Source organism: Solanum dulcamara, chromosome 4 (assembly GCF_947179165.1).
Source record: "Solanum dulcamara chromosome 4, daSolDulc1.2, whole genome shotgun sequence".
Classification (NCBI taxonomy): Eukaryota; Viridiplantae; Streptophyta; class Magnoliopsida; order Solanales; family Solanaceae; genus Solanum; species Solanum dulcamara.
In genome coordinates, this window is record NC_077240.1 from 13,672,301 (window position 1) to 13,812,524 (window position 140,224).

A 140,224-nucleotide genomic window follows, 5' to 3' on the forward strand; every position below is an offset into this window, starting at 1 on the left:
CTCTCTTACGTGGCAGCAAAAGAATGATAAGATTAAGAGCAATCCATTGAATGAGTTTTTAAATTAGTCTGACAGACTCGACTTACTTTGTTGTCAATAAAGTCTTAAGAAAATGAATATAACAGATTATCTGTTGCAAGATTTTGAATAGAAAATGGTAGTCTTAACTAAGGAGAAATTGGTCGACTTCCAAGTTTGAAACTTTATTATATTGGTTTATAAAATACTGATTCAAGGAACATGTGTGCACGCCATATAGCTATGGAGCAGTGGGAGAGTGGGTTGCATTGAACTTTCATATTATCAATTTGATATGTTAGGAAAAGTTGTCTCTTAAAGAAAAAAGTTGACTAAACCTTGCCAAGAAGAAAAATTAAAAAAATCAAAACATGAATACAAAGTTTGCAAATCTTGAAGTGGAGGACCACTAAAGGTTGTGGTACGGTATAGAGGTGTTGGTTTTAAACCCTAAAAATAGAGGATCTTTGGCGGTGAGTGTTTTATCTTTAAAGTAAAATTTTCTAACACGATGCCGGATTAATCCAACCTTAAAGCAATCTACCACAAACTTCAAGAGAAAAAGTCTTGAAGTAGGGGAATATTGTTTTTCTTTTAAATTTTGAGAATTTTTTTCAACTAAAAAAATATAATAATATATTCGGTGAAATTTCACAAAGTATGGCTGGGGAGGGTGGAATGTACGCAAACCATATCATTACCTTGTAGAGGTAGAGAGGTTGTTTTCGAAAGATTATCGGCTCAAGTGTATCAAACCCAAGTAAAAAAATAAAAAAAAAATAAAGAAAACATAGTGATTAAAAGAAAAGCAATGTAAATCTACAACTAAATAAATACATTAGAGATTTTTTTTTAATTATTTTTTTAAAAAAAAAACTGTAATTCGTACAAAAATCAGATACGTATCTCAAATCTGTTGTGAATTTTCCTCTACTCTTTATAATAATTGAATATTGGAAATTATAGTGATTTGATATAAAGTTTGCTTGCAAGTCTTAATTGCTCGCATGTGCTCCAGTAAATAGTACTGGCGACAAGCTCGATCTCTCAAGAAATTGGAACAAAGATGTTTGTTTGTTATCTTAATTCCTAAAATTTTGACAGCTATATATAAATCCTAAAAATTGCCACGGCCAATAAAAAAGAAAGAAAGTAAGTAAAAGAGGACTATCAAAGAAGGATACTCAAACTTTATCTCGGGATTAACTCACCTTACCCGTTATACCAAACGAGGCCTTGCACTTTATTTGTGTGGTTGACTGGTTGTTACGTATTATATTATTTTATAATGTATCATATTATATTGTATTGTGTTGTATTATATCGTACTGTATTGTTTTAATAAATACGATGTTTGAAAAGATTGTATCGTTCTCCATCGTTACATAATGCCCCCACATTCATGATTTGAATGATTAAACTTACAAAAAATATAGGGTACGAGGTAGAACTTCTATGAAAAGGTAGGGTAAAAGATAAAATATAATTATTAAATAAAAAATAAAGACAAAATGAGAAAAAAATATTAAGATAACGACGCGATCACACCAAATCGGTCGTTACATAAAATGTTTTTTTTCGTTGTTACCTAACGATGGATTTAAACGATACGATACAATAGAATTTAAGTAACAATAAAAACAAACACTGTATTTAAAGAAACAATACAATACAATACCACGGGTAACAACCATCCAAACAAGGTGTTAGAGTTAGGTGACACGACCCCTTAAAGGAGAGATACGATTCTGTATACTCCATTTATTCTCAGAAGTCGGAACAATTAAAGAAGAGCTAACGAAATTTCTGCTTGATTTTTTATCATTACAAACATATTATGCAATGAAGCATTTAATTATTCCATTGGTTAATTGGAATCGTTAATCATATTTTCATGGGTTACAGGACTATAGCATTATCCTATACACATAACACTGAATTTTGTGTTACATTTAACCTATTCTTTGATACATTAGTTCCTTGTATACAGTTTCCTACAGAGGATCTGTCATATTTTAGATCCTTCGGAGGGGCAGATTCCACTTGTCCGTACTTAAAATATACCCGAACCTGCTTATCGAATGAAGTGTTACAAGCATTACCAGGGCTCGGAATTGTTGCGCAGGAAACTTTTGTTATCTGTGGGGAGAGACCAACCTTCCTCCATCAAGATAAGGTTAAGGCGAATCATTAATTTCTCCATAGCTTCTTGTTCCTCCACATTATCAATCAAACCAAGCGATTCCTTCTGCATTATGCAATTTTGCAAAAGTTAGGCAATGATAAAAATGAAGACAGAACAACACAAGTCACCTAAGCAGAGGAAAACTACCTGCCCATCCTGGTATGCTGTGAGGTACTTGAGCGCTTCCTTATAAAATCCACAATGGTAGAGTAGAGCGCCATAATCCCTCAATTCCTTTGGATCAGTTTGCAAGAGGATAAGACGTTCACATGCTGCAAAGAGAATAATGATCATAACAGGCAAAGATAGACCAGATTAATTGTAAAACTCTGACAGCAAGACAGCTTAGTAATAAAAAGGCTTTTGAATATCAGAAGAAAAACACGTTAGAACTTCAAACTGAATTGGGAACCATTTTTATCACTTTGACGGAGGAATCTAAACATCCCCAGCTCTTTAGATTAGTTTGGAAAAACATTTTAACCATAAAAAAAAGAGGCTGGATTTGGTTTCCGATCAGTTCACCATAATTTCTTATCAGCAGAAATATTAAAATGGAAGTGAAACATAGAAGTTCAGGAAGAAGTAATCGTCTTCCAGCCTATTTATGGACCATAATGCTTCCTAAGATACAATGTCGAAGGCGATCATAATACCCCCTCCAACCACCCTTTTTAGAAGAAACAACATACAAAAAAAAGTGGGTGACTTTTCCATGCCGGAAAAGTTCCATTGATGAAAGTTCATCTGTAGTTCTCGTCAAAAAAACTCTGATGTTTCTTTTCTAACATAGTCATTCAATTTTATAGGTCAGGTGGGATCGAAATACAAATGAGCTGAATTACCTAAGAATATCACTCATTAAACAGAATCAAAGTTTCTTTCTTTTTCAGTAAGTTTTGAAACAAGACGGTTCTCAACGCTCATGGTATGCATCCTTTTAGAGCAGTATAAGTCCAAAATAATCATCGTCAGAGATTAGGATGAAGCCTGCTCCACTGGAGTCATGAAGAAGAAATTGACAGCAGGAATCTGACCTAAAGATACCTTCAATAATGCAATGTGGAATTTGACAGATGAGCATGCACTGTGAAGGGAGGTGATAGCGGAAAAATATGGAATCATGGAAAATGTTGGAGAAGTGATCCTGACAGCTAAAAACTTGAGCAAAAGAAGAATTAGTTATGTTGGTCTTTTATGTACAAAAATTCAGGCAAAGACGTGAACAACCTCCTTCTGTGTTGCCAACTAGCTATGCATTTCTGGGTATGCAAGCTCTTGTTCTACTTCTTGTAGGGACGTTCAAAACCTTAGACCCTCTTTCCCTTTAGATTATTCTATATGGAAAACTAAAGTTCCTCAAAGAAGGTTTTCACATCCTCAATTTCTAAGAACTAAGGAACTCAACACAATGACTTCAGACTTGCAGGTTCTATTACAAAAGAATGGTTCTCTCAGCTATTGTTTGCATGTGCAGTGATATTGATGAAAATTATGTTCATATCCTTTTGCATTGCTCGTTTACTTAGGATTGCAGAAGAGATTGTTTGGAGTATCATATGAAGCAATTGTATGCTTCTTGTTTGGAGTATCATATGAAGCAATTGTATGCTTCCTATTTAAACTAATGCACTACTCAGAAGTCACTTGAAAAGACTGATGGCATGCTCATGTCACCGCCAATAAACGGTGGAAATACCAGAATACATGTCACACCCGAGGCCGGGACAAACCCTGGTAACAGAGTGAGGGAAGAGAAATGCAGGTATATGATTATTATTATTTTTGAGACTGGTAAATGCAGGAATATTTTTACAACATCATACTCTTTTGGCTATAATGTGGTTTGTTTAGTTCAAAGGAAATGCATGACTACTTCAGGAAAAATGTTTGCTTCGCTTGGCATGGCATGTGGTCCTAGAACAATGTTATTTTTGGAGTGACACTGGTAGACTTGCAAGTTGCAACACATTTGGAAGGCTCTGGTTATAGGTTTTCTTGTGTAATTTGCCAGTATTTCCTGTTTACTTCAGGTACAGCCTACTCTCCAAACAATAGATTTTATTTTAAGGAAAAACAACGATTAGCATACCTTCTCTTGATATTGTGCAGCCAAATATGGCACACAAAGTACATTTGAACCTACTCCTAACTACTGTATGCCCATTCTATCTATCAGTTAGAAATCAGTACAGCAACAAAAAACTAAGAAATTCCAATAGTAACTATTGACAGAACGTACTAAACTGCCTTATTTTAGCAACAAACATGTTCTTGAAAAACTCACTCCTCGTATCTACAGAATCCAAACAATCACTGCTATAGAAATTTACAAAGATAATATGAATGGCTAGATTTATTGGAGTGTCATCAAGGGTATGTTCCGTATGGAGGAAAACATTTTCAATTTTCACATGTTCAATTGGCCAAAATTTTTGGAAAACAAATTCTACAAGTGACATTCCACATTGATTGTATCCTCCCCTCCCTCCAACACACCTCATTTTCAACTCCAGCCCCACCACCCCACCTCCCATATTTTTTATCAATATTATATACAAATGTTTTTGGGGTAATATTTTTTGCTTACATACCTAACACAAGAAAATAAGTAAGAAACTCACTTATTTTCCTAGAAAACATTTCCCTTCGTTCAGAACACACCCCAAATGTACAATTATTACTTATCAAAGTTGAAACATACAATGGTTATGCCTTAATGGAGCCGATAATAATTCTTAAAAATATAACACTACTTTTCATGGGAAAGAGGGAAAAACTTGAATGCACATACCAGAGAGTGCACGTCTCATGTCCCCAAAACGAACACTGGTCCAAACACCACGCTCTAGCCGATGCAGAGCAGCCTTGACAGATGCAAGCTCGAATGCACTGCATGGAAAAATGATATAAGAAGGATGGGTTGCAAAATCAAAAAATGATAGAAAAATATGGGCAAACAAGTGTAGTCTTATAGTATAAGAAGGGAATTTAGGGATGGATTTCACAACTGCTGAAACACCTTTCGTCGGAATCGTTGTTAATTTCCAAACAGTTGGCAGCTCGTGCTGCTCTCAGGAAAGGACTCTTAGTACGATCAAGCTGAAATGGCCAGAAAGCATCCTTCAAATCTTTCAGCATCTGTATACGGACATGGAGCAAATATAAGAAGAACTAAACAAATTGAAGCACATCCAATTTTAGGTCTATTGGAAACAGCCTCTCTACCTCACCTCTAAGGTCTGAAAGGTCTGCATACACTCTGCCCTCCCCAGACCTCACTCTGTGGGAATACACTGGGTATGTTGTTGTTGTTGTTGACAATTAGATGGAAAGCTTTTCGAAATATGACAGCAAGAAAATGTAACTACATTGAAGGCACATTGTGAAAATAAAGATTAGCTATATTGTCCAAAAGTAGCTTTAGAAGGTTTCTCTTCAGAATATCCTCTTAGATTCTGGAAACGGAATGAACCGTAGCAGTAAACCCCTTTCGTACGTAAATTAACTGTCCCAAACGGGCCCCAGAAAAAGGTGCCAGTGGCAAAAAAGCAAAGCAACCAAAAGATCACTCAGCTAATAACGGTATGATACAGTAAAAGCGATATCTACCTCTTTCATTCAGTTACACAATCAGGTCAAATAACTATATAATAAAGTTGTTGAATTTATATATGGAACGATTACCATCTCTAATGAAAAAAATTAACTGAAGTGAATTAGAAAACCATAAACAGCTTTGAAACTTCTCCTCTTCCTCATATAAAAGGTAACAAAATTCTTTGGATACATTAGAACACACATTTAATAAAATGATAAGTCATTGAAAGACATTAGCTTTGAAAAATTGTGTTTCCCTTTACCAGTTCACCCCGCCCGGTCAAGCCAGTGGAAAGAGGGACTCTCTCCGAAAATCATACGGAAGTACATTCAATCACATTCTTCAGGGAAATTTACCTCTTCTAGCAATGATTGCGTAGTCATGACATGTGGTTGATCAGATTCTTTAGTTTTTTGTTTGCAGTAGCCCCGAGGAGAGCTCGAAAAATCACGAGGGAAGAAAACTTCAATATCAAAACTTAAAAATCCCCACAAGCGCAGCATCTTCAATATCTCCGAGTATAAAAGGGAAAGTAGTGAAGCAGAACCACAGCGATGTGTTAAAACCTGAAGTAAAGCAAAAATTGTTAGTTTAACATGAAGGCTATAGTTTGTATACACAGTAAATAGAAGAGAGAAAGGGGCCTACTGAGTGAAGATAAAGAGCACGCGGCTCTGATTGATTTGTCACACCAGTCCTTCGGAAACCCTGTGAATTGAACCATATCAGGATTTTGAAAGATAATGTCAATTAACAGAGGAAGTACAGCCAACGATAAATTTCAATCAATTAAACAATATCTCCTAACGAAAAAATAAGGAAAAACATGCAAGCAAGCAAATACAGTATCTAGTTGAAATATTCTACAGGTTTCCGATAACACAATTAAAAAAACAATCAAGTTCATGTTGCCCTTATGTAATATTGCGCCACAATCAGATCAAATAATACTTATGCGACAGTCATGAAAATGGAACTTCTTTAGCACGTAACCATTTTGCAGTCTTATCTAGTTGAATGGCATAGACAAGTTATTTGTATCTTGATCCCGGTAGGATTCTTCTGCATGACTTTATCAAGTAAAATGCAAAAAAAATAAAAGCTCCCCATTCTTGATGAAAATTACATCCTCCCTTCGTCTAGCTGTAACTTTTCCCACTATGTATGTCTTCTAGTTTGGGGTATATATATTCCCTTCCCATTGACTGAAAGCAAATAGTGGGAAAAGAAGGTGATTCCCCAGGAGAGCCATCTTTCAATTTTTGAAGTATTTCACAAATGGTCCACCTTTCCAGCTTTATATAATAATGGGAAAGGGTGAAAGGTGAACCTAGTATCAAATTCAACCAGATAAGGTTCAGACAAAGATCACAATTGATATGTGCAATTTCAATTGAATATTGCTTGCAACTCCAACTAACTTCTTACTCCTCACCTCTCTTATAAGAAACATCCAAGTGATGAATTGGGTCTTGTATCACTTCTGTAAATGACATTCACAAAACTCAGTAATAATGGTCATTCACGGCAGTCCGGCACACTATGTTGAAGTAGTAATTTTCTACAAGATTGGAAAAAAACTGTCAAGTGCCATGCTTCTTGCGCTAAATAAAACTCTATTGATATCCCACTTGATGATACCGTTCAATGATGCAATAGCACATCTCCTTCTCTTAAAAACTCATAAATTAAACTATTAATACTTTTAAGTTCCAAACTCTCAAGTCTAATGGAGCATGTAAGTTTCTTTCTTCATATCAAAAATACAATATAAGGCGGTGAAGCAGTTTATAATTGATCAATAAGCATTCATTTCCAAACAGACACAGGGAGCTTAACAAATAACTAAAACAGATTAACTCGATTCGAAGCAACATGATAGAAATCAAATGAACTTTTTTACCTTATTAACGTACAGGTACTTTTCTAAACAGTGAATGAAGTGTTCCGGAGAGGATGCAAAAGAAGAGCTATATCGCGAGCAGTATCCCATTGAAAGATGATCCAATCTATCCAAGAAATCATCAACAGGAAGCGGAACAGAGGAGTGTGAAACGAGGGAATCATCCTCAGCTGCTATATGAAGAGCGGCTTTTCCTAAATCAACCCCTCTATTTATGCAAATACTCGTTTCTCTCTCAATATTTGATAATTTTCGAATTTGTGAGCAGAATCCTTCTCTCGCTATCTGTTAAGCATTCATATGAGACCAACTAAATCAAACAAAATCTGAATCTAATGGAAAATTGATCTAAAGCAACAGCAGACATACACGGGCATGAGTAGTATTGACACCAAACGCATCGAGAGCATCATGAAGAACAAATTTGAGATCATTTTTCGACGATCCCGGACCTGGCCCCGGACCTCGAGGTGTAAATTGAGAATTACTGCAATATATCATGAAGCCAGAAAGAGAGGAGGTGCTAGTGCTGGAAGATGAGAAATTGAAAAATCTTCCAGAAGGATAAGCATAGGCTCCACAAAGCCATTGACAAGCCAAACTACTCATAGCTTCCCACTTTCTCTGTTACGAGTCTTCTTCTAGAATGAATTTTTCATATCCCCTTTAGCGAGAAAATAATATCCAGGTAGGAGAAATATCTGCTATGACGGCGCCCACCATGCTTTTCTCCTTCAACACTATAAAACAAATCTTTTTTTGGCTTAATACATGTCATAATCAATCACTTAAACTTATTGGAAATAATTTCATTCCTCAGTTAACTTAAGGTAATCATATCATTTTCATTAATTATATGCATCAATCTCAAATAAAAAATACATATTTTATAATTTATTAAGGTGATTACTGTATAATTAAAGGACATGATATATTTTATGTAATAGACTTATATTTTAGGTAATTGACTTACTTATTTAATAGAAAAATGAGAATAAACATAAAAAAAATCATAATTTAAATTAAAAATATCAAACTGAAACACCTGATTAGATGTTCAATTGAATCATGACTTAAATCAATTGTCTAAATTAAATATCCATACAAATTTAATGATTAACTATGTATTAAGCCTCTTTTTTTGGGAGCTAGTGTTTCTTCTTTCTTTCTTTTTTCTAAAGAGAAGGAAGCAAAAATAGACCTTATGTATCAGGTCAGGTTTATGTTGGTCCTCTATTTATTACTATGAACACAAAAGTCCTTCATGTTTATTAAAAATGGACATTTTTAGTCCAAAAGTAAGCAATCGAAACCTCGGAATTAATTGGAAAGAAAATCTTGGTTAGTTTGTTTTCTTTGCTTTTCTCAACTATTGAAGATTTTTTCCCGTCAGTAAAGTCTCTGTCTTTACTTATAGGAAATATACAGAACGTTTTTGGCAGCAGAGTAAAAAATTGGAAAAAAAAATTGAGCTAAATTGTAAGGAATTATCTCCTTAGTTCCAATTTGCTTGTCCTCTAATCATATTTGAACAATCTAAATTGCAATAATCGAACATAGAAAAGTAGCAAGAAAAATTATAGAAAAATAAATCAACTATTACACCATCAAAGCCTCTGTAACTTAATCTGGACCATCTCATACATGATGGGTTGTTCATTCAGAAAAATAATAAAGTGAGGGGTTCACTCCATTTCTGAGAGCTGGGAAAGGTAAGTGTTAGTTGTATTATTTCCTCCCTCCCTCCCTTCAACTAACCAAAGGAAAAGAAGCAAACAATTGAAAATCAAATGAGGAAGAAGACACTGAAATGGAAATAGTAACAAAATAGAGAGAGATGGAAGTTATCAATCATTCATCAATGCCAGTAGAGGTGGATTACAAAGGTTCTAGGCTAAGCCTCCGTTGCCAAACAGCGATGAAAGGGACTTCATTGAAAATTCTATAAAGTTAAGGACTAAACTATATACACAACAAACTTTCTAACTGCCAATTTGTCAACATGCACATTTCGTTTAGCTCGTTGTTTTACCATCAGTTAACACAAGGCGGACACGTTAACTATACAACTATCCAAACTAAGGAGAAGATCAACCAACGGACGGTGCTGGTGCTGGTGCTGGTGACGGTGCTGGTGCTGGTGCTGGAGAAGCAATCTTAGGGACACGAGGTGGAAGCTTCTTGAAGTACTTTTCATTGAAAGTCTCAGCCTTATCAGGATATTTTGATCTGACCAAGTTCTCCAGACATTTCCGGGTGGAGAAATCTTGCTTGGCACCATCAGTAGAGACGACATAGAAGCATCTGGTATCCTGGAAGTTTGTATGTTTGCTAACCTGTTTACACAGATTAAATCTTAGGTCATAGAAACTGAAACCTAAAAGTTATAAAATGCTATCAGTAACTTTGGCACGTGTAAGATAAAAACACAACTAAGATCATGCTAGCAACAAGATTAAAAATTAAGTTCCCATAGATGCAGAAGATAATGTGATTAAACACTTCCACTGAAATTTCAATGGAATAAACTGTTCCATTAGAAGCAAATGACATAGCAGGGGAGCACTGGGCAAGTAGGGACCAGTGCATTTGACCTGGGGAGTAAAAGGAAGAAGCAAAGAAGTAACCATCTAAATCTGAACGCAATGACGACAATCATTTTCTTTAGCGAATGAGACCAGTCCTCCAGAAAAAAAGTTTCATACCAGGAGGAGGAACTTGGGCTAGACTAGATCCACGAAGGACATAATGTGTAATGTGGGTACACACACATGCAATAGTTCTTAGAAAAGAATAAAACAGAACAATAACCTAAGATGCAAAATATGCTCATTGACTTTGCATATCAGACCTAACAGTTCGAAGTTCCTAGATTATGATGATCTCCTTTTTCACCGGTTGGGATGGGAAAGCTCAGAAGATCTCTAGCAAACCGCCTGTAGCTCAGTGGATTGAGCGTCTGTTTACTAAGCAGAAAGGCATAGGTTCGACCCCTACCTGTGCTACACCTTATTATTTTTATGCTCAAGATGCAATTTATGTGGGAAGGAGTCAGAGAACAACAGTCCTTTTTTTGCATTGTGAAATCAGTCATCACCTGTGCAAGCTATTTCTAAACATGAAAGGAATCAAATGGACAGTGTCAAGATCAACTAGGGCGCTGTTGGCCTTTTGGAATAGTCTGGGCAGCATCATGTCAAAGAAGAAGAGGTGGAAAATAATTCCTGCTTGCAAACGGTGGATTATATGGAAGGAAAGAAATTCAAGATGTATTGAGGATAAAGACATTCTGTTCAGAAGATTATACGCAGCTTCCTTTTCTTTTAATGGGTTTGTACATACGGCATCTAGCACTGACTTTGGGCTAATGATATATATAATATTCAGTGTCTTCCACGGAGGAGGGGTGTCGACGCCCTAGTTAGGAGGTGCGAGCGGTTGGATTTGGGGGTTATGCGGAGGGGTAGGGTTAGACCGAAAAAGTATTGGATAGAGGTGATTAGACAAGATATGGCACTACTCCATATCACCGAGGACATGACCTTAGATAGAAAGGAGTAGAGGTCGCGGATTAGGGTAGAAGGCTAGTAGGGATAGAATGGTGTCTTGTCGTGTGTCGGTTTAGGGTGGGCATAGGTCTAGGCGTGCCTTTATAGTTTTGTTGTTATTGCATTTAATTATCACATTACTTTGTTATCGTTATTGTTCTTCTCTTGTAAAATTTGCATTACTTTTCGTTGTTTGCCATTATGCTATATATATTGTTTTTCTCTCTTACTTGGGACTGTGACTTTTGAGCCAGGGGTTTTTCGGAAACAGACTCTCTATCTCCATGAGGTAGTGGTAAGGTCTGCGTACATCCTACCCTCCCCATACCCCACTTGTGGGATTTCATTGGGTATGTTGTTGTTGTTGTTGTCGTCGTCGTCGTCCTCAAAAACTCAGAAGATCTCTATGTGATAAGTTAGAAATTTCAGTTTCGTGTAGGACTTACTTGCAACTCCCACCAACCCCAAAATCATAAAAAATATTCCATCCATTTCAAGAGGAAAGAATTTAAAGGTGAAAATGTTAGAACGTAGCATTCGGTGAGAGCGCTGTTTAAGACAAAAAAAGATCGATCAAAACGAGAGAAAGAGGGTCCCAATGTATTTTTTGCTAGAGTATTTTCAGCATCCAAGTCTGTCTTTTCTACATCCCCTAAATTGTTTGCTTTACTAGTTCTCTGAAGATAGCTTTTTATTAACTACTTGGTGCCTTCCACACTCTGACTATTGCAACTTTGACTGCTAAAAGTTGAATAGATTGATGAAATGATTTACTTCCATGAATTTGAATCCTTGAAGAGAAGCTCCTTTTATTTTTTGAAACAGGTAACTTTTCCTTGAAGAGAAGTTCTCCAATAATGAAAAGTGGGAAGAGTCAAATTGAATAAGTAGAACATAAGGATTATCAAAAGTTACTCGAGCAAGTACTGACTAACCAAAAGCTCAAGTCTAATGGCAACCACGAAAAAAACTTAATTCTAAAGGCATAGCTAACTCAAGGTTCTCGGTCTCTTCAGACCAATTGTTAGAACTTCCAGCACTGAAGGCAGCAAATTCTGCAAACATGAGCAATATAATGACTTTGCATTATTCACTTGGCTGAAAAACATACAATCCTATCACAAATGATCATACGAACAATTGGCATAGGATCTGGCAACCACTGGTATCAATACTAATGTACAACTTGAAAAAAGCTGCACAGAAAACAATTATATCATATGCTCACACAATCCCTTTCCTGACATATTTGACACACACTTTGCTGTACAGTTAAAGAACTTTAACAAGTGAAGAAAATTGCTCAAAACCTTGGTACTAACAATCTGAGTAGAATATGATCCAGAGTAAGAAAATAACTTAAAGGCACTATAAAATGCTGTAGATTTTTAAAAAAAATTAGAAAAGTGTCACTTACAGTGATATAATCAAGACCAGCTCCCATCTTGACAGCTTTATCCGGATGGTAATTGAGAACAGTGTCGATAATATATGACTGGTCATCAGCAGATAATGGGTCACCATCATTATACCTTCGTAAAGAAAATGTAACCAGAAAATGTTATGGCCGTTGGGAGAAAAAAGACCATCTAACCAGAACAGAAATGAGCGGAAGGAAAAGAAGTACTACTAGTTTTTCATTATTGATTATAGCAGGGCCAATAATGGACATCAATTTTCGTAAAAACTTGAATATGCGCCTAGTCTATTTGTAATGCTACGTCTTTTTTGGCATTGACAGAAGTTCCAAACAAGGTGTGATTTCTATCTGCTTTGCCCCACTTTTGGATGGAAAGGAAATTGATCTTTTTTCTTTATTCATGACTTTAATCTTTCCTCTCTCACTAGATGACTAGAACTGATCTCATTCAAACGACCTTTTGCTCATCCCCCCTCCCTTTTTCTTTTCCTTTCTCTCTTCCTATAAAAAAATCTGTCAACCTCTTTTTTTCTGTAAACCCAAAACTTGACTCTAACGAGGGAAGCAGTGATCCTTGTTTTTCACTAACACTAAGGAAACTAACCCAGAAAATATAATGTGGGCAAAACATTTGCAGACAGAAAGAATTGTTCAAATACTGAAGTCTGTCACAATTCTATAGATGCTGTGTACTTTCTTTGTTCTTGTTTTCCTTTTTTAGGTTAAGAGCAGTAGGTGCTGAGTACTTAATATGTAGACCACAAACAAATTATAACTCATGTAGTAGCCAGTTTTCAGCAATTAAGTGAGAAATAAAACTCAATTTCTCTGCTGGAATTAATATTTTCTTCATGTAGCAGTATCACCAAATATGTATACAGTAAATTCAGTGATGCATACTACTTACCCTGTCCCATGCATTATCTTTCTGACTTTCAGCATAATAGGATCAACATCTGAAAGTATTTCTTGTTCCTCTGCTGTGAAATTATCCATCTTTTGCCTTGTTGCTGTAAAATGTCCACCTCTGTTGGAGTCATCAGCTGATCTTGCAGGCCGGTTGTTCTTCCACTCTCCACCACTAGCAGAGGCCCAACCTCGAGAATTTTCCTTAAAATCTCCTTTTGAATTACGTCTGCGCTGACCCCATTGAGGTTGCTTATCACTCTCTTCAACGCCAACCTTCTGAGAGTCCCAACCACCAACAGTTGAAGAATTCCAACCACCATTCTTTGTAGAGTCGTCACGTGTTGATTCATTGAACTGCCCATCTCTACTTATACTAGAGCTCCAATCATTAGCTGACTGATCAAGCCTTCTATTGCCTTCAGCAGTCGCTGAACCTAATCCACCACCTTTAGGAACTTTTCCCCAAGACGACTCAGAATTTGACTGTTTAGGCCCGTCCCAAGAACCACCATCTTTTTCCACCTTCTTCCCCCATGAGGACCAAGATCCTGACTGTTCTCCACTCCCAGAATGGTGCGTATTATTCTCAGGTTCATCAACCTTTTTCCCCCAAGAAGACCCACCATCTTTTTCCACCTTTTTCCCCCACGAGGACAAAGATCCTGACTGCTCTTCTTTCCCAGATAGTTGAGGGCTATTCTCAATTTCAATCTTTTTCCCCCAAGAACCACCACCGTTATCCTCCTTTTTCCCCCAAGAACCAGAGTCCTTATCCACCCTTTTCCCCCACGTACCAGAGTCTTTATCCACCTTTTTCCCCCAAGAAGAATCACCATCTTTTTCCACCTTTTTCCCCCATGAGGAGAAAGATCCTGACTGCTCTTCATTCCCAGGTAGTTGAGGGCTATTTTCAGTTTCAACCTTCTTCCCCAAAGAACCACCATCTTTATCCTCCTTTTTCCCCCAAGAACCAGAGTCTCTATCCACCTTTTTCCCCCACGTACCAGAGTCTTTATCCACCTTTTTCCCCCAAGAAGAACCACCATCTGTTTCCACGTTTTTTCCCCATGAGGATAAAGATCCTGACTCCTCTCCCTTCCCAGATTGATGACTCTCAGCCTTTTTACCCCAAGACCCACCATCTTTTTCCACCTTCCCCCATGAGGACAAAGATCCTGACTGCTCTCCATTCCCGGACTGGTGCAGGTTATTCTCAGGTTCCTCACTCTTTTTCCCCCAAGAAGACTCACCATCTTTTTCCACCTGTTTTCCCCATGAGGACCAAGATCCTGACTGCTCTTCTTTGCCAGATAGTTGAAGGCTATTCTCAGTTTCAACCTTTTTCCCCCAAGAACCACCATCTTTTTCCACCTTTTTCCCCCAAGAAGAAGCACCATCTGTTTCCACCTTTTTCCCCCAAGAAGAAGCACCATCTGTTTCCACCTTTTTCCCCCAGGATGATAAAGATCCTGACTCCTCTTCCTTCCCAGATTGGTGAGTCTCAACCTTTTTACCCCAAGAACCACCACCTTTTTCCACAATTTTACCATCTCCTTCCGATTTTTTTCCCCATGCTGACCATGATTCTGACTGCTCTGTAACCCCAGATTGCTGAGGATTACTTTCAGCTTCCTTGGCCTTTTCTCCCAAGGCAGACCATGATCCTAGCTGCTCTCCATTCCCAGATTGATGAGGATTACTCACAGTTTCATCAACCTTTTTTCCCCAAGCAGACCAGGAATCTGACTGATTGACACCCTTTTCAGCACCATTTTGGGTTTTGCCAGCCATATCCCAGCTACCACCTGATTTTACACTCTCAGATGAGGCCTTCTCCCATGCAGAACCACTTGGTTTTCCTTCATCTAAGTTTTCATTATAATCAAATTCAGCTCTATCTTCAAAAGTGGGCATATCAGAACCAGAGTCCCGATTGGGAGACAAGTATAATCCCATATCTTCGTCTTCCTCTAGTTCATCAACTTCTGCACCAAGACAACTGGTACCTTCAACTTCTTGAGCAGAGCTGCTCCTCAGCAAGTGCAGGAAGCTATAAACATCACGTGCATCTGGTATATTCCATTCAACCTTGCACAGAAAAGACTTTCACATGTTAGTCTCAGTCTAGACCCTTAACCAAGAAAATATGCAACTACAACGAATAAATATTCAGTTGCTTATCAGACAAAAGAACTAAAGTGCACTAGACCAATAAAGTAGGTAGGATGTGATGGAAGAAAACACACATGCTAGTTGTAGCAGGTTCAGAGCTCAACTTAATGGTACAGGTCAAGAAAGTCATTTATGATAACTACAGAACTTCCAACCAAGTAAAATGTAGTCAACCTGCTTGAAACACAAATTTGCATCTACTGGCCATAGAAGATCCAGCAATTAAAACTTCAATTTCAACATAATGGCTCCTGGTCTACCAGAAAGTGCAATGGTTTGTAATTTAATTGAACTCCGTTTGGCCAATTAATGAATGAACCGAGACATAAATAGAGAAATTGTTGTATGTGAAAAGCAGTTATCAACCAGTTGCATGACACAATCAAATCAAAAATCAATATACAGCACTCCAATACCAAATATTATTTTTTTTTATTGTTAAAGACTACCAAATAAATATTAAAAGGTGTTAAAGCAAAAAACATACATTTCTTGTGTTCAAGAGAACTTCAAATCGAGATCCCGTACCAACTGCCACATGCTTCCCCCAGGAGCAAGAAGCCACAATGCTTGACAAAGAATCGACATGGCACTTTTCAGCAGCCCTCTCAAAGCATTTTCTTGGGGTCTAAGAAAGATTAAAAATAAATAAACAAATAAATATATAGGACTCTGATTAAAAAGATAGCTCACTGGAGAAGTTGTCAAAATGAAGTGTTGTACAGAACAGAAGAAAATTTTTGTGGCTTACAAATAGTGTTGCTTCTGTAAATGGTATCTGCACATTTAACGATCGAGATAAGGCTTTTATTCCACCAGCATTGAAACCAACCAGATTTCCTGCACATGTCATGCTATTAGCCAATAGAACTAGGTGGTCTTTGAGAACACCCTTTGTGACCATTGTAACTGACGTTGATAGGCGCTGCAAAAGAAACCATATTGTAAGTACTTAGAGATAACGAATTTAAAGGAACTGCTATGGGAAATATTAAATTTCTTGTTTTGCACATAGAAGGTTGTCAAGTACACACTAGGTAGAAAAAGTTGGTCATCAATATGATTAAGGATAAGAATGCAGCTGAACCAATCACCATAGAGATCTCAGGAAGGTCCACAGATATATGGATAGATCAGATTTACAATTACTATTTGAAATTCCTATGTCTCATGGAAAGATGCCTTTCAAGTTCATATAGTTTCAAAAAGTGGCTTTATAGATAGATTTCGTTTTCAGGAGAGGAGATGAAGAGAAGGCTGAGATGTTTGTTCATGAGAATGTCTCAGGGTATGTCCCACAGAGCATTACCACGCAAAAGAAAGAAAGTCAAGGCATTTAATGGTACCTTAACGGCTTGCTCAAAGGCACAAGAAATTCCAATCAGTTCTTGGACTTGCTTTATTGCATATGGGATGGAGCGTGTAGTGTCTATCAGATGGATGACAGGAAGACAGGAATCCATGAGAATCCTCCAAGCATCTCCCCTTTGCTTAACAGCTTCTTTCTCGAGAACAATATCCAGAGCTAATTCACCTCTTTGACTCTTGGAAGGGCTCCTAATCCAAGACATTGTGTCAGGAGAAATCCACGCTATATTTGCACTTAAAACTCTTGGATCACCTGTACATTACGAGTGTACTATATTAGAATCAAGTATTCATTTCCAAGAAAAAGCGCAGTATAACGTTCTTGCAATTCTTTGTAAACTCCAGTTGTCCCGGGAAGCCATAACAGAAAATGTAAATTTGCGCATAGTACTGAATGTATATACTTTGACACCCTAAGATGAAAATCTCTTCAAAACGTTTTACCTTATTCATGACAAATCAACCATCAAGCTTTTGACCTTGGTCAAGAGCAAGGACAGACAAAATGGGAAGCTTATTAGCGTAATCTTAATTCTCAGACAGTACACTAACTGTTAGTAATACTCGTTAGCAGTTCTTAACTGCCATATTTTCCGCTTATCCAACTTGGGTTTTAAACATTCAAAAGAGAAACCTTAAAATTCAATAACATTTACCTTCTTCTTTACATGATAAAGAAGCCATAAATTTTTCATTTTAACTGATAAACCAGCTTCTAGACTTTTCAAGTTTCGGCACTCAGTAGAAATAGATTTGGAACATAGATTCAGATAAAGGACAAACAAAATGGGAGGCTCATAAATGTAATATTCTTTCTCAGAATGTATGAACAGTGGGAATTAATTGGATGATGATTGATGCCAAGGTCAAACAATGGAACTGCTGCAAAGCTGGAGAGCTTTAAAGGGATTGGAAAGGCAAGGCTGAAAACATGGAACTCAATTCATTCAGCAGTCTGGAGGGTCATCTAGAAGGAAAAGAATGCAAGAAATATTTAGAGCAAACTGAATCTGTAACTAGCATTAAGTACATATGTATTTCTTTACTGTTTTTTGGGTATAACATGGCTGTTGCAAAGGTCATGATAGAGTTTTTGGTAGTTCCAAGCTTACTTCTCCTTTCTTCAACCTCTCTGTGTCTTTTGCAAACTCACAAACCCAACTAAGCACTGCACCAGCCCTCAACCACTTAGCTCTTTTTCACACCAAACACCATTTTCCAATGTTTCACATGCTAAAGTTGCATGACAGAGCTTCTGCTTTAGAATGTGTTTGGGGCATCAGAAACAAAGATTCCTAGCCACTTCTCCCATAAGAGTGCTCTTTGAAGCCGAATTATTGTGAATTGATACAGCATAGTCATATAACGTGACTCAAAAAAAGAAAGGGAGCTCCTTCAGCTCATTATTCAGTTATCTGAGTCATGGTTAACACCATCCCTGTGAAGCCAAATCAAACCACAAAGCAGGCCAATTATCACTCCAAAATTTAGAGACCTAACCAGAGAACTTTTAGCAGAACTATGTTTATCAAACAGAAACAAAAGATAGGAGAGACTTAGAAGAGGGACATACTTAACTACTAGCTCAAAGTAGAAATTCAACATATACTATCAACATACTCCTTTGTCTTTCTACCACAAACCCAATTTAAGGAGAAATTTAACAGTACAGTAGATGTAAAAACTAAAAAAGAACTGACTCAAAATGACCACAAGCACACTCTTAATATTGTAACCGTAAAAATGACCACAAACACACTCAAATACAAAGGAAAAAAACTACCTTTGATAACTGTATCCAACAATATTGGACATATCATATCAGCAAGAATATGAGAAACCCTCTCCAAGTGATCGTCACTCGCATCTGGCCAAGAGAACCTCAAACATGGTGCATTCAAACACTTACTTCCAGAATTGTGGCAAAACGAACAAAATTCACTGCATAAAATAAAAATTCACAATGATGTAAATATTTCACAAGTAAAATAAGATTTATTTTCCACAGAAAATAATAATTAGGCATCCTTGGGATGTGGTTCATAAAGATGGATACAAACTAACAATAGTTCATGCAAGAGACACTAGATTGATGTCAATTCATCTTTAAATGGTTCAGTCAATGAAAGAATCGCCTTTTAAGTCTGACAAGTATAGCGATAAGTGTGGGATATAGAGAACCTCTAGTTTTAGAGGATCACTAATTTGCCGAATAAATTAAAGGCAAAGTAATATTGACATGACTTGAACTACAATGACCAAAAAGAGCAAAATGGTTTCAGAGGATTCATTTAGCCATATGCTAACATTATTTGGGCTCGAGTTTAGTTATTGATTGATATCGACACATCAAAGATGATTCGTCTTCTAGGACATGTAAATACATGAATTTAGTCCCAAGTCCATGGATAAAAGCCACCATCTGCCTAACAAGTAGAAATAGATATGGGATAAAATAGACCTGAAGAGAGAAGACTGCATATAAAGGTTCATGTAGCCAAAGCTGAGTAGTTTCAAAATAAGGCACAGCTGATTGCTTGACATAGGTGTAGACCACTACACCTTTAAAATATTTTTTTGATAAAGTAATAAAATGTTAATAATGAATGGGCAAGAAGAGCCCATATACAAGTAGTATAGCAAAAGGTAGAAACACTACAAAAAGAGGTGGTTTTCTACAAACACACCCAATCTTCAATACACAAACAACACACATATATATCGTGGAGATCCTGTGGTATGCTATATGTATGGAGCAAGTATTTTAAAGCTGTCACCTTCCAATCTTGTAGATACCTATTAAAGCTCAAAGCCCAGGAAACTTCTCCACTTTGAGACCTTCAGGCTTGATGGGCTGTCATATCATTTTGGCTCGAAATTTTGTATAGGTTTGGCAATGTATTTCTAAAGGTACTGTGCCTGCACCACCTATGTCCCAGAATTTTACTCTCCTCCAATCCCCTACCCTTTTCTTGATAAGGTATGGGGAACCCCCCTATACAAGCCGTATACCAAAAGAAGAGAACCTACATAAAGTAGGATTCTCAACAAAAGATATCCAATCCTCTATACAAATAAAGACCTCGTAAGTACACCAAAAAGAAACTAGAGACAAAACACTACTTTGCATTTTAATAAAATCTTGTATTCGGGCCCTTCAAAAGCGCTCCTATTATGCGCTTTCCGAATGACCCACATGATTGCAAAAGGAACAACTCTCCATGTCCTCGGGCTCCTCTTTCCCCTGCTATGAGACCAACTTTGCAGCCTTCTTCACTGTGTTTGGCATCACACATTGCATCCCAAACATCTTGAGAGCCACCCTCCATAACCGATTAGCCACCTTGAAGTGCAATAGGAGATGGTCTGCATTTTCACCTGCACTCTTGCACATAAAGCACCAACTAACGTAGGTGATCCTCCTCATCCTCAAATTTTCCATTGTTAAGATTGCACTCCTCGCCACCAACCAAATAAAGAAACACACCCTTCTTGGTGGAATCAAAATGGAGTCTGGGGGAAAGCAAACTCCTATCTTGCTAGTAGCCTCTTATAATAAGAGTTAACATTGAATAACCCGTCTCCACTCTCCTTCCATCTCCATACATCCGAAGAGTTGTTCGACGTGACTAACTCATACAACAACTCAACAAATTGTGAAATTCTGACCTCCCATTCTTGAAGATTCCTTCTGAAACTTAAGTCCAAAGTCCCACTGAATAACTTCCTCATGAGACCACCAAATTTGTTGGACTGTCATCTCATTGGCCGGACACAAGGTAAACATTGGGGAAGACTTCCCTCAACTCGTTCTCCCCACACCACTTGTGTGCCCAAAAACTAATCCAATCCCTTAAAAAACAAATCGCAACTAAAATCTTCCCATCCCTTCAATATACTCCTCCATAATACAAACCCAAAGGCATAATGATAACTTTAGTCCTCCATTCCCCTTCCAAAACCCCATATTTTTCCCCTATCACCTCTCTCCAAAAAGTACGTACCTCGGACCCAAATCTCCATAACCACTTTCCTGATAAAGCCTTATTGAAGATTCTTGGATCTTTAACCCCAAAACCACCCCAATGCTTTGAAATCGTAACAGTCTCCATAGGACCAAGTGGAACTGCCTCGCCCCCCTCTGTTGAATCCCATAGAAAGTTCCTTCGGAGTCTCTCAAATTTTATTGTAACAATGGCCGGAGCAAGAAACAAAGACAAGGAATATGTGGCTATGCTAGAAAGAGTACTCTTAATTAACACGTCCTTTCCTCTTTTGGACAAATATATTTTTTCAATCCCGCTAGCCTCTTTTCTAAATTGGTAAGAATCATATTCAGGTAAGTAGGATGACTTGAAAAAAAGGTGCATGCCATGTTTACAGTTTCACACATGATAGGATCTGTAGTGCTAACACAAATAAAGAGCTTCTAAGATTTCCTCCTCTAGAGATGCATACACATATAACAGTATTTACATACTCTCGCTAAAATAAAACTGTCTACTCAACCATATGGTGCATTCAGAATCTGGTGGTTGTAATGCTAAATTAACTTAAAATTTTGAACAACATACTGATTGACAAAATGGCAAGTTAAGTAATATCAAAGAAATAAGTGAAAGATAGTGTTTCACCTCACTGACAAAACTATTCTCTTGAAAAGATTGCCAATTTTTTTTTTCTTCTGGAATGAACTGATATTTTCTTGGCATCTTTCATAAACCTCAAGAACACTGATTCCCAAATTTTCCAGCTGCCCCTGTCAACCCAAAAAGAAGTATCAATGACACAACATACCCAGTATCAATGACAATAGTTCACAAAAAAATTACTCCAAAGCTTATAAGTTAGAAAAATAGGTAAAACCTGGTTGAGACGGATATGACCAATGAGGCCTGTCCCTGTTTCAGAATTCTCATATCCTGCTTGTTGGCCTGCGTATCTACAAGACAGAAGCAATAAGATCACCGACTAAAGCTAATTAGAGTATTATCATTTTTCCTCTCACAGAGATAGCAACTGTATCACACAGTATATTGGATATGTAAAAACTAAACTGAGATACAATAATGCAAACTTATTCCAAATTTGATCAACAATCAATAGGCTTAGCATGACACTTTAGAAGTAAAAGTTTTAGTATCTTTATAATGGAAAGCAATGAACTATATGTGCAAGAGGTGGTGCTATTAAATTGAAGAAAAAAACTACTACGAAGTCGAAATAATGATAATGGAACTAACATACTTGATAGTTTATGAACGGAATATATAAGCTGTTCATGTCTGATACATCTGGGGAGAACTGGCCAGATCTTTATCATGAGAAGAATAAGTACTCGAAAAATAACAGTAATCATCATTCCAATTCCGAAGAATGTCGCCACCTTCCGGCAGCTGCTTCAACTCTTTTCGCTTTCAAGGGAGTGAAAAAATCTTTTGTTCATATTAGAGGAATCTTTTTGGTCTTTTGCACGTTTAGAGAACCTTCGACATTTCAGTAAGCAGAAATGATGGGTTCTATGTGCAGATAATCATGTTTTCTATGACGCTTTTCTACTTTGTGGATAAATATTATACCCCGACTTTCCCAGTTTAATCAATAACATTTGTTACTTTATCCCAAATTTAAATTTTGAAAGAGGACCTCTTCGCTTTCAAGTAGTTCCAGAAATACCACTTGGGCAGCATAACATAATGGACTTCAAAAATTTAAAAATAACAAAAGACAACTGCAGGACTCAGAGAATAGCAGCAAAAGTTCGACTGAAAATTTTCAGAACCAAACGAATTGCTAGGGCAGTCTAATGAAACAAATTTTTAATGGCAGAAAACTGTGAAATGCAATTCCATTAGACCAAGCAAAATATGTTTGATGCAGTCACTACGTTGGTGATAATCTGGTCATAGTATGCTCATGTTACAGGATAGCAGGTGCACACACTTTTAGAAGACGAGAAAGTTGCAGCAGAAAAATTGAATGACTAGGGTGCTTACTCTATCAAGAACTCGTCAGCAGCATCCTTAAGACATACTTTACTCAAATGATTTTTGACAACGTACGCTGCTTTTTCTCTGCAGTACCCTCTACGGCATCCACAATCATTCAGATAAAGGATTACTCGACGGTCAGAAACATCATTCTTGAAGCTCACTCCACAAAGCAGTATCTCCTGAAATAAGGAAAAGGGGTTGGGGAAAACAGTTAGATAAGTGCATAGCTGCTCAGAACTAAGTGTCAGACAAAAAACTTGTTTCTAAGCACTACCTTCATCATCTCCCAGGAGGAATTACTGCTTGGAGATGAATCAAGAACTGCCTTGTATGCAGGATTGGACATAGCAGTTGCAGCCAACACTCCAACTGGATCACCAGCACAAAATTCACTTGGTAAATTTGACCCACCGCTAGCCCCATATTCAAACTGAATAATTGAGTTGCTGGAAACGTTCCTAACGGTCCCGTCATAACAAATGACTACATCGCGGAGAATGGCCATCAAATTCTTGAACAATGTCCCAGGTTCAGTTAATCCCCTGGTTGAGCGGACAATCACTTCTCTACTGGAGATCGAATGAATCATCTCCTGGTAAGGGTCCAACCCGTAGAACAGACAACTTCTAACCAACCCAAATTCCTCGGAAGGATTAGTACCAGCAGAAGGATACTTCTTCTGAAACAGTCGAGCCATGTCATTTACCAGTGTCTTTGTGTAAAATTTGCCTCTGTCTGATATTTGCAAGCCTAAGAAACCAATTTGCTGAACCACCTTATTAAAGGCAGATTCACTCTTGGAATCAATTAGAACACCCATGCCAGACGACTTGAGCACAAAGTCAATAACTGGAAGTTTCTCGTTACGCAAGTGATGCTCCAATTGTACTTCTACGGACTCATTATAGGATGAATGCAAATGATGTAGCAACTTGGACATGCACTGAATTCTCTCCTGGATACCATTCCTAACAGCCTTTGACATATAGAAATCTCGGAGACTAATACTAAAACCTTCTGTGCACAAATTCTCCATTAAAAGAGGCTGTAAAGAATTGAAGAACTTCAATACATCACTTGGACCCTTCATAAAATAGATAGATGTGATAACATCATTCAGAATTGATGAAATCAAGTCTCTGTTGTAATCAATTCCCAGGAACTGACTTTTCCCAATTGTGTGTGTCTCCCCGCAACTATCAAAGCTATCCGGTAAAGCAGCCCCCAAGATCTGCAAGGTCGTCCACATGATACCAGATTTACGAACATCTACTAGAGCAGGATCAGGTAAGGCCATCGGAAGAAACATTGCTAACTGTTGCGCAGCGGCTCTATTGAAGAAGTAATTTGAGAACATTAACTTCAACGACAGCAATGAGTCAGTGGCAAGCTGCAAATTGAAGTTACCAGTGTGAGAACTCAGTAACTGTTTCCCTACGGCGAAAAGCTCCACAACCTCTGCTTTGGCAGAAAGGGACTGAGGGTAAAACAAATGAATGCAGTCCCCATCAAAATCAGCACTAAGGGGCCCGCACATTAAGGGGTTGATCTTCACAGTGTGATCATCATGGACATACACTGACAAGGCTTGGAGGGAGTGCTTATGTGTTGTGGGTGGCCTGTTAATGAAAACAGTATCACCATCCATTATCCTCCTGTGCACTATTTGCCCAGGTCGTAGAAATGTATGCCCCTTTGACCCTTCTCTCAAAGAATAAGTACTTGACCCGTCTTTATAGGTTAAACAAAGCTTTTCATCCACCAATTTCTGTAAGTATGCCATATTGTGCTGACTTACTCTCTCCTCAAAAGTGATTTTCTGAGCAATTTCACATGGCAAACCAATCTCACCCACCCCTTTGTATGGGTCACCAGTTATGACACTTCGAGATGAGAAACCAGACCCCTTTCTGATAAACAAGGTCTTCATCTTCTCTAGCCAGGCTTTAGTGGTGGTATCAACTGCTTCCTTGTGTATTCCAAAACGTTTATCAACATCACGGGATGCCTAGTATTGAGAATGAAATGGACGATGAGAAGTCAAAATACCATCTTCATTGCATGGATACAAAAAGTATCAGTGAAAAAACATTAATTAAATTCATGAAATATCAAAGAACAAAAGTTTCTACTCAAACCCAGAAATTTTCTGTTTTTCTACATTCCCTGATTTGCAGAAAAATACACTTTGTGACATTAGATTTTTCATCCTAGATTAGGTACTTCCTACATAATTCCCCAAATTTTCAGTAACAGTTGAAATCAGATGAAAGCTGCATTCCTGTTCTCCAACTGCAAAACAAGGTCACGGCCATTTAATTGAAGCAGTAAATGAATCTATTACTGTTTCCCCACCTACTCCCACCCAAATTTAAAAAAGCTCCCTATCGGCCTCTCTTAATAGGCAAGGCAACTGATATCAACCTGAGCAAGGCTGTTGGAGTGAACTATGCAGTTTAGGGTGACCAACCATCTTCATCTTCCCTCCACCATTTCCTTCTATGTTACATGGAACCAACAATTTTAGGAGTACAGTATAATGAGGAACTTATTTGAGCAGACGAGCTATTTCTTAAATTGTTTGGTAATAAAAAGATACTCCCCTAGCTAAACATATAAACGATCAATAAACTACAAAAGGAAACAGAGAAATAGAAGGATCTATGATTTCTTCAGATATGAAACAGAACAATTCGAAGTCACTACCTGAACTGTGGCATCATTGACTTTCTGTTTGTTTAAAACTGTAAATTAGCCAAGTCTCATAAGTGCAGACACTTGACATATACACTCGGGAATTAAAAAGAAACAGAAAACTGTCGAAAACTCAAAACCTCAAAAACCCAAAACTAGTCTTGCCAAGGAGAGTAGGAGACTAAGCAAAAGCACAAAGTGGTGCAGTAACTAATTGTTAGAAATTGCAAGTGCTACAACTACTTCGAAGATATGAAGTGTCATAATAATGGAAGTCTCAAATAATAAAATCACAAAACACTCTAAGCAGATGGGAAAAGTTTATTCATTGTTCAAATTCAAGTTTTAACAATAAAAGCAGTCTCAGTACCTTGCCTGTCCCCCTAAATTGGAGATACTGGACAACTGCTGCTTGTAAATCATTTGCCTCCACTTCATGAGCCTCAAAATTAGGTGTACCAGATCTTGAACTTTTAATTATGTCAATCTGCCTCAGCACCTTCCTGAGCATTGTTATAGAGTGATCCTGAAAAAACAACATGAAATTATGATAACTGGCAACTTGACATAGACAAGAGAATGCCAACAACATATAAGATTTAATATAAGTGTCTTACCGAAGACATGATGTTATTCCCATCAGATATATCAGGCACAGACAAACAGTTAGGAGGTACTGGTAAGTATTGCAGGATGTATCCCTCCTGTGGGAAATAGCCTTTAGCTGATAGCTTTTTTCTCGTATCTTCACGAATTCTTCTCAGAATTGCAAGGACCTAAAATCGTGTGTGATAACGAAAACAAGAGAAAGCAAATTGAACTGAGATATCTTTTAGCCAGAACACAAAATTGAATTTGGCAATGCAAAATTATCGATTCAAAGAAAACTAATTGACGAACCAGAAAGAAAACTCCAAAACAATTTATGATAGGTACAACTGCCAAGAAATTGATTAAGGGGAATGGTCCAACAAATTAAATCACTTATATCATCAAAAGTTCAAATACATCATACAAGATTGACATTTCATAAAATCCCAACTTAAACATTGTCACTAGCAGAAACTACTGATTTCCAGTGAAAAATCAACCTAGTCATTCCCACTCTCCTTCTAGGGGGGTAAATTGCACTACCACAGGAAAACAATTCAACAAGCATAATATTGGTATCACTAACCAGTTCATTTTCCCCTCTTTGTTGGTTACCCTAAAGAATATATTTAGGCTGTATGTTGTAGTGCATTTCTCAGCTGATCTTTCTATAAGATAGCTATAAAATGAGTTTTATTGCTGGAGAGGTCAGTATTCATAAATAATAGAGATTGCATCAGTATACTCTTCTGACCCAGGTCCCAGTGGCCGAATTGTGAGGCATGACCGAGAGGGCAAGGGATTATCACCTTATTGTAATGCAGTCCCAATTCTCCCAGCTGCCAATCATTTTAGTTTGCCAGTAAATGCCAAAGCTGTGACTTCACAAACAATGGATTTGCATGGAAGTCTAAGTGATGGAATCATGAAGCTTTGATATCAGAAGGGCAGCATAGGAAATGCAGCCAAAATCAAATACATTAACCACTAGAAATAGATCAAGAGGCACCAGAAATGTATACTTACTTTTACGAGCAACTCAAGAAGTAGAACAAAGACATTTTAATCCAATTCAATTCAGCTCATTACAGAAGATAATTATTTATAAGCAGCTTTTCTTCAGTCCCTATTTTTAAGCTGTGTAGTGATTCTACAGAGACTGAGAAGCTAACCTCAGAAGGAAGCAAAGGTCGAGAATAACCGTCACCGTAGCGGTAGCCATATTTCTCCAAGAAATTCCACTCTTGAAGCCTTGCAGCATTTTTTGGTACTTTCAGCTCCAAATAGGAAGCGCCATCTGAGGTTTTGCCCTCATATACTGAGATTTGTGAGACATCCTACATTATATAGAATATATTAAACCCATAAATTACATTACTCAAATATTCAAAGTCAAATAAAGAGCTCAATATCTTTCAGTTTAGGATTATGGCTAGGGAACAAGGCATGAACTCCTTTTTTTTAGCTCCTACAGGGAATCTCTTCTTAACAGGTCATTGTAAGACAACACTGTTCAGATAAACACTTAAAATACATATCCCAATGACAGATTAGCAGATAGGTGAATGTGGAAGAAATTGCCAGTTTCTATTATATTCAGGAATCTCCAAAAGAAGGCAAATCCCTTTGACTTTAATCAAGAAGTCGTGAACTAATGTAGTGATTGCTTCACCACATAAAACACTAAGTACATGTAGTTCACATGTTGAATTGCGGGACTTAAACATGACATGCCAATTTTAGGGCATTGACCTACTTAATCTAACCTCCTTCGGGAACAGCCTCTCTACCTCCACGAGGTAGGGTGAGGTCTGTGTCACTCTACCATCCCCAGACCCCACCTGTGGGATGTGGGATATTTTACTGAGTATGTTGTTGTTGTTGACCTACTTAATCTAACCAAATAATAAAAGATATCATGAAATGATGCCAATTGATAGTCAAAATGATGTATCAAGAAAATGTTAGAAGTGCTAGACACCTCATCTTCTTTCTACCCTATGCCCAATCCTCCTCCCTACTGGTTTTTTTCTTCCTGCCTGAAAGGCCCTTCTGTGAGTAAGGCTGTAGTTGAGGAAGAAAGACCACTTTTTCAAAACTTCATTCTTTTCTATTAACTAACACTCATTTTTGTTAGAAGAAAGACAGAAAAGGGACCACCACTCTATGCCCCTAATAAGATAACTTCATTACCTCGTTGAAAGAAGTGAAGAACTAGATCATACTCAGATATACAATCTCATATCTCAAAAAAAAAAGTGTATATATTTGTGTGTATGTGTGAATATATACACAGATGTATACAGCAATCTCAACTCTGCACATACTATTTCTATGACTCATTTACTTACATAGAATACAACACATAAATTTCAAGGGCAGAGACTCTTCCACGAGAACTCAAAGAGCTTAATAAAAACTAAAAGAACCATCACTGTCAACACGGCCTTAGTCACTTACTCACTCTTACATAGAAAAAGCACTGTTTCATACAGAGGCTAACAATACTTGCATTACTAGCTAAGAGGCAGAGGGACAAGCAAAAAGGGTTGGGTAAAATCAAACACTATTACTTGAGGTGCGCGCAAGCTAATCCGGACATCACGGTTATCAAAAAAAAAGTGCACACTATTAATATGAAGTACGAAAGCAAAACACTAGCTAGAGGGCACAAAAAATAGTGATACACTCCAAAGAAGTGATGAAGGGTCTTACTAAACCTCTACGTATTCCATAAAATAATTACAATCACCATCCCCGTCAATTAAATTGCTTTAAATTGCAACTTTTGGTTGGTGCCTCAGTATTTGCAACAGGAAAAAAAACAGAAAGAATTACATACATATAAAATGGAAACCGTGCAAATCATCATACGGACAAGGAAAAGGTCAAATGACCTTGCTTGTCTAATATACCAATAAGAACAACTGTGTTTACACCAAATAAGAAACTCTAAACAATTTGGAGACACATAAATGCTGATACTCAACCACAATATTTCGTTTATTGGTAACTAAACACAATTACATGAGCTGCAAGATACTCACCTCACAACATGAGGACAACATTCGTTCAAGAACACCAGCATGCTTGACCTGAAACTGAGTATGATCTCAACAACGTTAGAAAATAGCACAAAGTGCTTTCACAACAAATTTGAATAATTTTACATTTACGCAGGAATCAAGAGAAACCCCATGCACAAAGCACCTTCCAAATACAAGTCCATGAAAATCATCAATTCAACTTCATTGGCCTTTGAAGGGGAAAAGGAACAATTTAAGACGTAGAAGTATAGTAAATTTGCAACAAGCTACGTCGGCAACTTAGCTCAATAGGAATCTAAGTTGCGTGGACTCTTCACATTTGGTACTACACCCATGTCGACACGACATGGGTGTGGGAACTGTACCGGATATGGTCAAACAATTTTGGGTACTTTGACCAAAATCGATAGAGAAACTCAAGACAGATACAATGATTTCCGATTCAAACTTAATAATAAACAGTTAATAATAATTACAGCTTCGAGTTGCACTCAAAATGTGTGTATTCTTTTCCATCCAAATAGTCCACCATAGTTTAGGCATATTTTTACAACTCTATTTTTTTATGTTTGAATTATTTTTAGCCGAATCCCCCACCCGTATCGGACACACGCACGGCCGCATCCGAGTCCAAGCAACTTAGATGGGAAATTGGAGAAATCAACCACTTAACCTTTCAATTTTACAAATCTTAAACTTCCTCCCGTAGAATCTTTGTAGGAACAAAAATAATTTATTTATTATGTTAAAAAGGAAGAAATTAATGAGATCTAATACCTTTCTGTTTTTCATCTTTAAACACTTCAAGCAAATCAGGCTTAGCATCTTTTTCAACTCACTGACATGGTCAGGGTGATATATAGGAATGGGCAACTCAATGTACCCAAAATGACCTGAAACAGATAAATTGGGGTTACTTGAGCCTTCTGAAGAAGCCCGCAACAATTGCATGTAATTTCAACAATGCATGAAGCCAGTATTTGATCCCTGTCAACTTCTCAACTTCAATGATCTATTGACATACGCATACCATATCAATATGTGGAATTATTCTTGTTTTTTACACTCCACTTGCAGATTAGCATTACCTCTATCTCATTCAGAAACAATAAAACATAAATAAATGAAATTGTTATAGTACCTTCACATTGACCAGGCTCTGCAGTACCACAAGATTCACATCTGCCAGCTTCGAGAGGCAGACCAAGGAAAGGATTTAAAAGTAGGCTCGGATGCGTAATCGGACAATCGCTAATAGAGGATTTACACTGCCAGAAACCAGAAAAGAAAGGAATTTATAATGACACATAGTATAAAAAACAGTAGTCAACGCAGAAACTTAATTGTCAGGGTAATTGGTTCATAGTTAAACAAGTGTCAGTAGAATTACTTGAAAAGTTTAGAAAATGACTAAACACTATTTTTTCTTCAAACAAGTGAGAAAATTACAAGCACCATTCATCGAAATTACTTCAGGAAGTATGAAATGCCCAGTTGAATGATAAAATATGTGTACAGACTAAACACCGGTTTACTTTCTCTTGAAAACCTTGTAACAAAGAAACACTAAAGTTGCATAAACTTGTACTTACTATTTCCTGTGGTGTAGCCAAACCAAATTTGATACGTTTAACAATCCCATCCGATACTTTCGATGACGGAGTTTCCTCCATGTTTTTCTACACTGCAGCTGAAAAGAGAATTTTAAAAATCATTAGGTCCCCCAGAAATGCAGCTTTAACAAGAATATAGTCTGACCACCATTTTGGCAAAATCTCCAACTTCCAGCTAAGGACAATAGTCAATGTAAGCCAACATTAAGTCAGATTCATCAATAGAATGTTTTGTTAATCTTTTAGAAGTGTTGTAACTTCATAAAATGATTAACATGCATCAAAACCTACCGGAGAAAATAACAATATCAGAAACGGCAAAAATAACAATGTCAAAAAGGGCGAAAATAACAGTGTCAAAAACGGCAAAAATAACAATGTCAAAAACCTTTTCTACTGCTTATATCCAACCAAACAGCAAAAAAAATGGCAGAACAACAATTTCCACCAAGATATGAATGATCCAAGCAAAAAGGACGACTTGACCGGAGTCCAACAGGGAAGTGAAACTCAAGAAAACATTAACAGATTCTAAGCAGAACCCACATGCAAGAAGCAAAAACCACCAAGAATCAAACCCTAGCACACACCCAAAAACCCTAGTTTTAGCTTAAAAGAACAGTAAACCTCACAAAACAGAACTGGGTTAATTCGAAACAAGGGTTTATGTCAAGAAACCCCAATTTAATACATCGCAGAAACAAGAACTAAAGCAATTTCTAAAATGCAAATGAGCAGTAATGCCCCTTTTAAACAAATGGGTAACGCAAAAAGAAGCACTACAAATGAATGCCATTGAAATTACCAACACAAATCGTAGAAAAGGAAAAGTGAGTATACCGAATCTGTACCACACTGTCTTTTCTTGTTTTCTCCTCACAGGTAAGTTGGGGGAAATTCTTGAATTGCATTCAGGTCTCGCCCATGGTGAGGAAGAAGGGAGAAAGAGAACAAATTGCAAAGGGTTTTACAGTGCCCAGTAGCTCCAAAAGGACACTGCTTCTTCAGTGCATGGAGCAGCAGAGTGAGTGGCACTTTGAGTGTGATTTGGAGGGCTCCCTAGTCACACTACAAATTGGGAAAAAAGAGGAGTTGGAGAGAAAAAAATAAAATTTCAGCCTTTCTCCTTCGCTATAAAAAAGAAAAAGGAAATAAGGCGGAAAATATGCATATAAATTGTTGTACTATGTGCTGTATAAATTGTACATAGCTAGAAGTGTAAAGATACCCTTGCCTATTAAACTAATGGGGTAATAAAATTCGTGGTCCCTCAATTATTGATAAATTTTACTTTTGATCCTTATGATATGTAAGTAAGCATGACAACAATAACAATTCAGTGAATCTCACAACATAAAAATATGTAAGTAAGTATATATGAATTTTAAATTAATTACAAAAGAAGATCAGAAATTTTCTTAAATTATATAAAATTGAATAAAAATATCTTTGATTAATAGTTTAATTTAAAAATACTCCTAGCATTAATAGTTTAATCCAAAAATATTTCTACCATTAATAATTTACTCTAGAAATACCCCTTTTAATTATTGGATCAAAAATGGTAATAAATGTATTGTTTTTTTTTTAAAACACATTTATCGAGAAATATATTGGGAAAAATAGTCCGTATGCATTAATCGACAATTAAGAATGTTGTCAAGAAATGCAAATCTGGTCAAATTTGCATATTCAATTAGGTTTTTATTTAATGTAATTTTGACCACCCAAAAAAATATGTTTTTGTTTTAGCTCCTTAATACAACTACATAAATATAATTTTAAATCGTAATCAAGTGTTAAAGAGGTAATATTGAATATTTATTCTCGAAGAATACACAATGAAGTCCAATCTTTTCAAACTAGAATTTTTCTAAGTTATAAGAATAAATATGAAACGTCTTGCTAACCGCAAAAATATAAGTATAATTTGTTTATAAACATAATTGATGCAAATTTTACTAATTAGTATTAGTGACGCGTGCTGGAAATCAATTTAAAATTATATTTTATTATTTAAAAGTTAATGCAACTCATAACGTACATATTACGACATTAGTTATAACATTCACAAATTGGAAAAAAAAAAAGAGTGGAGAGAAAAAATATAATTTCAGTCTTTCTTCTTCTTTGTAAAAAGAAAAAGGAAATTAGTAAAAAATATGCGTATGAATTATTGTACTGTGTGCTGTATCAATTGTACATAGGTAGTAGTGTATGGATGCCCTTGCCTATTAAAATAATGGGATAGTAAAATTTGTGGTCTTCAATTATTGATAAATTTTATTTTTGATCCATAAGATATGATATGTAATTAAGCACATTAAAACTTAAATTAATTATAAAAAAGAATTAAAAATATTCTTAAACTATAGTTAATAATTTGATTTAAAAATATCTTTGTCATTAATAATTTAGTCTAAAAATATATGTACCATTAATAATTTATTTTAAAAGTACCCCAAATATTTAATGGATCAAAATTGTCAATAAATGCATTATTTTTATTTTTAAATACATTTATCGAGAAATATATTGGGGAAAAGTCAAGATGCATTGATCGCTAGTTAAGAACATTGTCAAATAATGCAAAAATGGTCAAATTTGCGTATTCAATTAAATCTTTATTTAATGTAACTTTGACCATTGAAACAAAAAATATTTTTCGTTATATTTCTTTAATACAACTACATAAATATAATTTTAAGTCATAATCAATGTTTAAAGAGGTAGCGTTTGGTGTTTATTCTTGAAGAATACACATGAAGTCCAATATTTTCACACTAAAATTTTTCTAAGTTACAAGAATAAATATGAAACGTCTTGCTAACAATAAAAATATAAGTATAATTTGATCATAAACGTAATAGATGCAAATTGAACTGATTAGTACGAGATACACGTGCAATGCATGTACCAGAGACTAGTATATAAATTGATTCACCATTCATCAATTTGAAATTGTATTCTATTATTAAAAAAATTAATCCAACTCACATTTATCGAGAAATATATTGAGGAAATAGTCAAGATGCATTAATCGACAGTGAAGAAAGTTGTCAAGTAATGCAAAAACGGTCAAATCTGAGTATTCAATTGAATTTTTATTTAATGAAATTTTGACCATAGAAAAAAATATACTTTGTTATATCTCTTCAATACAACTACATAAATATATTTTTAAGTTATAATCAAGAGTTAAAGAGGTGCGTTTGATATTTATTCTCGAAAATACACATAAAAAAGTCAATTTTTTTCACACTAGAGTTTTCCTAAGTTACAAGAATAAATATGAAACGTCTTGCTAACAGTAAAAACATAAGTATAATTTGATCATAACGTAATCGATGTAAATCGTACTATTTAGTATGGGATACACGTACAATGCATGTGTCAGATACTAGCATGTAAGTTGATTCACGATTTATCAATTTGAAAATGTATTTTATAATTAAAAATTTAATGCAACTCACATTTATCGAGAAATATATTGGGAAAATAGTCAAGATGCATTAATCGGCAGTTAAGCAAGTTGTCAAGTAATGCAAAAATGGTCAAATTTGTGTATTAAATTGTATTTTTATTTAATGTAATTTTGACCAACGAAAAAAATATATTTTGTTAAATCTCTTTAATACAACTACATAAATGTAATTTTAAATTGTAATTAAGAGTTAAAGAGGTAATGTTTGATATTCATTCTCGAAGAATACACACAGAGTCCAATCTTTTCATACTAGAATTTTTCTAATTTACAGGAATGTATATGAAACGTCTTGCTAACAATAAAATATATAAGTATAATTTAATCATAAACGTAATTGATGCAAATTATACTTATTAGCATGAGATAGACGTGCAATGCATGTGTTAGCGACTAATGTATAAATTGATTCACCATTCATCAATTTGAAGTTGTATTTTATTATTTAAAAGTTAATGCGTTGGGCGAAAGGTAATTGTAAAGGAGTTGAAAGCCACTTGATTCTAAGGAGAGTAGCACCCCCTATTTTTTTCTCACCCTCATAAACTCACATTTATCGAGAAATATATTGAAAAAGTAGTCGAGCTGCATTTATCAGCAGTTAAGAACGTTGTCGAGCAATGAAAAAATGATCAAATTTGTGTATTTAATTAAATCTTTATTTAATGTAATATTGATGACTAAAAAAAATTGTATATCTTTTTAATATCTGCTACATAAATATATATAATTTTAAGTTGTAATCAAGAGTTAAAGAGGTAACATTTGATATTTATTCTTGAAGAATACATATGGAGTCCATCTTTTCACACTAGAGTTTTTCCAAGTTACAAGAATAAATAGAAAATGTCTCGCTAACAGTAAAAAATATAAGTATAATTTGATCATAAATGTAATCGATGCAAATTGTAATGATTAGCATGAGATATACATGCAATGCAAGAGACTAGTATATAAATTGATTCACCATTCATCAATTTAAAATTGTATTTTATTATTTAAAAGTTAATACAACTCGCATTTATCGAGAAATATATTGAAAAAGTAGTCGAGCTGCATTAATCAACAGTTAAGAACGTTGTCGAGTAATGAAAAAATGGTCAAATTTGTGTATTCAATTAAATCTTTATTTAATGTAATTTTGACGACTAAAAAAATTATTTTTTGTTATATCTCTTTAATACAATTACATAAATATACTTTTAAGTCGTAATCAAGAGTTAAAGAAGTAACATTTGATATTTATTTTTGAAGAATACATATGGAGTCCATCTTTTTATACTAGAGTTTAATTTCCTAAATTACAAGAATAAATACAAAATATTTTGCTAACGATAAATAATCTGTACCATACTCATTTAATCGAACTCTAACATGAATATCGGACACTAAATAAATAACCCAAAAAAATAATGTGTACCATACTCATTTTTCTTGTTTTCTTTTTTCAAAAAATTGAGGAAAAGACATTCAGGTCGACTATAACGAGGAAGAAGAGAAAGAGAACATAATGAGGAGGATTCTACAGTACCAATTAGATACAAAAAGGACTGCTTCTTTAGTACATGCAAGATTTGGAAGCGCTCTTTTTTTTTAAGTCACTACTAATTGAAAAAAAAAAAAGAGAGTGGAGACAAAAATAAGTTTCTGCCTCCCCCCTTTTGAATAAAATCAAAAATAAAATAAATTAGAGTCAGTCAAAAATATATCTACAAAGTGTTCTACGACGTGCTGTACCAATTGTACGTAGCTAGAAGTCATTGTTTATTAAAATAATAAATTTGTGTCCCTTAATTATTGATAAATTTTATTTTTGATCCTTATGATATGTGAGCAAGCGCAGTGAATTTTAAATTAATAAGAAAAGGATAAAAAAATGTTCTTGACTATGTGAAATCAAATAAAAGTGTCCTCAATTTATAATAAGGCTGAAAATATTTATGCTATCAATAGTTTGGTTCAAAGTATCCCTATTATTAATATTTTAATCCAAAAACAAAATTCAAAAATTGTCATTTATTGTGAATATATTATAACATTAGTTACATAATTTTTTTAAAATATATTTTAGCATGAAATACGCGTACAACATATATATATATATATATATATAAATAAAGAGAGAAGCTAAAATTCACTACATTTATTGAAAAGTTGACCCCAAAAATGCAACAATTGTCAAATTTGTGCCTGTTCAATGAAGTTTCTTATTAATGCAACCTCGATTATAATTAAAAAATCTTATTTTTATCCTAGATTTTTAATGGATCTACATACTCCTTCTATTTCATATTAGATGAATTTTTAAGGTAATGCACATATATTAAGAAAAAACATTTAAGGACAAAATTTGAACTATATTTTTCTCTATTACCCTTTTGTTTAATCAACATTATAAAGATGATTAAATGTGAAATCATAGATACAAATAATCCTTCATAGGAGTATAACTTTGTAAGTAGTGTAGTTTAACTCCTAGAAAATTACAAAACTTCATTAATGGAAAGGGTAAACATGAAAAAAAAAACTAAACATTTCTTTTGAACTTTGAACAATTTAACTATTTTGAACAATGAAAAAAACTCTAAAAATTCAGTTAATATGGAATAGAAAAAGTAATAAATATAATTATAAATTATAATCGAAAGTTAAGAGGTAATGTTGGATAATTATTCCCGAAAAATACAAGCGGAGTTTAATTTTTTCACACTAGAATTTTCTTTAGTTACAAAGATAAACACGAGACGCGATGCTAACAGTAAAGATTTAAGTAAAATTTTGTGCTAATATATAATTCGGAAATGATTGATATGATAATTTGATCGGCTCTACTAGCGGCGCCGATAGTTTATGAAAAAGGGAGTTATTTAAAAAAAAATTAAAGGGATTTTTCAAAAAAAGCTATTCAGTAAATTAATTAATCAAAAGAATAAAGTAGAATTTTACTAAATTAATATTCTATAAATTAACTAATTCTCTAAGACAATATTTTTCTTCAGTCCCAAACTTAGATTAGTGGAAAAAATCCTCGATTTTGAATAAAATAATAAGATAATATAATTTTAGAAGACCGCTATATAAATATACGGTCCCATAAATATTATAAATTAATAATTTTTTAACATTACAAAAAGATTTAAGACAATTTAGTGAAATTATGACTCTAACTTTTTTTTGTCAAAATTTAAGTCTAGTTGAAGCTTATCTCTAACTTTTTAAATTGCATCCAAAATTCTCGGTATTGTCTTCTCAAACTGCACCAAAAAAATGTGAATATTTCTAGACGCGATAAGTAATTGGTTCCAAAAGTACTATATCGTCTTCCACTTCATTATCAACATTGTTTTCTCCGATGGTATCCATAATTTTATTGCAAGCTCTGGACATCTGAACATGTATCATTTTCCCCACGGTAATCTAACATGCTATTGACATCCATTTTATTGTCGTAACCGAGATTATTAATCATGACCTCAAATTCATGAATGTCGTTTTCACAAGAGGATTTATCTAAATTCCTTGAGGTTTTATCCCCAAACGATGTAATCAAAATTAATCTTCGTTAAATCTCAAAAACACTCTTTAAATTAATAAATATTAATTTATCGATTAAATAATATCCGAAATAATAATATCTAATGGTCCCAATAAATATTAATTTAAAGAGATTTTACTGTTCTAGTGTAACATCATCAAAGGGCAAATTAGTCAAATTTTAATCTTTTTGTATTAATAATAAATAGTTTTAAAAAATCATTATATAGGCAAGTTAATGTTTAGAAGCTAAATCTGATGAGATCTCTGATAGTGTCCCTGACAGTTTTTTACTATAATATAATGTGAAAATGCACCTAAACTCAAGGCCACAGTGTAGAAAATAAGTTTAAGATGGCTTCGATAGAAACTCGTCCGTCTGCATTTAATAATTATCCGGATATCGTTGACAAAATCAGATAAGAAAAAAGAGAGAAAGTATAACAAGCAAGCAAACAAAAAATCATAAATTTATTATCGAGCTGACGTCTAAATGAATGTTTATATTCAACCATAAGCATATATTATAGCAACAAAATAGGTAGAAAGCCAAAGAAATTTCCAAGCTTTTATTTTCATCAAATATAATTTACTGGAAAAAAATTGCCTAGCATGAAACAAGAACCTCTGCATCTTCGTTACTCATCAAAGAAAATTTCATCTTTTGCTAAACCCGTTGTGTACTTCCTCTGTCTCCTTTTAGCCTACTTGCTGGGTTATCTATCTAGCTCCACGCACAACAATAACAAGCCACCCGATCATATAAATACTATGGTCGACCATGTAAACGCGGTTAATGTAATTAATCACGCAACAGAATTAGGCGACCACAGTGATTTCGGGGCGGTATGTTGTGAGGCGGTTCCGCCACAAGACATCCGGCACAAAATTCTGGAGCGTGTCTTTAAGGGAACATCTCCATGGGAGAATTTCCCACCATCACACGTGGACAATCTCCTCAGGAAAAAGTGGATCAAAGGATGGGGATCAAAAGGCGCCGTATTCGAGAACTTAATCCGGAGGGTCCGACCCAAGACCATAATTGAAGTAGGCACGTTTCTAGGTGCATCTGCTCTTCACATGGTCGAGCTGACCCGTCGATTGGGACTCGACGGAACTCAAATAATCTGTATAGATGATTTTCGAGGGTGGCCGGGGTTTTCAGATCACTTGAGGATGAAAGGCATGAAGATGGTGAACGGGGATGTTTTGCTTATGTATCAATTCATGCAGAACGTGATGGAAGCAAATGCTACAGAGGCCGTAGTGTACATGCCGTTCTCCAGTGGGTCAGCGTTAGAGAAACTTTGTGAGTGGGGGGTGTTTGGTGAGTTGATTGAGGTTGATGCAGGGCATGATTTTCACTCGGCTTGGTCTGATATAAATCGGGCTTTTAAGCTGTTGAAGCCCGGTTCAAATGGTGGAGTCATATTTGGGCATGACTATTTCACAGCGGCTGATAACAGAGGAGTGAGAAGGGCTGTTAAATTGTTCGCACGCGTTCATAATCTCACTGTTCAAGTTGATGGCCAACATTGGTTTTTCCATATTACGAATCGTTTGTGATCATACCGTTATCTTAATGGATCGGATAAGCTATTGCAAATCAAAGTAATTAAATTGAACATGTATAGAAGTAAGAGTTACATTTATTTTGAAGCTAATTGAGAGATGTGTATATATTATAATTGCTTTGTTGGAATTTGTCTTTGCTGTTTATGTCCTCTTGCATTTTGAGATCTTTGTGATTATTTAAGCATTAGCGATTTTAAGTAGTCAATAATTTAAAAATCTTTTGACATTAAAGAATGGATATATATCTGATCTTCTATAAAATCATATACAAGACATCTGAATTCTGTAATGCCCAAAACATTTATCTAGTTGATCATACTCAAGGCAAAAGTATGGATTTTTACCAAGTGAATCAAAATATAAAAAAGTAAATATACAAAGAAGGGAGATTTAACCTAATGCAATTTTCTGCCGAAAGGGATTGGATGAACTCCTTGCTCCTAACCACCATTCTTTGGCCCTTTTCCCCCTCACATTTCGTACCTCTAAATATCTTTGGTTCTTTTGTTTTCCCTTCCCCTGTTTACTTGTTCGTCTTTTCAGCTTGGTGTGTGCCATGTAACATAACTCATACTCTAGTAATCAATTTAGTAGTATACTGTCCATGTTACTCCAGTAATATTGTCAGATGACACAGAATCTCAATATGGACAGCTCCAACTACAGCAATTAGTCGAACAAATCCCTTGATCTACATGTATATATATGTATGTCTGCAAATCAACCTTAAACTTTAATTTCGAATAACTTGATTTAAAATTCATTAATAAATGCTGGAACATGATGTAGTAATGCAACATATATACTCTTAAGATTGTTCGGCATATTCCTTTTGCCTCTTAAGAAATCAGTAGGTACTCTCCTAATTTCCTTGTGCTTTTGATTGTCATAGTGGTAATATAATGGACTTCATTTCGTCTTGCTTCATGTCTTTTTGGTCATTTAAACTTAGGTGCTGTTGGATTTTTCTGTTTGTGAGGAGGATCAACAGAAATATCAAATGCGACCAATATTCTGACAAAGAAAAATGGGGGCAGATATAATGTTTTGCCCGAGATGAAGTTCCTGGTGCTAGATGCTTGATTTCTGCTGTCTACTTTTTCTTTGCTAGACATGTTGTAAATATAGCTGTATTGTTTATTACGATTCTGAGAAAAATGTTCGTTTTGAAATTTCATTATCTCCTTTCCCTGCATCTGTTTTCTTTTCTTTTATCGAGTTACAAGTAGCAGTATACCTTTTTTTATATTTTTATTTTTTATGTATAATATTGCAAGTATAATGCTAACTATGTATGTAGTAGTTAGTCCATACACGCACACACCCAAAATTATTTTAATAATATTGTAAGTTTAGAATTTCTTTGTGGAGATAGGAGATACCTTCGTTATATTTATATATGAAAAATTGAAATCTGTTAATATAACAGAGAGTGTTTCAAAAGTATTAGAATTAAGCGGGTTCGATTATTTAATATCCATGAAATAAAAAATGAAGATCTCAGGTTGGAACAAATCTATAATTACAAAGAAATCTTGGAATTCCTTGGATATTCTTGATTGTTGCTGAATTAACTATATATAATGCAAACCTAATTAAATCTCTTTGCTTCAACAAGTTTATCGCTTACTGAGGGTGCAAATTCATAATAGGCAAATAAAAATGATTGTACTTCAAATAATATGAAAAGAAGTGATTTTAGAAAATGAAATATGTAATGTTTTTTTCAGTCAGAAAACTTAATAGGTAGAGAACAAAAATGGAAAGAGAAGCGACATATTTGTCCTTTAATGGAAAGCTTTTTCCTCTTGTGATAATTAAAATGTGAGGTCGCAAGTCGCAATGGGCATGTATCACGTGGTTTTTAAATTTTTAAATAAAATATACTACTTATATGGTAAAAAGACAAGTAAATTATATAGTATGTGCTGGTTTGATGGTTCACCAGATAATGGATGTACGAATGGACTTCCAGTTTAAGGACCACTCTGTTTTGCCTTTTTCTTCATTCATGGCAAAGAGAAATAATAATAATAATAAAATGACTTATTTACAAACTGTTTATAATTTGTCTCCCAATAGCGAGGAAAAAGTATTACTGTTCACTTCATAGAGTTATAAGGTGCATACTGCATAGATACAAATTCCTTTCACTTAAGTTTCAAACTGATTAAATTTCTTATGTTAATTCAAACAAAAAATAAACATATACATCCATTTTTATCTCATATCAGGCTCATAATTTCCAACTAGAAAAAGAATTTTTTCTAATTATTTTGCTAAGTAGTGGTAGTATTCTTATTTTCAAATCATTTTTTTGGTTGGAGATGGACCACAAAAGAAATTTTGGCTATTTAGTGAACCCTCTACCTCTCTCCCTACCCTACCTTTTTCTAATGGTTGTATTATTACATAGTACTTGCAAATGAATATTAAATACGCACATGCTTAAATGTTTGACAAAATGACAGGTGAGGATGGGGGGCTGTCATTGATTTAAGGTGACTTTAAAAAATATAATGGCGGAATTAAAATTTTTGTTAGGTGTTGAAATTCAAAAAATATATACCCATGAAAAAGGGATCGGAAAAGCTTTTGTATAGTGGTAGGGTTGGGACTTGGGATATATTAACAAGATTCTCATATACTAGGATTAGCTAATAATTTGTCATCCACATGATGGAACAGAAAATGAGGGAACACAAGTGGGATATTTTACTCACTTGATAATACATTGTTTTTTCATATGCATATATATATATGAGGATTTTGGTATACTAGTATACAACTAGTATACCAACTAAAAAGTATACCAACTAAAAATCAAACAGACCAAACCGCACATATAAGAACATGCAGCATTATCATATTATTCATAGCAAATCCCCACCACGTTTGTTGGATGCTCCCACACATTAACAAATCATAGATGGCAAATCGGGAACATGATGTTAATTCATTTTGTTTTTAATAATTGTTTCTATCTTAATGATGATGATTAATTGGATCGAACGTATGAGAAATAATTAACGTCAGAATTGTAATCACATAATATACTAAGACATGATTAAACAAAACAACCAAGATAATTAGCTAGTGATTGCAGTACTTACATACTAATATTGAGAGATCCGACTAATTTGGAGCTAGTGATGTTCTAATCTAGTAAGGAGAGCCGTCCTTAGTTCATCTTCGGTGCTCAGTCCTTGAGGAACTCTAACCACAACATCATGAAGGACGAGATGATTGACGGTTGAGATGCTGGCATGGTGGACTTGCATTTGTAGATGTTGAAGCGCACTCATGAGTTTTGCTGATGGATAATCCACGTTTTCCGACTGAACCCTGATCATTGCATCTGTGCCTACTATTTTCACTTCAACTTCCGGTGCCGCTGTGGAATTAGCCCTAATTACTTGGTCGTCCGATGAAGTGGTGGTGCTCTGGTTATCAGCTGATGATGATTCCGTTATGATTTTCTGTTTTTTAGTGTGATCAATTAGCTGCAGCTCCAATTCATCCACTTTAGCTTTGAGTTGATTGATGTAGGACACAGCGTCTGAAAGCAATGACGCTTTGTCCATTCTCGATACGTTTGGAACGACGGAGCGTAACGCGTAGAACCGGTGGTTCAGCTTCTCCCTCCTCTGTCTCTCCGCTTCCACGTGGTTCAACGCGGCCATATTAGCATCTTCCTCGCCTCCCTTGGGCTTTCTCCCCCTTTTTTTGGCTACAACAGGCAGCTGTTTTTTGCTATTTTCTCCTAATTTGTCGTCATTGTTATCTTGTTGTAAGCCGGTAACAAGGCCAATATCAGCAAAACAAACTGTTTTCTCGAGAAATTGAACCGGGGGAGAACAGAGGAACACGGACATGACCTGTTGAACCAAGCTCAAATTCTGTTTGATTAATTGAGTCGAGCCTAATTCGAGCACGCCATTAGAAGTTGGAATACAAACCAGAGTCTGAATCCCATGGATCTGAGCTTCTTTAGCCCTTTCACAGCTGTAATAAAGCTGAAATTGAGCCGCACCTGTTATCCACAAAAAATCACCACTACCAAAAGCTTTACCAGTAACAGATCCATCTCCGGCAGAGAAAGAACGGGCCAGCGACATCACATAGAACCATTCAGTGTCGGTTACATCACAATCGTCAACTATACTAGTATCTCCATTACCATCCATTAAGGCTTGAATTCCTTTAATGACTTTTTTTCTCTCGGACTGGGCCTGTGACTGTAAGCTGCTGCTGCCTTTGCCTTTGTTGTTATTAGCCACACCGACTAATTGGAAATATCCATCTCCCCAAGCTAAAAAGTTTTTTCCCTCGTCGTCGTTAGAGGTCTGCCAGAAAATAGCATAAGCCCACCATTCTGGCTGGCTTTTGACAACATACTGAAGCATTTGTTGAAGGCCCAATGGCATTTGGTTAGTATCTGTCGGAGGAGGAGGTAGTGAGGCAGCTGCCATGGGAGATGAACAAGTATTATTTAATTGATGTAAGAGTAATGATAATGAAACTTCAGCAGTTGAGTAAGGACGATAAAATATGAGAGTTTAATTTAACACCTTATAATTATTTTCTACAAAAAGTAGCGCCTGGCTAGTCCTATACTATCGCTGAGCAATTAACACATAAAAATAAAACGCTACTACTACTGAAGGTACAGTAAATACACATAAACGAGAACGACAACTCAGTTAAAATATTCTCCGCGTTTTAAAAAAAATGATATATTTTATTTTAGTTTATTTTAAAAAATAAATATCAAAAATATATCTGAATTATTAATTATGTTTTTTTTACACTCATCTCTTATTTAAAAAGAATGATCCCTTTTTTTTACAACACTTTTACATGATATGTTTAATGCCACAATGCTAAAGAACATTTTAGTACATTTGACATAACTTTAATTTAAAATCACAAAATTAAAAAATCTTTTTTATTTTTTTTAAATTCATGTCAAATCAAATTAGGTCATTTTTTTGAAATAAATGGAGTAATATATACCGAGAAATTAAAATCTCTTAACTACCTGCGTAATAAATAAAATATGCTTACAAACCAAATTATTCTACTACTCCAAACGTTTAGGAAATTTTGAAACATAAATAAGAAACAAATTTAAGATTATTACCATATAGATGGAATAAATTTCAAACTAGAGTAGTTACTAATTAGGAATATCTCAAAGCCTATATTTCCTATTGGGCTTAAGATAATGTTCTTAACTAGACTAGTTACGGTATTAGTACCATAAGCCTTTTGGGATTAAGTTCTTTCCAAATTGTATATTGGAATGAAAGTCATAGGAAAAGCTGCTCTATGGAAAAGATTCTCATAGAATTTGATCTATATTATAATTAAAATCCAAAAGAAAAAGAATATGACGTACAATTCTGGATTTTGAAGAAAGTAGCAGGGTACCCAATATTTTAAGACAAGACAGGTAAATTTAAATGAAAATACTTGTTAATCAACAAAATAACATCTTATAGCCTTTAATCTATAGCAGTAATTATTTTCCACTAGAGTATTTTTTTTTTTTAATAACGGAAATGCTATCTCATGTTTCAAAAATTGTGAATAATGTATATTATATTCTGACAAAAAGGAAAAAAAACAAACAAGCACTAGGAAGGAGAACCATTGATTTTCGCTAAGAAGAGGTTGAGAAAATAATTAAAAAAAATTATTAGGAGGAACAAAAAGAAAAGTCAAAAGGAGTCTTCACTAATTTCTTTTCTTTGGATAAAATAAATTACTTTCGTTTCTAGACTTGCACATCAATATATTATTTCTTGTTTCAAAATAAATGATGTTTTTATATATTTTTTTATAATTAATTCTTAACAAGTAACATTTATTTTACTGACTTATCTTCCATAAATATTTTGAAAAAAATATGAAACTCTTTAGCAATTTCTTGGCTATATAATTTTTATTTTATTTTAAAAGGATACAAGTGGAAGTTTATGGTTAATGTCTTTTTTATTTTTTAAAACATCATTTATTTTGAAATTGATATAAAAGCTAGAATTTTATCACGTTTTATTTGTCGTTCTTCTTGTTGGCTTTATTTTCTTTTTATTTTTACTCCCTTTTTTCTTCAAAAATTCTATTGATGGAGAAGGGAAAGGGAGACGGTGAGATTTATATTCACACACTATTATATGAATAACGTTCGCCAATTCCACTATACTATAAGTTATGTATGGAGTACGCAGATTTTTTTACGAGCAATATAGATATTTTAATAAATAAATAAATAATTGGTATAACAACAATATATTAATAAATAACAATATTCAAAGCATAATAATAAGACACAATTTAAGTAAATTGCTACGGCCCTCTTTAACGAGTTTTCATATTTTGAAATGAAATTATAATAGCTTCATTAGAGATAGTATTAAATATTTCTTTTTCAATATAAGATATCAAACAAATGTGTCACATAGGCGTGCTACATAGAAAATTGAGGTGGAATATAATGATTTAATGTCTTAAAGGATAGATATGACTAATTTTTTTTTAGAGTACATGAATAAATATAGTTCACGATAAATGTAAATAATAAATATATTGAAAAAGTATAATATAGGGCAAATGACAAATATGACTCTTTTTCGCTACTTAACTACGGCTATTAAAAATAGGGCTGTTCATGGTTATGGTTAAAAAATCAAATCGAACGCAATTCGAATCAAATCGATTAAAAAAATTGGTATTTGATTTGGTTTGGTTTTACTTTTGAAAACCAATACTATTTTGGTTTTGGTTTTACTAAAACAAAACCGCAACAATAACCAAACCAAACCAAGAAAATATACATATAATATTTATAATTATTTATAAATAAAATATAAATATTTTGTTAAATTTTAATTAATTTAAGTCTTTTAACTTTACCATTTTCTCAAGGTCAACACTTAAATTTTGGAATATAATTTTCTTGTACCCCTCCCCTGGATAATTCCTCAATTGTTGAGTTTGAGGTTATATATTTGCTATAAAGATTTGATCTTTGATGTATAATGACTTTAGTATTGATTAACTAAATCACTACGTTCGTGTAATAATAACTCTACTATTGCTTAATTGAATTCACGGTAGCTTTCATGTTGATTGTTCATTTACTAGTTGTTTTTGTCTATTGAGATGTGTATGCCCTCAACAAATTTATTATTTTCAAATTGAAAAAATCAAAAAGAATCGAATCAAACCAATAGTTATTTTTTTGGTTTGGTTTTAGAAATTTAAAAATCGACTAAACTGATTTGATTTTAATTTTAATCAATAACCGATCAAAACCAAACTATGAACACCCCTAATGAAAAATAGAGCGCCTCATCAATTTTTTACTATTTTGTGCCATCACAGAAGGTCTAGTGATAACTTGGGCTTTCTTCAGGAGATGCGACTTATCAGGCCCAGAGCTAAAAAAAAAATGGGAAATTTACATAAATGTACTACATTAAGAAAATATTTATCATTTATAGTAATAATATTTTTTTTCATTGAACACTTATAATACAATTATAATACAATTTTAATACATATTAGTGAGAATAATTTATAAAACTCATATAATATAAGTTTTATTCATGAATAATATATTTATCACATACTTTAATACACTTATAATACATTGTGTCAATATCTTACCAAACAAGTATAATATATTTTAAAATACTTATAATACATTTATATTGCATGCATAATTCACTTTTAATACATAGTAAATATATCATAATATTGCTATAAATGATAATAAATAAAGAATATCGCTAAAATCAATAATTATTTATTAAAAAATATTTTTTCTAGTAATTTTTCCAAAAAAAATTGCACATGTTAATTACCAAATCTCTTCCTCAATCTAAAACCTTATATGAAGACTATAGAAAAGAAGGAATACAACTGAAAGTTTAAGGAGGCGTCTAACCATACATTTCAAATATTTTTTACTTTATTTAAAATTTATGAAGTTGAAAACGGAGTTGATTTGATTGTACTTTTTGCTAAGGAGAGGAAAGAGCATTTTATTTGAAATGTATGAAGGTGGAGTTGAAAAACAAGTTTGGAGCCCCATTTCAAATTTAAAATCCAACTCTAAATTTTTATAGCCAAACATCGATTTAGAAATTTTTAAAAAATTATTCCGATAAAGTGAACAATTCTCATGGACAAATGACCACGCAATATTATGGAGGTATCATGCCAATCCAATAGTATAATAGCTTCTTCAGTTGACAATATGCCCTGCTCTTAGTGCCAAAATCACACAGGTATATATATATATATATCAAATACTAGGAGTCAAAGAAACAATACTGCTTTCTACTCACATTTCTAACGTTTAAGTCTAACACTACCAAGTATACATACTTCCCCTTGTTTGCAGTACTACAGTAGGCTGGCAAATGAAGCAACAAATTATACTTTTGAGGCACACCTTCATTAATATGTTCATCAAACTACAAGTTAGTACCTGGAACACTCTATGAATAAAATGCTTCTCTCACTAGATTCTGGACCAAACAGTACTGACACCAATATTAGTACAAACTGCAGCAAATATTAAGGACAAAGAGATTAAAAAGATCCCATCCTGAGGTTACCCATCTCATGCCAATGCTTCTCCGCCTCCTCTCCTACTATTTACAATCCCGATAAGTCTGCTCTTCTTCACTGGCTTACTCAGTTGAAATACAGGATGTCTGCATAGCTTTTGCATTCCCTTCCTTAAACTAAGTCTAAACACTGTGTTCTCAACCTCCTCTGTGTCAAATCCCTCTCTAAACCTACTTTCTAGTGTTTGTCTTTTGTGAGCAACTGGAGAGGTCTTCACAACGGAATCACATTCATCTCCAGCATCACTTGTACTCCTACAGTTCCAGAATTGCTCCCCTGACTCACACTCTGTACTGTCTAAAGTGGCACTTCTTGAGAGTTCACCAGCAGTTTGCTTTTCGTGAGAATAGCCATCCAGAACGGGCTCTTTAGTAAGTACTCCATTTGATTGTGTTGAGAGATAATCTACCATGTAACTGGAAATGATAGCACGTGGCAACTGCATTTGGCATGTCACATGTGATTCTTCTCTTTCATGAAGGGTCTTTATAACAAGTGTTTTAAGGAGGTTCATTACTTGAACTGCATGAATCAGTGCGGTCAAAGGATCAACCATCTGCAAGATTTACTATCCCATTATTAGTATATATGAAACACAGTCACCGGAGGGCATACCATATCATTCCCAATTTAGACATTTGGCTAAAACTAAACAACCCTTTAAACTCAGTTTCCCTTAAACATGCATTTGAGAAGGAGAACGTAATAATAGATACACTTCTGAAAAGTTCTCAAGTACCTGAGTCATGTTAGGAGCAAAGACCATGGCAATATTCCTTGCATTCATCTTGTTATAACGCTCATTATGCACAACGTCTGCCATTAAATTGATTGCCCAGTCAAGCAATGCAGCTTCAGTTGGAGGAAGTAAGTTCACTAGTTGGGTGCACTCTTCTTCAGTGTTGCAATTCATCACCTGCTCTGGGGTTAGAGAATCTAGTACACCTGTAGGCAGCTCCCTAAACCATGCCTGGAGACATATGGAAAATTTTATAAGAGTGGTAAAGACTATATTTCTGGGCAAAGTAAATCGTCACTGAATTAGGGTGGGATCATAGCTATTTAAGGGGTCTATCTGAAAACGAAAATAATCTATAGATAACTCTTTTGGTGTACTTTTCCAGCCCCTGAGAGAAGTATACAATACAAGGGAAACTTTTCTCCAGAAATAAAGGCAGTTCAGAGATAGCTTACTGGTTTTGTAACCAAAAGACAAACACAATAACCATGAATTGACTTTACCAACCTGAGCACAGACCGACAAGACATATATGAGACTATGCAACCTCTCTACAACAGAAGTTAAATAAGCTTTCCATCAGAGACAGTCTTGACTAGTATAAATTTATATTGTATCTTGGCCCAGTAGCAATACGTAGTGCATTTACCTCATGTACAGAAAGAGTTGGAACTGAGAAATAAGACCTAAGATATTCTTCTTTGGACAATAATCCCGCGGAAAGCACCTTGAATGCTCATCTTTGTTATCCTTGGTGTTCAAAAAGCATCTTTTGTTGTTGATCAATTTCATAGTTTATTCACTTTCAAAGATTAAACAAGAACACTGCATTAAACAAAAGGCTAAATGCGTGTTACGTTTTTAATACATTTATTTGATTTTCCGTTCTTGCCCAAACCCAGAACTTATATACCAAATCTTTGATGCTGCCTGTTGTTTTTTCTAAATATCTTGTAACGAACCCCACCGGTAAATTGGATTTTCCATACCCCATTTAGCATAATATAAGCGATAATAGACGGGACAGTACCTTGACAGGCTAGGCATAGCAAAGGTGGGTATTTGAAATGGAATTCAGTTTAATTCAGAGCTTCAAGATCTTGCAAGCATCTATTCTACTAGTTGTTAGTTTCAACTTGGAAAACTCAGCAACGAATGGAGATGGATGAATATGTTAAAGCTACCTTAATCAATCCTGCCAAACAATGAACATCAATTCCATATGGAACAACGCCTCTACTATTCAGCTGGTTCCTCACAGTTTCTCCTTGACTATTCTCAGCATTAATCCGGAATATTCCTTCTACCTTCAACCAAATGCAGAAAAGACTGCAAGTTTCAGCATATTTAATGCAAATAGCCATATTATAGACTTTTCAAGTACAGAGAAAGAACAATACTTGCAGGCCTCCTTCAGTATACAGACGACTCTGCAGCTCAAGAAGTATTGTTGGCACACTGTTTCCTCTATGGTCATATGAACACTGCATTGACTGTACAGAAACTCCAAAAACACTTGCACTGCAAAGTACAATAAAAATGAGAGAATTAAATGTTTTCAGCATAAAGAATCAGCACAAGAACTGAGCAAGACGGTAGCAATAGTCAGGTGAACATGTGCAACCAACAGTAGCTGAAAAAATAAAAATCACCAAATAGCAGTTTCTAATGTTAATTTAAGAACCCTGATGACAGTAGAACAAAATATATCTATACTATCATGAAACTCTTTCCAATGACAATCCCTTTCCTAACAATGGACAATTCACTATTCTGATGTAATAGATAAGAAGGAAAATATATGCATATCAGCTTTAGCGGCAGAGTGAAGCATGCAAGACAGATTCGGCATTTGATTTTCGCCCAGCATTAGATCTAGTACATCTGAACTATTACTTTACTTTTTCGCGTGTAAAGCATTCAAACAGCATTAATGTACTCAATGTCAAACTAATTGGGATTATCTATATGATCATTTACATTGATCCATTCTGTTCGGTCCAATTTCATAAACAATTTGTTAGTCAGCTGTAAGCTGTATAAATTAAATGAGAATGTAGTTTTCCACAGAAGAGAAACTTGCCAGATCTGGGTAAGATAAACTACCTCCTTAGATATTAATCTTTCTATTTCATAAAAAATTGTAACAATAGAAATTGAAGAGGAACCTTGCGCTGGGGACTTTACGGGGGACTTCAGGCTGGAGCTCAATAGGCAAGCCAAGGAAGCCATTGAAGCGATCGAAGGTGACATGAGAAACGTGACAGACATCGGTGGGCCAGCCAATGTCCATGTTAGCCACGTCATCTCTATCCACACTGCAAGTGACCAGCGACTTCCGGAGAGCCGTCACCAAAACCGCCAGAATTGGTGATTGGTTATTGTCATGGCTCTGACGTCGACGGTCATCACCGGAAACCCGAACCCGACTCCTTCTCTTTGGGTCCGAACTTAAAAATTCCTCTTCCCCTTCTTCTTCTTCTTCTTCCTCCTCCTCTTCATTATTTACTTGTTCGTAATCATAGAGAGAGGAGCAACGAGGAGACAATTCTAGGACTGATGAAGAGTTGGAAGCAGAAACCCGGCCAAAAGTATACGACTTAGATCGCAAAAGACGAGTCATAATTGGGAATTACGTACTAATTTCCTAGCAAACAAGGGGATTTAACGAGACTATATAATAAGGAGATGAACAAGAGGATAACATAGATGCATTATGATAAATGATGATGGAAATTGTTGGTGAATGATAAGAAGATATAGGAACATGAGAATGGGTGAAATGGAATAGTTGTAATGAGAGCGATAGGGGGTTGGGGTGGGGGGGACACAATACATTATTATTATAATGATCTGTCTTTTTGGATCTTTGTAGCCTTCACCTCTCGTGAATGACTTAACCTGGAAATGGCAGTTACATACTAACTCCTTTTGATTTCAACCAACGTGACCGCCGTGCTAAGCTGCCGGAGAAGGCACGCACGCAGAATTTTATTTATTTATTTTTCAAAAAAGAACTAGTTCATGTAATTTGACATTATTCCTTCAAAGTTAAAGAATACAAAATTGGAGTATTTGACACCGCTGTCCGGTAAACTGTAACATCAAAATTCAACTTTTGGTGCTACTATGCTTCAATTTGTTTGTCGTTTACACTTTGACAAGAAATTTAAGTAAATATAAAAAAAGATAAAACATAAAAATTTATTGTTCAGTGTTTTTGCCTCTTGTATGTAGTTGTGTTATACTCTCAGTTGCACGAAAATTAATTTGTAATGAGTAATTAAAAGTAATGTGTCACCAGAAAAGGTCAGGGGAGGTGGGTGGGCTATGGCATTAGTTACATAAACCAGCTCAGGTATCTTGAATTAATATCTAACAAGTGTGAACGCCGTGAATAATATAAATGAGCAGTCCCCATTGAGTGACCAACTGCGGCTGAAAGTAAATGCTTTGCATAATAAATTACTCTCTCCTTTTTAATTTAGTATTTATTACTAATCCAATCGATAAATTAAATTAAATTGATAAAAAAAGATTTGTGATTTGATTTGATTGTTTTAGCGTTGAAAAAAATTGATTTGATTTTGTATTATAGAAAAAAAAGGACAAATCGAATTCTAATCAAACCGACATAATGCATATATAATTTTTTTATGCATAAAAAATAATTATTATAATATACGTATTATTAAAATTGGTTTATAACTTTCAATGTTTACATAGATTATTTTATATTTGGGCTTGTATTATGACTAAAAAAATTGACATGTATGTTTTCCAAATATAATATCTTGAAGATATCATTGTACATTTTTATTTTATTTTATTTGTTCAAATGTCTTTGAGATGATATTAAGCAATATAATCACACGATAAAGGAAACAACATTCATTTAAGAACTTCAAGTGCAACATTAAATCATACAATCAAGGGAACAACCTCTTCAATTTGAGTTCTTTTTCAATCATGGTACAATTGTAAAATTAAAGAAAAATAAAAAAATAAGAAAAATTGAAAGAATCGACTAAAATCGAAACTGAAAAAATCGATGTTAGGTTTGTTTGATTTGGTTTATAAATTTAATAAACCGACATAATTGATTTGGTTATTTTTTATTGAAAAACCAAATCAAACTGACCTATCTACACCACTATTTATTACTTTATCTATCTGATTTTGATTAGATACGATTTAAAAAAAATAATAATGAGATTTTTGTATTTTATAGTCTTAAGCTAAAGATAGGTAAAAAATATCATTTTTTTATATTTTATGATTCTGACTAAGTCACGTGAAAAATTAAAATTAAAAAATCGCTAAAAATGAAAAAATATACTATCTATCTTCATTCCATTTTATGTGACACCCTTTCCTAGTTTGTCTCAGAAAGAATGTCACTTTATTATAATTGAAAATAATTTAACTTTCAAATTCCTCTCTCACTTTACCCTTAATGAAATGATTAAAATTCACATAAGTATTTAAAGATTATTTTAGATTATAAATTTTAAATTTTTTTTAATCTTAAATATTATATCAAGTCAAATAACGTCATATAAAATAAGACAAAAAAAGTACTATTTTTCTAATATATATTTTTAAAAATAAACTAAAAGAATAATTAATGGGACAGAGAGGCTAAACAAATGTAAGCGGGTATGGAGTAGTTATGGACGGAATCATAGCATTAATCGCACCTTCCAATAATTAATAATTTAATATACTCATACCAGGTGCTGTCATTTACTATACGTACTAAATAATATTGATAGTGTGTACTCTTCTACCATGTACTATAACACATAGAAATATATACATTTATTTTGTGTAATGTTTAATTTCTTCTGCAAACTAATTTCTAAGGTTTCAGTAGAGGGAAATAATTCATTTTCTAATTTTTGTCTTTGTAACGATTTGAATTTTGATCTTCAAGTTTGCACGTATTTTATTGATGACTAGATTCGTATAGTATTTGAAATGAGATAGACAAAAATACTCTATGAACTGAGATATTTTATCTTTTGTATGGAATAATTAATTCAATCATTTAGTATAAATAATGATATAAAGTAATCTATTAATTAATTAATATCCATATTCAATTGCGGGATAAAATAGTCATGCATTTTATTTCAAAATTGTTATTCGTATCCCTTGTACCAAACGAACCCCTTACGGAACATTTGGTATACTACACAAGCATAAACAGTCCTGAGATAAAAATTTAGTATTGTCTTGTCATTTGTCTGGTTACTAAAGTATAACTAAAACACTAAAGTTAGGACTATTTTTTATGCTTGTTAGATCGTGGAATAATAATATAAAAATTAATTATTCCTAGATAAAAATACTAAAAATGATAAAATAAATAAATCTCTGTAATGTCCCTAAAATCATTTTTTTACTAAATAAGATGACGGATATTTTTTTTAACAAACAATTTCTTAAATATTATGTAATCTATGTCATTTTTAATACAATAAATCAAATAATTAATAATAAAAAAACAACATCAAAATAACTAGTCCCGCAATCCGCATAACTTGTCTTTGAACCTGGACCTTAGAAAATAAAAATCCGACTTTGGCTTTGTTGAGCAATAAGAAGTTAGTTAGAGAGGTTGTTACTGTTAGCTCCTAGTTTGTTAGAAAAATTGTTACAAAGTTAGTTATAGACTACTCTAGTTAAGTTAAATTAACTAGTATAGATGGTTAAGTCATTGGATACTTAGAACACACTATATATAGTGTGATCAGCTGTAAATGTAAGAGTTGAACCATTATGATTTCAATATAATTCTGAGTTGCTGTTGCTCTTCCTCCTCCTCCTTCTTCTTCTTCTTCTTCTTCTTCTTCTTCTTCTCCTCCTTCTTCTTCTTCTCCTTCTTCTTCTTCTTCTCCTTCTTCTTCTTCTTCTTCTCCTCCTTCTCCTTCTTATCCTTCTTCTTCTTCTTCTTCTTCTTCTTCTTCTACTTCTTCTTCTTCTTCTTCTTCTTCTTCTTCTTTCTTCTACAATAGTTATCACCATTATTATAGCTTAACATGGTATCAGAGCATTGAGGTGCTAGATTGAAAATCTTCTCTGTTCTTCAGTGTAATGAGAAACTTGGTTCCAGGTGAAGTTCATCAATGACGAACACTGCTGCCACTGATTTTGTGCAAGGAGGAGTTACAGTAGTTGATGCACATCATCCATTGTATCTGCAAGCATGTGACACTCCAGGTAACTCTTTAGTTTCAATACAACTTACTGGATCTGAGAATTACTCTTTATGGAGTAGATCAATGAAGATAGGTCTACTAGGTAAAGGAAAATTAGGTTTCATCAACGACAAAAGTTTCAAAGACAAGTTTCATGCTTCACTGTATGATCTTTGGGAAAAATATAATGCCATTGTTCTTTCATATATTATAATTTTTGTTAGTAGAGAATTACTAAGTAGAATAGTATAAGCTAGTGATGCTCAACAGGTGTGGACAGATTTGAGAGAAAGGTTTGATAAAGTAGATGGATCTAGAATTTTTTATCTACACAAAGAGATTGCCACATTCAATCAAGGAATGATGTTAGTCTCCAACTATTTTTCTAGACTCAAGGAGTTATGGATGGAGTATGATTCGCTTATGCCTTGTCCTAGCTGCACATGTGAGGTCTCTAAAACACATGCAATGTATTTTGAATATCAAAGGTTGATGCAGTTCCTCTTAGGGTTAAATGAGTCTTATAATCAATGTAGAAGTCAGATCATGATACTGGATCTAGTACCTGGAGTGAACAAAGCTTACTCTCTAGTAATGGCCGAGGAAAGTCAAAAAATGCTTGGCAAAGCCAATGCATTGGTAATGATAATTCTGAATCTAGTTAGACTAGCTATTTGAATGAAACTATGGCATTTTTCAGTAGTGATAAAAGAAATATGAATATGAATCGTGCAGGATCTTGCTCACATTCAGGGAACATGAACATGACTAGATCAGGACCTTATGCACATTCATCTAGATCTATTTAGAAATCCTACAATAGTAACTTGTATTGTGATTACTGCGACTAGAAGGGTCATACCAGGGCCATCTGCTATAGATTGCATGGTTACCCTGCTGATTGGAAAGGTAAGAAAAGGACTGGCCCTGGCCCTATTACTGTAGCTCATCTTGCAGGAGTTAATGTTAGTCATGAACAAAACATGGATCCTCAGAATCAATCATATATATAAGGATCTTCTAGTAGCAACAGGACTCAGGATAGATTTTCCAAGCAAGGAGTTGGTAATAACAATTCTTATATCTCTCATGCTCTTATGACTAAGATGTAGCCTGAGCAGTATCACCAATATTCACAGTTATAACCTCCTCATTTCTCTCCGTAATAATATAATCAGATCTTACAGATGATAGATCAAGAGAATGAGAAGAATGAGAAGAATGATCATAATATGAGAGCAACAGGTATGCTGAATTTCCCATACCTCACTGATGTTGAAAAATGGATAGTAGACACTGGAGCTGCCAAGTATATGGTTAGCAAATTAAATATGTTAACACATTATAGTCACATGCATGATTCTCTAGGAGGAAAATTTCATTTACCTACTAGTTCTCTTGCTCATGTAAGACATATAGGTTCATCTCAGATTCTAGGAGGGATTGAGATAATTAATGTGTTACATACTCTTGAGTTTAAGTACAATCTGTTGTTTGTATCAAAGCTAATAAGAGAGTTGAACTGCTGTGCTCTCTTTTATCTTGATTTTTGCCTCTTTCAAGACTTCTTCAGTGAAAAATTGAGGGGGATTGGTAGAATAAAAAATGACCTCTATGGTGTCAATATTGATTGTCAGTTGAAGTCACAAGGAGCTCCACTGAATTCTCATAAGTCTCAAGTTAATGTTGTTACATGTGTTATTTCACCTCCTAAGTCTTATTCTACAATAAAATTTGTTAGTACAGACCCGTCTCTATGACACAAAAGGCTAGGGCATGTACCTGTATGCACTTTTAAGAAGCTTAGCTGTTTCAAAGTAGTTCCTACTCATGCTGATGTTCCGTGTACTTTCTGTCCATTAGCAAAGCAATCTAGACAAGTTTTTCCTTTGAGTAACACATCTACTTCTGATTGTTTTCAAATTTTACATGCTGATGTTTGGGGTCCATATAGAGTCCCACCCATGATGGTAAGAGATACTTTATCACTTTGATTGATGATTATTCAAGATATTCATGGCTATTTTTGTTGAACTCCAAATCAAAAGTCATTGTAGCTCTTAAGACCTTCTTTGCTATGATTGCCAATGTCTTTTCAACAACTATGAAGATGTTAAGAACTGATAATGATTGTGAATTCTTTAACTCACAATTCAATGGCTTGCTTTAGTCACTAGGTATAATTCATCAAAGCTCTTGTACTTACACTCCCCAACAAAATGGAGTGGTAGAAAGAAAACATAGGCATATTCTAGATGTAGCCAGATCCTTAAGGTTTCAGGCTGCATTACCACTGAAGTTTTTGGGTGAATGTGTTGCTACTAGTGTGTATCTGATTAATAGACTTTTATCTAGTGTCCTCAAAGGCATAACACCTCATGAATTATTGTATCATGTTCCTCCTCTCCTTGATCATCTGAGAGTGTTTGTCTGCATTGCCTTTGCTACTAAGGTAAGGAAGGTTGATAAGTTTGCCTCCAAGGCTATCCCAGCTATCTTTCTTGGCTACTATAATGTGCAAAAAGGGTACAAACTCTTTGCCCTATCCACCAAGTAGTTCTTAGTAAGCAGAGATATGATCTTTAAAGATGAGGTATTTCTTTGTAAGGATATGAGTTCTTCCTGCCCTCCTTCATTTTCTGTTCTTTAGTTTTGAGATGATGATCCCCCTCCAAATTCCCATCTAATCCTATTACTACACCTATTTCTTTTACTTCTCCTACTCCACCTGTAGTTGCATCTCCTGATATTAGTCAGTCATCTCTTCTTTTCGATTCTTACGTCAATCCCCCAGTCTCTACTCCTGTTCCTAGAAGCACTGCTGTTTCTATATCACTTAGGAGATCTTCTAGACCTACCAAGCCTCCTATTTGGTTGCATGATTTTCACACCTCTAAAGCTAGTTGTTCTTATCTAGTTTCCAATCATGTTAGCTATGCTAATTTCTCTGCTTTCTATGGGCATGCTCTGGCTGCATATTCCAATACTTTAGAACCCAAGTCTTTTGCTGAAGCTATTGTTCATCCTGAGTGGATTGATGCTATGAAGGCAGAAATCAAAGCCTTAGAGGATAACCATACTTAGAGTACTGAGCTACCTCCTGGAAAGCACCCCATTGGTTGTAAATGGGTGTTTAAGGTGAAGTACTTAGCTTCAGGTGCTATTAAAAGGTATAAATCCAGATTTGTTGTCAAAGATTTCAGTCAGAAGGGAGGCTTGGATTACTTAGAAACTTTCTCACCTGTGGCTAAGATGGTAACTGTGAGGTCTGTTTTACTTGTTGCTGCTACCAAACACTGGCCTGTATTTCAAATAGATGTGTACAATGCTTTTCTACAATCGGATCTTTCTGAAGATGTGTATATGGCCATTCCACCTGGTTTCTGCAGACAAGGGAAATCTGATAAAGTCTGCAAACTACATAAGTCCCTTTATAGACTCAAGTAAACACCAAGACAGTGGAATCTAAAGTTAACCGAAGCTTTAGTATAATTAGGCTTTGTTCAAATTCACTATGACTGCTCCTTTTTTACTAAACAGGTTAACAAGGAGCTTGTAGTGGTTCTGATTTATGTAGATGATCTTTTGGTTACAAGCTGCTACAACACTCTAATTGTACAGACTAGAAATGATCTACAACTCAAGTTTAAAATGAAAGACTTGGGTGAGCTAAAGTTTTTCCTTGGTATTGAGTTTGCCAGGTCCAAAGAGGGGTATGTCATGAGTCAGCGCAAGTATGCTTTAGAACTAAAATCTGAGATGGGATTAAGTGGTGCAAAACCAGTTCAGACACCACTAGTTCCTAATGTGAAGCTGGCATCTATTGAATATGACTCACATGTATAAGGGATAGATAATGCAATAACAGACAAGCATTTAGCTGATGTAGGAAGATACCAAAGATTAGTGGGGAGACTATTATACTTAACTATGACTAGAGTAGACATATCTTTTGCAGTGCAAGTTTTGAGTCAATATATGCATGCTCCTAAAGAATCTCATATGGAAATAACTATCAGAGTAGTTAGATACATCAAAACAACTCCTGGTCTAGGCTTGTTTATGCCATCACAGAGCTCAGAATTACTTACTACATATTGTGACTCTGATTGGGGTACTTGTGTGAAAACAAGAAGGTCTGTTATTGGATATCTAGTGAAGTTTGGAGATGCACTCATTTCCTGAAAATCAAAGAAACAAGAGATAGTAGCCAGAAGTTTAGCTGAGGCTGAGCTCAGGAATATGGCATCAGCAACTGCAGAAATCACTTGGCTTATTGGCTTGTACAAGGAGCTAGGAGTAAGCATTAAACAACTAGTAGATGTGTTCTGTGATAGTAAGGCTACCATTCAAATTGCATCCAATCCTATGTTTCACGAGAGAACAAATCATTTTGATATTGACTGCTACTTTGTTAGAGAAAAACTGATACAGGGTATGATCAACACTCATCATGTATCCACAAAGGATCAATTGAAAGATTTGCTTACAAAAGGACTATGGAAAGATTCACATCTACATCTAATGTCCAAGGTGGGACTGAAAGACATATTTCAACCATCAGCTTGAGGAGGGGTGTTGAGCAATAAGAAGTTAGTCAGAGAGGCTGTTACTGTTAGCTCCTAGTTTGTTAGTAAAGTTGTTACAAAGTTAGTTATAGATTACTCTAGTTAAATTAAATTAACTAATATAGATGATTAAATCATTGAATACTTAAAACACACTATATATAGTGTGATCAACTGTAAATGTAAGAGTTGAAACTTTCCATAGTCCTTTTGTAAGCAAACCACCACCTCCTCCTCCTGTAATGGCTATCACCATTATTGTAGCCTAACAAGCTTCTTTCATTTTTTTTATTCTTCCTGTGAGATGAGAAATACTGACTCACAAGGAATTATTATAGTAGCATCAGTATTGGAAGATAAGGGGATTAAGCTGCATTCACCAGGATTAATTAATTTATTACTGGGAAGTGAATAATATCAATTAACGTTTATATAAATAGATGAATATTCTTAATTATCTGTAATTTCAGTTGCTGTCTGCTGTTTGCGAAAAAAGACAAAGGAGTGTTATGCAACATGTTTTCTTTTTGTAGCATTTGGGCATTTGGCAATGACAATTGACGAGTGTACTGGACCTTTTGCTTTCTTTTCTCCTTCACATTTTTCTATATTTGTAAATCTATAGACTATACTTACTAGTAGTATAATGCCTATTTGTCTGCTAATTGGATTCTTCCCTTTCAAATAGTACTCAAAAGTTTCTCTTTTGTCCTTTTCAAATAGGGATAAACCTTTTTAAATAGGGATAAAGTCGACGTATATTCAAAATATTCAGACGTTATTTGTGGGATTATACTGATATATTGTTATTGCCCAAATTCTTATTAAAAAAAAACAGAAAAAAACCAAGCCATACGTGTTTGTTTGCAAGTGTATTTTAATAATCTTGCCATGCTATTCTGCTATAACTAGGTAGCACTAGATACAGAACAGAACATTTTGGAATATTCTAAAGAAAGGGCAGAAAATATACATTTTTCAAACAAGCTAAGATTAATTGGTGCTTAATTATGCCAATGAATTTGATGTTAATGAAAGTTTTACCTAATTGGCAGGTTGATTTTTTTTTAATTTATCCCAGATACTTCACAAAATAGGGTCACATGAGGGCATGTGGGATGTCTCTCTGGGGACCCTTTCCTCTGTTTTTACCCACTATTAAGTCACCGTTCTCTTTATTTTGGGACCTCTTGTTTATTTAGGACTATTATATCCTCATGAATTGAATGTTTCTGAAATTGTACATCTACTGGTGTTTTAAATGAACATAATAACATACATAATTACAACTTACATCTTTTTCACCAATATGTCACAACCAAAAATCTCTCTGTTTCACAAACACTTACTTAAAATAATGTTTGCTAGACCTTTTTCTTTCACTCACATTGCAATCAAAATCTTTAACCGTACGAGCTACCAAGAATACTCAATGTCAAGGCTCAATGCCTCATCAAAAGTATTTGAAGTACCATATTAGAAAGTGATGATATCATTGAAGGCCCTGTTCTGGTCTTCTTTACTTTATTATAACATATACGTGTCTAAATTTACAAGATTCACGACCAACAGTACCAGTAGAGTATGAAATCATTACAACAAAAAATAACTTTTACCAACAATAAATATGTACATTCACAAAAATATTAAAATCTTTATTGATATTAGCTTATTGTCATTGAATTCATTGTCACTATAGATTTTAGAGGCATTTATAAAGAGTGCTAAAACATAATCGTCACTAATAATTGGTTCTTAAAAACATATTTGACGGTAATTAAGCTATTGCTGTAATGAATTATCGCTAACAATCATTTTTGTATAGTGCGATGATTAATTGAGATCCATTTTTCCAGTAGACTGATATAGTATAATTTTCTTGTTTTATAGATTATTGAGTCATTTACGAACTAATAAGAGATAATATTTAGGGTAAATGTGAGTTGATAATCTCCAAAAAGGAACGAATGATAAGTAAACTTATTATATCGTCAATTAAACTATATATTTAGAAGTGTAATATATCTATTTTTGTACTAAAAATAGATATAATTAAATTCCTTTCGTTTGCTTAGCTTGCCGATCCTATTCAAAAATTCAAATACCACATTGACCATTTTGAATAAAATGACCAAAAAGTAGAATGTAATCCGTCCCATAATAATCGTGTATACATGATGATGTTATAATTAGTGGCAGGTGTCTGCTTTTGGATTTTTAACCCAAAAAAAAAATAAAAAAATTAGCCAAGACCTCAATTGCAATTTTATTTCTTCGAAGGAAGCATGTCATGCTGGAAGAACAAAGTTGGAAACAATTTGTCTAGAAGCTACGCGACTGAGATACATATATATTGGCATTGAATAGTTTGCGCACATTTTAAATAATTTTGATAACATTCACTATCTTAGGCAGAGTATACATACGTTGTACGCATATTTGATTATTTTATCCAACAAAACTTAGATAAATAAGAATTTTGTTGTTATGGATAGAATGTAGCGTCCCCTACACGTCAAGGATCAGGTCCTTTAACAGAATAACACTAGCGGAAATGTAAATAATAGGAAGTAAAATCAACACAAGATTTTACGTGAAAACCTCCTTAATCAAGGGAATAAAAATCACGACCTATCTCATAAGATTTCACCAACCAACTCCACTAATCAAAGAATCAAGATTCAAATTACAACCTCTTGCAATCTAGGAATCGAACTCTCAATCCCTTGCCCCTCACTGTAACACCCCTGTTACATACATATATATTCAAAGCAATAACTCTATTCTCCACTAAATTAACAAATCCTAGTCGACTTAGACTTTAAGATGCCTTCATAGCTAACCTTAGCTATATTGACACAGTCACACGGATTAATAGAAGACTTAAGTTGATTTGATTCTTTTATAGATTAAGAATAAATCTACAATAATGAGCACAGAAACAAGGACTTTAAACAATTAAGAACTGTGATAGCTCTATCAGGTTATGTTCTTCGAGAATGAATTTCCAGAGAATGAAACTTTTGTTGTGTATAACGATCAGATGCAAAAACTACAATTGTGTTGTTGAGGAAGATAAATATAAATATGCTTGACACAATAGCTGAAGCCATGTTGTTTGTTGGAAGCATGTCACCCAGCATAACGACTTGCATCAGCGCATTACTGACCTGCAATTTTAATAGGGTGTGCAATGTACTTTTTGTCGGTTGTCTCTTTCAGGTCATCCGAACTCTCGCATGGGATCAGGTCCCGTACCAATTTTCATGATTTGTTAAATCATCAAAATTCATAATAACATTTATTATTGTGTGAAATTAGAATTCTATACTCCAATAATTTGTTTCAACTTTATTTATTGATGATAAATTAGCTAGAGCAGATCTAGAGAACAATCTATGAGTTCATGGTATATAATACCTTCTGTTCAAATAGATAATAAAAAATTCACAAATACCTATAAATATTTGATAATAAACTCAATTATTATAAAAACTATGTTATGATTGTAATATTTCATTTTAATTGAATAGTTAATATTCGAGCAACAAAAAATAATTATCATTTTTTTATAAAAGTAAAATAAAATTGAACCAACGTAGATATATTGCCAACGAATTTACGATCATTCCTCATTAACCACTGAAGCATCGACCGAATCAATTTTAGACCACAAATTTCAAATCTCAAATTTGGCTCCTTAAAGTCACACCCTTAAATGACATCATATCATCCATGATCACTTGTAGCAACGCTTTGGCATTGATGCATGCCTTTTTCCATAACGTTACAAACAAGTCATGCGCTTTTATTTGAAAAGAAGGAGCTAGAGGACGTACACTTGGAGAAAAGTCCCTTTGAAGTTACTCTAAGCACACACCAAAAAGGAAAAGAAATGCGTCAACAAAATGAATTGAATGATAAAAGGAAGATAAATTAAAATTGGTGGGGTTGGGAAATTAAAGTAGGTGTGATTATCACGTAATCCCCAACTAAATCACCAACAATATAGTCAATTATATATATATATATATATATATATATATATATATATGCGCTCTTTGTCTTAATTGGGGATTAGGGTCTAGAGAAGGGTCAAAAGGAGATCCAGAATTGATCAAGCTAAGAGAATAAACAAAAATTAATTTTCTAAGATAACTTTGGAACTACGTGAACTTTTTTTCCTTTTTTGGTTCATTGAAGGCACATAATATTGATTAAAGTTCGATCGAAGAATACTTGTTTTACGAGCTATCTGGATGGACTAATGCAGCATGTTTTCCACAAATCATATGTATGATTAAAATAGTATGCTTTAGTGTACTTAATTATAAAACCTTATTCTCTAGTTCTGAACCATGAAATCATTGGAACAATTTTTAATTTAGTCAAGCCACGTTAACCTGTTTCACAACATTCATTTAACGTTAAAAAATTAGGCAAATGTGCATGTCAGGGATTTGCCCAAAAAAAAAAAAAACAAGAGCATGTAAGGATGCATTTTAATTTGGGTTGGATAGAGTTTGACTTCGTTAGGCGATGGTAAATAGCTGATAAGTTAAAAGTGTTGAAATTAATTTAATAAATAAGCAGTTATATGTGTTTGAATATAAGTGTTGAAATTATTAATAAATAGTTTATGTGTTTGATAAAATGTGTTGATAAGCTTTTCTTTTGTTAGAATGAGAATGACCTTAAAGTTTTTGCTCAAATATTTTTCGTGCAAATAATTAGAGGAACGACGAATATGGAGTGAAGAGGAAGTTGAAGTTTTTTTTTTTTTAAATTTATTTCTCAGAATTTGAAAAAAGATTAAGAATAAAATAGTAAAATATTTGGTGTTGGTCAAATCAAGAGTGTTTATAAGCTGAAAAGTCATAAGTACATAGGCGATGAATAATTTATGGCATTTAGCTGATTTTGGCATATACGCATTTTGTTATTAACCAAACGCATAAAAAACTAAAAATGCTTATAAATTAATTTGAGCAACTTATAAGCTTATCTAAAACACCTTTTTTAAGTCTTAATTCTCAAAGACTTATATGAGAAAATCTTTATTCAGGCCATATGAGAGTGTTTCACAATATCTATTCAACCCATCTTTTCTCTTTAGTGAAGTGCCTTATTTTTCCAGCTTTCACTTCTTGTTTTAGAAGTTACCTAATGGGGTATCCATATAAGAAAATATAGTGTGAATTGTGAAGATGTAAAGTCACTAGAAGATCAATTATTCACTTTTGAAGATAAATAAATTTGAATTTGGAAATGAAAACCCATCACTAGATCTGACAACTTCATATTTCTTCAGTCTTTTTCAAAGCCATTTTTAATACGGAAAAGGGTCAAATATACTCTTGTACTATTTGAAATAGTTTAGATATACCCTCGTTATATTTTCGAACTAAATATACCCCTCATGTTATACTTTTGTTTCAAATATACCCCTCTCATTATACTTTGGTACAAATTCGCCCCTAATTTTAACGGAAATGCACTTAAAAAGCTCAAAATTAAATAACTCATTCCCAATTTTAAATTTCTGATTTTTTTAGGAATAAATAAAAATTTTAAGTAATAATTTGAGTTTTTTTTCTTAGAAATGATAATACGAAATGTATTGCATAATTTTAAGTACTAATACATGAAATTTCTAAATACTAATTGAATTCTTTTTTCTTACAAAACTCTTAAGACAGAAAATATTGCAAAATTATTTTGCAACATTTTTTGTCTTATAATTTTTTAAGAAAAAAAACACTCAAATTAGTACTTGGAAATTTTATTTATTCTTAAAAAAATTAAATATTTAAAATTGGGAATGAGTTATTTAATTTTGAGTTTTTCAAATGTTCTTCCGTTAAAATAAGGGGCGAATTTGTATCAAAGTGTAATGAGAGGGGTATATTTGAACTGAAAGTATAACAGGAGGGGTATATTTAGCCCGAAAGTATAACGAGAGATATATTTAAATTATTTCTAGTAGTACAGGAGTATATTTGACCCTTTTCCATTTTTAATGTCATGCAGCTTCACATTTAAACAGATTGAAATGCACAAAGTGTATACTGTATGCATATTGTATCTTTTATGTATTATCATTGTGCAAATCACTAGGTATATACTTACTTATACACATTAAACTCTGGTAATAAAGTGTATATTTATGTATTCTTAATGTATAGTCAATGGATATTTGCTAAGCTTATCCGAATATACACTATACGCACAATATACACCCATGATACATTGAGTATACACTTATGATACATCAATTATACTTTAAAAGTCATATTATTATACTTTGTTATGGATACACTTATGATACATCAACTAGACACTGTAAAAATCACATTCACTGGTTTAGGGTTTAACTAGCTTTGGATATTACAGTGTTTAACGGATAAATCGAGTCATACACAATAACTTGAGCCAACATATGTTATTATTTGTTTTTAATAGCCACATAGTGTAGTTAACCTTAAAAGAAAATAGATGATTCATATTCACTGGCCTATTCAGTATTCACTATACGAAAAAAGAGAGAGGCTATTTTCAAACAAGCTCTAGGTTGTATCATGATAGTTATTCATGTATCTTAAACTAGTTTTGTTATTTTAAGGGAAACTAATCAATCTGTTTAGTTCGGCCAAATTTATTTATTAGTATGGTTGAAATATATAGACTTATATACTAATTATGTATATTATATGTATATGTATTATGTATTATATATTATATGTACAGTATGTATACATTATACTTAAATATACAAAATCTATACATTTACTAGCTATTTTATAAACTAGATCATCTAAAGACATTGAATTGTAATTATCCTTATTTTAAATGGATCGATTATTAAGTTTGTTGAGACACTTTATTAATGTACATACTAGTCACAATATATTTTGAAAGGATATTAGCACGTGTAGTCCCTCAAATATCAACAGATTCGAATTTTCCTTGTGAATTTTGGTAAAGCATATTTAACCTTTGATCAATTGATATCTGTACTTTTGATTCTTCAAACTGTGAATCTTCACCAATGTAACAATGTATTAAATGTTAAATCATTCGATCATCAATGTATTATGTGAAAATTGTTATAATCAAATGCCGGAATATAGAAATTCAACAAAAATGTTTTTCTTTTATTTATAATTTTAATTAACTTTTTATTAATTATATTTTAATATATTTAATTGCGGTCTTGCAGATAGGTTTCACAGGGAAGGTAATTAAGTGTAGAATTTTAAAGTATAAGGGGTATAAGTCCTTGATTTTAAAATTTAGGAGATGTACCTAAAACTAAGTTATATTATAGAGGTGTTTAGTTGAGCAACTTTATTAAAGAACATACTAATCACATAAAATATTTCGAATTCATCACAATTTTTGCCTCGATATTTCGTTATTCTTGTAGCTGGTCATAGGAAATAATTTTCTAGTATTTTACAAACTTATTTTTATTATTATATATATGTCTTTTCTATAAGAAATCGGAAAAAGACGTTACTTTTATTAAAATTATAAGTGAATAAAAAATCTTATTTCGTCGAGAAATAGAAGAGATGTATGTGCTAGCTAGTGATGCTACACATGAAATCGCTCTTAGGTTAGAGTTTGAAATTAATGGAATTATGCAATGAGAAGAAAAAATGCAGTGGTTATCTTATTATATCCTTAATGAGTTTCAATAAGAATCAAGTTTGACATTAGTAATTCATAATATCATATCTAGTGACGACCACAATTTTCTTTTTTATATTTTAAATAAATAAGTGTCAAAAACATATCTAAACTAATTTTTTTTTGGTTTCAGACCTAAACTATTGGAAGTGTAAGTTTCGTACCTAAATTATCACTTATTAGTTTGAGAAACACACATTAGTGGTGTGCGTAATACACTCTCTCTATTTTTTTAAAAAATCTTGCCACATAACATTCCACATGGAGAAAATATTCCTCCTTGACAAAAATTAAATAAACTATTAATATTAGTTAAAAGTTAAAGACTAAAGTATTTCTATCCCCCAAAAAAGAAATTATTTTTTCATAAAAGAAATAATTTTTTTTAAAATAAAATTTTCTCACAGTCCACCCCCCACGCCACAATCCCCGTCCTTTTATTTTTTTAAATTTCTTTTATAAAATATTTTTTTTTAAAAAAAATCATACTTCGCCCTCTCCTCCACTCCTTTCTAAAAAATGTTATTATTGTTATTTTCATAATAATTTCATATTTTTGATGAATTTATCTATCTTATGTGATAAAACAAGCTGATAAAATTGCAAGAAAACATCTCCCATATTAAATAACTATAATAACTCCATAGAGAATAAGAGAAAAGAAAATATGAATAGAAACTGTTATTAGGGTATAATTCTGACTAGACAAATAATTTAATGATTACTTTCTTTAAAGATCAACGTCAATAATGAATTTAAACTTTTCCAGTATAGTAATTACAATTATTTTGTTAAGTTTCTGAGAACTATTATAATCAGAGTTAGTGAAATTTTAAATATTGAATAGTAAAAATAGCTTGGGATGGAAAGAAGAGGAAGAAGAAAAAAAGGCAGTAGTATAAAATATTTATAAGTAGTCAATACTATTTTATAAATTTGTCGTTGTTTAGTTGAGTATTTAATATTTGAATAAGTATTGATGCACGTAGGCATAGAAATGAAAAGACAATTGGATCCAAAAATTGACAATTTTCTTGTGGTTTGTCGAGATAGATAAGGCCGCAAAATAGGGTTGATAGAGAATCCGACCAAACTATCACATCATTTCTTACCTATCTATATTTCTCCCTCCCAATCATCAATGCCAACACATTCTACTTCACACTCAAAAATAATTCTCTATTACTTAACTACTAAAATATCACAAATTCATTTTGCAATTACTTTCTCAAACCATACTTAGCCTAACTATATATTGAGACTTGCCTGGAATCAAATCTTTATTGTGTGAGGCTAAACTTAGCATCTACTGGAAAAGTATCGGGCTAAGTCACTTATTATCTCTTTACAAAAGTTTGGTATTCACTCAAACAAATGGAACGATTCAAATCAGAAATTAGAATAGTGTAAATAGTTATTCCCTCTTTAAATTTATTTCTCTTGCTTTTCTTCTTAGCCCCTATAAAAAGAATGTATCTTTATTTTATTGGCATTTTATTCTATCTTTCTATGTGATATATAATGAGAGATTTGCTCTCAAGTTGCCATCCTACTCTCTTTAATCTCAAATAGGGCGTAAATTGAGGAGAACAAAATGAATCGAACCTCTCTATGTCACAAGCTTTTGATTCTTCACAAAAGAGCACCATGTGACCATACGATTAAAGAATATTTTGGTACATTCTACGTATTTTTAGTTTAAGACCTAAAGATTCAATTATTTTTTTCTACTTTCTTAAATCCAGCATCTAATCAAACCAGATAGATAAATTAAAATGGAGAGATTATTAAGTATTATTCTATTTTACCATCGTAAAAAGGACATTATATTCCAAATTTGCACTCGTAGCAAGTGTTTAAAAAAGAGTGATTTCATTATTTTAGGAGAAAATAAAAAGGTGAACGTGTGAATCATTAAAAAAAATAGAAAATGCAAAATGAATTTCAGGAAAATAAAAAATTGGGTTGAATTAGTAAGAAAAATGTTGAGGGGAAAAGCCGCAAGAAAGAAAAGAAAATGTGGGGCGGAAGAGGGAGAATGAAGAACATGTGGGGTGGTCTTTGATACAAATAAAATCCCAGATTACGCGCATCTCCTCCCAATTGACCATTTTGAATTTCTCATTTCTTCTTCACCCTTCTTTCTGTTTCTGTCTGTCTATAATAAGCTCACCAACGCCCAAGTATACACTTTTTTTTTTCTGACTCTGACTCTGACTCTGACTAGCCCTCCATTCCTTTTCATTCTCTTTTTTTTTTTATCGTTTTCTCGCCGCAGATCCCTTCTTCTCTGTCTCTCTGTTTCTTCTTCTCGATCTGGACCCTTCGATGCTGTGGTTTTGCTTTCTTTGACTTCAACTCTGCTTTTGTTTTTGTTGGTGGGGACTTGTGACCACTGACCTTCTTACCATGGGCCAGTGTTATGGAAAGACCGTCCCCACCGTCCGCGATTCTGATGGAGCCATCACAACTGTTATCTCCGTTCCCGATCATCCTTTGCCGCAGACGCCAGTCAACAACAACAATTTTCCGTCTGTGAAGAACACTCCCGCTCGATCGTCTGCGAACAGTCCATGGCCTAGCCCTTACCCCCATGGTGTAGCAGCTGTGACGCCGTCACCTGCCAGGTCTACGCCTCGAAGGTTCTTCAAACGACCTTTTCCTCCGCCGTCTCCGGCAAAGCACATCAAGGCGTCGCTTGCCAGGCGATTTGGCCATGCGAAGCCGCCCACGGAGGGGCCAATTCCCGAGGATGGTACAGCTGACCCTGATCAGTCGTTGGACAAGAATTTTGGATACAACAAGAATTTCGGTGCAAAGTTTGAGTTGGGGAAAGAGATCGGCCGTGGGCATTTTGGTCACACCTGTCATGCCAAGGGAAAGAAAGGAGACCTTAAGGACTTGCCTGTTGCTGTCAAAATCATCTCCAAAACCAAGGTAGTTTTTTTTCCAATTGTCTGTTTCTTCCTGTTTGAAAGCATTGGACTTGTCAATTACGTCCAAGTATACTGCTCCATTGTTTTTATGTCTAATCTTTTTGCTGCGCTCGGCTATTTTGAGCTTACAAGAAAGCAAATTTAGTTCAGAACAGAACTGAATATGACATTTTATATATTTCGGGTGAGAGTCACCAGTATTCAGAATTTGTGACACTACAAACTCTTAGCATAGTCAGGTTTAATGTCTAATTGTCTTCTTTTCCTTTAATGGGTTCATTCCTTCTGAGATTTCGGTGTTTAGAGGGTAACTTCCATTTATTTAGTGATGGATGAGACGTGTAAATCCATTAAAGCTGCTGAATTCTGCAACAGCAGATTATCTTCCACATGTACTTCTATGTTTAATTTTGGTTTCAGATATCCATCTCGTCCTTGTCAACTACTCCTAAATGTATGAGGTAACATGTTATGAAGGAAAGAGTTACAGAGAAAATAAAAATTCTTTGCCTAAAGAATTTTTATTTTCATTGAAAAATTAAGAATGATATTGTGTATGTTCTGTTGATTAAACCAATTTAAAATCAAATAATTGGTTGTAGTTTTGTTATGATTCTATTGCAAGGTATGAGACTTAAGTCTAATGTTAGTTTAATAGCAAGCTGATGTGGGGCTTATATAACCTTGGACTCTCGCACTTCAATAGCTAGCTTTTGAGGTGGGGTTCTCCTTGAGTTGTATCAATGGTATCAGAGCCACCCACCACCCTTGGTGTTCGTTGTGCCTTGGATGGTGACGCCAATATTGCAGTGTTGGCCCAGGGCTCGGAATGGTCTAGTGCACAGTCGTCGAGGACGACAAATGCGGAGCGTGGTGGTTTGTTATGATTCTATTGCAAGGTATGGGATTTGAGTCCAGCATCGGTTTGATAGAGCTTATATAACTTTGGCTCTCTCACCTCAATAACTAGCTTTTAGAGTGATTCTCCCTGGGTTGTATCAATCTTCTAGGGTTCTTATTAGCCGTGTTCTCATTTTTTGGGGACTTTACTGAACCCGTTTCTCCTTAACTTGGAACTTTGCTTCATGAACATATTTGGCCTATGATATTCAAGTGTCATTCTTACCAGCTAATAAATACAATTGAATCTGAAGATTACCGAATCTGTTTTCCAATTTTCTTTTGGAAGCTCATAAATTGTTGCTTCTCTTTATATTTGGTAACCTTTATGAATTTTCAGTTATGGGCGTATCCCATGCCAAATCGCCTGTCAAGGGATGCCTTGATGTGCTTGGCCGGAGACGGCGGTGGAAACGGTCGTTTAAAGAACCTTCTAGGCGTGGACCTGGCAGGTGACGGGGTCACACCTGCTACACCATGAGGGTAAGGGCTAGGCCAGGGACTGTTAGCAGACGATCGAGCAGGGGTATTCTTCACAGACGGAAAGAACAGCAGTGCATATGACAAGCTTCACTAAATCTTGTCTAAAATGAAATACTAACTTTTGGGAGCTTTTGACCTGAGAATATGCTTGCAACGCGGTGGAGTTCTCGGCCAAAAGTCATCCCATCTTTTAAAGACGTGCGCATTAGGTTGAATTTCAAGAAGGCAAACTCCTTATTAATGCTACTTCAAGTCACGAGACTAGTGTTACCCAAATGACATTAGGAGACTCTAACATGTGTAAGGTTTGTGCTATGTTTGTGACCAAAGAAGAGATTGGTGGAAAGTGTAACAGTGACACCATGGTGGTCAAAACTATGCTTACCCATACCTTAATCTTAACAATCATAATATGGTTGGATGTCCATATATCATATAGGTTCGAAAGAGCTTCTCAGTTTCAGTTGTCAGAGGACATTATGGTTTTGTAACTTTTTAAGTTTTTGATGAATAAACAAAAACCAATGTTTTATTTGGAGGGGCTAGAGGGTGAAGGTTGATTTATCATAGAGCTCTAACTTTGCTCAATGTGGATCAACAAATCTTTTTCGATGACAAAGGAACTCGCAACTGCTACCCTTTGGATGCACACAGGATAAATCCCGCTCCTGTGTAATAGCTCGCAAATCACACAGGAGAGTTAAACTGCACTAGGCAAGTCCATGAGGCGAGTTTGACCCAGAAGTCCAAGCCTTGTTATCGCAGGGTTTCAATTCATTATGGAAGTCCCAAGCAGAACCAACTGAGCCACCTAGAAGGGGACATAACAGTTCTTAAATTCATTGTGGGAATGATATGCTAGTGATTTTGATGTCGAATGGTTCTTTCAATACTCCCTCCATTTGAAAAAGAATGAAAGGGTTCAGTGAGGGTCAAACTTTCTAATTTTTGGTTTCAATTCATTTATCAACTTTGCAATCTTTTTCTCATAAAACTTTGATAATTAGAAACTGCACAAAGAGTACCGTAAGTTATTAACTAAAATATATTGAACAAAAGTATTAAATAAAATACTAAAAAAATATGTGAAACAATTTTCAAGAAAAAGTTATTTGACTCCCTAAATAGTAATGGTGTCACATAAAGGGAATAGAGAGAGTCTAAGTTGCTCAGACTCAGGTGCGGGTGTTCGATACGGGTGCAAATCTAGAGGTCGAATCCTTTATGATTAAAATTTTAAGATTTAGGAATATGGGTATGGGGATTTAGCTAAAAATAATTCAAAAATCTAAAACTAGAGTTATAAAATTTAAATTATGAGATATTATGTGGAAAACTCGAGGAGAAAATATTGATCAAGAGGAGAATTCGGGAAGGAGATAAAAGGAAAGGGAGTGAGTGAGTTACCATAGAAATTTATACATACAAGGTATTCAATTTTCTTCAACTTCACCTTAGTTTTTGCTTTGATTATAGGAATCATTTAATCTGTCCAGAATTTCTCACTCGAATTTGGTCAAAGTACCTAAAACCGATTGACCAGACTGGGTGCGGATCCTACACTCACACCCACATCGCGTCGACACAAGTGCGGCACCGAAAGTGAAGAATCCAAGCAACTTAGGAGAGAGTAAGTTAGAATGCTAGAAGTGATTTGTCCCGATGTTATCAAAAGCAAAAAGCGCAAAAAAAGCTCTAAGGTCCATTAGGGCTTTAAGCACAAATAAAGTGTGGGTTTTAATGAAAATGGCGCAAAACGCATATATATGTTTAGTCCAAGACTAATAATTATAAGCATGGATCACAAATATATGAACAAAGAAATTGAATATTTTTACGACAAAGTGACATATTAATTGCTTAGTGTTGTCTCTTCAGAAGAGGCTCATAATGCAAGGAAAAGTATGCCTTAGAACTTTGATGATGACATTGTAGCGCACAGTTAGTGGGGCAAAGCACTCAAAACATTTTGAGCCTCGTTTCAGGGCTCAAGCGCGCCTTTGACAACACTGAATTTGGTCCATACTTTGCTTTATGTTTTGCCGGCTATATGTCTAGAAAAAATGCTAAGAAGTCATTTACATCGAACTCATTGGTCTTTCATTTTGTATTTAAAGTATATACATTTCACTCAACTTTTTTTTCTTTATAACGGTGATGTCTAGGCCAACTTGCACACACCTCGATTATTTCACGAAGTACTAGCAACCTCCCAACATCACAAGTATCGGTTGAAAAGGTATTGGGTAGCTTTGTTACACCAAGATTTAGGCTGATGGGAAGAAGTCACTCAACGTTTTTGTCTGTATTGCGAATAGGCGGATGGGAAGAAGTCACCTAAAATTTTAGTCTGTATTGCGAAATGAACTTTGGTCTCCAAAATTTTCACATGCTTCGTTGACAACTAGTTCATACTTTTGTATGCAACTTATTCTCAATTTTTTATGACTTAACATTAGCGATTTTAGTTGAAATGTCTGAGGGAATAGCTATCACTATTCTAAAGAAGCTTTTCATGCATAGGGAAATTTAATCTAGCATACAACATTATATCTTTTTACAATCCTATGTTGATTGCTTTATGGTGCTAGAATTTGTTATGCGATTTTCCCTCTGCCTAAATTTGTGTAAGGCTCCTTGCTTTAATTCACACCATCATGTATGAAGGAGTTGCGTTTTTATTTTATGGATGAGTTAATTAATTTTTCTTTCTCAGGTCAAACTCTTCCTAATAAAAGCCATTAGTGCATTTGGTTCGCATGTACCATCTCATCGTAGAAATATTTAGTGGGCTCACTTGTCGGCCCATTGAATATGGTTCATTACTTTCACATGTCCCAATTTTTGAGTGTCGCAAAAGGAAACAACTGATAAGTAATGAAAATCTGATTCCATAAATAGTTTGAATGCACCCGGATTCGGGAGAACTATCGAAATCTTAGTCCATCCACCTATTATTGAGTTGTCCTTGTTTTAACTTGATGTTTCTTTAATTGTTTTTGGATTTAATTGCATGTGGGTCCCAAGTAAGCGCAACTAACTATATGATGAATTTGAATCTTAACCATATAAATGTTGTCCTGATTCTACCATTTTGCTACTGTATAATTGGATATCTTGTACATTGTGAGAAAATAGTTCCCATTTAAAAGAAGACACAATTTTGGGTAGACTAGAAAGGCCAAAATGCACATTTGGGTGGTGTATATGCAGCATTGATTTTTTGTGATGGTGGTCTTGAGGATTTGTAGAATCAAACTTGTTTCAATTAATTTATTTAAAGAGCCAGCAGAAAACTTTAAAAGGACAGGTTAACCCGCCAAACTTTTGAAGTATAGACCGCATTATGCCTTCCGAATGCTATTAATTTGTGTGTGAAGAGAGCTTGCTTCTTCTAGTGCAGCGATTGGAGAAGGTAATAGGGGAAAATACATTTTTCTTGTTCGAAATTTGGGATTGATCTCTTGTTCAAAGTACTGGGAAGTGGCTGCATATTGAGTGGCATCCATGCTTTTGAGGATAGCAAATATTAGGACTCTTCTAGTTACAGCCTTTTTTCCTCTGTCGTCGTAGCTTCATTTTTACATTAAGGTTGCTTGCGACATTGTTAATGTGTGTAGTAGTGGTTCCTAAGCATGTGTAGTAGTAGTACATGTGAATGTCCAAATGCATGACTACTCTCATCATGATGGTGAAAATGATTCTACAATATATTGGAAAGTACCAAGCTGTTACCTTTGTCAAAAAAAATATATATAGGAAAGTACCAAGATGGTGTTTGGTCTCCTCATTCCTAAATTGGTTGAAATTTCTAGAAATTGTAGTATCTTCCTTATTTGGAAGAGGTTTCTGAAAGAAGGGAAGACAATTTTATTTACTTGGCACCACCAAGTCTTCCTTATTTGGAAGAGTTTTTAAGCACTGCAAAGTTTTCATTGATTCTCTGGTAAAGATCGGTTGTCAATCTAGAGTTCTCTTATACAAAGCTTTTGTTCCTAGTTCTGCTGTAACATGGGGAGAGTTAGGTAGGTTGTTCGTAAATAGATTAGATGTACATGAAACATAGAAGAGTGTAACTGTCCGACGTTGGGATATGTAAATCTATGCATTGGAAAAGGCATACATAAAGCATCTCAGGTGGAATATACGTGTCTTAAGTTTTCTCCCAGTTCTTTTCCAGTATGTCTTAATTCTAGTAGGTGAAAATTCTTGTGAAATCCATAGAACTTTTTGAAATCCATAAGACAAAGTCAAATTGCATAAGCTCAGCCCCATAGTTAACTTAAATTCACCGGGTGAAATCACAAAGATTGCAAATTATATTTCCTGGATTACTGTAATTCAGTGGACGATGTAAAGGAATGCTTATCTAAACAATTTGTCATATTAAATTCGTTTGAGATTATATGCATACATTTCTTTTTTTGCTGTATTTTATACCTATATCTACTCCCACAATTTTAAATATTTATGGAGTTGTTTTTATTTACCGTCTTGATGCAACTGGTCTTGTTCTCCTTTTTTGTTGATATGTGCTACAATGACAAGTGGGAAAGACTTTATTGTGAAGTTCGAAGTGGAGCATTCATTGTTATTGTTTTGAATTGCTATGATATCATTTTAGGCAAAAAGCTTGACTGAATTATCTCACAATTAATCATAAATGAATAAGATGTTAAAAATCCGTGTCTTCGTTTAGTTTACTGAGCTAAGTCAATCAGGTCTGATTCTTTTAATCCAGCATTTTGGGATGGAGAAAATCTTTTGTTCAATAGTTTCATTAAATTGCTACTGTTTGATACCCAGTCTTGCATAATTCTGCTTGTTTGTTACCCAATTATTGTTGACTTACTGAATGATGTTCAAATTTATGTCCAGATGACCACAGCCATCTCCATCGAAGATGTGCGGCGGGAGGTGAAAATTTTGAGGGCTCTATCAGGCCACAAACATCTTGTGAAATTTCACGATGCTTGTGAGGATGCTAATAATGTGTACATAGCAATGGAGTATGTGCTTCATTTCCCATTTGATTTTGGCAGTTGTAATATTTTTCGTCTTACTTCTCATAAGCAGATTTTAGTAACCAATGCCAAACCTGGTATTATTTCAAGATCTGCCAGAATTTTGATTGAGTAAATGTGCAGATAATATTCTCCTCCCACTAGTATAAGCTTTGTGCCTTATGGTCTTTTTAACTTTTGAATATGCAGATTGTGTGAAGGAGGAGAATTACTTGACAGAATATTGTCAAGGTAAATGAGATGCTCTTCATAAACTAAATAACCTTCTTTGAGTGCTTATAGTTTGTATTTCAATGTTCTATGTTTCTATGCAGAGGGGGTAAATATTCAGAGGATGATGCCAAAATTATTATTGTTCAAATTCTAAACGTAGTTGCATTTTGTCATCTCCAAGGTGTGGTCCACCGAGACCTGAAGCCTGAGGTTTGTAGTTGTTATTTTTCTCTCTATGAAGACTGCAATTTCTTTCTATTTCCTTGTGGTATTGTAGTTAACAATGCCTTTTCAATTGCCGGCATCACAGAATTTCCTTTTCACCTCCCGAAATGAAGATGCTGATATGAAACTTATTGATTTCGGGCTTTCTGACTTTATAAGACCAGGTAACTTTATTAAAATGCTTTCTTAAAATCTGTATAAGCTACTATACCACCAGTCTGAAGCAGGCAGTAATATCAACACACATTTTGTCCATTGGAAGAATTCTGTTCCAAGTTATTGATGTCATTTTTTTGCGGGGGGGGGGGGGGGGGGGGGTTATTGTTACATGTGACTTATGATTGAAATTTTAACATGCTTGGAGGACTGAGAGGACACATCATTGCCTCTGACCATCAATTAGGCTTCTGATGCTGTGTGTTTGGTGATTTCTACTAGTTTACCTAGTTAATTATGTCGTTGAAATCACTCAAGACAGTAAATACTTAACCTATAGGAGTACTAGATCCTCTCCGCAATATGATTGTCAAGTTCTCACGTAATGACTTTTTTACTTGCTTTTGGGCATTATAAGCTTCTTTAGAGCCATCCAAACTGTTCCTGCGAACAGAATTCCTTTTTAAACCACTTCTTCCTTCTCACGTGATGTGAATAGGAAGGTGTGACACCAGGAAGATTGAAGTTGTTACAGTGAGATGAGGTAGACTTTGCTGCAACAGACCAACAATCTCTTGGGAGTCCATGTGGACTTGGTGAATAGCAGAACACAGTGAAAGCAAAGTATCTGCATAGGCGATGCCAACTAGTTTGAATTAAGGTTTAGTTGTTAATGATAGTCACATTAGATCTGGGTTTGACAAAGTTTTTTTAGTTTCATTAGAGATTGTATGACAGCATAAGGGTAGTTGAGAATAAGAGAACCCCTAGTTTTAGGGAACTCGTAAAATGGAGCAGATATATTTAGGCAATTCAAACAGCTAAATGCAAGTAGTTTGGTATTGAGCCACGGCTGTAGTAGTAGTTCTTAGTCTTTTTCACATTAAGTTATCGGTGTCGAGCTAGTAGTTTGTTCTCTGTATACTTGGAGTAAACTACCGTTAAGGTTTATAGTTGAATGTTTCATTGTCTTCATGTTTTTTTGTTCAGAAATGAATTGCTAGTATTTTGTCTGCTTGTTTTGTTCCGAAATGAATTTGGTAGGGTACCACATAACTGATGAGCTATGAAGAAACAATCCTTGTTCTGTTGTCATTGTCTTGTACTGGAGTAAAAGTGTGAAACAACTTGGGTACTGGTGCTTAATCCTCCACCCTCCACCCCCTAAAAAAGAGAGAGAAAGAAACAAGACATGGGCAATGGTCTATTTCTTATAAGATAAAAATCATGTCCAATGGTATTAGTGATTCAAGAAACTTTTTTGCCACAACTACTGATTGGTTACCTACAAACTCTTTTCCTTTTGGTTAATATGTGGTTAATCGAGAAGTTTTCATGGTGTCTATTATTTTCAAAGGACCCATGCTTCGATCAACCCACAAGTTTAATATTATTCGACCTACATTTGAGGTTTTGCAGATGAAAGACTTAATGATATTGTGGGAAGCGCATACTATGTGGCACCAGAAGTTCTCCACAGATCTTACAGTTTGGAAGCAGACATCTGGAGTATTGGGGTGATTACCTACATTTTGTTATGTGGAAGCAGACCATTCTGGGCAAGGACTGAATCTGGTATTTTTCGCACAGTATTGAGAGCTGACCCTAACTTTGAGGACTTGCCTTGGCCTTCTGTGTCCCCCGAGGCCAAGGACTTCGTAAAGAGGCTTTTAAATAAGGACTATCGTAAGAGGATGACTGCTGCTCAAGCTTTGAGTAAGTGTATCACTCCTTCAAAAATTCATTGGTTGACCATTGATATTCACTTCTCAGCTTGTTAGTTTTCCACATGAGAGTTTCAACCTGGTGGTAGGTCAGCTTGACTGAATCGAATGGTTAGAGCACTGTACAATGTGATGGATGGTGTCCCTTTTCATTTCAATTCCATAGGATGGTCATAATATATGGTGAAAAAAACTCCTCTTCAGGTGTACTTGATGTATGCTATGGCTTTTCCAAACTGAAAGTGTGGTGGGGGTGTCGTTGGGAGTGCTGTTATTATTGCTTACTTTTGTTATTTTTTCCTAAACGGCTAACCATGTTTTAGTAAATTTTTGTGGGCGTTCGTTATGTCCATACACAGTTTCTTGTAGAAATATAAACTAATACAGATTTTTCCAATTACAGTGCATCCATGGTTGCGCAGTGAAAGCCATCCTATTCCTTTGGATATATTGGTCTATAAGTTGGTGAAGTCATATCTGCATGCTACACCTCTCAAACGTGCAGCACTAAAGGTATGATGTTTTCATTTTCTCTGTTTTTCCTTGTCCTCGTTTGACAGTTATAGCATGACAACTATAATGTTCAAAACACATCTTGTAGTTGAACTATATTCTCGAATCAAGAAAATAGTGGCATTCATCTGGAATTACCGCTGGAATAATTTTTGACCCTATATAGAAGGTTTTGTTTTGGGGGGAGTTAGATTTTGGAAGACTAATTTACTGTGATTACTGAAGCTTTTGTAGTCCAGAAGAGCAAACGGATGGCTGACTGTTATAGAGATCAAGAAACTAGGAAGAGGTAAAAAGAAAAACCTGAGTAGGAGAAGTACATGTAAAATGGAAAACAAATAATTAGAAATTTCAACAGAAAAATAAAGTATTTGTAAAACCAAATCAGGTCCTGGCAATTATGATAATGCAGTTGGCATGGTGGGTCAAATTCTCTCCCTATTTATCCAAGTTAGTATCTTTTATTACTACACATTCAACTTTTGGCTCTCATTCAAACTAGATAGCTTTCCACCCACAAGTCTACAGTTGGAATGCTTATCTGGCCATTCACTTCAACATCTTTCTGCTTCAAGTGTCCAACTTTCCTCCTTGTATACACACTTGCATTTTGAGCATTGAGCATCACCCGATAATATGTGGAGGGTCTTCGTGTCGCCATATAGAATATTACCTATGAGCTCTTCCATTGATTTGCTTTAGAGCTTTTCTCGTTAACACTAGATAGAAAATGAAGACTCCATTCTAGCAATCTGGAAAGTGGTCGATTAATAGACGGTTCTCTTTAAATGTTACCTGTTAAAAAAAAAATAGACGGTTCTCTTGGTTCTTTGCCCCAGAGAGTGATTATTTGGCATTTGTTTGATTATTGCTTATAGATGTTGGATGAAAATTTCATTTTCTTCTCAGCTTTAATCTCATGGTTTGCCCTGTTATAATAGTATCTTCTTAGTGATTTATGATATGGTAGTGTCTTTTATTTGATGAATTTCTTTCTTGTGGTGCTGTTCTTCATGGATGGATTGCTCTTCTGATGTGCAAATTTTACTTCGACTAAAGTATGATTAGAATGAATATAGTCAGTGTAACAATATGCGAAGTTTTGAAATACTGTTGTGGCTTTATGCATTTAGGCTCTTTCTAAAGCTTTAACGGAAGATGAACTGGTTTACCTAAGAGCTCAATTTATGCTTCTGGAACCTAGTAAAGATGACCGTGTCTCGATTGAGAACTTCAGAATGGTTAGTATCTTGACAACTTCTCTGTTCATCTTCTTCTAAATAAATAGAATAAGACATTTAAGACTGAACTGTTCAAACATGATAGAAACGATGTCAATTTCTCTTTAGCCATCCCTGTCAATTGTGAAATCAGAAGTTACTAAGTGTTTGAAACTGCAGGCTCTTTTAGGAAATGCTACTGATGCTATGAAGGAGTCAAGGGTGCCCGATATTCTGAATGCGGTAAGATGCATCTGATCTTTAGAATCAGTCAAAAGTCAAGTTTAAACTATTTTCTACAGTAGATGTGAGATTAAGCTCCAGTGGTTAAAAATAATGTAGCCTGCTTTCATCTCCGAATAATGTAGCATGTGATCCAGCCATTTTATTATTGAAGGCTAGCTTCCATAGATATATTGTCTTCTGTCTTTGTCTGTACATGGAGATCTGTATTCTGACCCACCCCTATCCAGATCGATTTTTCTTTTGAATTGCTCAAATACACACTTAACATTTACTTCTTCTATCGTTATGTGATGCTTATTGTCCTTTTACCTTTCAGATGACAGCATTGTCATATAAGAAGTTGGATTTTGAAGAGTTTTGTGCGGCTGCAATCAGCACGTATCAATTGGAGGCCCTCGAGGAATGGGAGCAGATTGCAGCAGTGGCATTTCAACATTTTGAGCAAGAGGGAAATCGGCATGTTTCCGTGGAGGAATTGGCCAGGGTATCTTTCTATTACCATAGCTGTTAGTATTCCTCAGGATTCAACAAATTCTTGTTTTGAGGAAATTCTGAATTTGGTTCACAACTATGCAGGAACTGAATGTGGGACCAACTGCTCATTCCATTCTCAGAGATTGGATAAGAAGTGATGGAAAACTCACTTTGCTTGGATATACCAAATTTTTGCATGGTGTGACTCTTCGTAGTGCACATATGAGACATCATTAGCTGCTCATCAAACAGAAAAAATATATGAGACATCATTAGCAACAATATCTTCAATTTCTTAACTCTCTTTTGAATAGCGTTTGGCAAATGATAGAAATGAACTGTTGATTTTAAAAAAGGTAGTGATGACATGGCAGAGATTTTTTTGTTACTTCCTGCTTTCCTATTTTTCTTTTCAAGTTGTATTTTGGTGGCAGGCGAGATTGATAGATAGTAGACGAGTATAATAGAGCAGAGTGGCAAATCATCGTGTAAGTCACAAACCACCTCTATCATCACAATTATTACCACTGTCAACTACTACTGGCCCCTAACCATCAGGCACCAACCATCACCGCCACCTCAAACCACCTCCAACGTTAAAGAGGTCACCCCTGCTAACAACTACCTTCAATATCACGGTATCACCGTTGCCCACCATCACAATGAGATAACATCACCAAGGCCACCTCCAGCTATTACTACCACCACCTAATACCACTGCCTACTATCATGGCCTTGTCAAGTTTGTGACGTTGTCATGTCACTAAACACCACCATTGCACATTTGCATGTGGCCTACCCTAATGTCGTTGGGCGTTGAGTAGTAGAAATTTATTCATCAAGGAGTGTGTAGGTCATGGAATTGTTTGATTTGAATTAAATTTTATTACTGGCACAGAAATTTTTAGAAGCTATAAATAGGGGTAGAGGCAAGGAGTGGGAATGTTGGGTTGTACATTGATCAAGGTGTAGACGTCCACTTTTTGTATGCTATGTAATTCTGTATCACGTACATCAGCATAGCCCAAGTAATTGTTGATTGGTACTCCTACTGTTTTAGCTTATATCGTATACACTTTATATTTTTAGTCCATTTAAAAAAAATGACATTTTTTGAATTTGTATAATTCACTTTATAATTCTCATTATATCTTTAATGAGAATTTATTTTATAATTATATGAATATTATGATATGTTTAAAATCATATTTTTTTAAAAAAATATGTTTGTAATTTCCATTTATTAAAATGATGTCGCTTAAATTAGAAGCAAGTATATATTAATATTTCTCAACGTGTTTTTTCCTCTCCTTTTTTTGGTCACTTGGTTATGTCTCAATTGGAACCGAATATGTTGTATTTATTACCTCTTAAACACGGCTGTGGCTGCTGCTTACCGTCCACCAAAAGCCAATGGACCCCATGAAAGCAACGACCCTGCTGTTTTGATTTGGATTTTGTATTTATAAGAAAATAAAAACTCCTCTTTAAGTTTTAAACACTAAAAAGAGCAAAACATTTAAGTATTTAATATTTTTTTTAAAGAAGGTCGTTTTCTTGGTGTTAGATTAAAATGCCACATCCTTCACATCACTCCTCTACGTTCTAGATTAGACAACTCCTTTTTTTTTTTTACTAAATTCGTCATAATTTTATGATCTTAAATTAAAAATAAATGTAATGTTTTAAATTTTGAGGAAATATTTGCTTGAGTATAGTAAGGTGAAAGGTGGATTGTCCACCTTATAAGTGGATTACCCACTAAACTACAGCCACCAATAACTTACCATTTCACTTACATATTGTTCTACTTTCCATGTCTATATAAAGGCAAGATACAAAGAAGGAAATGGATACACAGATATAAAAACATTAATACACGGCAATTTCTCTTTGCCTTTCTTCTGTCTCTCTTTTCTCCTTTCAATATATGTCCTTTTAATTATTTTGCTATTTGCTAAGTTAAGTTATTTCATAACACGTTATCAGCACGAGGCTCCGGCTATTTGTTTTTGAAGGTAACAAAAAGTGGTAAGAATTTTATTTAATTTTCTTTTCATAAAATGGCAAATATTTCAAAAATTGAATTTGTTGCTTTGGATATCTCTGGAAAAGATTACTCCTCATGGGCACTAGATGCCGAAATTCATCTTGAATCGATGGGTCTGGCAGACACCATCAAAGATGATAACACGGCATCAAGTCAAGACCGTGCAAAAGCTATGATTTTCCTCCGCCACCATCTTGACGAGGGTCTTAAATTACAATATCTTACATTAAAAGATCCCTTGAAATTGTGGAAAAATTTAAAAGAAAGGTATGACCACCTAAAGTTGGTCATGCTTCCACAAGCACGTTATGACTGGTTAAATCTGAGATTGATGGACTTTAAAAATATAACTGAATATAATTCTGCTTTATTTAGAATTATAGCTCAGTTAACTTTATGCGGAGATGAAATCACGGAACAAGATAAACTTGAAAAAACGTACTCCACATTTCCACCCGCGAATATGCTCCTGCAGCAGCAATATCGCGAAAAAGGCTTTAAAAAATATTCTGAATTACTTTCTCACCTTCTTATTGCTGAAAGACATAATGAACTATTAATGAAAAATCATGATAGTCGGCCAGTTGGTTCTTTGCCACTCCCTGAAGTGAATCAGGCAAATTCTAACCAACGAGAAAGAGGTCATGGCCCCAGTCGTGGTCGTAGTCAAAGAAGGAATTTTAATCATGATGTTCGGCTTGCACCGAGAAATAACCAACAATATAAAAGGCAGGGTAAAAAGCAGAAGCTTTACCGAAGAATAATTCAGAAACAATATGTCATAGATGTGGAGGTGTGGGGCACTGGTCGCGTATTTGCCGGTCATCAAAACGCTTGATTCAGCTATATCAGGCATCGTTAAAGAGGGCAGAAAATAATCCAGAGACAAATTTTATCTCTGAGGACAATATTGAGCCTATGCATCTGGATGTAGCTGATTTCTTTAATTTTCCAGAAGTAAATATGAATGTTGATAAGCCCGATAATATTTAAACAATTCTCTTTGTTGTTGTATGTATTAAATATTATGTTTATATTTTTCTAGATCCATGTAATAAAATAAAATTTTGTATAATAAATTCTGTATTAATTATAATATTTACTTTCTTTCCTTTTGAAGAAAATATGGAAATGCCTCAAATTTTATTTGGATCAATGATCAATCAAGAAGATATTTGTGTAATTGATAGTGGAATAACTCATGCTATTTTTAAAGACGAGAAATATTTTTCCAACTTGCTTAGAAGAAAAGCTAATGTTACTACGATATCTGGCAATTCTAAAATGATTGAAGGTTCCGGAAGAGCTACTATAATTCTGCCTAAAGGGACAAAAATTGTTATAGAAGATGCATTATTTTCTTCTAAATCTCCAAGAAACTTGTTAAGTTTTAAAGATATCCGCAGAAATGGATATCATGTTGAGACACTAACTGAAATAAATACTGAATATCTTGGTATAACCAAGAGTGTCTCAGGCCAGAAATATATTTTGGAAAAATTACTAACTTTGTCATCTGGCCTATATTATGCAAAAATTAGTGCAATTGAAGCACATATGATCGTAAACCAGAAGTTTACTGATCCAAATATATTTGTGCTATGGCATGATCGAATAGGTCATCCTGGATCAATAATGATGAGACGAATTCTTGAAAATTCAACTGGACATCCGTTAAAGAACCAGAAGATTCTTACAAATAATAAATTTTCATTTGCTGCTTGTTATCAAGGCAAATTAATTGCCAGACCATCGACCCTGAAGGTCGGCATCGAATCTCCTGGATTTTTAGAGCGTATACATGGAGATATATGTGGCCCTATTCATCCACCTAGTGGGTTGTTTAGATATTTTATGGTCCTAATAGATGCATCATCTAGATGGTCTCATGTGTGCCTGTTATCATCTCGCAACCTGGCGTTTGCGAAATTGTTAGCACAAATAATAAGATTGAGAGCGCAATTCCCAGATTATCCAATTAAGGCCATTCGCCTTGATAATGCTGGAGAATTTACATCCCAAGCATTTAATGATTATTGCTTATCAATTGGGATAAAAATTGAACATCCTGTTGCTCATGTTCATACTCAAAATGGCCTTGCAGAGTCATTTATAAAGCGCCTACAATTGATAGCAAGACCTCTACTAATGAAAACAAAATTGCCAATTATTGTTTGGGGTCATGCTATTTTACATGCAGCAGCACTTGTACGTCTAAGACCGACACATTATAATAAATACTCTCCGTCACAATTAGTATTTGGTCATGAACCAAATATAGCCCATTTAAGAATTTTTGGTTGTGCAGTATACGTGCCTGTAGCACCACCACAACGTACAAAAATCGGCCCTCAACGAAGGTTGGGCATATATGTTGGGTTTGACTCACCCTCCATAATTCGATACCTTGAACCGTTGACTAGAGATTTATTCACTGCTCGATTTGCAGATTGTCGGTTTGATGAAACAATCTTCCCGCCATTAGGGGGAGAGAAAAAGGAACCCGAAAAAGAAAAAGAAATTGCGTGGAAAGTTTCATCACTATCACATTTTGATCCACGCACCCGCACATGTGAGCAGGAGGTCCAGAAGATCATCCACTTACAGAAAATAGCAAATCAAATGCCAGATGCATTTACTGATTTGAAACGGATAACTAAGTCACATATCCCTGCAGTGAATGTACCTATCCGAATTGATGTCCCAAAAGGACCATCTACAAGTATCATAGCTTCTGAATCTCAAACACGCCAGAAGCGTGGTAGACCGTTGGGTTCAAAGGATAAAAATCCTAGAAAGATAAGCGTAAGAAATAATAAAGATGATACTACACACGAACTTCCTGAAGAAGGTCAAGGTTTGAGTAATCCAGATATTCCTTAAGAAATCAGTGAACCCGATACTCAAGTGAATGAAAAACTTTCAATAAGTTCTACCGGTGATGAGATAAATTTAGATCGATCAAAAATTATGGTGGATAATGTTTTTGCGTATAATGTTTCAATTAACCTCATGCAAGATAGTGAAAGTCTTGAACCTAAATCCGTCGAAGATTGTCGACGTAGATGTGATTGGCCAGAATGGCAAAAGGCAATTCAATCAGAATTAGACTCACTTGCTAAACGTGAGGTTTTTGGACCTGTAGTCCAAACCCCTAAAGGTGTAAAACCAGTTGGCTATAAATGGGTTTTTGTGCGAAAACGAAATGAGAAAAATGAAATTGTAAGATACAAGGCACGCCTTGTTGCACAAGGATTTTCTCAAAGATCGGGAGTCAACTATGAAGAAACATATTCACCAGTTATGGATGGAATAACTTTTCGATATCTCATCAGTTTAGCTGTACATAAAAATCTTGAAATACATCTAATGGATGTAGTTACAGCTTACCTTTATGGTTCACTTGATAATGAAATTTACATGAAAATTCCAGATGGATTAAAATTGTCTGAAGCATGTAAAAAGTCTCGGGAAATGTACTCAATAAAACTGCAAAGATCATTATATGGTTTAAAACAATCAGGGCGTATGTGGTATAATCGCCTCAGTGAGTACTTGATAAATGAAGGCTATATAAATAATGTCATTTGCCCATGTGTTTTTATTAAGAAAACGGAATCAGAGTTTGTGATACTCGCCATTTATGTTGATGACATAAATCTCATTGGAACCCCTGAAGAGGTCCAAAAGGCGATTGAATATCTAAAGAAAGAATTTGAAATGAAAGATCTCGGAAAGACAAAACTTTGTCTAGGCCTACAAATTGAACATTTAGCAAACGGAGTTTTTGTCCATCAATCTGCCTACACTGAAAAGATCTTAAAAAGATTCTACATGGACAAAGCACATCCATTAAGTACTCCAATGATTGTTCGATCACTTGAAGTGGAAAAAGATCAATTTCGACCTCCAGGAGAGGATGAAGAAATTCTTGGTCCTGAAGTACCATATCTCAGTGCTATTGGTGCACTTATGTATCTTGCTAACGCAACTAGGCCTGATATAACATTTTCTGTTAATTTGCTAGCAAGGTATAGTTCTTCCCCAACGCGAAGGCATTGGAACGGTATCAAACACATTTTGCGATACCTGAAGGGTACGATTGATATGGGTTTGTTTTATACTAACAAAGGTTGCGCAGACCTTATTGGTTATGCAGATGTAGGTTATTTATCAGACCCACATAAAGCTCGATCTCAGACAGGTTATCTGTTTACACACGGAGGGACTGCTATATCATGGCGATCTACAAAACAGTCCATTGTTGCTACTTCTTCAAATCATGCTGAAATAATAGCAATCCATGAAGCAAGTAGAGAATGTGTGTGGTTGAGATCGATGATACAGTTCATCAAAGAAAGATGTGGTCTAGAAAATAATGTTAAAATACCCACAATTATATTCGAAGACAATGTCGCGTGCATAGCTCAATTAAAAGGTGGCTTCATAAAAGGAGACAGAACGAAACACATTTCACCAAAATTATTCTTCACACATGATCTTCAGAAGAATGGTGAAATTGATGTACAACAAGTTCGTTCATGTGATAATCTTGCAGATTTATTCACAAAGGCATTACCAACATCAACTTTTGAGAAGCTAAGGCATAAGGTTGGAATGCGCCGTCTCCAAAATATCAAATGAAGCTTTCACCAGGGGGAGTAAATACGCGCTGCACTCTTTTTTCCTTAACCAAGGTTTTGTCCCACTGGGTTTTCCTGGTAAGGTTTTTAATGAGGCAGCAATCAAGGCGTATTACCAGATATATAGACACAAGCTTTATGGATATTCATGATAAATATGTATATTATGTTTTGTAAAGTTTTTTTTTTATACGTGGACATCCAAGGGGGAGTGTTATGAAAATGGAAGGTGAAAGGTGGATTGTCCACCTTATAAGTGGATTACCCACTAAACTACAGCCACCAATAACTTACCATTTCACTTACATATTGTTTTACTTTCCATGTCTATATAAAGGCAAGATACAAAGAAGGAAATGGATACACAGATATAAAAACATTAATACACGGCAATTTCTCTTTGCCTTTCTTCTGTCTCTCTTTTCTCCTTTCAATATATGTCCTTTTAATTATTTTGCTATTTGCTAAGTTAAGTTATTTCATAACACTCTTTAAGTTTTAAACACTAAAAAGAGCAAAACATTTAAGTATTTAATATTTTTTTTTAAGAAGGTCGTTTTCTTGGTGTTAGATTAAAATGCCACATCCTTCACATCACTCCTCTACGTTCTAGATTAGACAACTCCTTTTTTTTTACTAAATTCGTCATAATTTTATGATCTTAAATTAAAAATAAATGTAATGTTTTAAATTTTGAGGAAATATTTGCTTGAGTATAGTAATTATTTAGAAAAAAAGATACTTTTTTTTTGAGACAAATAAATAAAAAGGTAAAATATTATTCTATTCTTTACCATTTACGTCGGGTCCGTAACAAGTGTACTTTTCATTTTAGGTCTTACGCAGCATGTGTATTATTATGTTAAAATTATTGCGTTTGTTATTTTTCAACTTGAAGATTACGTCCTTCCAAATTCCACACATTATTATCAAATTATTTCCATTTCAAATTAATCCGTATCTTTTTGTCATGAATTGCATATCACAAATTGAACTAGAGGAATCTTGGAATTTATTATATGATATTTTTTTGGGACAATCTTAAATATATACAATAAACTAATTAGTTTACAATAAATATAGTCTTGTTTTATTTACATTACTTATACATGAGCTACACACTGAATATATATTATGATACACTCAAAAATTGAATATAACTTGACTATAAATGAAATATACACTAATTATACATACATATACAATGAATAACCATTTTTTTTATAATTACTTTTACTGAAGCGAAATTATTCCTGTTTCTTTTAAAGAAAGAAAAAAAGTGCCCCTGAGACAATTCTCCATTGATATATTAAAGAACCAACACTTGGGAAGAAAAATAAGCTTAACATTACCTGTTAAGAAATTCGTCTAATTCAATACTAAACATAAATTTATACATAAGAAATTCATAATCTAAATTCGTCTAATTCAATACTAAACATCAAAATTCATAATCTTGAATGAAATTTGGCTATATTTTATTTTGATATTTGAAAAAGAGCTAGCTTTTATTTTTAAAGTGAAAAATAAGATTTAAAAGTCAGAATAGTGTTTGATCATAAATATAAGTTATTATTAACTTTTAATGAGTAAATTTGAAATGAAAGAAGTGAAATCTTTATTGTTTTTCAAATTCTTAATAATTCTAGAATTTCATGGCCAAAATAAAAATAAAAATAAAAATCATGATCAAACGCCGCTGAAAAAGGGGTATTTCATGATAAATAGGTGGTGTTAGATTCCAGAAGCAGCATGCAAAATATGTAAATTTAACCAAAAAGAGACGGAGAAAGTAACGAAAATTCCATTTCACTATATTACTTCAGCTAACAAATCCAGTCACGCATAACAAACCATCGAGAAACAGAAAAAGTTTGTCGTCATTATCACTAACAGCCTCCACCAAAAGCAACATAAAAAATAAAAAAACTAATTAGGATCTCATGCCCTAAAACAGGGAACATGAAGGTGGTGTTGGTGCTGATGTTTATCAATTTTGCCTTGAACGGACCGGAATTGTTCTACCTGACAAGGAATAGTAATTGTTCCCTTGTGATGAAATCCATAAACCTCCTCAGCCTCTTTGAGTAATTGAATGAAAAGCGGATGATTGAAGTAAGAAACAGGGACGATGAATCGCTCTTGTTCTTCCTCTGCTTGGCCTACTTTTATCGCCAGGTATCCTTTCGGCACATCTCTTTTACCCTGTTTACTACTCTTTCCACCTTGATTAATATGCAGGTGTGGAAAGTGAAGCATACTTCTCTCTCCACCACCCATTTGATTTGATTAATTACTTATCTCCTGCAAATTCAAAACAAAATTATAATACTAAGCAGAGGAGGAAAAGGGGTTTGTTTCAGAGAAAAACACGAGAATTAGCAGAGATGGCTTGTTTGAAAAGGGTTAAAGAAGAATGTCTGAGAGATATTGGCAAGTTAATCATGGCGAACTTTGTGTTTTAACATATAGAGAGAGAAAAATAGAATAATTAGGAAAAGATAGATTGTGAGGGCTTTTCTAGACACACTACTAAACTTCTATACTCTCTATTATTCCAATTCTTTTTTTTTTAAAAAAAAAAGAGGATATATTTTACGTAATATTTATATTTAGCGACAAAAAAAATATAATTTCAATCGAGTATCTATGGAATGTCGCAACATATGAGTAAAGTCAAGTCCTCAAGACCTGGGCGAAATCAGATAGAATCGAGAGAGTTCGAATGAAGTTCGATTTTTTTCCTGAAAAATTATATTATTACATATGATTAAAATTATTATTATATATATATCAAAATTTTGTAGGACTCTATAAGACGTGTTCAGTTCAATTTTCATTGAGACTTTACAGTTTCAGTGTTTTTAGAGGCTATTCAATCCTAAATTCTATTTTATATCTATATAAAGGATAATATGTTTTTGGATATTCAAAAACAGATCATTAAAATATCAAATATTGTCTTTTTAAAGAGATCTCAGAAATTTCATAAATTCCAGGGATATTCATAAAAAAAATCAAGATATGTCAAATTCTTTTTGATAATCAAACCCTTCGAATAGAAATCAAGGGAACATATAAATTTATACCCATATATTTTATTAATAAAATTATGTTTTTTTATATTTTATTTATGATTATAATTTATTTTCTATCACATCAAAATTTATTACAAATAATATAACATATATTGTTTTTTAAAACTTTTTTATACATATTTAGTCATAGAGAACCTATTAATGAAAAAAAGAAGAGAAGAGAGAAGTCGGGAAGAAGAATAAATACGTGGTTAGTGGAGTGACAGAAGTTAGACACGTGGGAAAAAAATTCTTATAAATTTAGCTTATTTGAGATGAAATTAAGGTGTAGAATTGATCAATTATTCTCTACAATTTCATCGAGTTTTGTGATATCCCATCTCCCCCATCTCAATTTAAATAAAATATTCAATTGAGTATAAAATTTTAATGTCGTAAATTTATTTTTTTGACTATAAACCATGTAGAATAAAATCAGAATAACACAAAGCTGTGATCGATATTATGCAAATCAGGCACTCGAGCGTCAGTTCCCTTTAAATTGTGATGGAGGAAATTAAAATACTTACTCTTTCGTAAATTCTTGACTATGACACTTTTGGATTATTTTTTTATATAATTTAAAGCCTTATTTTTTATTATTATCTTTTCGATTATTTTTTAACTATTTTTCTAGAGAAATGTGTAGTTAAAAAAAATCATTTTAATGAAGGGTAAACATGAAAATATCTATATACACGATTAACTATTCTTCTAGAAAATGTGAAGTAGCTAAAAGAGATGGAATATTATGCACACACAAATTATTTTTCAAAATCAAAAGTATGAAATACTTTATTAAAAATTAGATATTTAATTGTAACGTAGCTTAGTTCAAATATCTAAAATTTTGCCTATATTATTAAACCAAAATAAAAAATGCAATCAGACGGACTTGTCTGTTTCGATTTCTAGTTTGTTTTTTTTGTTTTTTTTCTATGGGAAACGGACCTTGTCCCGAAGCTCCCACCCCTCGTGACGGTCAGGGGTTGAGCCGCACGCCCCCAAGCCTTATTATAGTTTCGATTTCTAGTTGATGAATTAATTGTCCCATACAATATACATCATTCATTTAGTTTTCCTCTTCTCTAAGATGCTTTAGATAAATGTTCACCACACACTGAGAATCTTATCAATTCTCTGGAATTTTATTGCTGCCAATCAGAGGATTACACTTCGTAAATTGGAGTCCATGAATTTGAAAAAAATTTTGCCAACGAAAAATTGGTAAGAAAATCATGATAATAAATGGTGATTATCATATATATGGAGAAAGATATTAAATGAGATCTCATGAGCTTAATTGGAAAATTTGCTTAATTAGGGATATGAAATTTTTTGGCAATCATACTGGATGATATGCTGTATAGAGTCCAACACGATATAACAAACTTTTAAAATTTTCCTTGTTTTGAAATCTTATTTTATGGAGTTCCAAGAAAATATGTTATGAGAGTAACGATTTATGGTTAGCTATTATCATATGAGAACATTCTTTTATGGTGTTGAAGAAACCCCAGCTTACATTTAGTCGGTCTCTGAACAAAGAAAATTTGAGTGTCACATTAAGAAAATAATATATACTATGTAAAGTTCACATTACAATCAATAATATTTTAAAAAAGACAAATGAAATATTTGTTATGAGAGACCGGTTGTGTATCTTAATATTAGACTACGTCCAAAGCAGTAAATCAGAAAAGTAATTGTTAGAGCATAAATGAAAACTAATTTCGAGCCCACAAAATTTACTAAGAAATTTAATGGAAAACTTACATAAATATACAATATTAAAAAAATATTTATCATTTATAGCAATAAAAAAATAATTTCACTGAACACTTATAATACATTTATAATACAGTTTTAATACATATTGCAGAGAACTATTTATAAAACATGTATAATACAAGTTTTATAGATGGATAATACATTTATCACATATTTTAATAGACTTATAATACATTATGTTAGTTTCTTACTACACAAACATAATATATATTTTAAAACACTTCTAATACATTTATATTGTATGCATAATTCACTTTTAATACAAGTGTAGATTTATCATAATATTACTATAAATGGTAATAAATAAAAAATATCGCTAAAATCAGTAATTAATTTTTAAAAAGCACTCAATCAAGTAATTTTTTCAAATTTAATTATGTGACTATTATTCAAAAATATTTGGACCAAGTCTTCTAATGATATAAAATGAAAAACTATTCTATTAAAGAATTTTGCCGAACTCAAACTAATGGAGCAGATCAGATTTAACTAGGCTGCCGTCCGCATGTTTTGGGCCTTGAGTGCATGAGTCATAACGTGGCCCAAGTTAGATCCAGGTAAGTTCTCTTCCATTCTCTTCTCTTTTTCTTTCATTACATTAATGGTAATTATAATACAATCACAGGAAAATCAATAAATTAAGTATATATGTTGCCTAGAATAGAAAGTATCATTTTAGCCGGAACTCATCCCAAAGATATTACATGGCAATCGTTAGAATTTAAAAAGATTACCCAATCTGATCTGTGACTATAAAGTTAAGCATGCTATCAAGTGTAATATTTAAAAAAATTAAATTTATTTTAAAATATAGAAACGCGTATCTTTTTTTCAACGGATTAATAAGTAAATTTTTCACATTAAATGAAATTGAACAAGTTAGCAAGAGAAATGGGTCGGTCTAAGTTTAATTGAACATGAAATTTAAGAACAGAAATAAGATCATTGAATTTTATAATCTTCCAGTGTTTGTGTGTAACATATTAAAATTAAAATTATAAGCCATAATTATGGAAAAAATTCTATTGGCACATCATCCCTAAATGAGTCTTATAGTGCACGATCCAAATTTAGTCGAGACTTCAATATGGGCTCCAGACATTGTATGTAATATTTTTATAATACAAACTGTGAAAACAAATTGAAACGTAGAAAACACTGCTTCATGTTTTTATTTCATTACGTTTTTATTCGTAGTAACAAGTCTTAAAAAGGAAATAGTAAATGAGGCAGTAAGATTATTAACGTCTTTGTTTATTTTTTTAGATTGTTTCAGAAGAAAGAAATATCTCTTTTTATACTTAGCAACTCGTTACACATGATATCCTATCCGATTTAAAGAGCATTTTGATATATTATACATTTTTTGTTTAAGACTATAAAATTGGAAAGTCCTTTGTTAATGCAAACTAAAATTTAAAAAATTAAAGCGGAGGAAATAGGAAGAGACAATTGAGAAAAATGAAGCAATTAATCTTTTGTCTGCTAGTTTTTGTGTACACGATTGTTTGTGGAAAATGAGGAAAGCAAAAGCAAAAAGGCAATGTGCGTACAGCTTCCACTTTATTGATTTGCAAAGTCAAAAAGATTCCATCTCCAGAAACAGTATTCTCACTTTTCATACAAATTTCTTAACACTAGTCTACCACTATAAATGAGTTCATACATCTACATTTACAACCTATTTATTAGTTACTCTAAGAAGATGAATGGCAACAATGCATTTAAAGTATATAATTTCACACTTCTTTCTTTCGTCCACTAATTTCAGGTCCACAGATTAATTACAGAGTTTCAATTTTGTAAATCCCAATCAAAAGTCTTAAATGAAATTGAAATGTAGATTGAGACTAGACATACCCAGTTGCCACTTTTTCTTCTATTTTCGGTTGTTTTCATTGATGCTGTGCTTTTCAGTTTTCTTTTTACGACAACTTGTGCTCCATCGGTGCAAGAAACTATCTAATTTTCGTATTCTAATGACATTATAAAAAAACAAAAGCTTTTTATGTTCAAAAGAATCTCCTGAATTTGCATCCAAACAGGGAAAAAAGAGGTGGAAGAAAACGAACAGTACATTGCTCCGATTGTCTCAAATCTAGACTCCCATTATCAGGTATAAGAATTTGGAAAAACAAGCTAGGATTTTAAGAAGATGGACTTACTAGATTCTAGATAAATTATTAATATATATTAAGTAAAGTTTAATATACATATACAGGATAATTATCAAAAGCTAATGAATTAAGTCGAACTTGAAAGCAAAATTGTAACACCACCCTTGAAAGAGGAAGAAACATATAAATACATGAAATAATGTTAAATTTTGAACATGTAGTTATAAAAGTACAATGAGTGTAGTCACCTTAGAGATTGAAAATATCAAATTTATAATCGGATTATGTGAGTCCCAAATATTGCCGAAAGCGTAGAGGGGAAACAAGTTAAGAGTAATTTATTAGGATTTTTCTGCAGAATATCTTTCAAATCAAGCACCATTGTTTCGTAAGGCTTACCAAATAGTGTTTCTCTTTTTCTGTGTTTTCAATGAAGATGGAAAAAGCAAAAGACTACTACACTAGCAGGTAATTAGAGGTAGTAAGTCGAAAAATAATAATTTACCTAACCTTTTGTCTTTCCAGACATTTGTTTAAACTGTATTTATGAAGAAATTGACCCTCAGCAACTGAGATTTATTGTCATATACACATGCGAGTTGTAAAAGGTGTTTCTTCAAGACACAAAAGTAATAATAGTCAAAATGCAAAATTTATATGTATAATTCCTTGCAGTGTAGAGGAAGAGGGAGAGAGAGAGAGAAAAGGGTATTTTTTGGAGAAAATCAAAAAGGGAGAAAGGGTTTTTTGAAGAAAGTATAGAAAGGCAGGAAATCAGATCTGAATGTTTGCAGAAAGCCATCATGACCACAATCATAACACACAATGACTATATTCATACGTTACTGACCAAAGAAACATAGATCATGGCCCAATAAAAGGCAGTAATGATGAAACTATTTTTCAGGTTGGGATTTGTAACCCCAAAAAAAGTCAAGATATTTCATCATTACACCAATCTTCAGAAACGGACAAACAATAGCTTCAGAAAATCAACGGAAACAAAACAAAACAAATACTGTTATGAGTGAGTGATAGGCTTACCAATGAAATGGATCTAATTAATTAAGTAATCTGCTGAGTAAGTGAGCAATATTCATTGTGGGGAATGAAGCCTGGTCCGACGACACCAAAAACATAATCCAACATTATAGATCTATGAACAATATACAGATCTATAAAATAAAGTAAGAAAGAATTTGATTCCTCGAGCCAGACAACATTCCCCGCAATAGAAAAACTCCTCTCTGTATGTGTGGTACCATATATTTTCCCCCTCGAAAGTATCGCCTTTGTTTAAGGAGGAAACTGGACTGAGAGCAGAGAAAAGATGAAAGGGATAGAGATTTTAGAGTGTGTGATGATGAAGAGAATGATTTGTTAGGTAAAAAATAAAGAAGAGTTGAAGAGTAGGAGGGGAGGGGCAAGGGGTTAATAGGACAAAAATGAGGGGCATAGTCTGACTCTACCAGCTGTGGGCGTTTCTGAAATGACAACCAACCCCATGCACAATCCTCAATTCTCAATATTCTAATCACCTGAAGAATATTGATTAACCATAATTTATACTAATACTCTCTCCTATATATATATATCACCATTATGATATTCATTCAAAATCTAATTACTCCTTCATATGACACGGTTCTATTACAATCATCAAACTACTTAATTTTTTTAGTGTGAAGCGTAGGGGGGAGTTTAATTTGATTTAACTCTGAGAGATAAATTGAATTACAGTGTTAATGCGATTTAGGTAATTGGATTGGAGTCAAGCGTTTAGCTAATTAATGACTACGTATCCGTAATCGTATTAAGTGTGTAACCGATCAAGTAAACGAGTAGGTCAACCGTGTCAACATAAAGAAGTAAATAGATATGGAATTATGAAACAAATGATTAATGATTTTGTCACCTCCCTAAAACCCTATACTAAAACGCGCGCTGCTCTACCAAATTATAGTACATGAACCCAAGTAGTAGCTATATATAGCTTATTTTACAGCTTGGTCAACTAAGACTAAAAGTCACGAATATTGTGGAAAATAACACTGTACTAACACATTAATTCCCCCTTTCAATTTAGATGGTATTATTTGACTTTATTAAGAGTCTAAATCGAATATTTTTATTTTGAAAATTGTGATCTAAAACAAGTGATAAATGTTTGTGTAACTATAAATTATTTTATTAAGAATAAAATAAATTTTTTAAAATTAAATTATTACTAATATAAAAATATCACTTTTTCAGATGGAGTAAAAAAGAAAGCATCTCATGGAACCGAGGGAATATTTCTTTATATCTTGCAACCTTAAAAAAAGAAAGTGGGAGTACTTTTTTATAAAACTCAATTTATATGGCTCATTTTTTTTTAATCCGTCTAAAATATAAATAATTTAATTTGAAGAATTTTTACTTTACTCTTACTGCAATGATTTAGAATCAGTTTCTAATTAAATGATGGTAGGATTAGATTTTATGCTCAAATTTGGTGATGAGAGAATTATGAAATAAAATGTGTGTATGAGGGAGAGGGGAATTTAATGAGAGCACACAAGTGAGTCAGAGGAGTGGTTGAGTTGTTGAGTAACCAGATAATAATGGAAAAAATATAATTGTTTTAACTTCCAATGTTTGTTATGACTTGTCGTCTTGTTGGTACTCCTATATGACCATGGGTTTATGTCCCCCATACTAGTGTAGCATCTATTTTATCGGCTTCAAATAATGTCACAACAAATAAAATTTTATACATTAAATAAAATTATACTCTCTCCATTTTTATTCATCTCATAAATATGGATAGACACAACGTTGATCTATATTGTTGGTATGTTTGAAATGATTTCAAAAGCGCGTCTGACTAAAATTAAAGGGAAAAATTATAAATAAAATAAATAAAATCACTCAATCCTTGCTTTTTTTTCTCCACACTAACCTATTTTCTTCTTCTTCACACTATCTCTATTTACTTCCTATTTTAAATCTTGATATTTTTTCTTTCAAAATTCATTAAGAAGAAGTTCTTCACACACACCTCCATCTACTCCCCATTTTGAATCTTGATTTTTTTCTTTCAAAAACTATTAAGAAGAAGAAGAATTTTATCTAAAAACCTATAAGTCAAACTTCTTTTTAATGGTTTTTAGATAGAATTCTTCTTCTTCTTCTTAATGGTTTTTGAAAGTAAAAAATCAAGATTTAAAATGGGGAGAAGATGGAGGTGGGTGTGAAGAACTTCTTCTTAATGAATTTTGAAAGAAAAAATATCAAGATTTAAAATGGGGAGTAAATAGAGGTGGTGTGAAGAAGAGGGTAGATGGGTGTGAAGAAGAAAGGGCGCGGGGGTTGAGTGATTTTTATTTTTTTTAATTTTAGTTTGACGCGCACTTTTTTATTTTTTCTGACACGTCAGTTTTAGAGTGTAATAAATTCACTTTTAGATAGTTTAGGTGTGTAATAGGCCGCAATTATAGTTTAAGTGTGTAATTGATTTTTCGGTACAACTTCATGAGGGAATTTATGTCTTTTTCCCTCTTTTCTTATAGTCAATTGCAAAAAGAATAATATATTTTTATATTTATTAATAATTTAATTCTAAAACATTCATTTTACTCTTTAATAAAATGATCTATAATCACACAAGTTTTAAATTTTTTTAATTTTTTTCGATATCAGTCAAAATCATATAAATTGAAACTAACCTGTAAATAAATGAAAATAAGAAAGGGACCCTCGTTTGGCGTGTCCTTTTTGCTAGATCTGTCAAAATGAATTTTGCTCGTGAGACCGTCCCAACCCAGCCCTTGAATTAAGTGGGGTTAGACTAAATTTTTTTTAGCGCATTTAGGAACGAGACTTTTTAGCCCAGCCTTATATGGTCCGCCAGTCTCATGTGCTCAACCAGCGAGCCTTAGAGGCCGATCCGTGGGTAATGAATTTTTAAAATATTTATTATATACATATTTTAAGAAGTATTTTATTTTTTCAAATCTTCAGCAACTAGGCAATTGAAGTTATTATAACTATAAATTTTTGACCTCTTTTACTTTTGTGTTTATGCTTAATTTCTCGTTTCTCCTTTTTTTTCTTCTAGTTTACAAAAATTGATCATGTAATATATGTTGTTATAATGAATATTATGCTTGTTGACTATTGTATCTTGCATGTTCTATTGTTTTCTAAGTAATCCCACTAAAGTATGTGGAACTCATGGACATGAGAATTTTTGACGTATTAATGTTGTGTTTATCAATGTTCGATAGTCTTACTAAAAGACCAATATTGTCCATCTTTTGATTGAAGGGTCAATCTGTAGCCCGGTTAGGACTGAATTAGACTGTTATTTTATAGGTTCTTTAATTAAAAAGATCAGCCCATTATAACCCATTTAACACGCTAATTCTTTGAGATTGAATTGAATTAAATTGGATCAGCCCATTTTTACAAGCGAAGAAGTCGAGTATGAGGACCGACAGATTGGGTCAGACTTCCATCTCTTTCTTTCTGCCTCTTTTCTGTTCTTTACCCTTCAGTTTTTTTTCCCTCACCCTTCAAAAATTTAATGCATTTTGCATTTGTTATTCTATTCAATCTACTCCCCCCCCCGCCCTTTATATTTCATTTTTCCTGACTTACGTGACATATTTCGTATTTTTGAGAATTTAATAAGTTTTTATAAATAATTTTTTATATATTTTTAAAAATTATTAATTATTGTATTTTATAATATTTTATTAAATAATTTTTAAATATATAAATTTTTATTTTTTTAAAAATTAAATATTTCATGTTCAAATTTACAATCAAAATTAAATTATTTAACTCTCAAAATTCAAATAGAATTATATAAATTGAGACAGACGGAGTATTAAGCCCATGTTAACTGACACAATTCTTTAAAAAAAATATTAAATTAAATTTTTTAATGATATTTTGAAAATTTCAATTTAACTATGGTGGAGTATTATTTTATATAGTTATTTGAAATTAAGAAAAATATCGGAGAAAATTAATAAAATTAATTAGATTTATTAAATAAATAAATAATAAAATTGTTTTAATATAAAAATCCAGTAAATTTAAATGGATGGAGTATATTTTTTGGAACAGAGATAACTTGAAATGTTTGTTTACTTTCAAGAGAATTAAAACACAATTGCAAATTTTTTGAATAGGTAACTTGGTACTTGTTGAACCAAAAGTGGCGTAGGAAACTTTTAATGGTGGTAAAATACACATGGAGAGCTTTTGTGTCACCAATATGGTTATAGTATCAGTGAGACTGTTTCACCCTTAATCAAAGGTTTTAGGTTTGAGCTTTGGATATTGAGAAAATTCTGTTGGAAGTGTCACCTTCAAATAGGCCCTGCAGTGAGTGATTCAAATTTAATCAAAAGCTCCAACGTAAGCTTCGGACACCGGCCGAAATTTTTTTTATTTTATTTTTTTAAAAAGAGAGCTTGTTGTGTCATGATGCTGATAGATGAACATTTGAGGATTTTTATTAGTTGAATAATATAGGCAAGTCTTTACAAACTGATTGAAAGTTGTGAAAATTTTATGTAACAAAGTTATGAGACAATTTATATTGAAGTTGACGATCTGTCAAGAATTGTAACAAATTTTTTTCAAACTTGTGACGAGATTTTATACTAAAGTCCTTTTTCTTAGTATAAAATCCTTTTTCTTATTTTTAACAACTCCTTTTTCTTAAAAAACTATCCTTGAAATGTAGACATCATTTGGATTGGCTCAATTAGTGGATTTGCAGTATTCTCAATATAAGTGTAAAATATTTTCAGATTATGAAGAAAAAATATATTTGGAATTGTAATATCAAAAAGTTCACGAAAAAGACAAATTAGTAGTCACTCATCAACCAAAATTGGGTTTTTCCCGTCCGATTGAATTCTGGCCTGTCGACTCACAAGTTGAAGCCCAAATTATCAACCAAAATTCAAGTCCAAATTATTTTTTAGTAGTAAAGCCTCAAATTCAATGTGCGATGGCTATTTGTTAAAAGCATGGATGTCCAACTATGATAATTTTACCCTGTATAGCCACCACCCAAATTATTAGCCAAAAAATTGTGAATACATAAATCATACAACATAGAGTATATTTGGCGAGCGAATGTGATTATTTTTACGACCGGCTAAGTGTATATTTTGCCCTCAGCGTAAAAAGCCCTAAATTCATGTATTACTAGTGTTACTGTCGGTCATAGTTGGACTTTATCATGGATTTATTTAAAACTCATTTACTTAAATAATATAGTATAAAACATTAATTACGAGTTTTATTATATGTTTTAACTTTATCAAAAATAGTCATATTTTTTTAACTCAAAATAGTAAAAAAAAAAAAAAAAAATCTCTTTCTTCCCCTCTATCTCTCTCATTTTTTCTTTTCCTTTTTTTTCTCTCTCTCTCTCTTTCTCCTTCCTCATCCCACCCCTCTCCCCGGCCCCCCTCTCTCTCCTTCCTTCTTCTCATTTCCCCCCCCCCCCCCCTTTTTTTCCCTCTCTCTCTTTCTCTTTCTCTTTCTTTCTTTTTTTTAAAATAATAATTAATTATTCTAATATAAACTTAATTTTGGATTGAATATTATGAAAATAATTATTTTACTATTTTTTAAATTGGATGATATTAAATACATATATAATGCATTTATAATACAATAAAGAAAATAAATATAAAGAATAATTGTAATACATTTTTGAATTTAATATATTATACATATTATAGGCATGTTTCAATGCACGTCGTGAATATATAACTAAAATATTTTTAATATGATAATATATTCCGTTAATAAGAGAAAAAATAAAAAATAATTATAATAGATTTTGAATTCAATATATTATATTATAGGCATGTTTCAATGCACGTGAAAAATATATAACTAAAATATTTTTAATACAATAATATATTTTAGCACCGTTAATAAGAGAAAAAAATTAAAAGTAATTATAATATTTTTTTAATTCAATATATTATTCATATTATAGGCATGTTTCAATGCACGTGGTGAATATATAACTAAAATATTTTTAATACATATGTATTATAAGTATTATGTGTGAAGTTCAAACCTTCCAATATTAATCAAATTAATTTACGTTGTTAGAAATGAATTATATTTGTTGAAATAACAACAATCGAATTCATAACAATGTATAATATTGAATTCGAATTGTAATACATTTTGAATTTAATGTATTATACATATTAAGGACATGTTTCAATGCACGTGAAGAATATATAACTAAAATATTTTTAATACAATAATATATTCCGTTAATAAGAAAAAAATAAAATATAAATTATAATAGATTTTGAATTCAATATATTATAGGTACATTTCAATGCACGTGGTGAATATATAACTAAAATACTTTTAATACAATAATATATTCCGTTAATAAGAGAAACAATAAAACATAATTATAATAGATTTTGAATTCAATATATTATAAGCATGTTTCAATGCTCGTGGTGAATATAACAACAACAACCCAGTGAAATCCCACACGTGGATCTGGGGAGGGTAAAGTGTACGCAGACCTGACTCCTACCAAGGTAGGACGGCTATTTCCGAAAGACACTCGGCTCAGAAAAATCATAAGAGAAGACAGATAAGGATAAGAAGTTCAAAGCTAAGCAAATAACAAGAGCAACTCAGATATTCATAATACAATAATATTATTTTAGTTCCATTAATAAGAGAAAAAATAAACAATAATTATAATACATTTTTGAAATCAATTTATGATACATATTATATGCATCTTTCAATAAATGTGGTGAATATATAATTAAAATATTTTTAATACAAATATATTATAAGTATTATATGTGAATTTCAAATATTTCAGTACTATTTAAAATTAATTTTAAATTAGAATAATTAGTAATTTTTTTTAAAAAAAAGAGAAAGAGAAAGAGAAAGAAATAGATAGAAAAAAAGAAGAAGAAGAAGAACGCAGAAAGGGGGAGAGAAGGAGAGAGAGGGGGGGGGAGGTAATATGGTGATTTTAGTTATTAAATAAAATAAATATGCTATAGATAGTAATAAAAAAAAGTATCATAAAAAAATAATTATTGATTTAAAAGAGTTCATTTATATAAAAATTCAATTATTTAAGTTGTCCATTTGTGATGGGTTAACCTGAGGATAATCCCAAACCAGCCCATCATTAAACTCAATTTTGCCCAAACACCTATTAAAAATTAAACGATTTGGTTGAATTATATGTGTTTGGGTTGGTTGATTTTGCAACCCCAGCCCAAACTAGAATAAAAGATATATGGAAAAAATTACTTAAATGTACAACTTATTTTATTATATTCTCTAAAATTTTCTATCATTTAAAAAAATTACAAAATTATCTACTCTCTCTTATTCTCGAATACATCACTCTTACGCGATGTATCAGGACGTGATATATCGGCAAAAGTGTGTCTTGTATAAACAAAAGCAATATATCAGGACGCGATGTATCAGACCATTGAGTGATGTATCAAAAATCGGGATGCAGTGTATCGGAAAGTTCCAAAACCGAGACGCGATGTATCGAGACATTGATTGATGTATCCGAAATTCTTAAATTTTAACGATTTTTTGTAATTTGAAAAAAAGTAGGAATATAATGTAATTAGCTTTTAACATTATAAGATTTGTGTAAAATTACAAAAATATATCTCTAGCACAACACATTAAAGGATTAAATTATAAAAATTATTAAGTGATAATTGAGATAAGATCAAGTATTAATTGTGAATCAAGAAAAACTTACCTAAGCTAGAATATACACTAATATATTAAATTATAAAAAATATTAAGTGATAATTGAGATGTATTAATTGATTATAATTAAATACTTCCTCCATTCTCTTTTACTTTAGAAAATCAAGAGAGAAATAATGATTTTCTTCAAATTTGATCCTATCATTAATTAAATATATTTTAATGCATAGTCGAATTTAGATTTACAAAGTATAGTCGAAAAGAATAAATTAGTTAAATAAATATTTAGCTATTGCTTTAATTTCATAGGTGAGTGCAAAACACAAACTAAACAAGTAAATAAAACGGAGATAGTAATCGTGTAAAAAATACATATCATGCGCACATTGTTTTGGTGTAGTTAATTGTACTGCTACAAATTTTAATCCTGGACCGGAAGACCCTTTTTGATCATTTCTTTTCTTAATCAATTGAATAGGGTGGTTCAAAATTGAAATGAATTTAAAAATTGCTATTGATAATAAATTATTGATTTAATATTTTGATAATGATTTTGATTTTAGTTTTTATTGGATTATCGATTTCGTAATGATTTAGGATTTTTTTTCTTTATGGATAAATGAATAACTCGATAATAGTTGAGGAAAAATATAATAGGTTCATTATGTTTTTACTAGTGTAAATAATACAAAAATCAGTTGGTTCCTTTAATTTGTATCAAATGTTATGCTTGTTATTTTCTACTTGCAGTCAATCTTCCTAATATTGTGTGCCTCGTGTTGCTAATACTTATTCTAAATTTGTAGATCATATTCAATTTAATGAAACCTGATTTTCAGGCATAAATAATTGATGATTTTTAATTACTTTATTGATTAGATTTCATTTATCACATTATTTGAAATTAGAAATGACTTTCAATAAGGAAAATTTATTTATGTGTAATCTTAATGGTTAATTCGATAATCAAAATCAATAATCAATAACTGATTAATCGATATCTTAACAATTTAACATGCCTATAAATTGATAATCGATAAATCAAATCGATAATCTTTAAAAATGAACCACCAACACACAATCTTGAGTATACGAGGTTGATATGCAACCACATGCAGTACATACTAAGGAAGCAACATCTAACACCACTAAAATAAACAAAAGCGATATGATTGTTATATTGATCATATAATCCATTGAATTATTCCATTTCAAAATTATAAAGATCAGAATCTCAACATCACATGGACAGTTATATTATACTTATTCCAATCTGAAGTTATTGAAGTTAGAGTTTTGAAAAAGTATGTATTATATTTGGTCCAAATTATTAATGCCAAAAATGAAAGAAATAAGCTGATAAAGTCAACGAGGTAGTTCAGAAAAAATGATGTTTCGAAGGGATAACTCAATGCCACATATATATATAAATATAAATTATTAATCCTTGCTGGACCTTAGAGTTTGCGTGGCACAAGGCTTATTATATAATTCCATATGATCCGTTCCTTTCACTTCACATAAGCAATTATTTTGAACTCAGAATCTCAGATCCATATATGTCATTCCATCTGTATAAATAATAGTAACCATTTATCCTTATCCTTAATATGAATGAATACGTCGTCTTGTCCAATATAATTCATCATAAGTTAATTTGTACCCAAGTTGATAGATACTTATGTATTGATTTGGTTTTATTTCATGTGACATTTTAACCCCAAATTTTAAAGTATTTATTTATTTTTGAAATTCATGTTCGATCAAATAAAATCAAGTAAAATGTAATGAATGGAATATTATTCACAAGAAAATCTAAAGTTTGAATGGTCATTCCGCTACTCGATGCTTATATATATATATATATATATATATATATATGGTATGTACTGTATACATGCAATGTATTATACAGAACCCTATGCGGATGGTTTTTAATAATAATATTTTCTCCGTTTTAATTTATATTGACACCCTTTAATTAATTTGATAAATAAAATTTTAAAAGAAGAAAAACAGACTTACGAGATTGGTGATATAAAAGAAACTTTGAATATTTATATGACTATGAATAATTTTAATTGAAATAAAATAAAATAAAATAAAATAAAATTATTTATAATTATTAAAAATAACAATGTTTTTGAGACAAACTAAAAAATGAAAATATGTAAAGTAGCACGAGTCACGAGGTGAGTATCATTAATCGTTGTATCCAAAGGACAATGTTCTATTCAAGAGAGTGATATTCCATGCAAAATGTCGAATTTATACATATCATAATCAGCACATCCATATGAACCTTGACACGCACGACCCACCATTTCTATGTATATAGACTTAGTTGTCCAATTTACCCATCAAGAAACATTATACTACTCCTTTCGTTCCATATTAAATGATCATTTTACTAAAAATATTTATCTCATATTATTTGATTACTTACTAAATCAAAATAGAATTAATTAAATTTTTCTCAATACTAGCGATTTCTATACCCTATATATCTTGCACTGATATAAACAAAGGGCAAAGCGGTAAAGTCTTCCAATGTATTAATAATTTCTTAATCACCGTGCAAAGTTAAAAGTGTCAATCTAATATAAGACGGAGAGAGTACTCTCCAAGATTTACTTCCGCCTATTTCAAAAAAGAATGATTTAATTTAACCTGACACGAAGTTTAAGAATATATATATATTTTTTAATTTTACAATCTTAAATTAAAGTTATATCAAATATATTAAAATTTTATTTAATCTTATGATCTTAAGCATGTCACGTGAAAAGTTGAAATTTAAGTGTTGAAAAAAAAACGAAGGAAATACTAAATTTTAAAATAAAGTACATCAATCACCACAGTTAAATAGTAAATCAGACTGCTATTGATCTAAGAAAATATTATGTTTAATTGGTGAATTTTTTTAAAAATATTCTTTTAAGAAAATAAGTTATTTTAAAATGAGAAAGAATGATTTTCTTCATAAAAGTAAACAAAATAAAATTTCACGAGTACTTATTGTCTCTTCTCGACCCCGCCAAAACACCCATCCACACCCCTATGCCCCCCACCTACCACAGGTGCATAGTATTATATTTATCTAAATTATATATATAATTTATTTTGAAATTTTAATAATATATTTTATTTATTAAATATCAGAAAATAATCTAAAGAGCGAGTTACTTTTTTGAAAGGAAAAAAATTCCCTCATAAAAAGTTTAATTTTCTTCGTAAACACCCTAAGTAAGTAGTAAAACAGGCTTAAGGTTAAAACTAACTGTTACTCTGGAGATAAATTTTTGTTGCTTAACTATCTATCTACTAATTATTATTTGGTAAGCCGACGGAGTTAGAGGTACGAACTTCCTCTTTTGACAATTGCGTAAGTCACTTTATTATTTATTTTAACAAAGTAGAGAGTAGACGTGACTCGTCCACCAACAAGTATTATTTAATGCCATACATATATATGTCTTCTAGAATCTACTACAAGTCTCCGATATATAGAACTTGTCTCAATTGACTTATGTTAAGTGGATTTAAGTACTTTTATAGTATTTCATTAAATAAAAAAGTATTTTAAGCACTTGTTTTAAATTCAAAAAATAAAATTAAACCAAAAATCATAATTACGTTTTAATTTTTAACTTATGACTTATGATTTATAAGCTCAAAGCTATAAGTCTATTCAAATAGACGTATAGTCGTTCATACTCTGTTGTTTAAGGTATAATATAAAATGCGAAAAATATCAAAACAAGTCACTAGAATGTTATATTTATATATGTAGTATTAGCGGAAAATTTAAAATTTAAATTTTCAGAGTTCTAGATTTTAGGATAACAATTTCTAAGTATTTATAACTGAGTTCTAAACATAACTTTTAATACATAATAAAAAATATTATATGCAATCAATTGGGCAAAGCTATCCGGTCAAGTCCTCTGAATACGTATCCTGAAAGCTACCTCTACCCTGGTACAGTATACTAGTATTGAAATTATGACACCATGACAAGGGATTTCCCCCTAGGTTATAATAATTGGATAGTATGAGCTTAGCTAACAAAAAAGAGAAAAGAATATTATGTTAAAACTATGTGCATGTATAGCTTAATTACACCTATTTTGGATCTGAACTTAAGTTTAGCATGATAATGATGTATTTATTATATGTTAAATCAACTTGAATGGAATGGAGAAGCTAGCCAACAAAAAGAAGACAAAAGAACTAGTTATAGTGATGAGAATTAGTTACGCAAGGAGAATTGGAACATTTATCAAATTGGATGTTTGAATTTGGGCACATTATTATTCTAGATTCCGCGGGTAAAAATGAACCAATTCTAGATGCAATTTTACATTTTGAGACACTTTGATTTAATTATTTTTATTGAGATTAAGACGTCTATATAAATATTTAAATATATTAAAATATAAACACTAGATAATTAAGATCATTTGTTTTTCAATATCTGAATATATAATTTATCTTTTTAAAAAATTAATGAATATAAAAAATTAAATTAATTTAATAATATATCAATTAAAAAATTATATGACGGTTAGTGGAATAGTGATGATAATAGTTATGGCTAGTTATGGGGGTTATGGGTATCGAGTGGTGTTGATTTGGCTAATCGTGGTGTTAGTGACAACAATTAGTGGTGATGGTAGTTATTAGTAGTAGTTGATGGTGATATATTGATTGTGGCAACGACTGATAGTTGCACTGGATGATTTTGATAGCTAATGATGATAGTATTTGACGATATATAGTGATGATTGATGATGATGATTAATTATAGTGATTGATTGTTACTATGATAATAATAGTGATAATTATGGTAAATAATATTAAAATGAGTGGGGGATTGTAAGTGTTTAAGCATTTTAATATCAATATTGAGTGATATTAATTTGCATAAGTGGCATATGTTACTATTCTCTCTTTAGTGCATAAAAATATCTTTCATTATCATCTTTAGTTAGTGCAAGACTAAATCATTTCATTATGTATTTTTAATCTAATTATCACTAATAAGTGGTGCACAAAATCATAATGGTGCACTAAATGATGATAATGATGACATTCTATTATTTTTTCATCTTTGTATGATTTTCTCTCCTATAAATAGAGAGGTCTTATTTGTTTTGAAAAAAAAAAAGATAAGAGAATAAAAAATTGAGAGAATTAAGTTTGTCTAAAAAGAGTGTTCTTATTAGTTGAAATGAGGTGTTCTTTGTGTAGAGTTTTAAACTCAACTCTTGTCCAGAGTTTGTTGAGTTACATTTTTGTGATAAGGCTGTTGTATTCTGGAGGGGACAAGTCAAGAGGACTACTGCTGGATCAGTGAAACGATTTACTGCAGTGGGCTTGAATCTCCTTAAAGAGAGCAAGATATCCGCGCCTCAGCCAAGAAGTGAAGTTAATTTCTTTATTTTATTTTTCAATTATAATTTGTAATCATGTAATTTCACCAACATTGATTAATCGATTGCATTAATTAAAAGATTGTTTTGAATAATAATAGTTGATAATGATGAAAAAGGATGTCATAGTTAATAATTGTCACAATGATAATATCGGTGATCAATTAATAATATTAACTAGTGAATTGTCATCTTTAAAAGTCTTTAAATAAATATCTTAACAATATTAATAGTTTATTATATTTAAATTACTTAAATTTATTCAGAGTCATTATTAATGCTTTCAAATTTGAATTACTTATTCATGATACTGTTGTGTTATGTGGCAACACTGACCTGCTCTCTCACTTCCACGTACCTACCCCTGTCGTACAGAAGGATGTCTGTCAGCCCAAATTTGAGATAAACATGTCTTTCAATAATAAAGATATTCTATACACATGGACAAAATATTTTCCAAATAATTTAATTATATCAATACATAATTATTTTGTTAAATGATATAATTGTGTTAATACATAAACTTTAAACTCTTTTAGTAAAATATATTTGATACGGGAGTAAATACCTATTGAATGGAGCATATTTTATATACTCGCCTATTATATTTATTTCGAATCTTAAAAAAATTAGGAGTACTAATGTATAAGAAACAAAATACAACAACCAATACTTTTTAAAGAATTCAGGCAATATATATTCTATATCTTTCCGAGTTTGCAGAAGAGAAGTTGATATAGCGAACAAAAACAGAGGAAGAAGAAACTAAGGGCGGTTTCTGGGATAAGATGTGTCATATTGAGGATTATATTAAGATGAAATTTATATTTTATTTGACTAAGAATGTAATTAATCCGTGTTAAAAATATAATATTTGAAGTGTAAATTCAGTGATACAATACATAAGACAAGTGTTAAAACGAGAGTCGATACACATATTTTTAAAGAAGAAACTTGTAAATAATTTTGGTCTTTAATTCATCTAAGAGAATGTAGAGATTAATGATAATGTCACACATATAATTGGTGCGATATAGACTAAATGGAGGGCTGCCTATGGAGTTTTGTGTAATAATAAGATACCATCTAAATTTGAAAATAAATTGTACAAATTTTGATAGGTAGACCGATTTTGTTGTATGAGGCATATTGTTGACCAGTAAAGAACGTACTTTCATGTTCAGAAGATGCTATTTATGAAAATGAGGATGTTGAGAAGGATGCATACCGAGAACAATAAAATTAAAAATAAAAATATTCGAGATAAGGTGGAAGTAACCTCCGCGATAGACAAGATGAGGGAAGAAAGTTTAAGGCGGTTTGAGCATTTGGAGAGGAGATGTGCAGATGTCCTGATACGAAAGTGTGAAAGTTTTATTATAGTGGGTATGGAATGAGTAGAGGTAGAAGTATTTAGGAGAAGTGATTAGCAAGAAATAATCCAACTTTAGTTTAACGAGGATATGACCTTAAATATGAGAGTGTGAAATCCGCGAATTAGGATAGAAAGTTAGGAAGGTAATTGAGTGTTGTTTTTCTTTTCGATGAGATACGACTTAGTTGTAGCCTGGTGCATCGTGTCAGTTATAGTATTAGTCGTATCAATATAATTTCTTGTTTTTGTTATTCGTTACGACTTATATACTATCTGTTGTTTATTATATTTTGGTAATCACACTAGCTTTTTTGTTGATGTTATTGTTCTTTACGTGTATTCTTTCCATTACTTTCCTTATAGTAGCCAATTTTTTTGTGCTACCATTTTTTCTCTCTTTATTTGACTTGTTTTACTTGAATTGAGTGTTTTTTTGAAACAATCTTTCTACCTTAATGAGATAAGGTTAAAGTCATAATAGACTCTATCCTCTCTTGACCTAATTTTATAAAATTTCACTCTATATATTATTATTAAAGATATAATTAATCTAAAAATAAAATTATGTCTCAAAACTTGCTATGCTACTCACTAAAAAATAAAATAAATTAGTTCCAAAATTATAATCACAAAATCATAAATATCTGCAAGCAAACGCACAATAAAATAATCTAAAGAGTATCAGGAATTCCTTTAGAAGGACACGTGCCAGTTCCTGTGGAGACCACACGGTACTTTGTCCGAAAGCACAACCACCAGTTTTTGGCCACTTCATGATATACATAACAACGTAACGGGGATTTACTTTGTTTTCCGTCCAGGTGGCTCCTTTTTGTTGGACAACGTGTTGACACATATTTCATGTTTTGTCGCCACTAATTTTATTGGCTGACTTGTTTTTTTTTTTTTTTTTTTTTTTTTCATTTGTATTTTATCTTTCTTAAAGTATTAGTCGTAAAATTAAGTATAATATATAAAGTGGAGGAAATGTTTATTAGGATTTGGTGGTGGCGGCTCCGCTCAACTAACTTTCCTCTCCGGCTAAGCCGCCACAAAAGTGAAATAAAAATTAATTAAATCTTCTCATTTCCCCTTAAGATTGTTTTTTTTTAAGTGTAAATAAATTTGTAATTTTTAAAAAATAAATAAATTTATTTATAATTCCGGACATGTAAAAATTAGAACGAGAAAGTGGACGATTCATACGAAATTAAAGAAGGAATTGGAAGAGTTCACTTTCTTATAAGAAACATACACGTGTTTGATTTATCTTTAGGAACAACATGAAGAAGAAATGTTGACGAGGCCACACATTCTGTTTTATATTAATTTTAAAAGAAAGCTATCAAGTTCAGCCACTCTTTTAAATATTAAGAACAAGCTATGAATATTTTATAGATTCTGATATCACAGGAAAAACTTTATTTATTTGTTTTGTAATAATTGCTGTTTCAACAATTACTATAAGTAAAAGGCTTTCTTTGGAGAGTCAGCTAGCATTAATCCAACAGGGATGAAACAATGATTGTCAATGAAAAATACGGGAATCAATATCTTGTGCTATTTTAATTATCTTTTCCATGAAATAGACATGCACTTATACCGTGCTTTTTGTTTACCCTTCTCTAACACTTCCACCCTTTTACTTCTTTCGTGACTCATATTCACAATGTTAGAGTTGTAAGTGAGAAATGTTTACTATTAAAACAATTCTCTTAATTTGTCGACATATATAAAAACTCAAAATTAAATTTGAAAGTTTTAATATAACCAAAAAGGATCGACAGCCGTGTCAATAGGTTGAAATAGTTCAAATACTTTAGTTCTAGCTACTGTTAATAGTATTTGGTTTATTAAATAGTGCGATATTAGGAGATTTTACAATCAAATAATGAATATAGTACACACATGATTATGACAAAAAATGAATATATCAAAAGAAGATTTAAAATATATGCAATAAAATATAGTGTCACTTATCGTTAGCTCACCAATCAGACTTTTTAAGATGTAGTTATAAAGATCAATTTTCAGCTAAATATAGATGTTATATATATAATTTTGAATCAAAATTGTTGAGTTATGTCCAATTTGTACCATGAAAGGTACATCCACCCATGTATGCAACACAAACCAAAACATGTAAAAGTAAGATAAATATACTAAAGCTTAAAGGGGCTAGCTGAAAATTGAACCTTGATAACTACATAAGGCAAAACGTATTCACGTTGCAGACACCCATAATGATATTATAATGAAGATAACCATGATTACTAAGATGGCAAGTTAACACCACTAAGGCTTGTTAGACGTAATATTTATATTGGATTAAATGTATGTGCTTGCTGGCTCCTTGTTTACAATATTCCAGGATGGCTAGATAGAGACTTTGAGCCTCGAAGCCAGCCGACTACAAGCCCCAATTGTGGCGCCCCCTCAGTATTGGGGAAAAAAAGAAAAAAGTATTGAAGTAATATGTTCGATCCTACCCCTTGTTCAATCCATATAAAAAGATGGGCACAAGTTAAAGAAATCCCCACCAGACCTTTGAAACACCATAAAGATACTATTCTGTCAACTGTCAACGACTGCCACAGAGGTACATGAACATTCCAGCACACATAAATATATCCCAAATCAAGAAATCTCACAACAATTTCTTCCTCCTCCATCCAATTGCATCATTTTTATTATTTTGGTGTTAGATTTGCATGATTGAATCCGGATAAATAAGATGTTTGACGCAGGGGAATTTTCTCCATGTTCTTCAGCAGCTGCTCTATCAGCAGAGTGTTTCAGCAGTAGCAGCAGTCTATCATCCTCGAAGAAGAAGAAGAAGACTAACAGTAACAACGCGAGGAGGTTCAGCGATGAACAGATTAAATCATTAGAAACCATGTTCGAAACGGAGACCAAACTTGAGCCAAGAAAGAAGCTGCAATTAGCCAGAGAGCTCGGATTGCAACCTCGACAAGTTGCAATTTGGTTTCAGAACAAGAGAGCTCGATGGAAATCGAAGCAACTCGAAAGGGATTACAGTATACTTAAATCCAATTATGATAATCTTGCTTCCCAGTACGAATCTTTAAAGAAAGAAAAACAATCCTTGCTTATTCAGGTACTTAATTGCACAAGTTAGTTTTCCTTGCTAGCCAATTAACTACTGTATTATCACTAATGTCCAATTTTTGTTGTGCAGTTGCAAAAGCTGAATGATGTGATGCAGAAAGAAGGGGAAAAGTACTGTTGCAGGCAAGAAATCGATTCGATTGGTTTCAAGTCAGATAACAGATGCGATGCTATTAAGAAAAATGAAATGGATGAGAGGCCAAGCTTGTCTTTTGACTTATCATCGCAGCATGGAGCAAATGGTGTAATTTCAGATGATGACAGCAGTATAAAAGCTGATTATCTTGGGTTAGATGAAGATACAGAACATCATCTACTGAAAATGGTTGAAGCTGGGGATAGTTCTATAACTTCTCCTGAAAATTGGGGAAGCTTAGATGAAGATGGCCTCTTAGACCATCAGCCTAATAGTACTAGTTATGATCAGTGGTGGGATTTCTGGTCTTGAATCAGAATTGTCGACAAAATATATCCATCTAAAACGTTGGCTTTAAAAGGGGGATAAATAAAAATGTGATCAGATGCCGACGTCTCTTGTACATTTGATCGACAAAGCTGGCACCCTTTCGTTTCACTTCCATAAGCGGCTGCTATATATAGTTGAGTTTACCTCAGCAACGGCCTTACGGTGCCCTTGTCTACTGGACAACTGTAATCTTGTACTAGTATTAGTCGATGGTGCTTTTAGTTTGTTTGCTCTGAAATATGCCACTAGTAATACGTAATAGTAATAGTTATCAGACCAGAATAGCTGAGAAGTATAATCTCCAACAGCTCGTAATCAAAGATAATGCTTTAAAAGTAAAGAAAGTGACAAAACAGAAAAAGACTTGCTATTATAGGTTTGATGTTATTGCAGTGAGTTTAAGTTGTACGCATGATATTATCTAACTTGCTATTATAAGTTAAACTATAGTGACAGTGAACATATATAACTTAAATTACGTTAATGTTAGTAATTTTTAGAATTCAATTGGTAGGTTTGGCGATTCAAAACTATAGGATGGATGGTGGTAGCGGTTGCGCATTTCCCTGTAGAATGGCAAGCAGAACCTTGTTAGCTGACTCGCCAAAGGAATTCTATAACAGTAATGAATATGATTGAATCATCGGTAACATAAGTTCGGTACCAATACTGCTATGTACTTGAACAAATAAATATAGTCTAATATCCCAAAACATATAAATTAATGAAACCAATGGAGCATGAATTTAGACATCTAAAATATAATAACTTGGAATCTATCAAGTATGTGATGGGGCTTACTAGTATGTTGAATGCAATGTAATTGTATAGAATTCCAGTCTTGTTTTCCACATAGTTAATTCCTTCATTGATATATACAAATTTCTGCTCATTTCATAGTCTGCTTAGTGCACGATGATGAAATAAATTTCTGAATTAATAGAGCATTAAAGTGGGGTGTACCTATAGACCCATTGAATCGACATCGTCCTGTAACTATTGGGATATATAATATAGTTTGTAAACTGAAGTGCATACTTTGCTATTACATTAGATGTTTGTAATTAATATAGGAAATGATTAATTCATAACTTCTAGTCACCTCACTTTCTAAGATCCTCCTATGTAGAGTATTTTGCTATTTATCACTTCACCTTTTCGTAGCATTACTTGGAAAACTGCATTGATATTTAGGAGAACTTATAGTATAAGTATTAATAAAACATTAATCGAGTTCATGGACGAATGATAGTTGGCCGAGTGGTGTAAGGCGCCGAATTTAGGCTCTGGTTGAAACGGCGTGGGTTCAAATCCCACAGCTGTCTTTATTATCTTCTTTTTCTTTAAAAAAAAATAGTTGGTGCAATTTTTTAAAAATGGCTAGAGTATGTTTGAATTAACATATAGCTTATAAGTCAAAAATTATATATTTGAATTTCTAATTTATGATTTTGACTTACAAATATTTTTAATTTTATTCAAACACTATCTATCAAATTGCTTAAATTATTTTGAATTAAAAATACTTAAAATAGGTCCATTTGCCTTTGACATATAATTTAGCAGAAATAAGGTCCTTTTTTTTTTCTTTCTCCTTGTGTTAATACAAACAATTTTAGTTTGATGAGCTAACGGGTTGTTTAGTATCCGGAATAAAGTAAGATATTTTAGGATTAAGTTCGGGATAAAATTTATACTACATTTGGTTGACCGTATATCATCAACCAAACATAATCACAGGCTTAGTCATCAAAAATTCCACCTTATCCTATCAAACTTGAGATTATTTTATCCCATCTCCTAAAAAAGATAAATGAGCCCAAAGATTATAATTCCAAAACTATAATTTCAGGATAATTTAGTCAGCATTTCAAATGAAGAAAAGAAATTAGTCTAAAAAATTATTTGGAAAAAGAATGTTTATCAGCAGAAAGTCATCGCTGGTTCAGTCGCTTTCGAGAACTCATATCGACGGATAGTTAACATATTATAAAATGTTAAATTACTTAGATAATGTTAAAATTTGTCATTGATATCAATACAGGTAACTTAAATCATAATATAAAAAATCCCTCGATTTTTATTGAGTGAACTGAAAATTGTCCAGTTTTAATAAGTTAAAGCTTTGGCCACGAGAATAATATGATTTAATAAAAGTGCTTCCTTGGATGAACCTTACACGACATGAATTGTAGGAGTATTCCACTAGCTTTTAGCCTCTTGCCAATAGGACTTGGTACCCTTTTGATAATTTAATTAAGGTATTGCTTCGTGAAATACTCAATTCTCATTTCCTTTTTCTTCCCTTCTTTTTTTTTTTGGTGGTTCTTCATGCTATTTGCATCCATGTTTACATTTGTTTGAAAATCCTCTATTCCTCTAAATTTATTTCTCACTTTTAGTAAAGCACCTTTATTATGTGTTGCTTTTGAGAAAGCAAGGTGAAAAGATGTTTTTTTTTTATGGTTGATGAGTAATGACAGACGGCAATTTAATTAATTTTAAAGGAAAGCAATACTATTTAATTATAAGATAATGTTAGTGTGGTCGAATAAGATATCTTATGCAACAAAAATCAGCTTTTACATTATTTTTTTCCTTTAAACAATTCTGTAAAATCTCTAATACTACTATATATCAAACGAAGTGAAAGGAAGGGTGATGAATAATTTAATTGCAAAAATAAAAATAACTCGTTGGCGTATACGTTAATAGTGATTAGTGAGAGGATCAACACTGATGACATTTTAACCTATAATATAATTTATTTGATTCCAGTGCTTTCACCTTGACATAAAAAAAAAAAAAGGGCAGCCCGGTGCACTAAAGCTCCCGTTATGCGCGGGGTCCGGGGAAGAGCCTCATCACAAGGGTCTATTGTACGCAGCCTTGCCTTGCATTTCTGCCAGAGGCTATTTCCAAGGCTTGAACCCGTGACCTCCTGGTCACATGGCAGCAACTTTACCAGTTATGCTTTCACCTTGACATATTGGGAGGAAATTCTAATCACATTATTGACTATAAGAGTTGTTAATGGAATCTTTTTACTTTGTTTTAGGACTAAAATTTGTGGATGACATTGGCCCTAAAGACATAAATATTCTTATTCAAGGAAACACTCAATTCACTCAGAATTTTTTTTCAATTCACATTTCGAACTGATGCGTTATTATTATTAATAAAAACAACTAAAAAAAACTGAGATGGTCCTTAGTATGGATTAATTTTGTTTTGTTACAAATACAAGCTTCTCAGAAGTTTTTTTTTTCCTGCCAATTTTTCCTATATGATACTTTTGATTTAAATTTTGAAATTACTTTTGCACGTGTTTTTGAGTGCACATTATGTAAATAAGTTAACCACTTAAACTATGTCATCTTCTTTAATTATTTGTATTAGTCTACGCATGCTACAAACCTCAAACATCTGTCAATTGAGGCTGATGGGTTAGCTTAAAATAGATAATATGTTTATCGTGGTTAACTTAATTAATTAAAATATGCTTGAGAATACGCGGAAAAAAAATCAAAATTTGAATTAAGGGTGTAAATAGAAATACTTTATCGTGTGTTCAGATGCTTAATTGGAACAAATCTTAATTTGAGTATAATTTATTGACAATTTTAAGAGTTTGCTTATATATTAAGCCTTTCAGTTTTGGTAATGTTGTAATGCTGTATAGTATTCCAATTCACTCAATTTTCTTCTTTGCACACCAATAAAGATTCGTATCTAATCAACTACAATTAATCATTGTACTGCAATTACTAAATTGTTACTTTCTGTATAAGAATGGGAATTATTATTTAATCTACTTTCTTCACAATAGTATTTCTTCTTCTTTTATCTAAATTTGTTTGGAAATAAGTGTAGATTAGTCAATATTATTGTGACATGCAAAGAGTAAGAAAGATGAACTACTTTAATTTATACATGACTATATGATGACAGGAGGGGTAAGCTTATTAGAGAATATTTAATTTACTCCATCCCCTTATAAGCAAAATAAATAATTACAATTTACAAGGGTTAAAATATCTAATTTTTCATTTGTATTTTACCTAAATTATTCTCAAAATTTACATACTTGAAAATCAGGCAAAAAATATTACTCGAAGAAATTCAATTTTAGTTTTAGCTCAAGTTTTTATCGCTTTAGAAATTCAAGGTTAAAGTTGAAAATTATTTAACATTAAAAATATATTGAATAGGTGTGTGCCATAGTTAAAAGGTAAAATTATTATATCTTTATTAAATAGGAATAACGTAATAAATTATATACTATCTTATATTTATTATTATTTTAATAGACATGAAAAGAGCTAAATTAACCATTAAAATGGAAACGCAGAGACTATAATTGTCAAATTCATGAGTGGATATCAACATTGATGGTGGTAGAATGGTTGGAATACACCACTCTTAAGCACAAATATCAAAATTGAGCTTCAAAAAATGAAAAAAAAAAAAAAAAAAACATGTCAAGAATGACGATGAACCTTGGCATATAATTGAACTCAAATACAACTACTAAACAAGATTATTTTTTTTAAAAAAAAATTAATAATCTAAAGGATGGTGGGAAGTGGGAAGTGAAAGAAAATGACAGTCGAACCCTTCATCTGCTTATTCTAGCAATTTCCAATTCCTTGAGATTACCAAATGAGCAAAATAGGGATGAACCAAAACAACCTCTCCCATTCAAATGTAGCTCAAAGCTTCCATCTCTTCAAATTCCCTCTAATTCCCTCACTTGCCTTATACCTAGTGTTGGCCCTCTTCTTGTTTGGGCTTGCCGTTTCTCTTTTCATTCTTGTTGTCGTTCATAACCTTCTCTTCTTCCTTTCTTACCTATTCCTTTTTGGTCTCATTGCTGCTTTTCTACTGTGGAACTCTCTCTCTTTACGCAATAACACAACTATTCTTCATTACCTTCATTCTTTACCTGATTCAGACCTCACTGTCGCTTGCCACGGCCAGCTTGTCAAGATTACTGGGGTGGGTAACCAATAAGCTTCTTTTTGTACACATTTCAATTGGGGTTTTCCTTCTTCTTCTTCTTCTTCTTTTGGGTATTTCTTCGCATTTTCTGTAATATCTGTGTTTTTTATTTGAAGGGTATTGTTCTTTTTTGTGTAACTATGACTGATGGTAAGAAAATTTGAACTTTCTAATTATGGTCCCAATTTCTTTTGGGAAGCTGAGCTGATTGCTAAATTAGGAATTCTTGACTAATTTTGCGGAAGTTATTCTTGATTTTGTGATTCTCCTGTCTTCATTGGATTTTTATTTGTTAACAATGTGAAGTAACTTGTACTCTGTATAGTGCAAGAAAAAGATTGATTTTTTAATATATAGTACTAATGTGCATTGCTTTTCTTGTGATGGATAACTTCATTTTAAGAGTTGGATCCTAAATATAAAACAAATTTCTGTGCATTTGAAATTATTTTCTTCTCTTGTTGGAGTGATTTTTTGTGATTAAATGATTAATATGAGCGTAATTAGACTTGTATTCTACCGGTAGGTGAAATTGACAGACAAGCAGCTTACTATTTCTATTATTGCATAGATGTATCTAAGAACATTACTATTGTTCATTCAGTCTATATATTCATGAGCTTGTTGCCCCTATCTAAAAACATATTATGAAATACATATTCAGAAGAATACATTTCCCTTCCCTTTTTTTGACATCAGCATATGCCTTGTTCTTCTTTGATGATTTCAGCCTGTCTCTTGTGGGAATGTCTCTTTGGAGTCTTCTTATGAGAAGGTTGGACGATGTGTTTATACATCCACCTTGTTGTTTGAATGTGGAAAACTTGGCTTGAAGCCTGCGGATGTAAAAGAATCATGCTTTGGATGGAGACTTGCTTATTCTGAGGTATGGAACTTTGTTTACATGCTAAACATTAATAACGTTTTGTAACAATTCCGATGAACAAGATCTCAGCTGTTTATTTCTCAGCTTTAACATTGCTTCTTGGCTTTATCTTTCCTTTCAATCTAGTTTTGATGATAAAGATAAGATAGTTTCGCCCTTCACTCCATTATATTTCCTTGCTTGAGAACCATTCTTTCAGATGGAGGATTGTCAGCTGTCTATTTGATTTCGAATGGCAGAAAAAAGTGTGTAGGTAAACTAGACATCATGCAGAAACCCCAATGTTTAGGTGCCACAAGCTACATTAAGACAACGTGAACAAAAGTATTGAATTGAGGTCAACCGATCTGTTAGATTATGAAGATACCAGTAAGAGTAGGCTAATTAGAGCCCTAAATATATTAAATCTCGCCAGATTAAAATAAAAAACTAACAGCTTTAAGGAAAAACAAAGAAACAGAGGTCCACATCCTTAATTGCTTAGAACCACAATCAAGTTTCTCCCAACGCTGCCTTTTTTTTTTTGAAACTGACAAACACTGCCTAATTTGAAGATGAAAAAGAGCACAATAAAAAGTCTCAGCAGGCAACATTATCCATATTAGAACAATAATGTCTAGGGTGTTAATGGTAGGCCTCCTTTGTATAATTGGTCATCACTTGTCTGTCAATTAAAGGCATATGAGATCAAGATGTGTGTTTAACACTTGATCCATAAAGTTTGCGGCTTGACTGAACCTATGTTGTTTCATTTGCTCCATTTCCTCACCTTCTCATCATCAGACCCACATAAAACCTAAAAACTACCCAAATTGCTTAATCGTCTTCTTTCCGCATCGAACAGTATTCTGGTAGCATTTTCTTGCATTGCCAGTGTTCTAATAGAGTACACTTTCATCACTGTCCATAATGCTCTTTTTTGTGTTGAATCCCCTTTGCCCGATTTTGACTCCTTCAGATGAGTTGTTGCTATATCACTTTTTTGCCATCTTCAGTACGTCAATCTCTTTAAGGTTAAATCTCCTTGTCCTAATAGGACTCTCTCCATCTACAATGAACATACCTTCCCAAATTGTCGCATGTCCCTGTCAATTCCTCATTCTTAACTTGTTAAGGTCAAGAAAGCAAACAATCAGTGGGAAATTTCTGGTTATCGATAGTTTCACCGTGTCATCATGTTTTTTCTGCTGTTTTTTTCTAGAGGTGGATGAGCTTTATATGTCTCTTGTCAAGGATGGGATAATTAAAAGAATTAGACAAGAAAATCATTGTCTGAAAAATGGATCTTTAAGGTTTAATAGGGCACCCTTAAACCTACAAAATTGTTTCTTTATAGCAAAGTATCGTTAGAATCTGAATTGTATAAGAGAAAGTAGGATTGGGCTTACCCTGGTTATGCATGATATGGTAATGTTATACACTAATACACTATATATACACTGCAAGATGAGTAGGACATTGACCATGTATAATTTTAAAGAACATTTATGTCGATGAATTTGAGAAGCTACCATTATGTAAAATCTTGAATACTTCACTTTTTTGCTAAAATAAAAATTAGATTTAAGCTAATTCTATAAAACCCAGATATGTGTAATTTGTATGAAACTTGAATAGCACCCTCAGTTGAAAGGGGGTGGTGTATTGACCGAAGAGCTGAAGTCACAACCTTGAGCAAGGTGAATTCTTTTCATTTTCCCAAAAGCTGGGTGTCTATAGTTACCTAGTGACTCTGTACCCGATGAATCAGTCTAGTTGCAGGCAGCTGGTCCAGACACCAAAATATTTATAAATCACATAATATGCACACGCTGTGTATACACCACACATGTATACAAACATACATACTCACACGCACACACGTGTGCGACACACACCATATGTATATATGTGTATATATATAGGAGTATCTTCAAGTTTAAGGATATCCAGTCCTAGGTCACTGGTCACCAGTTATGTGATGATTAACACAGAAAAGAAAGAGAGACGTTATCAAAATTAAGGTGCTCATATGAACTAGACTCATACTAAAAAACCCGAGTGGCCTGTTTCACTTTGCAAGTTTCTTTACATGGCATCATGAATACATTAGAATCTATTTCAAGGTATGATCAAAAGCACATAATAGGAGTTCAAACCTTGCCAAGAAGGGGAGAATAGGAGGAAGATTGAAAGAGACCGAATGGTCACATTTTCTTTATCACAAAACGTGAACTGAAGAAATTTAATCAACTGTCTTACCCTCATTGCATGTCCAACTCCTAGTTTGTATTGAAATGGTGCTATTATGGATGTCAAATGTGTCTACACCTGGCCAAAAATTTCCCTTTTTGTATGAACATGATATACTGTAGTTGTTAGAGCTACAGAGATACCGGTTAAAGCAATCTAAGAAGCACCCTATTCTGATTATGTAAATTTGTGCCTTCATTTGAGTTCACTACAGAGTTAGTTCACATGTTGAGTTTCTCTTGGCAGAGGCTCTCAACTGACTTCTACATAACTGACAAGAACTCTGGTATTAGAGCTTTTGTCAAGGCTGGACCTGACTCCAGAGTCATCCCACTGATAAAAGAGAGCAGACTAGTTACAACAGCAAAAAACTGTATAGTTTTGGCTTCTCATTTGAGAAAATGGTTAAGGGACAGGAATCTTTCATCTGAAGCTCGTTTACTACGTCTAGAAGAAGGGTAACATATGCTTTTGCCTGATCTATTCTCCATTTGATGTTTCCCCTCTTCTTTCGCGAGATATGTATTTGGAGAACTAATTACTTGAAACTCTTTGTACTTTTGGCAGATACATCAAGGAAGGTAGCTCAATTAGTGTATTTGGTATTTTGCAAAGGAGCAATGATGTAATGGTGGTCACTCCGCCGCAAGAGCTCATTTCTACTGGCTGTCTATGGAATAAGTTGCTTCTCCCTGTTGATGTTGATGGACTGATCCTTGCAATCCCATAGAGCGCAAATTTTGCAACCAACTCTAACTTAGAAACACAACAGATAAAGGTGACAAACTCTTGCAAGGAAACTAACAACTGCGCATCCCATTTTGGTTGTTCACATTGCATGTACAACAACTTGCCTAAAGGAAGGCAGGCTTATTTTTGGCTCAGAATTTCATTAGTTAGTACTATTGTTATTTTCAGATACATGTGAATTATCTATTCACCAAGGGTTGGGTTTACATAGCAAAAATTCTCGGTTTCTTGCAACGGTTAAACTGGTATAAGCTACACAAGGTAAGAGATTAAACCCTTGTACAAGCAGTTTATGTACATTTTCAAATCCAATGGCACGATTATTAGAGAAGTTCTGAGGCCAGTTTGTCCTTTCAACCAGGCCTAAAGCTTTGCTCTAGTTTCAAAGCTCCACTCGACACTTGACTCAAAACATTGGTTCAAGGAGCGGAATTCATTTGTAGAACATTTACTAATCAATTAAAAAAATAATTCTGTAAAAAATAGAAAAGCAAAATAACTAGCAGCTTTGATAAATAAGATCACAGAACTAGTGGTGACCAATTTCGCTGGACACTTGCGCCAATTTACAAGTCATTATTTTAAGACGTTGACCTTTGAGAAAAATAACATTCGTGATATATGATTTTCAAACTTGAAAATGCAAATGGGTCATCAGCAATTATGAAAAACAATTAAAACAAGAATACTTTTAACACACGACAAATGTTACGTTTGATAGTGTTATCAAGGTAAATTGTAAAGAATTTTCAACACTTTTCCACTGTCGAGAATCAACACTATACTAAATCCTCAAATCACAAGTACCCAGTATTGGCCTTTGCAAATGGAGCAGGATATCAACAAAAGATGCAGCATGAATGACGGTTCACAAATGGATATTAGAATAAAACACGCTAGTGTAGGCTTGTGCTTATCAGGAAACAAATACAGAACTTCATCTAAACAGTAATAGATAGAGTGCACAGGGATCTCTTTAACAATAAAATTAGAAGTAACGAGAAAAATGATAGTCCATCTATTACAGACTGATCTAGCTAAACACGATATCACGCCTACTTGATCTTCTTCTTTGGCCTCAGCTGCAGAAAAAGACACATTTGTGAGTGCCTAACCAACATTTGCAAGGAAGGAAGACGAGTAACCGAAAAAGTGTTCACTAACCTGGTTGCTGTGCCCACATTTTTTCTTCCTGCAGTTAACAGCACGAGGATGTAGGCGAGCATAACACCTAAAACATGTAGACAGGTATCAGGATTAAGCAATCACAACCAAGGTTTTAGAGTAAGCCACATAATTAAAAGCTGTACATAAACAATCGAAGTCAGAGAAGGCAAAACGAAATTTTATCCTCACAAGTATGCAGGTCACACAGGGTTCAACCTTAACCTTCTAATAGTTGTCAAGAAAATGCAAAATAGCAACCCACACAACTTGTTTTTTGGAAGGCACAACTAAGTAAGAATAGTTTCTTGGTGATTCTTGAGAAGAATTCTGTTCAAGAGAAGCTAACTGTCCACACTAACTTAAACAGCTAGTTGGTTGAAGGGAGTAAAAAACTGATGATGCATGTCAAGGGATGTCATCAATATTAACCCTTTAAATGTATTATACTCTAAACAGATCAACATAAAAGTCAAAAGTAGAAATTTCTAAGTACAGAATAAAGACAAACACACCCCACATACACTGTAATCAACAGACAAATAATAGGCAATCATAGTAAGGCAATTCAAAACTCAAATCCCACAAAGAGACTAACATTTAAAACTTACATGGATCCTGGGTGAATAATCACTGCAATGTTACAAATAATAAATAAGTATGAGCTACCGAACCAGCCAATAAGTCCTCAAGCAGTACTTCTAGGTCAGTTTTTTCGGCCGTAACTTCGGTATCATTATGACGTTTCTTTCACTTGAACCGCACACCCATAGAATCAAAGGTATGAACTGACAATCAACTCTGAATCCAATTTCATTAGAGAGACCAGTTCAGTCTGGTTCTCTAAGTTATGACCTTGAAACACTCGAGTCCTTATTTTCTCAAGGAAAGGACATATTATCTCATGTGCCTTTCATATTTTATTTCTAATTTTGAAAAGCAGAAAATGCCATACACCTTCCGTGTAATTAAATGCAACGGAAATCAGGTTAATAAGTCACCTTGAAAATGCATGGAGACCTGTGTTCATGAAAATAACTTATCTGACAATACCATTTAATGTAAATGGCTCATCTTTTACAGCATTTTAAGAAAGAACACTTAATATTCTTACTAGAGGCTGTAGCTTATAGTTGTATCACAACTCAAGTCGACTTATATGAATTTTAAATAGGGTAATCAGAATTAACCACATGAAGGGAAAATAAAATCTAGACTATCGAAGGCACGAATTAACTTTTCAACTAGTTCAAAGATAAATAAGTATCAGGCAGCCTAATAGAGTTCAATAAGAAGAGCAAGACCATACATAGATGACCACTATCATTAGCATACAAAACGAAATGCAGTCAAAAAGTAGAAAAAATAAACTTACTTGCGGCAAATCATCTTCTCCTGGTTGTATTTCCTTGCTAAAGCCATCAGAGAAGGCTCAATAATCCCTCCACGAAGCCTCAAAACCAAATGCAAAGTTGATTCTACAAAATTAACCCGATAAATCATCACTAAAATCACAAAAACAGATATAACTATATACTTGTAAGTCCATAAACAATTATCTAAAATTACCTTTCTGAATGTTATAATCAGCTAGAGTACGTCCATCTTCGAGCTGCTTTCCGGCGAAGATCAATCGCTGCTGGTCCGGTGGAATACCTTCCTTGTCTTGAATCTTAGCTTTGACATTGTCAATAGTGTCGCTCGATTCAACCTCGAGCGTGATCGTCTTCCCCGTAAGAGTTTTCACGAAGATCTGCATTTTGGCGGCGCTCTATCTCTCTTACCCCCTTTCTCTTCTCTGATAGAACCCCTGTAACCCTTTCCCTTTGTATATATATATTAGGGTTTTGCAGTTGGAGCCCAATTGTTATATTCTCTTGTTGAGCCCAACTACTACGACAATGGCCCAATCCCAACTACTACGACAATGGCCCAATCCCAACTACTACGACAATGGCCCAATCTTAATTGTTTACGTCTTAATTTTGCACTTCCTTGATCCCAGGTGTTTTTTTAGCATAGCGGATTGCCTGGTTGCAATTAACTCATGCGCACGGTGTTAAAATTATGGTAATTTACACAAATTCTATAATTGTTTGGTAATTACATTATATTCCTACTCTTTTACAAATTACAAAAATCTCTTAAATTTAAGGATTTCGAATACACCATTCAACGTCTCAATACCGCAAGCCAGTTCACCAAAATAATCATGGGCTAACACATACGAAAAATAAGAAAATTATATAATTCCGCTTGTGTGACCCCTAAATACTATGAATACGCCGTGGATCGTGTCGATGCTATACGTACTGATCCCTCGGGTACCTATGGAGGGTCCAATAAAGGTTTCGGGAAAAAATTGACCGAAAGTCAATTCACCAAAATATTCATAGCTAACACACACAAAAAATGAGAAATTGCCTACTTCCGTTGTGCGGCCCTTAATGTATTATGTCCCAATACATTATACTTGTCCCGATACATAGCTCAACGTCCCGATACATCGCGTTTCGATACATTACCATTGTTGATACAAGACACACCTATACTGATACATCGCGTAAGAGAGATGTATCCGTCTAACCAAGAATAGGAGAGAGTAGAGATTTTTTGTAATTTTTTCAAATGATAGGGAAGTTTAGAGAATATGTTAAAATAAATTGTATATTTAGGTAATTTTTCTTATAATTAATTATATTTAAATAAAATTTCTTAAATTGATAATAAGTGTTGAGTGTTGGAGTAAAAAAAAATATTGATTTCTGATAAAATGTCTAATAATGTACTCTTATCTTGTAAGAAAAAAAGATGAAAATAAACAAAAGATACGGTTATTAAGAGAGAAAGTTAGGAATTTTGTCATGAAAAAGATATCTTGAGAATTAGCGAAAATCAAGGATAAATTGTAATAAATTTAGTCGAATTAAAGATGTTTATAAATCATTAATTGAAAAATAACTAACTTAGGACTGATTTTATCTTACAAGTACTTTAATGTTTACCAAACTAAAAGTGTAATATGTGCTATTCCTTATGTGAGTGATGCACCTTGAAATTAAGGAAACTTGTAGGCTAGCTGTAGCCGACGCTTATTGACACAAAAAAGTTGATTGTTTTGGTTTTACACTTGCTAATCTTGGGATATATATTTTCACCTAATCAAATAAAGTTCTGAATTGACTTTAAAAAATGGACATTGGACCTACTTCAACCTCAAAAGCTAGTTCAAGAGACCAAGAACCTTTCAACTCCACCGTGGTATTCCAAACTCCTGCACGCCTAGGACTAACACCTGATACCCCAATGAGTATCTTTATCATGGTATATGAGTCATGCCCACCCAATTAATTATTTTCGATGCTGGGCTCACCATCTTATATTGTCCATTCTTCAGATTTCTAGTCCTAAGCGTGTCGGAGGTGTTGGAGTCCCACATCAGTGGAGTTCTAAAGAAACCTGTACCACCTAACTATTTCAAGAACCAGGTTCTTGAACTAGTGACACTAACGTAAACAGTAAGAACAAGACACAAAATTTATTGTGAAAAATCTCCTTACAACTCAATAATCCACGAATTAACTCAAACTCCTAACTCTAACGATTGACTATAATCTCAACTCAAACTCTCCAAGAAGTCAAACACACTTCTTGTTATAAGTCTCACTTTCTACCTTAGAAAATTATAACTCAATAATATTCTTAAGTAGAGTTCAAACACATAAAATAACTTTTACAAAGAAAACCTAACTCTAGTTCTTCTTTCTTCAAAGACTCAATTTCAGATTTGTAAAAACCACACCCTCCTTTGTGCGACCTTTTCCTTTTATACCATTGGTTTTTGAAGACCTAGTTGAGTTCTACAAGGAAAGTACAACTTTTTTTATTGATTTTCCTTATATGAGTCTTAATTGTGCCGTCTTTCCTTATTTCTGCGTTTTTGACTTATACAAGGATTTGTCCAGTTTTTCCCGCGTCTGCCTATTGCACCATCCAGCGAGTGAACCAGGTTCCCATAATCTGGTTCTCAGTTGTCATTATCAAAACCTTCTTGAATGGTATCAACAAGTTCAAAGGTTCTCGATCTCCTTATATAGTCTTGGGCAATCCTCCCTCATGAACTAACTTTTGAAATGTGAGTTAAGCTCATGATCATATAAGGAGACCGAGGACCTTTGAACCCATCGATGTGGGACTCCAATATAGAATGAAAATCTATAAGGTGTTATTACATTTTAGAAAATAAAATCTGTTTGGAGAGAAGGTTTTATGTACATTTTGATTAATTATACTTAATTTGTCACATACATATACATGGTTAGAGCTAATTAAAAGTAGTAAATGCAATTGCAGTGTTAATTGTCAAAGGCTAAATCTTTCTATGATTGTGAGCTAAAGTAACTTCGAATTACATTGATAACAATTTATACACGTGAGAATTGGGAAGAAGTTCTACATTTTGTTTTCAATAGAAACATATTAAGTTTCGCTAGCATTACATGCAATTTATTAGTAACTACTAGAGAGAGTAAGTACATAGAGATGGCGTAATGTGTAATCCATACCATTACCTTACAAGAAATTAAAATTGATAATCAAATGATTTTTTTTAATGATATTTGATTCAATGTGAAGTTTTTTTTACACAACAAACTTTTAATATATAAGCTACTTACCTATCATATCAAAAAAAGTACACTTCGATTAATTTAGTGGTCATCAACATACATCTCTTGGTAATTTTCATAAAAGTATGACCTCAATTAATTAATTAATTAAGTTGTGGAACTGTGGATTTATGAATAATGGACCGATCGATGATAATGATATTTTTGGTAGAAGAAAAAAGAATGGGGTTGACCAATAAAGAGGAAACAGTACCCATAAAGTGTAGTAGCAGTACTGTCTTGTCTAAATAGAAACATTATGATCACAAGATTTGGTGTAGTTAAGTTTATTACAAATTTATAGAAAAATAAAGGACTTAGATGTTTAGGTATTTTTGCTAGAAATGGTTGGCCGGTGATAACGTTACGTTAAGGAATATAATAGACTTTAGACATGGCTTAAAAGGCACAATGTTCAGTCCCTCTTTGTCTAGACGACAAAAAACATTCTACATTCGATGACACTTGAAAGGCTAAATGAACATTACTATATATATATATATGTATATTGAATTGTTTTTTTCTTTTTTTAGTATATGGGGGTTGTATATAATGCAACTATGCAAGTGTCCATTTTTTGTCAGGTTTTTTCTTTTCCAACATTTGTCAAGATACATTGTAGCAACAAGGCAGTAGATATATGTTGAAGTTTATTTCATTATTTTCAACTTTCCTTATTTAGCTAGTCGTATAAGTTTATGAGGAAAAATTGTACTCTAAATTAAGGTAGAGTAACTCTGTCGACACACGATATCAAGCCCCATGCATCTTATTCCCAGCCTAACGAAGTAACACTGAATATGGGCTTCATCACTCAATTCCTATTTTTGTCCTTTCTATTTCATTAATGTCGACCTCATGCCCTTCACCCAAAGTTTCGAGTTCCAACTCGTGAGAACGAGGGAAAAAAAAATATGTGTGCCCTTAAAAATGAATCAGGTAATGCGAGAATGAGGGGGGGAAAATATGTTGGAAGTACGCCCTTAGAAATGAGTCAGGTAATGCGTGAATTCAAATTTTAATTGAATTTCAATACAAATATCGAACACGGATGAAAAACTCCAAAAAATAAAAAAAAATTGCAATCACATAATTTAGAAAGGTCTTTTTCATTTACTTTTTGTATTCCACGATTATGGGTGTTCTCTACCAGAATGACCTACTAATTACTGTTACTTAGTGCTTATAATGACTTGGTATGTATCAATCATTGTTTTGATCACTTCACAGATAATACTTTATTATCATGATTAGTTATTATTTGTTCAGTTGACCATGGTTAAAATTTCTCCACTTTATTATAAAGAAAAAAAAAAGGATTTTCTACCTTTACAGCTTTACTGCTACGCTGTCTGAATTTAAATCCATTGCGCGTCACTCTTGAACCCATTAGAAGTAAAGGTTGTATTTCATGTAACTTACTTGGAAGAATTATTCTCTATTTAAGTATTAATCTATCCACAAAAATAATAATTGCTATAACAATCAAATTCTTTTTAAATTTTATTTTTTGTTTAACTATATTATATTATATGTCTCTACAATAATATTTGAGTGTACTAAAATTTGGACGAAAACTTTTCTAACAAATTCGATCATATAAAAAAGAAGACACGGTAAATAATGGATCAACATATTCTGAAATTTTATTTTGTCAAATGCCACTTATGATCGATTAGGATGACAAAGATTTAAAGATTCTCTATGAAAATTGAAAGTGTCATAATTTCTATCGATCGTGATGACAAATATTTATAGGTTCTCTATGAAAATTGAAAGTGTCATATTTTCCAAGTTGTGTAATTATATGTTGCTAGGAAAAATATTATAATATTGATATGGAACGAAAATTAAAAAATAGTAAATAACTTATTATAAATATTATGTCGAGATAAATCATTTTCTTGAAAACAGTTTTGATTCAACAAAAATACAAATTGTTATAGCCGTCCGCTTCCCAAACAGGCTATTATAAGAAGTCAAGTATTTGTTGTGACAAGATTCAAATTGGATGTTACAAGAGATTTTATTCTTGAACGAATCTGGACACATTTTACTGTCATTGTATTTGGACACTTTTTTGGTAGGCTTAAAATATGTTTCGGAGGAAAGATAACGGCGTTATAATTTCTATCACAATTTCTATCATGAACACTTTGTGCGCATCGATAGGCTTAAAATATTAAAAGTATAAGTCATCAATAATTTAACGGCCTAACCAACTTAATTGTAGTATTTTTGGGGATTCATTCATTTAATTAGTTTTATAAGTCTCTTATCAAAGTTGACCTCATAATTTGTTTTACTTTGTTGACGACTCAGTCTACCTAATACTTGATTGTCTATGTGTAATAACATTACATGAATTATGTCCTTAATTAACAACACAAAAATAGAAAAAGAAGCATTTTGTTCTTGTTAGGCAAACACATCATAACTGACTGGCGACAAGCGACTTTAATTTTAGCTAATATAATCTTCCTTCAAGTTGACTGCCGCACCAAACTTCCTTCTCCTTAATTTGCTTCTCATTAATTACCACTAGTCCAACAAAATGACTGTTTTGAATTTGTTACTATGTTAATACATGATTAGGGTGTGTAATTGGTACAAAAGAAAAAATAATTATAAAAAATATTTTTTGGATGATAATGTTGATATTTTGTAATAGAAATAAATATTTCTGTAATAACATTTATATATACTACAAATCTACAATGGTGGAGGTGGGGTCGAGTAACGTTGGGAGGGGGGGGGGGAGAGGGGGGATGTGGGGGAGACAATTAGCAGGGTAATGTTATTCATGTACTAATTAACTTGTTTAATTTTTTTGGAATGAGAACGAGAATCATCATGCAATGTCATTTATGAACAAAAAAAATTCTTGATTTTTATAACTCTTCTTTAGAGAAAATATTTTTCTCAAACATAAACAAATGTGATAACATTTTCTTAAACATATTTTTCTCAATACCAAACACAGCCTTAGTTCATTAATTCATTTACGTTTCGTTAAAATGAGAAGTTTATAACGTACGGAAATTAACTACTAGAATCCCATGATTGGAATGAATCAGAAGAAGGATTGAGGATTTCTTCATCACACACGTACCCTGGTCATTTATCAAAACCAAGTCATAATTTATCATGGTTAAATAAATGAAATCGATGTAAAACTATGTGTAATTAAGTAATTAATGTACGTAAAACACATATCATAGACTCATTATTACTTAGATATGTGCGGCACGTATCGAGCATGATAAGTTTTTGCTGTCACTCTTCGTATTGACTCTTAATTAGAACTTAACCTCTAATTAAGGGTTGTTGGTTGTGATATATTGGAGCAATTATTCCCACATTAAAATTCCATAACTAATAATATAGTGTTTGGTTGGTCGGATCATAAGAAAAATATAATATAATTATCATGACTAATGTGACATATGATCGGCTGTTTAAGTTATTTCAAAAATTATATATTATTTTATGCGGTATAAAATATAAAACAAGATTACGAATTATTAATTAACATTGGGAGATTAAATTATTTAAAGACAAAATACCATTTTAAAGAAACTAATTCTTGCATAATCATAAACAATCACTACTAATTATAATATCCAAAGTTAGGCTATAAACGTTAAGAAGCAACCTGTGGTTGGATATAATTAGGATTTGAATAAGAAACCAATCATTGTCGAATATAATCCAACAATTAGCAGTAGAGAATACGAAACCCTACGCCAATAGATGTCACTTTGTTATGATTCCATATTTAGGTAATCCTTCACAAATTAAATAACAAAGGAAGAGATCGATGATAAAAATAAAACATTTTTGACTTTCTAGAAAATTGAGGAAATAAATTATGAATTTAATGAGAGAATTCCTACAAATTGGATTATGAAATTGCGAAACATAATTTTTGAATTGGATCAATACTTCCAATTGAATAAGTATGAATAAAGGATCCATGGATGAAGATAGAAAGTTGTTTGCATCCACCAAGAACATTTCTTCTCTGAAACGTAAAACTTTAGATTGTAAGGCGTTTTCTCTACATAAGAAAAAATTGAAATTAGATCTTGAAAATAATTGATTCAAGCTCATCATAATCTCCTTTTTTTATTTCCTTAAACGATAATGTTCTGCGCTTTCTCTTACTCAGATGTTCACCTTCATATTTTTTTTGCTAATATATATGAAAATTAATGATCCGATTTGCGTAATGCTGATGTCCTCCTTATAAATTTGAAGAAAAAGGATTAATCAAGAAATAAGTAGATGCTTAATCAGTGGGGTTCTCCAATTGTTGTTGGATAATTAGCTTTAACATTATTCCAACCACTTGGCAAACCACAATGCATGCAGATTCGGTGATAATCATCCTACAACTAATTATATTTTGACCCAATATTATAAAATTCATAAATGGATGGAGGTATATATGAAAAACTAAGTTTACTGAAAAAGGAAAGATTTTGGTATCCAAAATCTAGGGACTTGTAGAATAGGACCCAAATGCTAATTTTTTTTTATTTTTTTTTAAATTATTATTATTATTTATTTATTTGTAGAGAAGTCCTAGCTACTACTTGTTGAACTATTTTAGTGAAAGTATGATCTAGTGGCAAATACAGCTCCATCCAATAACAACTTGTGCAACCCAAACTAAGATTTTTGATTAAAATAGTTGAACTGAAAATGCATAAAGAGAAGGGGTGAAAAAAAATAGGACCACGGAAAAGAATATGAACATATTCATAGGAAAAAAAATCATCAAATTCAAAGCCAAATATATACTTAACTAATATGGCACCCAAAAAAGGGGTCAAGGAGAGAATTCCAATTAAGAATATGTGGTCGAATCCTATGGTGGTTAAATTCTATTGATTGGTTAATTAAACAATTTTTTAAGTAAATAAGTGAAAGTGGGTTAGGCAACAAGAACAGCTAGCTTGCGCACTCAAAGAAGAAAATTGTTCTTATTTGCAATCGTGCACTACTCATACTTTACAAGATTAAGGTAATCTTAATCCATGTTTAAGGTTCTTTTGACACCATAATAATATCATACGTGGTAATGGCCTCTATTTATTTATTTTAACTATTAAAACTATAATCCAACTGATGTTAGATAATAAAAGTCCATGTGCACTTACTCATTTGCCTGTGATACCCAAAGTAACAACATATAGGATTTTTTGGTTCAATTCACCCTTCATATTATCTTATACATATATAGAATAAAGTAATTTCACTAGAATAATAACGGCAATAACATATTAATAGAATTATATAAATAAGATTTAAAAAGCGTGTACGTAATTTTATGATCCTATTTTATAAAGAAAAAAAGATTATTTATAATAAACTCTCGATAACTTCATTAGCACGTTCTAGAATAATTAGCATTTGTTTTGTTTTTAGTTTTCTAATTAATTATCTCTTTTAGGCATTCACCTTAAATAGTATAGGTACAACTTAGGAGTTTGATTTGCAGAAGTTGGACATAGTTTACTCATATGAAAATTTTACGATAAGGGGGAAAGTAATCATTTTCTTCCATTTTTAAAGGTGAGGTGAGAATTAGTGGAAATTACACCATATATAATTAGTATAAATTATTTTCGAATTCAATTTTTCCAAAGGAATAAGATTCTTTGACTTCCATTTCTTTAACTTCTCTAATTCTTATTTCAACGCGAAGCCTTTTTATTGCTCCGATCCATTACATGTACATCATCTTGTATTTTTATTTTTATTTTTATTTTTATACAAAATAAAACAAAGTTTACTTCTGTAAAAATATTTTTCTTTTCCCTTTAATTTTCTACACCTTTTAAAACTGATTGGAGAACTGGATGCAAAATCCATATTTCCCTTATTTGTTTTTTCTTAAGATATTTTAGAAAATAAAATCCTTCTACACCCCTTAATCAATGAATCCTCTAGATATTTTTTTTGTCATAATCATTTCTATAATATACTGAACTGACGAATAAAGCAAGAACAAGAAAGAGCGAGATTGAATTTATAAATTGTACGAAACACCATCAGAAAAGGGAAGGACCACTAACTTCAACAATCATACACTTAATAAATATTTGAAGAATTTGGTAGGGAACAGTCTCCCGGAAATTCCCACGAAATATATATATATTTGCACGAGAGTCGGTCGATCATGAAATAAAGATAAAGTAATCTTCATGCTATTTATTATAGGTCAATAAGTTTAAGTCGTGAAAATTATTATTAATACTTCCATTAAAATAAGTCATTTATATCACTTTATTTAACATGCAACCTTTTTATAAACCTTGCGTAAATTAAACGTGAAATATTTTATGCATTGAACTGTTTCTTTAGTAGCTTTGAAATGACGTGGATATGTATTATTAAAATCCATTGCTTGAAAACAAATCATTTTAATTATTGATCGTGATGATCAATATCACAAATTTTTTATTTGAATAAGTGAAGAATCATATCTATGATATGAACACCTCAGATTTGCAACTGAGTTCATTGGATTAGGCCGGAGATTTTGTTGATTTTATACTTTCATCGTATCTATTTATGCCCTTCTGGCAGGAGTCAAATGTTATTTTTTTCTGCTTTACCTTTTAATAATAATCCAAAAATTTCTTTTAAATTATTTATTATAACCAACAAGTCCATATCGGCTCCCTTATCCATCACTGATTTTTAATGTCTAATTATAATGAGCATGCGCTAACGGGGGTTGTAGTCCACAAACTTCAGACACCAAGTAAAAAATTAAAAAGAAAAAAAATGAATTGTCTCCTGGCATAAAAGCGATAATTGATCAACATAAGTCGTTTTCAACGTTTGAATCTATTACAGTAAATTTATCAATTACTCCAAAGTTCTCCTTTGCCTCTCAAATACAGTCTAAAACTAACATTTAGTTTTTTAAGATGTAAACTTATTTAAAAATTATTATTTATAATTAATTTTTTAATATTTTTTTATCAATTGATAATATAACTAATCTATTTAATATTTCTTTGGAGTGTGCCAAACTTCTTTTGATAATTTTTACTATCTTTAAAGTAATTTTTTTTTTTATATAAATAGTACTCAATATATACTTTCATTTTTAGATAAAATATAAAACAAAAATTCTATAATATGTTATTATTTAAATGAAATAAGATAAAATAAAGCATTTCAAATAATATAAAGACGTAAGACACCTGCTTCTTTTCAAACCTTTGGAGCCGACACTTAAAGGGTATGTTTGGCAAGAAGGGAGAATATTTTTTAATTTTTTTATGTTTAGTTAATCAAAATATTTGAAAAATATCAGGAAAGTGGAAAGAAAATAGAAAAAATCAGTTGTATAAGCGATAATCTAAATTTATAGTCTCATTCCCACTCACCCAATCCACCCAACCCCCATCACCCCTGAATCTGACCCACCATCTCATCCCATTTTCATAGTGTTTTACTAAATAACATTTAAATATTTTAAAAATAATATTATCTTATTTACTTAACTAAAAGAAAGACTAAAAAATCCACATATTTTTTTTAAAAAATATTTTCTAAAATTTATTTTCCATAAAAAATATTTTCATATCGTACCAAACACATTCATAATTTCATTGATTAGATAACCAGGAAATTAAATAGCGTCTTCTTCTTTTTTGCATGTTCGTCTTAAAAAGGTGGGCCCCATTTGAACAGCTTCCCCTGCCAATATGAATGGACAGGGATTTATTTCAATGTACGAGAGGAATCAACAGTCAACACCGTTCGTCAAATTCTAACTGACGTTGGCCTGAAGTTTCCCCGGCGGGGGTTCCTTTTGTGCTCATAGTCACATGACTTTCCAATTGTACCCCATCAGTACTCCACCATCCATTAATGCCGTTAAGACTTAAGTCAGATACATTAGTATTTAATTAAGTTTTTGAAAGCTCAAAAATATTTTTATTTTATTTAAAAAGTGCTTATTTTAATAATATAAAATGTTTGGTTAAGCTTTTAAAAAATTAAGTGTTTATGTGGAGTAACGTAGAAGAAATTATTTTTCAAAAGAACTTCAAAAGTAAATTTTGCCAAAAAAGTACTTTTGAAGCACTTTTAAGAGTTTAACGAAATATTGATTGATGCTTAATTATAAAGAATTTTAAAATTTATCAGTAAAATATAAATTAATTTTATTATAAAAATTTGACCAAACACACTATTAGACATGTTTAATGTCTCAACGTTAGCAGAAAAATGATTTAGCATCACTCAATAAGGTACGAGTTCATCTGTTAGATTCTAAAAATATTGTAAGGTTAAGTTCTACGTTTTTAAAAAAGATGTTGAGCCTCATTGTAATTTCTTGGCCTTTAACATCCTGGTTCATTAAAATATTTTAGGACACCAATTTCCGAGGCATGTCATTACGACTATCATTATTAGCAGGGCAGCAACAAGATATTTATATACAACACAAACATAAGGTTGAAGTAATTAAATGCAACAATGAATGTAAGGTTACGTCATCATCATGCCACATAACTTATGACACAAAATTATCCTGTAGAAGGTTTACAAAGATGGAAGCGAGGTTATAGAGAAATGTGGAAATTTTTCTATCGTAAAACTAATTAGAATATCATAAATTTGGATAGAAGGTTCATAGAATATTCTAGTCATTTAGAGAGTTCAAGAAAAGAGACCTATATGTAAATATATAGGAATTTATGTAGTAATTACTTTTTATATTTTAACTTCCTAAGCTAGTAGTATTAATAGAGAAGTATCTATTTATAAAAATCATCAAGCAAAAACAAGCAATCTTCCAAATAATATAAAAATCTTCTTAAAAATTCTCTTGTGTCTTTCTTTTTTCTCTTATTACTCTAATTTGAAAAGTCTTATTTAAGCTTACAAAAATCGTAAGTTATTGAGTTTTCCTTAGTTGAGACGGAAACAATCTTTCAAGTAATATAAAAGTTTTTTATCGATCTAATTTGAAAAGTCTTATTTAAGCTTACAAAATCGTAAAAGATTCGTTTGATAACGAAGGAAGGGCAATAGTGGAAAATGACATCACGTGAGAGTGCTATATGGAGGGGTTATCGTAAGTAAGTTATGCGTGTAAAAATGAGTAGTCATAACCTCCAGAAGCTTAGGGAAATGGGGTGAAGGAGTAGTCACCATCTTGTCGGATACGGGTAAAGTTGGAAAAGTTTGCATGTTTGCTTTGTGAAACGTGGCATCGTAACAAAGATGGCTCAGGAGGAGAGTAAGGGAAAGAGGGGCTGGCTATTTTGTTGATATTCGGCCACCAACACCCAGGCAAACACTAGGAACCGGCGCCATACTGGGCAGTCCACAACATTGATAATATCTGTGCGCCTCGATCGGAGCTCTAGCTCTCTGAATTATCTCATGGGCAGTGTCTGCCAGCCACTAAATGCACGACTGCAACATTTGTGTATATATGCATGTATGAATATAACTATAAATATGAAGAATTGAGCCTCGTTTTTGGCTGGGCATATTTCATGTTCATGTGCTTTCTTAGGCCACCTCATGATATATGCCCCGACAACTTCACGCCACAATAAGCACCCACACTCCTTTGGAGTTTGCCCTTTCTTGTCTTCACACACTTTACTCATCATCCCACCAGATGCTGCCCACGGTTTTCACGCGCTCTTTCCTCTTCATCCTCATCCAATTATTGTACTACTCTACTGAATATTACTGCTCCCTGCTCCTATATATCCATTAATGTACTTGTTCCCTTTCTTAAACATGCACCCAATTACTGAAAAATAGCAAAGTGATTAATTAGCACATGAGGCATACATAAAACATATCCAATATACATCGTAATCTCACAAAATGAATTTCAAAATTATGATATTGCAAATTTTATTTTACTTTAAAATAGAAAAGGTATTAACCTTTGACTCGGATCGGCAAATGAGGAATAGAACCCATTTTGTTACGAACATAGTAATTCATTTGTCTCACATTTATATGTCATATTTTAAACCTTTTTTTAAAAAAAAAAATAGCTAAGATATTTTTGTTTAAAATAAATGAATTTTAAACATATACTGTTTTTTTTTATTAGTGATAGTTTATTGCAGCAAATATAATTATATATTTTTTTTAAAAAAGAGAAAAACTTTTTTCTTAATTTTTGTGTTCAATCAAATAGTTTCACATGAATTGAAACACAAAGATATTAATTTAACTGATAGTATTTTGTACTTCTTAATAAAATTAAAAAGTGTAGTACATAATCAGACAACTCAAACAATCTCTTATTAAAATAGCTTTACTGATTCATCAAACAATTGTGAATGGCATATCCCGCAAATATGCAACTAGCTAGCACGTCAGTCAGTATGCTTTGGGATTCAATTATTTTCTCTTTGCTTTAGAAAAAACTATTTTATTTCATTAAATAATCTACTGAATGATCTCTAGCTACCTCCATTGAAGTATGTTGTTATAACATATATACATACCAAGTCCGACGAAGCTGCTTCGAAAATTGACAAATATTAGACTATCAAATATCTAAAGTTCACAAGAAATTAAAAGGACGGAACGGAGCCGATTAGTTACACTAGTTGACATGCATTGTGATACACTTTATATTTTATCGTTCGAAAATTGTGTTATAGTTAAAAAAAAATTGGATGATTTTCATAATTTGTGATTAAAAAAAATTGTTTGATATTGAAATTTAAAATATATCACATAAATTGAGACGATAGAGACAAGTAGCTTCAACTCTAATAATAAAGAGATGGAATTGGAGTTGAAAATTAGTTGATCAAAAGCTCATAGAATAGACTTAATTTGTCATAACAAATTAAGGTCCTAATCATTCGTGTAAAAAATTAATAGGTCGCACAAATCAGACAAACCTTGGTTAAATATCCAAGAAACCAAGGCACAAAAATTAGATTAAATTAAAAATGGAGGGATTTATGGATCACTGCATAGTGGCGACACAGGTGACCTCATTGGGAGGTTGACCTAAATAAATAATAATTCCCTAGTCCACTATATTGTTAACTT

At 33.0% G+C, this 140,224-nt stretch overlaps 10 protein-coding genes across 10 annotated transcripts; 4 read left to right on the forward strand and 6 right to left on the reverse strand.

Moving 5' to 3' along the window:
- Positions 1-1,853: 1,853 nt before the first annotated feature.
- On the reverse strand, positions 1,854-8,433 carry LOC129886411 (uncharacterized). Its single transcript, XM_055961084.1, has 8 exons — positions 8,077-8,433; positions 7,708-7,992; positions 6,453-6,512; positions 6,161-6,370; positions 5,226-5,344; positions 4,998-5,095; positions 2,351-2,475; positions 1,854-2,266 (listed from the first exon to the last, which is right to left on the reverse strand). Exons 1-8 carry the CDS (start codon positions 8,314-8,316, stop codon positions 2,117-2,119), a joined length of 1,287 nt encoding a protein of 428 aa, XP_055817059.1. The 5' UTR covers positions 8,317-8,433; the 3' UTR covers positions 1,854-2,116.
- A 1,080-nt stretch (positions 8,434-9,513) lies between these two features.
- Positions 9,514-32,183, reverse strand: LOC129886412 (DNA-directed RNA polymerase V subunit 1). Its single transcript, XM_055961085.1, has 19 exons — positions 31,903-32,183; positions 31,042-31,139; positions 30,591-30,717; positions 30,227-30,342; positions 29,450-29,503; positions 27,575-27,739; positions 26,429-26,587; positions 26,182-26,337; positions 23,392-25,125; positions 23,121-23,296; positions 21,991-22,066; positions 21,759-21,883; positions 18,908-19,065; positions 17,103-17,377; positions 16,508-16,681; positions 16,244-16,384; positions 13,583-15,672; positions 12,673-12,787; positions 9,514-10,043 (listed from the first exon to the last, which is right to left on the reverse strand). Exons 2-19 carry the CDS (start codon positions 31,120-31,122, stop codon positions 9,798-9,800), a joined length of 6,168 nt encoding a protein of 2,055 aa, XP_055817060.1. The 5' UTR covers positions 31,123-31,139; positions 31,903-32,183; the 3' UTR covers positions 9,514-9,797.
- A 6,434-nt stretch (positions 32,184-38,617) lies between these two features.
- Positions 38,618-39,775, forward strand: LOC129884715 (uncharacterized). The gene has a single exon (XM_055959001.1). It carries the CDS (start codon positions 38,693-38,695, stop codon positions 39,644-39,646), a length of 954 nt encoding a protein of 317 aa, XP_055814976.1. The 5' UTR covers positions 38,618-38,692; the 3' UTR covers positions 39,647-39,775.
- A 2,907-nt stretch (positions 39,776-42,682) lies between these two features.
- On the reverse strand, positions 42,683-44,263 carry LOC129886414 (transcription factor MYC1-like). Its single transcript, XM_055961088.1, has one exon. It carries the CDS (start codon positions 44,125-44,127, stop codon positions 42,802-42,804), a length of 1,326 nt encoding a protein of 441 aa, XP_055817063.1. The 5' UTR covers positions 44,128-44,263; the 3' UTR covers positions 42,683-42,801.
- A 3,825-nt stretch (positions 44,264-48,088) lies between these two features.
- LOC129886413 (rho GTPase-activating protein 5) lies at positions 48,089-51,991 on the reverse strand. Its single transcript, XM_055961086.1, has 5 exons — positions 51,206-51,991; positions 50,438-50,558; positions 50,222-50,344; positions 49,038-49,268; positions 48,089-48,854 (listed from the first exon to the last, which is right to left on the reverse strand). Exons 1-5 carry the CDS (start codon positions 51,658-51,660, stop codon positions 48,291-48,293), a joined length of 1,494 nt encoding a protein of 497 aa, XP_055817061.1. The 5' UTR covers positions 51,661-51,991; the 3' UTR covers positions 48,089-48,290.
- Positions 51,992-69,446: 17,455 nt separating this feature from the next.
- On the forward strand, positions 69,447-82,017 carry LOC129886415 (CDPK-related kinase 3-like). The gene is made up of 11 exons (XM_055961089.1): positions 69,447-70,437; positions 76,698-76,828; positions 77,033-77,074; positions 77,158-77,266; positions 77,367-77,445; positions 78,857-79,153; positions 79,565-79,674; positions 80,808-80,915; positions 81,075-81,137; positions 81,457-81,624; positions 81,717-82,017. The coding sequence occupies exons 1-11, from the start codon at positions 69,910-69,912 to the stop codon at positions 81,849-81,851; spliced, it is 1,770 nt and encodes a 589-aa protein (XP_055817064.1). The 5' UTR covers positions 69,447-69,909; the 3' UTR covers positions 81,852-82,017.
- Positions 82,018-90,100: 8,083 nt separating this feature from the next.
- Positions 90,101-90,825, reverse strand: LOC129884716 (auxin-responsive protein SAUR32-like). Its single transcript, XM_055959002.1, has one exon. It carries the CDS (start codon positions 90,585-90,587, stop codon positions 90,249-90,251), a length of 339 nt encoding a protein of 112 aa, XP_055814977.1. The 5' UTR covers positions 90,588-90,825; the 3' UTR covers positions 90,101-90,248.
- Positions 90,826-113,269: 22,444 nt separating this feature from the next.
- LOC129886416 (homeobox-leucine zipper protein ATHB-12) lies at positions 113,270-114,911 on the forward strand. Its single transcript, XM_055961090.1, has 2 exons — positions 113,270-113,974; positions 114,056-114,911. Exons 1-2 carry the CDS (start codon positions 113,591-113,593, stop codon positions 114,431-114,433), a joined length of 762 nt encoding a protein of 253 aa, XP_055817065.1. The 5' UTR covers positions 113,270-113,590; the 3' UTR covers positions 114,434-114,911.
- A 4,055-nt stretch (positions 114,912-118,966) lies between these two features.
- On the forward strand, positions 118,967-123,537 carry LOC129886417 (uncharacterized membrane protein At1g16860-like). The gene is made up of 4 exons (XM_055961091.1): positions 118,967-119,449; positions 120,183-120,338; positions 122,817-123,028; positions 123,138-123,537. The coding sequence occupies exons 1-4, from the start codon at positions 119,114-119,116 to the stop codon at positions 123,298-123,300; spliced, it is 867 nt and encodes a 288-aa protein (XP_055817066.1). The 5' UTR covers positions 118,967-119,113; the 3' UTR covers positions 123,301-123,537.
- Positions 123,538-124,201: 664 nt separating this feature from the next.
- Positions 124,202-126,301, reverse strand: LOC129886418 (ubiquitin-60S ribosomal protein L40). Its single transcript, XM_055961092.1, has 4 exons — positions 126,054-126,301; positions 125,860-125,962; positions 124,485-124,551; positions 124,202-124,402 (listed from the first exon to the last, which is right to left on the reverse strand). The coding sequence occupies exons 1-4, from the start codon at positions 126,241-126,243 to the stop codon at positions 124,376-124,378; spliced, it is 387 nt and encodes a 128-aa protein (XP_055817067.1). The 5' UTR covers positions 126,244-126,301; the 3' UTR covers positions 124,202-124,375.
- Positions 126,302-140,224: the final 13,923 nt, after the last annotated feature.

Coding starts and splice junctions, on each gene's coding strand:
- LOC129886413 (XM_055961086.1), bottom strand. CDS start 51,660: ATGACTCGTCTTTTGCGATCTAAGTCGTATACTTTTGGCCGGGTTTCT. Junction 50,559..51,205: donor CGTAAAGTCCCCAGCGCAAG/GTTCCTCTTCAA, acceptor TGTACTTTGCAG/TGCAAGTGTTTTTGGAGTTT. Junction 48,855..49,037: donor TTGCTCCTAACATGACTCAG/GTACTTGAGAAC, acceptor TAAATCTTGCAG/ATGGTTGATCCTTTGACCGC.
- LOC129886417 (XM_055961091.1), top strand. CDS start 119,114: ATGAGCAAAATAGGGATGAACCAAAACAACCTCTCCCATTCAAATGTA. Junction 119,450..120,182: donor AGCTTGTCAAGATTACTGGG/GTGGGTAACCAA, acceptor TGATGATTTCAG/CCTGTCTCTTGTGGGAATGT. Junction 123,029..123,137: donor TTACTACGTCTAGAAGAAGG/GTAACATATGCT, acceptor TACTTTTGGCAG/ATACATCAAGGAAGGTAGCT.
- LOC129886418 (XM_055961092.1), bottom strand. CDS start 126,243: ATGCAGATCTTCGTGAAAACTCTTACGGGGAAGACGATCACGCTCGAG. Junction 124,552..125,859: donor GAGAAGATGATTTGCCGCAA/GTAAGTTTATTT, acceptor TACATGTTTTAG/GTGTTATGCTCGCCTACATC. Junction 124,403..124,484: donor AATGTGGGCACAGCAACCAG/GTTAGTGAACAC, acceptor CTTTTTCTGCAG/CTGAGGCCAAAGAAGAAGAT.
- LOC129886415 (XM_055961089.1), top strand. CDS start 69,910: ATGGGCCAGTGTTATGGAAAGACCGTCCCCACCGTCCGCGATTCTGAT. Junction 70,438..76,697: donor AAATCATCTCCAAAACCAAG/GTAGTTTTTTTT, acceptor ATTTATGTCCAG/ATGACCACAGCCATCTCCAT. Junction 81,625..81,716: donor CCGTGGAGGAATTGGCCAGG/GTATCTTTCTAT, acceptor ACAACTATGCAG/GAACTGAATGTGGGACCAAC.
- LOC129886412 (XM_055961085.1), bottom strand. CDS start 31,122: ATGGAGGAAACTCCGTCATCGAAAGTATCGGATGGGATTGTTAAACGT. Junction 30,718..31,041: donor TGGCTACACCACAGGAAATA/GTAAGTACAAGT, acceptor GGTTTCTGGCAG/TGTAAATCCTCTATTAGCGA. Junction 19,066..21,758: donor AGAATAGTTTTGTCAGTGAG/GTGAAACACTAT, acceptor TATTTTATGCAG/TGAATTTTGTTCGTTTTGCC.
- LOC129884715 (XM_055959001.1), top strand. CDS start 38,693: ATGAAACAAGAACCTCTGCATCTTCGTTACTCATCAAAGAAAATTTCA.
- LOC129886414 (XM_055961088.1), bottom strand. CDS start 44,127: ATGGCAGCTGCCTCACTACCTCCTCCTCCGACAGATACTAACCAAATG.
- LOC129886416 (XM_055961090.1), top strand. CDS start 113,591: ATGTTTGACGCAGGGGAATTTTCTCCATGTTCTTCAGCAGCTGCTCTA. Junction 113,975..114,055: donor AACAATCCTTGCTTATTCAG/GTACTTAATTGC, acceptor TTTGTTGTGCAG/TTGCAAAAGCTGAATGATGT.
- LOC129884716 (XM_055959002.1), bottom strand. CDS start 90,587: ATGGGTGGTGGAGAGAGAAGTATGCTTCACTTTCCACACCTGCATATT.
- LOC129886411 (XM_055961084.1), bottom strand. CDS start 8,316: ATGAGTAGTTTGGCTTGTCAATGGCTTTGTGGAGCCTATGCTTATCCT. Junction 6,371..6,452: donor GTGCTCTTTATCTTCACTCA/GTAGGCCCCTTT, acceptor GCTTTACTTCAG/GTTTTAACACATCGCTGTGG. Junction 5,096..5,225: donor AACAACGATTCCGACGAAAG/GTGTTTCAGCAG, acceptor TTTTCCATGCAG/TGCATTCGAGCTTGCATCTG.